The sequence below is a fragment of the Lissotriton vulgaris genome, chromosome 12, assembly GCF_964263255.1.
Source record: "Lissotriton vulgaris chromosome 12, aLisVul1.2, whole genome shotgun sequence".
Lineage (NCBI taxonomy): Eukaryota > Metazoa > Chordata > Amphibia > Caudata > Salamandridae > Lissotriton > Lissotriton vulgaris.
Window position 1 is genome coordinate 533,752,927 of NC_141700.1, and position 144,179 is coordinate 533,897,105.

The 144,179-nt window shown below is 42.2% G+C and overlaps 1 protein-coding gene across 2 annotated transcripts; it reads left to right on the top strand.

Moving 5' to 3' along the window:
• Window positions 1-5,579: 5,579 nt before the first annotated feature.
• On the top strand, window positions 5,580-104,152 carry LOC147677681 (SLAM family member 5-like). 2 transcript variants are annotated; one of them, XM_086946485.1, is made up of 4 exons: window positions 5,580-5,694; window positions 68,033-68,356; window positions 82,478-82,768; window positions 103,258-104,152. In XM_086946485.1, exons 1-4 carry the CDS (start codon window positions 5,580-5,582, stop codon window positions 103,341-103,343), a joined length of 816 nt encoding a protein of 271 aa, XP_086802611.1. In that variant the 3' UTR covers window positions 103,344-104,152. The 2 variants fall into 2 exon arrangements, with proteins under 2 accessions (XP_086802611.1, XP_086802612.1); XM_086946486.1 differs by lacking the exon at window positions 5,580-5,694 and adding an exon at window positions 13,121-13,201.
• Window positions 104,153-144,179: the final 40,027 nt, after the last annotated feature.

Below are 144,179 nucleotides of genomic sequence, written 5' to 3' on the forward strand. Positions count from 1 at the left end.
CATACATATTTCGTAGTATTCACTTCTTTTCTAAAAAAGTTACATTAAGGATTGGGATGTATAAAGGAACCACACAAGCAGGGCCTGACTGGAAACCAAAACCGGCCCTGGCAAAGTGCTCGTCTGGCCCCACCTTGGGGGTGCCGCCGAGCTCTTTGCCGGGGCCGGTTTTCGGCCGATTTTGTTGCAGGGCCGATTTTGCAGCTAAGCTACAAAAACGGCCAGGGCCGGACTGGGAAGCAAAACCGACCCCGGCAAAGTGCCCGGCCGGACCCCCTCCCCACTCAAGGGGAGGGGGGCGGGGGGTGGAGTTGGTCATCGAGCTTTTTGACATGGCCGGTTTTCGGCCGATTTTGTTACATTGCCGATTTTGCAGCGTGGCGCACCGGGGGATTGCCCAGTGCCCGCTATGGCCAGTCCAGCCATGAAAACGGCCCTGGGACAAAAACGCCTCCAGGGGCCCAAAACCGTCCCCCACCTGTGCGGCGCACCGGGGGATTGCCCGGTGCCCGCTACGGCCAGTCTCGCCCTGCAGGCAAGCCATTACACGCTGGCGTTACAACGCAGTCTTGACAATGACAAGTCTTTTTTCAACGCACAACCACTTTTCCTTAGGGGAAAGCACTGGACTTTGGAGAGGTATCAATTTTAATTGTAACTCCAGTCTGCACAATTCTATGGAAAGCGTTGGACTTGGAAGTCCAACGCCGATTCCCCTATGCAAGTAGTTGTAAAGACTTGTATGGTAAAGGAATGTGGTAAAGACAGGTCGTTGTACAGATCATGTTGTTAAGGTAGTGCGTGGTTTAGACTTCATGGTTCATGGTGTTTCCCTAAGGGTTGTAATAAATAGTATAATGTATCTAATGTCAAAAATATAATATTCCTTATCGGGCACCACCTGGAGATGGGGACTGTACAGCAGCCAGACAGCCACCTACTCGCTTCTGACCAAATAACAGCCCCTCTGGCTCTTGTTCTTCTACCTTTGAAGAGATATCAGCTCTTTTCTAAGTGATAAACTGTGAGGAACCTAGCAATCCACTGTTGAAAAGAGGGGGGTGCAGGGTTTAGCATGCTGTTGTGATATTTCTCTATGCAACAATTACAGCTACAAAGATTGGATACACTATAAGTCTATTGTTCGAGCTGTGAGCGTCCACCCCTAGTAAAACCTGCAGAGGCGTGATGCTGACCTGAGTATTTAAAATCCTTTTTTTGAAAATTTGAATATTTGATTCCAGAAGTCGCCTAATTTCACACAGGAAAAAAATGGTGCACAATATCTGCATCTCCATCTCCACGGTGCGGACAGTTGGAGTCCATTTTTTGACTCCAGCTATGCAAACTTTTTTTTTTTGGGGGGGTGGTATAATATAGATTATTTAAAGTCTTATCATACTGGATTTTCAATCTAGCTCTCGACAGCACCTCATTGGTGAAAGCAGACATACATCGGCGCAAGACCAAGTCTGCGGCCACATTTCCCATGTTGGGTAGTCCACATATTCAAATTGGTTACTATTAGCAACTTATATAATGCCCAGATTTAAATTCTGCAGGCAGCGCACAGAGACGCCACGATCGATATTTTAGCCAATGATTTTGATTCCTTATTCAATTTTAGAATGGAATCTCTAATATGTAAATATTTAAAGAAGCTCTGCTGTGCTACTTTTCTAATTACTATTGTAATGTTACTGTAGTAATTAGAAAATTAGTTATGCCTGGCTGGCTGTCACTCTCCGACTTTCATTTAAGTGGAATTCGCCCAGCCTGGTACTTTTCAGCGGAATATGCACTAGTTTGCGTGTTGCAACCTTTGCAGATATGCTGGGCTAAGCCAGGGTTTACCTTCCTCCAGCCCTGCCGATCTTCAGCCCCTCCTGGTCACACCCATTATGAGGCTCTGCAAGTGTCACCTTTTTAAGGTAGCCACAGGCTCGGTCGGTTTCAGCCCTGTAGTGCCAGGAGCTACCTGTCAATGTCTCAGGGCTCAAGCCGAGGGAGGAGAGCAGATCTGGATTTCACCATCTGACCTGGTGTCATCAGAATGAAATGAAATTAAATGAATTCGTACTTGTATAGCGCACTTATACCCTGAGGCGTCTTGGCACTGTATGCATACCGCTGTGGAACTCTTCCTGGCTTTTTCATGTGAAATGCCCACTCCTGGGCACCCCCAAGGTGAAGCCAGGCATCCCAGCACTGTTGGGGCCATTGTGGAGATTAAGCAAGCTATTGCCCAGAGTTGCAGAGTGGGACCCATGATTAGAATAGGCACCGAGGCGAGAATTATCAGGTCAGAGGAATTGAGCCCAACACCCGCCGAGGCGAGAATTGAACCCGCGTCCCGGGCCAGACCTCTGCATCAGGGTCTGCCGCTCTAACCATTGAGCCACACTTCTCCACGATAAGCACTGATGAGTCTTTGATGTCAGCTCACACCCAGTAAACAGATTCCCTGCATATGTGTTACCTGTGCATGCACAGTCTGTCTGTTTACAGGAGAATCTACTTTCACTTTCTCCTATGTCTGGGGAACTGGAGATCCAGAACACAGGCTATGCCTCCTTTCATGGGTAGGTTTGCCCTCCTTACCTGGCAGCCTAACCCCAAGGCTCCAGCTTTTTCCATGTGCTCTGCTGTCTCCTGCACCGGTGTGCCATAGTGGAGTTTGGCGATTCACTGAAACTTTGAGCCAGATCCCTGACTCTGGCTCAGCTCGAAGTCTTCTTGGACCTGATCAAAACAATTGCAGACAACCATGACCACATTGTGCATTTTGTGCACAATGTGAAGCAAAAGCAAACTCAAATTAAGCCGAGCTGCCCAGCTCCCAATGTGTGTGATCTGAGACAAATGTTTTATTTTTCTTTATATTCAAGTATGATAACACCTTCAAATACGTGAGTTCAAGACACGTGCTGTTCAAAACCCTTGTGCTTCCATTAACAGAATTCAATGTCCCTCCATCTATAGTAGGAATCTAGGTCACATTTAGGGTATAAATGACAAATTACATGTTAAATGTCAATGGCGTTACAGAGGGATGGGCGAAATATACCCACGTTAATTTTTAACTCTCACTTTTAATAACTACATTTAATTGTGGCGATAATACACTTTTTTAATTTTTGAAAAGTGAAAAAATACTTTATCATGTTTTTCTTATGATGTTTGTACATAATTCACATGACAAATATTTTCAGTGATGGAATAATGCACAGACTTTTATAGTGTTACAGCTGGATTCTCGTTCAGATTTTTACCTTACCAATCCTCAGAATCCACGGTCGACTAGATCTTTATTGTCTGCTAAGAAGTGTAAAGGGAAGATTTCCAAATACATAACTCAAAACAATTTTGTAAATGACCAAATCAATCCAAACTGTAAATGACCATTGACAACAAAATAAAATTTAGGAGATTTATTACAAAGCCGAAAGTAACTGAATATACAAGCACCTCAGCAAGAGGTTTACAAAATAGACGGGCACTAATACAAACATAATCCTACGCAAGAGCCTCAGACGACTCAAAATAAAGATCAGAGTAAGCTCTAAAAGCATCAGGCAAACTATTACAGTCCCCACTTGAGATCTTGACTGCATTTACACAAAAGGAAAAAAAAAGAAATGGTTAGGCTGTCCCTACTCTAGCTCTAAGGTGTCATCCTTACTTAGCATCCCTCCCAGGCAAGAGAAATGTTTTCAGCAGTGAAGACTTCCTAAGAAGTACACTCACTTTTCATAGGTAAGTAGCCTAAGCTACAGAGCTTGTTCTAAGATGCTCCTTCCTGCTTCCCCTTCCTCGGACCCTGTTATTCTGCTTTCATCTCTGATCTGCCCGCCCCAAGACTGACTTCCACCCTCGGGGTGCTGTCCCTAATACAAAATCCCCAAAACAGTAAATACGCCCAAAACACACCCCTTCAGGTAGGTACAGCCTCTTGGAATTTTCCAGTAAGACTCCATCTTCGTTCAAAAACCGTTGCTGTGTCCTTGGGTCCCAGGCACCTTTCTCCGCCAAATGTAGCATCTCTGCATTCCAGTCTACTCCCTTCGTTCTCACTCCTACCAACCTAACTCCTAAACAATGGATTATTCTACCTAACAAGCTCCATGTCCTTGCACCTGCAACAGAAACGTATGAGAAACAACCTTGCACACTCTCTAAGTTACAATTCAAAATTCGACTGCAAACAGGAGCCTTTCCCTAGGAATAAAATACAATTCAGCCTACAACGTTTAACTAAGCTAAGAAAATACAGTTAGGCCTCTGCTGGCGTTTTCATGTCTCAGGCCTTTGTACAATTTAAACACATTTCTAAAGTACATTATAACGTTAGATTAAAAATCATGTTAATGCATGACATTTCACTCATGAAAGCGAGACTACACATGCAGCTTTTAACATGGTACACGTTTAAACCTAATGCAACATCTTATACATGAAGTATTCATTTCTACATTTACTTAAGGCACTTTTCCCGTGTTAACACTACATTAGTTCCCAAACGACACGAATATTCCTAAACAGGCTAACATAAGTTGATTAATTTCTAAATTCTAATAATCGCACGTTAATACAGTCCTCTAAATATGCTGGCACTGACTATCTGTGGTTATAATGCACCCCTACAAGTTTTCAAAATAACATGGTGCTCTATCAGTCGCCAATCTAGTTTCTTGGTTCTGTGTCTCCTTGTTAATTTGTTGGCTTGTGCACTTTTAAACCTCAGTCCTTTGTGTGCACAGCCCCTGCCATAAGCTCAGCAGGCCTGGTTTTGGTACAGGGAATGGTCTAATGACGCACTTTATTTCTCATGAACCAGGGATACACAAAGCATACTCTAATCCATCACAAGGGCTTAAGTGGTGTTATAAGAACTCTCAGCTGAGCACACAGGGAGATGGTGCTGTACATTCCAAAAGTAAGTTACTTATTTATTTAATTTTCCCTCGTCATCGTCCATCGAAATCACTACACTGTTCTTACCTGCACGGGCTGCGCCTGAGAGTAACTATCATTTTATGTGAAAGTGTAAAGGAGATACACACAAAAGTTAAAATATTGACAACTGAAAAGGAAATGCTGTGTTCACAGGCGAGGAGAGTGGGTGCATATGTGACAGTGAATGTGAGTGAGTTAGGTATGGGGGGTTGAGTGAGAATAACCGTGAATGACTGAGAATGAGTGCGGTAACTTCAGTGGAGTGAGTGTGAATAAGCGTGAGTGAGAGTGAGTGTGTGTGAGGGTGATTTGGGCTAGCTTACTTTGCTTACTGGCTGTCAGTGCATGTATTACACCTCACCATTTTCAAATATCACCAGCTGCCACTGCCCCTGTCTTCCTCAAGAAAAAAAAGTGATACAAAAATAATTCTGACTTTTGAAGTGCTTTTCCTGACAGAGCAGTCGATATGGATAACACTGTGGCATCGAGAAAGAGGTGTGGTCAATGCAGTTATTTATGTTACAGGAAGGAATTGTGTGATTCGCTAATGGAAGAGGAGGTCCAACACACAGAGCTGTTTTTCATAAAGGGCTGATTGTTTATCACATACGTTTCAACTCATGGATTTCACATTGTTTTGGCTGCTTTCCTCTGGGACTCTGCCTCGGAAAGGATGTGATAAGGTGAAGGAAAGGCAGCGGGGACAACTGACAGCATGCAAGCTGGGACAAAACGGTAGGAGGATATTTATACATTCTTATATTTATAAATTTTTAAATAAAGAACATTTTCCGGTGCACTTTAAAATGAAAACGTTATTCTTTGAGGATGTTGGTAACCACAGAAGCTGCTACATTGTTTGAATTTTCATCCTTTAGTTAGTCTTGAATGTAATTCCTGGCGGTTGTTGAAGGAGTTGAACACTTGTAGAAGGAGGGTATTTTTAGCTGTTTTCTGAATGACAATGAGTTGGTTTTGTCTTTCATGAACTGAGAACAGGATTTCCAGCAGTGGGTGGTTGCTAAACCTCTAGTGAGTCTGCTGGAGTGCGTTCATTTTCTTTTTAATGTGAGTGATAAACATTTTTATGTATTTTCCTTTTAAAAGTACTGTTTTTAAGTAGTGCTCATACCACATTGCAGCCTCCTCTAAAATGCTGCAATTGGTAGGGAAGAAGAAAGAGCTAACAAACAGGAAGAAGGTGGGTCAAAATTGCTCTCTGGAGACACTGAAAAAGACTTTCAAGTTGAGATGTGGCTAGTGCTACTAGCTTAGGAGCACGGAGAACCATTTTCGAATTCTAGCCCTGGTTTAACACCCTGTTAATCTGGGCAAATTACTTAATATCTCAGTGCGTAAAAAATGTTACGTCATCTTGTTTTGTTGTAAAACCCTCTAATGCACGTGTGTCAGGCTTGAGCTATTAAAAGAGCTGCAAGCACTGATGGTCTATGGAATTGGTGAGTTTTACAACCTTTTTAAATCCCAGGGGTGCTCCTTCTCAGCATGGGGGTAGAGGAAGTGAGTTTCAAAGCTTGGACCAATGAGTGGGGGTGACCACATTTTGCTGGAAGTTTGGCTAGGGTGCGGTTGAAGAATTACTGCAGGTCCTGGTTGACTAAAAGTGGACTAAAAGTGGAGGAGAACTTTTCTGTGGTAGTCTAGGGCAGTCCTGGCTATGATTTACACACAGTGATGTGGTCAGAGTGTCCCACACCAGAGATCGGGTAGGCTTTGTATCTCCTACAACAACTGAATGGGAACTTCCGCAAAGTGGTATTGCAGTGGTCCAGAATTGAAATTACTATTGTGAAACTCAAGACGATCACATTCTCACTTATAGACCACCCATGCACACCTTGCTCCAATCCACAGAATCCTCTCTCAAACTAATGAAACTGATCAAGTTTGTGAAGTTAGCAAACCAGACCGAATGCCTGATCTGTGGGCAGATTATTCCTCATTGTCTTGCATCAAAGATACTTCATAAATCTTGCTCCAGAGATTGCACATTTTAGGACAGGTTTATCAAGAGTTGATGCTGCCACACTGTCCGGCACAGTGACAGAAAGTGGAACAAAGTATTGAAAGTGTATTTGCTTTCGGGAGAAAACACTTTTGTCCTGGCATCCTGGCAGGATGTACGACGTTACAACGCGTACTTTTACAACCCGTGCCGTTACTACGCAACTTGCGTTGGGGTGTGCTGGATAGTAAATATTTTAATTTACTATTCCAACTCCAGTCCCCGTGGATAGTAGGGAAGAAGTTGGATAGTAAATTAAACTATTTACTATCCTGGAGCGCCCCCCAGCGCAAGTCGTTGTAACGACTTGCGTTGTAAAAGTTGCGTGGTAACAGTACTGCATTGTAAAACCTTCGTTGTAAAGGTTGTTCCCCATCCTGGCACTACACCACTTTGCGTCAAAGGGGCATGAAAGGGCCATTCGAGCGTAAGGAAAGAGCTACGTAATAAAATGTTTGAACTAGGCTTTGCATCAAAAACTGGTCTTGAGGCAGGCCCAGATTATTTTCATTTCTCTAAACATTTCGCTGCACTATACAGCGCATATCCAATGTGTCAAAATCTTACAAAATGTGTCAAAGTACTGCATTGTGCTCTTGAAGGGCATGCTTTTAGCACAAAACGTGTTCAAGAGCATGCACACACCTTTGCACCAAGGTGCAAGGGAAGAAAGCAGGAGAAGAGAGCACCAGCTGGCCATATTTAGTAAATATGGCTCTGCTCTGCTTTCTCTCCCTTGCGCAACACAATGCAGTGTAGCAACTTTTTTTTGTTGCCCTGCATTGTGCTAAAAGTTATTAAATCTGCTCCCTTGTGTACATGAGCCTTCCTTCACGATTAGTATTGCAACATATGAAGCTTACAATTGCCATTCCCAATTTATAGAAACACAGAATAGACCCACTGCGGTACCTGACAACAATGCTTGCTCAAATGTTCCATTTCATAGCAAAATTCTGGAAAGGAACATAGCCAAATAACATCAGGAAAACAGGGAGTGCCAAATTTAACCTTCAGTCATGGAGAATTGTTCTAATATCCTTGAGCGAGACCACATTGCAGCACTATGATTTTCATCTTCTTTGGGGTCTATGGTACATAGGCCAATAAGTACTGCTTGTACGACAGAGAGCAGACCGTCATATCAGACACAACCTAAGATTGGATCCAGTCTTTCCTCCAAGATGTCTTCGATTGGATCACTCCTTTTCTCCAAACTGCCATCAACTGCATCATAACTCATAACTTTCCTCCAAAATGGTAGTCAGAAATTCATAATTGTGTTATAATGAGAAAATGAAGGTTGTATATTGTGTAAAGACACAACACTTTCCACAGCGGATATAGAGCATGTAGCACACGTATAGTAGCATCTTCACCCTTCTTCACTTTGTTTATGTCCTCTTAGTTTGTAACTTCTTTGGCTCTTCTCTTTGTACCAGTTCTGTTGGATCACACTCTGGACCTCTAGTCATGTAAGCAGTGGACATATTTGTATTATTCCTGCATGGTCGCGGGAAGATAGAAATCCTTGCTCTTGATCAATATCAAAATGGTGGACGTTTTCCAACTTCATCTGGTTCATCTGGTTCCAATGCCACCTCTAAAGGATAGTGTCCGGCTTCGGGATATCTCTGAATGGTCCTGTGGCCAACACAGTGCAAGAGCCAAGGATGGGAAGCAATGGCACAATGAGGTGAGAGAGCCTGAAAGGGGTAGGGTGTGACATGCGCGGGAGGGCTGGCGTGTAGCAGAGGGTTGGTCCAGACCAAGAATGACACCTCAAAGCATTAGCAAAGATTTCTGCTGCCGCAAAGGGCCACTGCAAGTGCTGACTATTTTTATTTTAGAGGTTTCCAGGTTTTTCAAATCACAGTTGTTAGATCTGACATCCTTGGTGTAGCATTGCTCCACATGTTTTGCCTTCACTTTCTGATTTATGCTGATATCGTTTTTGTAGGCATCAGGGTTCTGTGCGCTTACCCCTTCCAACCAGTGCTATAGTGCTTTAACTCTCTCCTTAAACATGGAGAAATTAGGCTACACCTAATTGGCATGTTTAATTTACTTGCAAGTCCCTAGTAAATTGTACTACCTGTAGCCAAGACCTCCAATATAAATGCTATTAATGGGCAGCAACACTCTTTGTGGCACCCTGTAAAGGACCACTGTAAAACATGTCTCAGGCCTGCCACTGCAGCCTGTGTGTGCAGGTAATACTTATAAGTCACTATTTAGGTGGGCTCTAAAGACCCATAGGGCAGGGACATTGAGTTTAAAAAGTAGGACATGTGTACTTAAGATCTACATGTCCTGGCAGTGAAAAGTTCCTAAAGTCATTTTTCACTGTTGTAAGGTCCGTCTATCCCATTGACTAATAGTGGGTACCTTATTACATTTAATAAGTGCTAATTACAGATTATGACCAGATAGAGAAGTGCTGTTTACACTCAAACAAATTATAATTTAAAATTCCCTTTAATGATGAAGTTGGATTATAAGTTACATTTCTGAAAATGACACTTTTAGAAAATTATCTTTTCCCAACCAACTGTGCCTTCTCTGCCAGTGTCCTGGGTCACATGCTGCTAATGGCTCTGCTGCTGGAGTTGTGTATTGCTTCCAGTGAGGCAAAGGAGGCTTAGATGTGGACAGAATGGGCAATCCTGACACCATGGCTAGGGAGTGGCAAAATCCAGCCTCACTTACACTTCAATGGACGTTGTCCACAGCACACAAATAGGATTCTGACACCTCGCTTGCCCTGCCTTTTGTCACCGCAGACAGTTTGGCTTCTGGACCAGGAGAAGGGGAAGAACTGACCAGAACCATTTTTGAGGGTAGGACAGGTAATTCCCTCACAATAGCAGGCACATAGCATAAAAAGAGGGGCCACAGAACCACTCCTCAGAACACTCCTATACCTGTGGAAGATTCGGAAGAAGGAATGTCATGCTGCCAGAATGACTGCCCTTCTGCTTGAAGGACTGTTTTTCTCTCTGAAGAAGGAAGTTCAAAACTGTTTGCCTTGATCTAACTCTTCCCAGAGTGACTCCAAAGGTCAGTTGGCTGACCTCTTGTGTGAACTACAGGTACACAACAAGCTTCCAGTGCCCTTCCTGTAACTGCCCAGTGGACCAGCTGCAACTGGACCATTATGGACCGCCTGAGCTCTGCTTCTGGCCTCTGCTTGTGTGAGTATTGATCCCAAAGAGGTGCCCCACAGATCCTGGACCCTTGGCTGACATCAGTGAGAGCTAACTGATGAAAAATATGATAAGAAGGTGCTTGGCAACGAAAAAATAAGAAAACAAAAATGCCATGTTAACTATTCAGCAGGAGCATTATGGGTAATGAGTCTTGAGCAAATGCCCACTATAACCACAGTAGGCGGATCCCACTACACCTTAAAGAATGAACCTCTAAACCCCGACAGGACCCTGTAAAACTGCTGACATCTAAATTCAGTCTACAACAAGACCAGGTGCAGAAAGTACATCACAGAAAGGACATGATCTCATGCTCTGAAGCACCCTTAATATAATATTAAGGGTTCAGCTAAATCACCCTTGCTTTTAAAAAAAGGATCTTGAGTGGGACTTTGATACAGGTTACAGTAACAGAAGGGCAATTAAGAAGAGGGCACAGTCTGTGTCCTGGCCACATTGTACTTGACCGTAACTTACCATATACTGGACCTCATTGAAATTTCGGGATTGCATGGTCTGTAGTAACTCCACAGGCAGATAGTATGTGTTCTGGAGACTCTCTCTGGTAAAGCAGGTGGAGCATCCTGGTGAAATACTGGGGGTGAAATGAGGAATACCCTGGGAATCTGAACGAGAGCCACCCACCGGTTCCTCAAATGTGAGGGTGGCCTCAGGGTCTGACACCTAGTAACTTTGCATTCCTGGAGTTACGAATTCCCCTGGGGAGACTTTATCGGGCATAACTTTGGGGTGTTAAAATAAGGTCCTCACTTTTCATCTCTCCAGAGGATCGAAGACCCGCTTAGCAAGTTGGGGTGGGTCGAATGCTTAATTTCGCCCGTGGAATTGGCTGAATTTTGGTCACTCCACATTACTGTTTAGCATGGACTTCTGGCAAAATTCGCTAAATCACCGCGTGGTGGAAATTTTCCCCCACGAGGCTCCAGAAAATGCGTGCTGGTGAGCACGAGCAAGATTTGGCGTCCCCCGCATGGTTTTCTAACATAGTTGTTAATCGTCACAGGGCTGCTACTCCAGTAGAATTGCTGTTTTTCTATTCAAGCAGCAGCCAAATCAGCTTGAATGGGAGCACATTCTTATACAATGCATTGTGCCGTTTGTGCTGATATTTCAGTGCTGCTCACGCCATTCGCACTAAATTGCTGCCCGAGCTGCATATTTTCCACCCGCTACCGGAACTCCGTGGAATTTCGCGGTGTTTTTATGTAACTCCACGGAATTCCAAGGAGATCTGATCTATGTCTCATGCACTAAGTCTGGCTGTTCTGAGTGACACCGAGGGCTAGATTTTGTAATATTTTGCGCTGGGTTTTTATCACAAAAGTTACACAAATTAGCACAAAATTTACTTTTTGCTATTTGTTTCCAATGCAAAACAAGGGCAGCACGAAGCACTGGTTTGTGTTACTTAGCATCAAGGGGGCATTACATGATTGGCACATAGGTGTTCCCAGGCAACCACCAATGCTTTTTGATACAAAACCGTAACTACTAACAACAGTAGGCATGGTTTTACATTACAAAAATTAGCGTCACTTGAAAGCAGGCGTTAAAGGGGAAACGTTTTAATTTCAACGTTCATTTCCGGCATTGCATGTGTGCTGCAAAGTACAGCACACAAAGTAGGAACGGTTTAAAATTGGTCTAGGCATAGAATGTTGTACTGGAAGGGAACTTTTCCAGTACAAAACTTATGCTAGACTCATGCACACACCCATCCACTATGGTGTAAAGATGTAATTGTGGTGCTCGGCAGCAAAATAATGCGCCAGCGCTAGGGAGAGGGGAGAAAAATGTCATATCTATGTCAATATGGCGCTCTCCTGCTTTCTCCCTGTCATGCAATGCAGCACAGTATTTTTGGCTTCTGCGCAGCATTGCACGGCACTTTTGTAAATCTGTACCTAAGCCTCGCGGTGTGGTGCGAATGTGAGCCAGCTGTGTCTAGCGTAGGATTTAAACTGAAAGTATATATATCCTCCAGTACAAAGTGCAAAGTGTAGACAACACCACCGAGGTCATGGAAGTAAGAAGTGTGCACTTTATGGTAAAGCAATCATTTTACAGGGAGGCAGGAAAGGCAGTATAATGCTCGACTCATTGCTTGTTCCAGTTTGTTTTTTTTTACTTGGCGCTATGCTTATGGCAAAAGCCAGAACACACTAAATGAATAATTCTGACTTTGTGCAAAAACGTAGGTTTTGCTTTAACCACATTGCTGTGGCGGTAATTTTTCCGCTGTGCGGCAATTTACAAAAACCTGCGTTACATGACGAGCTCAGCTCGTCATCAGCACACGACCACCGTGGCTGATGAGGAGCTGAGCTCGTCATCAGCAGCGAAGGGGTTAAAGGCCTTCCCCAGACACGCCCCACTCGCATACGTCAAAATGGGAATGGCGCAGAGGAGTATGGGCACCGCCTGAGGGTCAACTTTCAGTGCAAAATACCTTTCACGCGACATGTGAAAGTTGTCCCATCGCTGCTGTTTGCCACACTTGGCGACACTTTGCAATGCTTTATGTTGCATGAGCTGCTGCTCCAAGCCGTAGTAAGTTTGATCGATAGCCTCCATTGATGGATCCATTATCAGTCATTGTTTAGAGGAAGAGCTGAGCACACATCACTGGGCTGCTCTGCTTGGCTGCGTTGGAGATATACAGCTGGTACACGCTAAGGTCTCCACAGATAAGCTCACCTAAGACAGAGCTAATTATGCTTGCTTGGAGTGCAGCATTTCACCTGATTGAAAACCTCTGCTTTGTGGAATCTTTATATTTAAATGAGCTCACGCGTAATGCTGAGGCAGAGACACTTCCTCAATTTCCTGCGTTTCCTCCTTGAGCTCAGATTTCTAAAAGGCACACAGTTTCCCATCCTCTCCGCTCCTGCTGGTCATCTGAGGATCATGGGGAGAGGTCAGTGCACGCGCTACTCCACTGAGAGAAGCATGCTGTGCTGTTTCATCCATCTCATCACAGTTTGGGGTAAGTGGGTCACCTTTCTGTTGTTTGGGGCATACTCAAAGGTGGAAACTATTTACTGATAGTCCTTGGAGCTCAGCCTCCTGCTGCTTCTTCACCCCAGGAATGGGAAAGCAACTCAAGCAGGGTTCCCTCTCATTTCACCCAAACTCTAATCTTGAAAAAGTCATGTATGGGATATGTGGCCAGTTGTGTTTCTTTTCCAGATTGTATGGTTGTTGGTGATTGTCGGGTTAACTTGCAGTACAGTGACCACCTTCCTCCAGGTCACTGTAGACGTTGTTTACAGTCCTCGAGCTGTGTGTGTTAGCCTAATGCATTCTGGGAGTTGTAGTTTTGTTTTGCTTCCATTGCACTCATTCGACTAACCCTCCAGAAATCAATGACTTGTAGTTGAAAAGTTGAGGAATGGAGACATAGACCATAATGTACTGCAGTGAGGTGGACACCCTAAACCATAATATTAGATGCCTGGGATCAACAATAATCTTAACCATAGCGCTGTAATAGTGGAAAAATTGTCTGCTTGCATTGTTTGCTGGCATTTTGGGCATGCAAGAGTTAGAGTAAAAGACATAAAATGTGTAATTCGAAGAAATTACACCTCACAAACAGTAATCCACTAGTCTACTGTTTCAGCTTGGTTTCATTTGTCACTAGAGTTTCAGGCAAAGATAGGTCTCTCTATCTCAGTAGATTTGTCTTTGCAAGGGTTGCAAGTGGTGCTTTTGATGTTTTCGCCCCATTATACTCCATTGCCATTTATTATCAAGGATTTGCTGCAGCATCATGGAAAACAATTTGTGATTTCATTTTTGGTGCAAATAATATGTTGGTTGCAAAATTCGGCCAGTGCTGCATTTTGTGCCACTTTGCATTCTGTAGCACTGCTTTGCATTGCAAGGGCGCACATGTTAATGCCTGACCAAACGCATAGTTAATCTGAGCCTATATATTCAGAGCTGAGAACCAGCAAATTCACAGGCTTTGTTGACTGCACATAAATTATCTGAGCCATTGTGCCGTACAACCGAATTAAGTGTTCAATGTAAGGGAACCTCGAAAAAAGTGTGAAATATTTGCAAAATATTTGGTTAGGTGCTAAAGTAGTTCCTCCTGGATTTATAAATTAAAAGTCATAACTACACTGTACGTTTTGTGAAAAAGTATAGAATATAATACATGAACCCTACAAAATTGTATAAATTAGTTTCTTTTAATTTTAGTCTGGTCATAATATCAAATCTGACCTCGATTAAGAAAATTAGGTCATTACTCACCTGTAATCAAGTATTACAATTGAATTGTGACAACACAATGTTTACAATTATTTGACAAGGTGTTTTGTTCTCCAAATTAAGCCCTAGGCCTTCAACTCCCTCCGCTATCCCAGGCCAGCACGTCTTGAGGCAGGGCCACATCTGCACATGGTGACTTTTCAGTCCTGAGCTGTGGTACCCCTGTTGTTCTAGTGGAGAGCGACAAACTATCCTCAAATTCTCTTTATTCCTGACCAGCAACATGTGTGCAATTCCAGTACAGAGATTCCCCAACCACCCTGCCAATGTACTTCGTTCGTCACATATAGCCCATTCTAGGACAGAGACCAAGAGCATGCTCTGCCAATGTATCATGTGCCACCGCTGTATCTTCACTTCCACAGCAGAAAGCCACACAAAATTCTACCACTGCTTTTAATTCCTGAGCTTTAACACATCTCTTCGAAGACAGATACCCACAAGCAGCTCCGTAGGAAAAGCTTTTTTGACTTGCCTATATCTTTTTGTGCCGGTTGACGAATCCTCACAAAATGTCCCAAAATTGTGCGCCGGTGATTCTAGTTGTGCATGGAAAGCAATCTATCAAGCGGGGGCCGAGAAAAAAAGGGGGGGTAAAAAAAGTGTGTTCCTCATGATAAGGCATTTTTAGACACAACTACAGTCCGAACTGCTGGACGGAATTACACCAAATTAGGCAGAAAGTTGGCTCTTGGTCCAAAGAGCATTTTTTGTTAATTTGTGTAAATCCATTCATTAGTTTTAGAGATATTTAAAGAAATGCAAATTTGTAGAACCCTACTGATCTTGTGCTGAGATCTGATTGGCAGCCAACATTTCAACCAGGAAGTGTTGGTAGCTTTCTGGGGACTCTGATTCAGCTGAGTCCCTGAAAAATGGTTAAAAAAAAGAAAAAAGGCAGGGTAGTAATACTCTGACCCCTTTCTTTGATGCTTAGGTCCCAGATGGACCCTGCCAGGGCAAAACAAGATTTTGTTTAAATTTGTGCCAAAAATTGTGGTGGATCCACTATTTTGGTGATTTTTTTTTTAAACTAGCATAGTCTTGTGTACTTGTTTTAAAAAAAACTGGGTGGGCCAGGTCCCAGAGGCATTGCTTAAAAAATGAGGGGGGTGCACAGGCTCCCCTTCGGAGGCTCTTGGAGCCCCGAGGGGCCACCACCTCACTGGGGCTTTATTTATAAAAAAGGAGGTGGGTGCACAGGCAGCCCCTCAAGGGCTCTTTTGTGCCTCAGGGACCACCACCTCCCTGGGGCTTTGCCTAAATAAATAGAGAGGGGGCTGAATTGACCCCCAGCACCCTGGGGACCATCACCTCCTGGGGCCAGCTATTATAATGTATGTGGGAGGGGGGCCATAAACGGCTGGGGGACCACCACGTCCCCAGGGCTGGCTTTTGAAAACAGAAGGAGGGGGCTCTGCTGCCTCCCTCATGGAGCCATTAATGGTACTGGGGAATGCCCCAGGGCCAACTCCTGCTATGGATGAGTGAGTGGTTGTTTGAGTACAAGTATGGTTTGTGAGTGGTTGTGTGGGTGTGCAAGTGACTGTATGAGATGTTGTATAGGGGTATGAGTGGTTGAGTGCGTCTGCAGATGATGTCACCAGTGATGTCTCTGACTCCTCTGGCTTGTAAGATGCTTATTTAGATTGTGTTTCTCCTACGCGTTTTGAATTCGAAGTTCCTGATCACGGCAGTGTTTCACATTAGTCCTTTCTCACTTTCCTGTTTATATACATATGCACAATGGTATCTAACTTAGTGCTTTCTGGGTGGGGTAGTTCTTCGTTGATATATTGATTTTTGTTTTCAACAAACTTTATTATTTTCCTGTGGTGTCCATCCCTCCGAGCGTATCGCCGCGTAGGTTACTTTTATTTGCTACATCCGCATTATGCACGTTCTAATTAAGAAGGAGCCCGCATATGTATTAATGCCAAAGCCATGAATTCTTAAGCTGAAGCTATGTTTTAAAGCATTCAGTTTTTGCAAAATTTGAGTAGCAGACTGAGGGCCCGATGTAGGTAAATCTAATTTACCATTCTAAAATACCTAATCATACCGATTCGGTATTTAAGAAGTGGTAAATTAGAGGGGGGGAAATGTAGGTAATTCTGATTCGGTAAATACCGAATCTGTAAGATTCGGTATTTACTGATTCTGTAAATACGGATTCAGTATCCCCATCGATTCCTATGGGCCTTGTAGCCCATAGGAATCAATGTGGAATACCGAATCGGTATTTACCGATTCGGTATTTACCTATTCTTGCAAGGGTGCAGGGGGTGTCACTTTGACACCCTCTAGCAACCCACTTACAGGTTTGTGTGCCATGTGGCACACATACATGCCCATAGGGCATGTCTGTGTGTCACATGGCACAGGTGTGCATGCACAGATGTGCATGCACACCTGAATTTGGTATTTTACCACCCAATTAGATTGGGTGGTAAAATACCGATTCTTAAAGCCCTGTGGCACTCTGACATGTGCCAGTTACATCTGCATTTACAGAATCGGTATTTTACCGAATCTGTATTTACCGATTCGGTAATTTTACAGAATCGGTAAATACAGAATCGGTAAAAAAACGATTCTGTAAATGCATGCCCTACATCTGAAAACCCTAATACCGGTCGGAAACAGCCAAAATCGGCCGTTTCCGACCGGTATTAGGGCTCCTACATCTGGCCCTGAGTGTCTTAAAGTGGGTGGGGCTGAGGGCCCTTAGACCTATGCGGTGGCGCGAACGTTTTCAGGACAGCACTGTCATTTTCATATTAAATTACACTGAACTGTCTGTACACATTAACAACCTTGGGTCATGTAAATTAACAACCTTGGGTCATGTAAACCTTTCCCTTTTGATTTCTCAAAAGTACAGATACAAGGAGATATTTAGTCAGGTGAAAGTTTCGAGGAACTCTGATATATGCATTGGGGGGACCTAGGGACATTGGAAGGATCATGCACATTGAAAACAAAAAGCAATATATCAACGAAGAACTACCCCACCCAGAAAGCACTGTGTTAGATACCATTGTGCATATGTATATAAACAGGAAAGTGAGAAAGGACTAATGTGAAACACTGCCATGATCAGGAACTTCAAGGCCGAAATGCGTAGGAGAAACACGATCTAAATAAACATCTTACAAGCCAGAGGAGTGCTGCGTTATCTATCTTTGTGGTAATAAATATATATTTATGTAACCTACTGACAGTCACCAGTAGGTAGTTATCGTTAGGACTTAGCTTCATTAGATGAAGCGTTTTGTAGTTTGCTAATAACTTTGGCGCAATTTGACGAATCATCACAAAATTTCTCCAAAAAGTGTTCTACTTATTCTAGTTCTGCATGGACAATTTTGAGGTGATCCGTCAAGCGGGTACTGAGAAAAAGGGGAAAGGGGGTTCAAGCAATTGTGCATTTCCCATGCAATTTCCCATAGAGATTTTGGACGCGACTACAGGACTACAGCCCAAACAGCTGAACGGAATTGCACCAAATTTAGCAAAAAGGCAGATATTGGTCCAGAAAGTGATCTTTGTGTAATTTGGTGTAAATCTTTTCAGTAGTTCTGGAGTTATTAAAGGAAAAACATTTATAGATATCTAGGGGCATGAATCCTCCACCGATCAGACAGATCTCATGGTGAGATCTGGTTGGCTGCCAACAATTCAATCAGAAAGACCCAAGAAAAAAAGTGAAAAAGACCATAAGGGGGAAAGGAAGGAATACTCTGACCACCTAGGCTTGGTGGTTCCACAGGAACGCTTCAGGAGGCCCCAAATTTTTTTTCTCGATTTTCCCACAAAATAATGGTGGATTTTCCTGCTCTTGTTTCTATATGCCCCTCGAGTGGACCAGGTCCTGGGGGGTTGATTAATGAGGGGGGCGTGGTCCCTCTCCTGGGCTGTTTATCGCAGCCCAGGGTACCTCACATCTCTGGGGCCTGGGCAACTGCTAAAAGGGGAAGAGGGCTGCACACCTCCCCCCAGGCTGTATTCAGCCCCAGGGACCACTTCCTTTCCATGTCAGGCCTATTTGAGGAATGGGGAGAGGGGATGCGTGGCCCTCGTACCAGGTCATTTTTGGCCTTAGGGCCACAACCTCATTTTCAAGGATGGGAAGGGGCCACATGCCCACCACTGGGCTATTTTCAGCCCAAGGGACCACCACTTGCCCAGGCATGGCTGTGTACTTTAAAAGGAGGGAGGCTGACCAGCCCCTCTCCTGGAGCCGTTAATGGCAGTGGGGACCACCAGATCCCAGGGCTGGTTCCTGCTATGTCCCAAGGTGTTTATTCTCTCTTGGCAGAAGGGGATTTAAAGCTCCCGCCAAGCAAGAGCCAACAGTAAGTCTGCTCCCGCCCACTGGGGGCGCACTTGTCTTCTGTTTCAGGGCAGGGAAACAGGTAAAAGAAATTGCTCCTGCATGCAGTAAGCAGCAGTTTTTGCTTCTCCTTGCATGCAGGAGCAATGCAGGCACCCAATGGGGGTGGAGAGCCGGCAGGGTCTACAGGGACATTGGGGCTCCCCCTGAGACCCCCAAGCAAGAACAAGGACATATGATCCCAACTTCTTGGGCTTGGTGAAGGCAAAGCAAGTTTGTTTTCGTGGAAATTTAACCTTGAAAAACAATCTGAAATCCTCGATAGAGGTGAATGTGTGGGAATGTCTGGTGAGAACAGGCTAATTTTTCACCAGAATATTGGTAGTTCAACACATTATATGTTAAATTTCCCCTCACTACAAATTGCACTCGGTAGTGCAAGTCCAAGGGCATGTGCATGTCTCCTTGCTCCCTAGCTGAACATCTGCAGACTGCTGTAGAAATGGCTCACTTGAGTCTTTTGTTTGGTGTGAGTGTGTGTGCTAACTTCTGGCAGCTGGGTGCACCTCTGGTAGCCCCGCGGTTACTCTCTGGGCCCGGACTTCGGTGGAGGGTTCAGTGGTGGTAAGGGGAGGGGGTACCTCAGCTTGCATTTCCACTTTATCTATCTTGATAGGTTTATGGGCTGTATGGGCATGCAGCATGTAAGGGGAAAGCAAAATGAAATGAGAGCGGGATGCAATCTGCAAGCTCAGGGAAACCTCTGTAACTCACTCACAGGCAGCATAGGAGGCGGGGTGCGTTTGAAGACGAAAGATAAATATATCATGCTTTCAGCATTGAAAATGGTCATTTAATAGTCAGCAATGAAGTTGCATGTTTTTATAAATTGGGTAATTTGGAATAATATACAAATTCATTTTTTTATTGTACAACTCAGACTGAATCTCTTCTGAGTACTTGTACTTTTGTCGGATAATTAGATTGTGGCATGCAGACAAATAAACACAAGATTATGAAGTTCAGTATACAAAGTCTGGGTTTCTGGTTCTGAACTTGGTCTCCAGAGTTGTGCCATGCTGATAGGTGGTGCACTGTGCGTCCAGCAGGGGCACAAACATGCAGTGGGTTCTCCGACTTATAACTTTAATTATTAGAATTGCAGCATTATCTATTTAAACAAGATCTTTTATATAGCTCTGAAAAGTTGCTAAATTCGGTGACATTCTCAAAATGCAACATCTTGTAAGAGTGCATGCCAGGATGTGTGATGCTCCCAAGCTTCTGTCTTTTGCAGTTTACAGTATCTTGTGACCGAGCAGAGGCCATGGATTGGGCATGTTGCAAACACACAAGAATTAGCATGGCATCTCTGTGCTCTTAGACACGTCAACTCAAGATTACAGCACAGATCAGTGGTGTCCCAGAGTAGATGCCAGTTTTTATGACAGCCACAGAAGGTACACTTACACAAAATGATTGTAAATGAACCCATTTACATGGCCAGTGCTGTCTCGAAGGCATGGTTTGGGTCACGCCCTCTTTAAGCTACGGTGACATCACTGACGACATCTCAAATGACATCACCAATGACATCAGTGATGACATGATACAGTGACTGTGAGTTTTTTAGAAAAGGTTCATGAGTGTTAAATATATATACCTAGGTGTATTGGTGAATCAATGGGTGTATGAGTGACTGTTTGGATGACTGAGTGGGTTTGTGACTGACTATATGAGTGAGTGATTAGGTGTCTCAGTGAATGTATGGATGAGTGACTGGTTGTGTGAATGTATCTGTCAGTTGATGTCTAAGTGGGTGTATGATTATGTTAGTGGGTACGTGAATGGATATATATGGGTGATTGATTGGTTGACTATCTCTGTGGTTGTTGGGTGTCTGTGTGGGTGAGGAGGTTAGGAGGTGTGTGACTGCTTGTATGGATGAGTGAGTGGGTGAGTCAGTGCCTGTATGGGGCAGTGAGTCCATGAGTGAGAAGCTGTATGGATGAGTGAGTATCTGTATGGCTGTGTCAGTGACTGAGTGCCTGTGTCATTATGGGTGAGTAACTGGGTATTTGAAAGGCAGTATAATGTGATTGGCTGGGTCTATGAGGGACTGTATGCGTAAGTGAGTAAATGTGAGAGTGGCTATTTGGATGAGTACATGCTTCTGTCAGTGACTGTACAGGTGAATGTGTATGTGTTACTTTTTGTATGAGCAACTAAGTGTATGTGTATGTAACTGTTTGGGGCTAGTACGCACCTGTATGATTGACTATATGGGTGAGTGTGTAGGTGTGTGATTAGTTCTATGGGTGACTCATTCATTGTGTGAGTGCCTATATGAGAATATGAGTGGATATGTCAATGGCTGTATTGGTAACTGAGCAGTGTAGGAGTGGCAGTATGGGCGAGCAAGTGGATGTGTGTGTAGATCTATGAATTAGTGAGTGGCTGTGTAAGTACTGGTATGGCTCTTTCAATGGGTTTGTGAATGGTTGTGTGGGCGTGGCAGTGGCAGTGGGTGTATAAAAGATTCTATAGGGCTGTGAGTGGGTGCGTCAGAGATGATGTGGATGATATCATCAGTGATGTCATTTGAGATGTCATCAGTGATGTCACTGACCATGTCATGAGTGATGTAATATGTAAGGTCATAAGCAGTGCATATAACAGATGAATTTCTCTGGTTTTGTACAAGTGAAATGTCAGCCTAACTATAACGTCCCTGTAACCTTTATTTTTTTGTGTGAATTTCGAAGGTTTTTTTAAAGTCTGTTTGGTAACTATAACGGCCCTGAAACCTTTGTGTTTTTTTGGTGAATTTCTAAGGTTTTTTAAATTCTAATGGCTAACTATAATGTCCTTGTATAATTTATTTTATTTGTGAATGTCTAAAGTTTTTTTAATTCAATTTTCTAACTATAATGTCCCTGTAACCTCTATTTTTTGTGTGAATTTCTAAGGTTTTTTAAATGCTATTTGCTAACTATAACGTCCCTGTAACCTTTGGTTTATTTAGTGAATTTCTACGGTTATTTTAATTATATTTGCTAACTATAATGTCCATGTAACCTTTGGTTGTTTTAGTGAATTTCAAAGGTTTTTTAAATTCTATTTGCAAACTATAATGTCCCTGTAACTTTTCTTTTTTTAGCGAATTTCTAAGTTTTTTTTAACTTGCAGTCATGTGTGTAGAGTGGCGAAGAAAAGGGGCTGGGCCAACAACCAGCTCTCAGGAATTCCACTGTGTAGGATTTACAGTAGGTACCAGGAGGGGTTCTTTGCCCCCAAGGTTCTTCTGGAACAAAAGGGCTTTTATCCCCCAACTAGTAGTGAGCCGGGAGGCACATTTGAAGAGTGGTGGAGAAAGGGGCGTGGCCTCTGACAACCTTCTTAGCAATCCTGTGGTGTGGGACTTACTAGATGTAACAGGAGGGGTAGGTGGCCCCTAAGGATATCCTTTGGGCCAACTATCCCTCCTATTACCTCCAGTAAGTCCCATGCAGCAGGATTACTGAGGTCTGATAGCAGGCCACGCCTCCTTTCTTCACAACTCTGCAAATGCGCATCCTGGCAAGCTCTTGGTTGGTGGAGGAAGTCCCCTTCACTGATAATGGTCCTTAGGGGCCAACTAGCCCACTTGTTACCTCCAGTAAGCCCCACACAGTGGGCTTGCTGAGAGGTGGTCACAGGCCATTCCACTTTCTCCACCACTCTGTAAACACACCTCCTGGTGCACTACTATTTGGGGTATGAAGTCCTCTTGCCTTTTGAGGGTCCTTGGGGGCCAACTAGCCCTCCTGTTACCTCCAGTAAGTCCCTCCCAGCTAGTTTGCTGAGAGGTGGTCAGAGGCCATGCCCCTTTCTCCACCACTCTGCAAATGCGCCTCCTGGTGCACTGCTGCTTGGGGGATGAAGTCCACTTAAGTCCTGGGGTCCTCAGGACGCTAAGGGACCTCATTGCCCCCAAACATTAGAATAAAATATAACCCCGGGGAGGTGGCTGTCCCTGGGTCTGTGGGTAGGCCGTGTTACCTCCAGCACTTCAAACTATTAGCCCTGGGGAGGTGGAAGTCACCAGGGCTAGTTTTATGCAGTCCCCTGCATCTTTATTTGTTATTGCCCCCGGGACCTGGCCTAACCTGGGGCCTAAAGTAAACAAAGTGAGGGAGCCCGCGATTCATTTTTTTAAAAAACAACAAGTTTAAAAAATGCTTTTTTGGGCAGGGACTCCCTGAACAGGCATGTGGGGTCAGGAAGTTTCTACCCTGCCCCCTTATCTTGTTTTTTAATGTTTTTTCTAGTGACTCGACTCAACTGAGTCACAAGATGACTGCCAAAACTTCCTTTCAGCACAGCGCCTGGAGTGGCTATTAGTTTTAAAAATGTTGTCAAGATTTGTCAAACAACGCCAAAGTTATTAACAAATTTAACTAACTATAACTATAACTATAACACCCCTAAAACTTATAGTTTTTGAGTGAATTTGAAAGGTTTTTTAAATGCTAATTCCTAACTATATAAGGCCTGAAACCTATGGTTTTTTCGATGAATTTCAAAAGTTTTTTAAATGCTAATTCCTAACTATATAAAGCCCGAAACCAATGGGTTTTTCAGTGAAAATATATATATTCTTTGGTTTTCTTTCGTCGTCTGGGAAGGAGAAGTGATATATATATATATATATATATATATATATATATATATATATATATATATATATATATATATATATATATATATATATATATATATATATATATGTATATATATATATATATATTCAAAAACTTTCCGGCGACGATTCTCATGCAGCGAGAAAGAACACCAGTGCCCCTGCCCCAATTTTGCTCAAGTGTATTTATTTAGGCAACAAAGGACACCTGATGCGCTTCAGAGTTAAACTCACTCCTTTCTCATACGTTTTATTTAAGATATGTATTATATATAATATATATATTCCCTCCAACTTCAATTCCTGCTTTCTGTACTAGAAGACAGACATATCGTCACAGCTGTGTGTATATATTGCCATGAGCTAGCCCAAACACAGTTGGTGGCACGAGTACCCAGACACAAGAATCCTCTCAGAAATCAAGTCTCTACATCATTATTTAAGTTAATTATTTATTACTTTATCGCAGCATCATAAAGAACTAACTCCAGCTGATGCATTTCACCTAGACGTGTTTAGCTCAACCTCATTCGGACGTACAGAAGTTAAAACTATTAGATAGAAACAGAACGTATTCCTTGCCATTACTGGGATCCACATTATCTACAGCAGCCGTTCTGCAGTATTACAGACAACATGTTTGGATCAAGCAGTCTACATGTGCCAGCTGCACACCTCTGTATAGAAATCAAAACTGGACAATAAACTCATCTACAAGTCATAAAACATTGCACTATCTACAAATAATTATATACACAAGTTATACAATGTATTTTCTTTTTCACAGTGTAAAACAAATTTAAGAAACAGCATCATTAATTCTTGCACCATAATCTTCTACTACGGGCATAGCAAGTATGTCACAGTCTCCTCCATTTTGAATAAAGTAGGAGAACCAAATGTTGCATGGAAGCAGCGGACAAAGTTGTTTGAATCCAATATCATTGCGATTGGTGGCAAAAAATGTGCACCACTTCGTAAGCAATACATCCTACTTCACAATCTGGACGTAGAAGGTCGGACAACATATGAAAATATTTCTGAAACTCTAGAAGATAAAAATAACCTTGATCCTTCTTTGGATGTGCATCAAGTTACTTTTAATGGGCTTGAGAAACACTTTGGAAAGAAAAGAAAATGTTATACTTGAATGTCAAATTCGTTGGAAGAACAAATGAGAAAGTTAACACAAATATTGTTGCACTAAGGGGTGTTTCTAACCCTTCAAATTTGGCCCACTAGCGGATTCTCTTATACAGGACCAATTGGCAAGGTGCGCCAATAATCCTAGTATACAGGAAACATTTGTGACAAATAATGCCCAGCACAGCCCCCATGCCACAAACCACACAAGGGTAGCCATATGGAAGTCCAGAGATTGGGCTGTGGATCGTGAAAGGGAAAAATAAAGGGCCCCCACACAAAGAATAACCATGGAAAGCAAGGAGAAAATCCATAGGGAAACTGCTTCTTGGTACTCGCCTCAGGGGCGGCAGACACCTAACCACACTGCCTGCCACAAAATGCCCTCACCAGCGTGCCCGGCACACACCACCAACCACAGCTCCAGGGCAGCAGGCAAACGACCACACCGGCTTACAGGCACTCCAGGGGCACCACCAACACACCCCCGAGCCACCATCCAGCACGTCTTAAACCCGACCCGGCCATCAGGCAGATGCGCCGCCACAACCCGGAACCGACAGCGAAGGCATGGCACAACAGCCACAAAGGACCATCCAAAAACATCTGTACCTCTCGGCAAGCCCAGCGGGCCAGGAGGCACACCAGCAGGGAAGAAAATCCCAAACCCCTGAAGGTACAGGAGAGGAACAATGCATGTCTCCCTCCAAGCCCTGCACAAAGGGAGACACGACCACCAACAATGACAATACACTTGGCAGCGGAGACACCTTTCCTGCCAGAAACCCCAGCTCCTGACACGTCTCATTCTGTTGGAAGACAGAAATAAGAAAAAGTGTAATTCTTGGTAAGTTATGGTTAAGTAAACCCAGTGGACGGGGGTGGGGTTACTGGTCCCAGCATTCTGTTCTTTTTTTTCTGTTGGAAAGATGGTCATCTTCATTAGTAATGAATGGGACAAGGACCTGGGGTGATGGAAGTCATCCAAGTTAGCCAATCAAAAGGACTGTAAACAACCTATGCTCCAGGGAGGGACAAACACAAGAAGAGGAAGGCAAGCCATCAAAAAAGAAGCAAGCAAATGAGCGTGACAACAAAGTCTACCAATGGTAGGCGATGGAAGAGCTCTGTGCCACTGTATGTTCACAATAGGTCTTTCACAACCAGACAGTTTGCGCTGTCTGATAGTTGAGACCTAAAAATGGCATTTTCTGATTTTAAATGCAGATCTGCCCTCGCAGGCCTCTATCTCTGTATTGCTGGCACTCACGGTAGCATTCTCTAGCAGAATCCTCATCACTAATATTAAGGGCAGGATAAGGCATTTCCTACCAAAAATCCAGTTTGCACTGTGATTGTTTAGTATATTTGTCACAGCCCAAAATAAGCCACAGGACGCCTACACGTCGTTATGCAAATATAATGACGTTCTGTGACCCAGGGCTTTATACACGTGTTCCTGCTTCTTTTATTAAAATCCATACATATTATAAATGCAGAGTTACATTATAAACAATTGCATATGGACAAATATTAATAAAGTTGTTTTTTTCTAGCGAGGTCTTCCAAGGGGCATTTTGGCACCAAGAGCAAATTGCATGACACAGAAGGGCTTTCCTTCACACGAGTATCGCTGTGAAGGTTTAAGGAGTGGCCGATTTAGAATGGGCCAATACGGACCAACCAGTGAGGTTTGGACTGGCCCATTCTACGACTCTGTCATCTCCCCAGTAGGAAGGGCTGCCATAACACAACCGTGCGTGCTCCACGGCGCCATCCATTTTAGTTCTGCATAGTGGGACTGGTTTGAACAGTTTTGTCAGGACTGGTTTTGGTTTCCAGTCCGACCCTAAACATGATACCAAACACAGTAGTTCAGAGCTCTTAGAGCCGGTCCATCCTCCTGGCACACAATTTCGCTGTCATCCACTCTAAGTGACCCCCCCCCCCGCCCCCCCTCCCTCTCGTTCCGATGTGGTAACAGCTTGCTAACAGCTCCGCTGCCTCCTTTTTTGGAAACTGGCCTGAGGACATTGAAGTCACGGCGTAGAACCTAAACTGTACAGAAAACATCAAAGCGCGCCAAACCTTTAATGGAGAAATCCTTTGAAGCTGAGAAGAACAATTTGAGGAAATAATTGAATTGTTCCCAAGACGATAACCCCTTGATGCAGGCACGCTATTTCTTTCAAACCATCGTCCTGAGGATATACTGTACAAGCAGTGACTGCGCGTGGGCGGTAATTCCCAGGCCGCACAGGTAGGAACAGCAGGAGCGGTTCAGTTTCGAATTTACGTTCAGTTGTAACCGGAACTCACTTCTTATATCGAATGTATGCATTTATTAGAGCATTCTAGAAAATAGTCACTGAATCTCCTCTTATGATATTATACTTCTAAGTTAGTAGATCTGTGTAGCACCGCACCTGAACTGTGATCACCTCATGGCGCTTCCTGATTGAGACCACTGAATGAATGTATTCGGCGAGGAAGTGCACAGTAGACAATAAAGGCAGTTTGACCTTGAATGCTTTTGAATGGATCATACTTTCAATAGGTATTTATCATTTTTAGTTATAAATTGAGTTGAGTTTAGCTGTATTCAGTTTATTTCCTCATAAACAAGTAGCAATGTCATTATTTAAAAAATAAAAAAAAGATTCTTGATGTCATTTTGGAAAATATGCTGTATTGTCATTATCTATTTATCCAATTAAATAGGTTGTTTTAACATTAAAAATGCGGTAGGAAGATTTCAAATGTTTTTTTTTTCTTTTTGAAGACCAAGTTATGCGTCTCTTATTCATATTGGTCTTTCTTTTAAATACTGATTTTCACTCCTTGATTAACTTTACTGACAAATTACTTGACAATCTAAGTACTTAGACACATGTATTCTGAGGCAATACTGTTTTCTGTTATCACATTTTCTATCGATTATTTTTTGGGGGAAATTGTGCAGCAATGGCTTCCCTCTATAGAATCACCTATTAACGCCTTAATCGCGGTGCCAATTATGCCGCGGGGGCGTTCCATTAAGTGGGCAGGGCCGCGTCGGCCAACGGATGTGCACAGCACTACGGAGGTAGTGCTTGCGACGGCCGTTGGCCGACGGGCGCAAGGAAGGGTTTAATTACCTAATAGGGCCTCATTACCATGGCGGTCGGACACATCACAGCAAGATTGAGACCACCCAGCAAGTAGTCCGTGGTCCCACTGACATATTTTAATAAGACGGCTGTGTAAGTGTTCGGAAACTGCATTTTTCTACTGCGGCTTGTGCTGCAGCCTCGAAAAGGGTCACAGCATAGGCAGCAGCAGAAAAAGTCATGTTTTCAAACTTTTATGTTCCATGTGCCAGGCACCACACAGTGCATGGATGTTTGAGGTGCACCAGATTTGCCCCCTTGGCCATTTAGCAGTGGCCCACGGAGAACTTGTTTGGGGCCCCCAAAATCCCTTGCCAACAGCCTTTTTAAGGTGGCAGGACCACCATGAAATGGCTGTGGGAAAAGAACATCCAAAACCCAACGGCGGTCCCTGCACAACCACCACCTCCATTATAGGGATTAGTGTCCAACCTCCGCCCTGACTGCCTCCCAGATGGCTGCGGTCCGACTGGCCACATCGTAATGCATTGGTCGGACTAAAGGCCTGGATGTCGCTGAGACCACAACCGACGGCCTGTTGGTGATGCCCATAGCGCCTAATACATCCAGGTTTTTGCTCACATACATTCATCTTAAATATATAAAACAAAATGCCTTTGTAGGTGCAAATAGCTTATACTGAATCCGAGAATCAGTATTGGTAGAATTTTAATTCTCAAATGGGATCTGTGACTATGGATGGGTTTTGTGACTATGGATGGGATTTGTGACTATGGGATATCCATCTGAATGGTGGAATTTCAACAGTCACAAATTAACTCTATATGGCCATTCCGTAGAGGTCTACTACCTGCAAATCAGATGAGCACATACAAACTTGTGGGTTTGTGGGAATTTACATACTCTTTGTAGGGAATGGTGGTAATTGTACTAATATCAAAAGCAGTCGTAAGTGTGTTCCCTCTGAGAATAGAGAGCGAACACTGCCAAAATGAACATTTTTCCTGTGGATTAACAAAGGTTTAATGTGGTAAAGCACATTTGATTCACATTTCTAGATGGAGAATCTTCAATATGATGGAAAGTCTGCAAGAGTAAATGTTATTCATGTGAATTTTGCTACTTTAAGAATTCCACAAAAGTTCAAACTCTGCTTCAACTTTAGTATAGAAGCAAACTTCCCCCTTAGCAGCTTATGAGTATGCTACGGGTCACAGCACTACAGCACGCAAGCCTACCTGCTCGCCGGACCATCCACCAGCCTGCCAGTTAGCGTCCAGGGACCCAGGAGACTCCTCTGCCTCATAGAACGGGGACCCAGTGCCTCCTCCACCGCGCCTGCTGCCTGCTGTCTCCTCCCCCCGCTGCAGCCCTCCACCACCGGGCCTGCAGCCGAGCAGGGGAGGTAGAGACTTCAACTCCCAGCAGCCTCCGCGACACGAGCGGAAGTCGCGTAGAGGCTTGGCGCCCGGAGGCGCTGCTTAAAGGGCCGGCCTTGCTGGGGAGCGGGTGTCGGTCACAGCACTACAGCACGCGAGCCTACCTGCTCGCCGGACCATCCACCAGCCTGCCAGTTAGCGTCCAGGGACCCAGGAGACTCCTCTGCCTCACAGAACGGGGACCCAGTGCCTCCTCCACCGCGCCTGCTGCCTGCTGTCTCCTCCCCCCGCTGCAGCCCTCCACCACCGGGCCTGCAGCCGAGCAGGGGGAGTAGAGACTTCAACTCCCAGCAGCCTCCGCGACACGAGCGGAAGTTGCGTAGAGGCTTGGCACCCGGAGGCGCTGCTTAAAGGGCCGGCCTTGCTGGGGAGCGGGTGTCGGTCACAGCACTACAGCACGCGAGCCTACCTGCTTGCCGGACCATCCACCAGCCTGCCAGTTAGCGTCCAGGGACCCAGGAGACTCCTCTGCCTCACAGAACGGGGACCCAGTGCCTCCTCCACCGCGCCTGCTGCCTGCTGTCTCCTCCCCCCGCTGCAGCCCTCCACCACCGGGCCTGCAGCCGAGCAGGGGGAGTAGAGACTTCAACTCCCAGCAGCCTCCGCGACACGAGCGGAAGTCGCGTAGAGGATTGGCGCCCGGAGGCGCTGCTTAAAGGGCCGGCCTTGCTGGGGAGCGGGTGTCAGTCACAGCACTACAGCACGCGAGCCTACCTGCTCGCCGGACCATCCACCAGCCTGCCAGTTAGCGTCCAGGGACCCAGGAGACTCCTCTGCCTCACAGAACGGGGACCCAGTGCCTCCTCCACCGCGCCTGCTGCCTGCTGTCTCCTCCCCCCGCTGCAGCCCTCCACCACCGGGCCTGCAGCCGAGCAGGGGGAGTAGAGACTTCAACTCCCAGCAGCCTCCGCGACACGAGCGGAAGTTGCGTAGAGGCGTGGCGCCCGGAGGCGCTGCTTAAAGGGCCGGCCTTGCTGGGGAGCGGGTGTCGGTCACAGCACTACAGCACGCAAGCCTACCTGCTCGCCGGACCATCCACCAGCCTGCCAGTTAGCGTCCAGGGACCCAGGAGACTCCTCTGCCTCACAGAACGGGGACCCAGTGCCTCCTCCACCGCGCCTGCTGCCTGCTGTCTCCTCCCCCCGCTGCAGCCCTCCACCACCGGGCCTGCAGCCGAGCAGGGGGAGTAGAGACTTCAACTCCCAGCAGCCTCCGCGACACGAGCGGAAGTTGCGTAGAGGCTTGGCGCCCGGAGGCGCTGCTTAAAGGGCCGGCCTTGCTGGGGAGCGGGTGTCGGTCACAGCACTACAGCACGCGAGCCTACCTGCTCGCCGGACCATCCACCAGCCTGCCAGTTAGCGTCCAGGGACCCAGGAGACTCCTCTGCCTCACAGAACGGGGACCCAGTGCCTCCTCCACCGCGCCTGCTGCCTGCTGTCTCCTCCCCCCGCTGCAGCCCTCCACCACCGGGCCTGCAGCCGAGCAGGGGGAGTAGAGACTTCAACTCCCAGCAGCCTCCGCGACACGAGCGGAAGTCGCGTAGAGGCTTGGCGCCCGGAGGCGCTGCTTAAAGGGCCGGCCTTCCCGCGTCGCGGGACCGCGCGCGGGGCCGTGCCCGGGGCTAAGCCCGGGCAAAGGGCGGGCCCTCTGTGGCCCTCAGAGGCCTGAGGAGACTGGGCTGGGCACTACCCCCTGGCCAATTTCGCAGTGACCACCAAGGTACTACGTTTTGTGATCTAATACATATTGCAAATGGCTCCAACTGTATCCAAACCCACCACTAAGAACATGGTTAAAAAAACGCCTATTAACACACGTTCTGTTGCAAGGACCACCGCCCAAACCAAAACACTGTTACCAACGCTAACTGCTATTGATCGCATGCTTCAACAGACAATCGTAGTGGTAGCAAATGCCATCGAAAACTCTGAGAGACGACTGTCTCTACCACCTAGCGCTTGCTTAATTCACCGCACACCACAACCTGTTGAAAGCACTGTATATAACATTAACATGACAGCATTATCAAATGACTCCATTCTGATGCAATCTTACACAGGCCTTCCTGGAACTGTGCCCCCACCCACAGAAGACCCTCCCACACCCCTCACAATATTCCAAGATAGGGACAGTCGTCTGTCCCTAACCCCTAATCTACAGATCAATGCTACACCACCCGAGGAACTGGGCCCTAGTATTGCGCCTAGCGCATCATTGATTACCTGCGACAACGCAGATACTATGCATACAATAGATCTAGCCAACAATAGCAGCGACAACAGTACAACTAACCAGGGCACTGCCCATCGTAGAACCAGACGCACTCATATTAGGAAACTACAGGCTCCTTTTAGGGGTTGTATGAAACAAAAGGGCAAAAGAAAGAAGATCATTTCACCAACACCCCCCATAGAACAATCTAATGGAAGTGTACAACCAGTGCCAAATACAGGACCTGCAGTTAATATGGAGTCTATACTGGTTCAAATCATGGATGCTATGAAGCTCCTCATTGCTCCCTTAAATGACAAACTTGAGCAAATAGGTAAAAAGGTGGAAAATCTGGAAAAACTGGGCCTAGCCAAATTAGACATCCTTGAACACCTAGGTCCACAAACTACACAAACTACCCAACCCATCCCAAATGTACCGACCGTGAATAAGGCCAATACAACTGTCCATACCGTATCTAAACCACAGGCTCCACCAGTGAGAAATACGAATCCCCCAGCACCTACCGGTAAAACTACAAATTTACAAAGTAGCGTCACCAACGGCCCATCTTCATCCACCTCTCACAGAGTAACTGGGGAGGTGCCCAAGGACTATACCCCAGTAAGCAGGAACCCACCGGCGCGTAGCTACTATAATAATATTATCCCCGCCGTGATCAATCTCCCACCAGAAAGCAGGCCTTTGGTAGCAATCCTTGCCAACGTACCAAAACTCAAACCCTCCCAATTCGAAAACAGCGAAACCCTTAAAAACAAAATTTTACACTGGCTTGTCCATAATTGTGGTTTCCCCTTAAGTGGTGCAGGCCAGATTATTTCAACTCAAAGGGTAGGGTGGGTGGGCCCTAGCAAAAAGGAAATAAACGGGGACTGCGTAATTATAAATTACAAAACCACTGAATGGGCACGAGATTCCATCCTGAACGCGCCCATCCCTTCTGACAATGACTACAACACAACCCTGTTTCCTTTGGATTACTTTTATAGAAATCTGTTGGGGTTTAAGACTCCGGTGCAGAATTTTAAACATCCTAGAGCAACTAATACACCTTACCCACCTGCACAGCAGGCACCTGTACAATTAGCCGGGTATCCTTCGTACCCTTCGACCCCTCATGTCTTTAGCAATCAGCATGTTCCACAACCACCTATGGAATTGTACAGAATGCCTAACCCCAACTACCTCAATTACCACAATACAATTGGGTCTGGAAATAACATCTTTGGTCAATTCGCTGTTCCAACATCAAACAGATTCCAGGTGTTCAACTCCCTTGATGAAAACGACTGACTCCCGGATACACTTGTTGGAGAAAGTGAATCCCATATAGACACTTCTGCTCTAAGCTCAAACAATCTAACTATGACAGTCAACACCACTTGCATTTGCCCGGTTGAAATCCCTCCTGCAAATGAACCTCCCATAGAGAACCCTATAATCAGCCCTAACGACCTGTCTACGATAGTTAACAGCACCTGTACTGTTGTAAACCACCTAGGCGACCAAATACCACTGACAGCCACAACAGAAATTATTCCACCCCATGTATCCAGGGAAAGTTCATTGAGGGTTATCACGTGGAACATAGCGGGCCTAGCTTCCAAGGTAAATACACCTGCATGGGATGACTTTCTTAAACAAGGCTATGACATCATATGCCTACAAGAAACCTGGGACAGAGCTGAAGTATATGTCGAGGGATATACCTCCTTCAACGTGCTGGCTGTGGCTTCGCAGGCTGGCCGAGCCAAGGGGGGGTTAGTGACCCTGCTATCCACAACATTGACCGAGTTCTGGGTCAGTAACCATGCAGTTTTGGGAGATTATGCTTCCGTTTTGCGCGTGGCCCATAATGGACATAAAGACTTAATAATAGTGAACTTCTACAACAACATCGCCGGCCACAGACAGGGGTTGTTCATCTCTGATATCGAGCAGGCCATTGATGCAATGTTATTAAGCTCCTCTAAACCAGCTGTAATCTTGTGGGCCGGAGATTTTAACATCAAAACGTGCACTTATGCACTTAAGGGGGCTTGTGGCCATAGGGAGGAATACTCAGGAAGGGAAACTACATGTGTTTTCAATCATTTTCCGCACAACATCCTAGGCAGTGCCTTGAATAACCTACTGGCCAAATATGATCTGGAACTTCTTGAATGTAATACGAATGCAAACAATGTCAGATGTCCAACATTCCATGGAAGGAATAGCCAATCCTTTATAGACCACATCATCGTATCCAACTCTACAACATATATAAATGTCTGGGTAATTGAACAAACGGTCAATGACCACAACAGTGTATCTGTCGAATTACTGGGCTGGGGGTCAAAAAGGAACTCCTATGGTCAACCTATTCAGAACATCTCCGTAGGAAGGCCAAATGGGATGAGGGTGAAATGGACAAAAGTTGACCCTGCTAAAATTGTCACCAATGTAATTACTAACTGTTAAGGAGAAGTGGAGTACTGTCTATCCCCAACACCATGCCCAGAAACTTTGCTGTCTAAATTTCTAATCATTACACAAACCGTCGAGAAATCACTGACACGCAAATCACGGGAGCCAAGAAAAGTTAAGACAGTGTGGTTTGATGATAATTGTGCCCAGTCACTAAAAAGGCTAAAAAATTCGCTAGATGCCAAACCGAGAGACCCCTGTAAGATAAGGGAAGAGCATTACAATTACAAAATCGCACTAGCCTCTCGGAAGAGAGAACTACAGGACGAGGCATGGGCTAAATTAGATCAGGCTGCGGAAACAAAAGACCATAAACTCTTCTGGGACACTGTAAACAGCCCGTTCTTAAAGAACGACAATATTCCCGAACTTACTTCGCATGTCAGCTGTCAAGACTGGATTATACACTTCACTGGGATTTTTAACTCTGATTGTTCCTTTGATTGTACTTTGGCCCCAGATCCTAATGTTCTAATTGTAATGCCAATCAATTTTAAATGGGAGAAATGATTGTTTTCAGTATCTTTAAATGAGGTGCGGGATGCTATAGAGAAAAGCAAGGGGGGGAAAGCCCCGGGCCCAGATGGGGTCCCTGTGGACTTTTTAAAATCCAAGATTGATTTATGGGCCCCTATTTTAACACGCTATTTCAATGCTGCTATTGAGGACGAGCTACCTACCTCATGGGGTCAATCTATTTTGGTGCCACTTTTCAAAAAAGGTTCAAGGGCTGAAGCACGTAATTATCGCCCAATTTCCCTCTTGGACTCGTCACTAAAAATACTGAGTCGCGTGCTTCTGGGAAGATTAGAGTCCTGGGTCGAGGACAATAATGTCCTGTCACCAATCCAGTACGGGTTCCGTAGGGGCATAGGAACCATGGAGCAGTGTGTGAACCTTGAGCTTATCATCGGCAAGTACACAAAAGCAAAGGAAGGGAATTTGTTCATGTGCTTTGCCGATCTAAGCTCAGCGTTCGATCTAGTGGAACACACACTGCTCTGGCCAACATTACTTGCTATGGGTGCACCCCCCGAAATCATTCATTTGCTGGCCAGAATGTATAGCAGCTTATCAAGTAAAGTTAGATTCGGACCAAACGGAGAATGCACCCCCTTTTTTAAAATAGGCAGAGGGATTAGGCAAGGGTGTGTTCTCGCAACCTTGCTGTTCTCCCTTTTTATAAACCAGGTCGATCAGTTCCTACAAGAGTCTTTTGCTGATGCCCCTATGATAAATGGTAAACAAATACCCGTCCTCCTATACGCGGACGACGCGGTCCTGATTTCCAGGACCGCGAACGGGCTCCAAAAGCTAATCGACAAATTCAATATTTTTATTAAGGGCAGAAAGCTTAAAATTAATAAGGGCAAGACTATGACTATGACCTGTGGGAAGAAACTAAAGAAAAGTAAGTCATTCTTCCTTGATGGGGATAAACTTGAGTCTGTGCAACATTTCTGTTACTTAGGCATTACTTTCTCAGGGGATGGGAGATGGGTAAACGAGCAATCCTGTATAGGCATGAAGATGATTAGAAATACAAACTGTATCTTCAGATTCGCTTCCAAACTAGGGGGGCGTAGAATAAGGGAGATGATTTCTATTTATAATTCCAGGTGCATGTCCTCTGCTCTATACGGAGCAGGGATATGGGGATATAACTCGCAGATCGCCCTCTCCATTCAGCAGGAAGAAAACAAGTACCTTAAACGCTTATTATGTCTTCCTGCTTCAGCCTCCAACTAAATCATTCATAGGGAGCTGGGCATACACCATGCCACAGACTTGATTGCACTACGCCCCCTCTCCCTCTGGCGATCCATTTGGGCTAAAGATGAAACCAAGTTTACCCAGGAAATAATTTTAGACTGCATTAAATTGGACCAGCACTTAAAAATCCCTTGGCTAAAACACATTTTTCACTGGTATAATTCCCTTTTTGGTCAAGATATTTTCAAAGACACCCCAACAGAATTAGTTTTAACGAAGCGTGACCTTAAATCCACCTACATGATTAATGCAAAAGGGATTAGAATGAAGGGGTATGCTACACAAAGTACTTTTAAATTGTACCTGGAATATAATTTAAGCACAGGATTCCCATCATACCTTACATTTGTCAGTATTAACTCCCATCGCTTCGTTCTGGCACACCTGAGGCAGGGTATAGTCCACCATCTGGTGGCCTTCCCTACTGTAAAGAAGCCGGGGTCTTGCCCGTGCCCATGCGATGGGAAATCGAAACAGAGTATCTGCCACTTTTTACTACTTTGTAACTTTTATACTGGTTTTAGAAAGTTTTACCTAAAGCAACTATTTTTAGAATATAGTACGTGTGACATAAGAGCTGCAATGCAACTGTTGTTTGACCTGTCGTCCCCTAACGTGTGTTACCGTGTAGCCACCTATGTTCTTAAATGCATCGGGCACAGGAAATCAATCATTATATGATCTCCGTTGGAAAAGACACCATTGACCAACTGTGAGCTACTGCCAAACCTTTTGCATTTCTTTTATACATGAACTTTGGTTATTATTATGTTTTTAGATCCGGGTATCGATTGTTCCCTTGGTTCTGTACCTCTCTGGACTTATGCTTTTTAAACTTCTTGTACATAATTGCTGCTAAAATACGTAAGAGATTTTATAGACATTGCACTTTAGTTATCCTTGCATATTTTTGCACATACTATTGCACTTTATGCCCAGCTCAGGCCTCTCTTCGACTTGTACTACCTCACTTGGCGTGTTTTGCACTACATTTTAAAATTGCTGCTAAATACAACGTTCAATTTTTGCATATTTTGCACATACTATTGCACTTTATGCCCAGCATAGGCCTCTTGTCTAGTACCATCTTATTTGTATGCTCTGCATCAAACGTTTAAAACGGCTGCTACATATAAGTGACTATTCTACGGTATATAAATGTTATATGCTTTGCACTAATTTGCTAAATTCCTGTTAAATACTATGTCCAATTTTTGCATATTTTGCACATATTACTGCACTTTACGTCCAGCATAGGCCTCCTGTTTAGTACTATCCCACTTGGTATGCCTTGCACCAAACGTTTAAATTGACGCTACATTTAGTGATTATTTTCTATTTTTCAGGTTTTTAACTTGATTGGCTGAATTAATGTAATTGTTTTAGCAAGTTTCATCATTCTTTAATCTTTTATAAAAGTGACTTCAATTGTTTTCATGAATGTTGCTATATGGTTGTACCTGCACAAACCGAATAAAGCATTTTGAAACTGAAACTGAAACTGAGTATGCTATCTTTGTGCAGGAGCATGACATTTTTAAACATTCCTAGGGCATTGGGTGGTCTTATAGCATAGGCAGAGGTGATTCCTGAATTTGACTGTGGGCATGCACCTCTCTGTTTCAAGATGCAAGTGTGGTAGCATAGGTGAACCAACAAAACACAGGTCCCTACAGCTACTATACCTGTAGGAGACCCTCTTTTCTGAAGAGGCAATCAATTGGCCCAAATCTTTCTGTGTTGAACGTAGACAGCCTATGCAAAACTTCAACTCACTCATTTCTGGCGGTGACCCAATCATTGTGTTTTACATTACCAATGAGATTGGGGATGAATAGAGGGTTCAACTTGGATTCTGGGAATACCGCTGATGCTGGCGATTCACATTCCTGCTGGCATTATATAGAGAAAAGGTATTTGTGCTAGTAGTCTCAACACATTCAGGTAGTGAGACATGCATCTGCTTTAATACACTAACTCTGTCTGAGAAATTGAGAAGAGGGCAAGGGGTAGGAAGCGAGAACAGAAGGAAAAATGGACCCCTTATTTCTTTATTATGTAAGCAGGAATGAGTTACTGGTACTTAACTGAGTGCATCAGGGGGAAATCTGCACTTTACTGATTTAGAGGTTAGCAGAGGGTTACTACATCACAGACATAACAGATATCCCATCTGCCTAATTACAAGTGCCATTGGATACGATGCACTTGTAATAAGGGGTATGGGATATGTGTCACATCTGAGATGGAGTAACTCGCCCACCAAACTCTAGATCAGACTCGGAGTTTTGATGTAAGTGACTACTTAAAATTTAACTTTCACACTTTGCCTATATCAGGGTATTCTAGTGCGCTCTTCAAATTTATTTTAAATGTGTTCAACGCCTTAAGTGTGGCTACATTAAACTCCTTTAAAACCAATCCCTTTACATAATCTGGAGGGGATTTCAAACAGCACAATGGTTAAGCACTCCACACAGTGTATATTTAACAATAGCAATGAATACAATGATCCGAAAGGAACACTTCAGTAGGACTCAAAGTTCTTTCCTTGCTTTAATTGACAATCTTCAAACAAAAAAACATAGCCAACGCGTTTCGTCCGTAGGACTTCTTCAGGGCGAAAGGTATTCATACGTTTTTTTCAAAATCTTTCTGACAGAACTTTTCTATATTGTCCGTGGTTATCCGTTCAAAGGTAAGCAGTAAGTGGTATTACCTGCCTTATTATATGTAGCAGTGGTCAAATCCCTTATTTTCCAAATTTTAGTTTTCAAGATATCAGAGGTGTGAGGCATAAGTGGCCTTATTGTGAAGGATAACAATCAAATCCTTCTGTGCATCATGATCAAAGGGTCGCCAAAGGGCGTATTTATTCACTGTCCATGACCCATCAGTTTTCTGTCACGAACTGCGTGTACCGTCTCTCTCAATACCGGTAGCAATTGTATTCATTGCTATTGTTAAATATACACTGTGTGGAGTGCTTAACCATTGTGCTGTTTAAAATTATGTTGGGAGTCTAGGGGTATATGACTCCAGGTTTTTAGCACCCACAATTAATCTACTATACCAGACTAGATTGGATAAAGTGCAGCATTTTGGCCTAATACCCCTGTTCTAGTGTTTTGCAATCTGGAGGGGATGATGTAACTCTGAAATATGTCTTCGGAAATTATTCGTCTGTGACTAGAACAGTGATCGGATGGCAGCACAATTGGGCTAGGTCTGCCAAGTGAGACAATTTGCCTATTACGGCCTCTGCCTCTTAGATCGAAGAGGGCAAAAAGCCAGCCTGGGTGTTAGCAGAAATAGTGGTTGCTGAGAGGGTGGTCCTTTCGGTTAGAGGTGTAGTATAGCATAAATCAAGGTGGCAGATTTCCCTTTCGTTGGTTTTATTATGAGCATCAAGAGCATTTAAAGAATTTTGACAGCTAACAAAGGTTTGTTTCTGGATGAAGAAGACTACATATTATGATACCAGCACATTTCTTAACCCAATTTTGATTAATGGCCTTAGAATACAATTTTGTGTCTGAGTTCTATTGTGAGAGATGCAAAAAGCATCCCTTCATCAGACCTCATTTGGTTACATTTTGCCAGATATTGAAAAATGATTCCACAACTTTATACTAGCCCTGTGTTTGTGTATACACTTTAGTAAAAGTCAACAGTGTTTGTGGTATACCCCGCTATCCTCTACTGCATGCTTTCCACATCAACTCCACCAAATGTCACTGTACACTCTACAAATAGGAAGAAAGGAGGAACTTCTTGACTTGAAGCAGATTAAAAGCTGCAGTAGACTAGGCTATTATATCGTCAAGACTTCTGCACTTTGGTTTAAACCAAGTCTGAGAAACTAGTAACAAGTGAACAATGACTGTCCAGGCCTGAAATTATCAAGCAACACCACAGTGAACTATTTTCCTCAAGGTCAACAGGCCTAAAATAGTTTGGCATGTTCAGATCAACCTTCCTATGAAAGGGCCAAAAATAGAGCTTTGAGGATTCAGGGATTGATTCACTGATTAAACAAGAAAACAAAGTTGTTCAACATTGTGCCCAAAATTTCGGGTCACTATTAAACAAAAATGACTTGATATAACCAGCCTACCACAAGGCAATACCGCCAAGGAATCATCCAATTCTCCTATAAATAAACATTTATGCTTGTGGCCACGATCATGGTATATATTCGGCTACAAAACAAAACGTACAGATATTAAGGACTTAATTATAGCGTGTCAGAGGGGATGCTTCATCACAAATGGGGGAGATGTCTGCCATAGTACAGAGGCATTCTAGCATAGGAAACTTGTAATACTGCAAATTGAATATCGTCATGTTTTGACGGAGTATGCCATTCGCCAATCTCTAATTAAGGCTCTTAGTTTACTCCATCTAAACTCTCCACTAGCATATCCCCACCACTTTGTATAATGTAATTTCCTTAAAGCTTCAACTTGAGGTCATATACATTGATAAATGTCCTCTAGTTCTATCATATTTATCCACTGGTATAACCGAAAGAGAGACAGTATGATATCTACTTAAACCAATTGACTCCTCAGACCAAGTCGCATAAAAGCTGTAAGATCTCAAACTAGGTGAAGTGGGTGCAATCTTCTCTGTTACTCAAAATCATGTGTAGTCTCGCAGTGAGCCAAGATAAAATCTCTTACAGTTTTCCAATCTCTTGAGACACTTGAGAAAGTGCACCAGGTAATCAGCTACCACTTCAGGAATGAGATTTCATTTTAGGTGCTGGAGCAGATTTGAGCCATGACTAATCTTTCAAAGCACTATGCTGCTGTGTACAATTACTAGTGCACTGCATCTATTGTTTGATATATCATAACTATTAAAATCCAGTCATCAATGGACTTTCCAACCCTTGATCAAGAGCATGTTTCAGAACTTATGATTTACCAGTCCAAATTGTGTACATCGATAATAATACCACCAAGCATGGCGTCCTGCTTAAGCAATACCATTTCAGGATAGATCTTTTGGAAAAATGCAATTATGTCAATGACCCACTTTATGAATAAAAATGTCTTTGATTATCTGCAAGGTCCACCATAATTGCAGCCTCAAGTAACAATAGTTGATTCCATAGCCAACCCAATTACCAAACATTTAAATCCCAATTTCTCAAAATATCCTGATTCTAAATGTTTTAATTTGGCATGTGCCAGTAACAGGTTCAAAATGTTACCCAAGTTAAGGACACATATATTGGGTTAAAAACCTAACTGGAAGTGCAGCTAACACCAATAACAGCTCTGGCTACTAGAGGAATATTGACACTAATCTTTTAATCCGCTAATCTAGAGGATGTTACCCATTTAATTTGGACATGGATGGATGAAGTACAGCCATCTACAGTTACATTAAAATACACAAAAGAGGAAGGCTTATCATTATTGTTACCATTGAAAATGGTGCTCCCCTCTGTTGACAAAACACTGAGCGGTAGAATCGTTTGTCTTAAATAGGGGAGAATATGCCCAGTTCTGTCCTAGAGGAGGATTCTGCAAAGACCTCCAGAAAGTAACAGTTTTTACTCTTTTGCTAACTTATTTGAACTATTTGAATTTTAGTGGAACTAGTTAGATGGGGATAGAAGACGCTGGGTCTTGACCCTTATCAGTTACCCTAGAATACAACCTGTCACTAAAAGCAATACGTTTGAGTTCTAAATTGATTGTGTGATTACCTAAAGCTCCAAAGCAATATGAATGCTCACTTCAACACAGCAAAGATGTGTGTTCTTAATAAATTAACTAGATTAGGAGGTGGAACAGAGATGAAATCCTGATCATAAACATAAGATCAAGTATGTTGGCGTAACCCCAACTTGAATTTATCTGAAACAGAATGTAACATTCCAGGAAGGGTACGCAAGTTATCTAACACCAGAGATCTATCACAGTTTTATGTAGCTTAACTAACCACAGGTTTTAAACCTATGTAAATGAGAATACATAAAAAAACATATTAAATAAAAGTTCTCTGCCCAAGATTTACAATATGACCATTCTAAAAGGATAAATATCTGTCAATAGCTTAGATAGATACCTCTCCAGTTTCAAATTAATAAAAGTGTCTGTTCACCTACCTCTCAGGAGTGTAGCTTAATAAGATTGAGGAGGGGTATGAGTCTCAAAATTCCCAGCTAAAAAAGCAGCTGGCTGAAGGGTGAATGGGTGACTTGATCAAGGTTCGGGATGAACTGTTCCCATGAGGAGCACAGTCAGTACTGATTTGCGATAAGTAGGCCTTTGGGCTGAATTATAGCTTGTTCAACAGACACTATTCCAAAAGTGATGGAGTACTTTGCCAGCCAAAACCAAGGTCCTCCTGTTCGCTTTTGAGTTGGGTGGACTGCATGTTTTACACTGATGGAGTAAAATGTTTGGTGTAACCTTCTGTCAGCGGTCTAATGGAGTAAGTGCCATTGAAGTCCGCCCTTTTAGAATGGACTGTCAGATGCCTTTTGTTCCCTGCCCCTTACTGCCAGGAATGTATTGGCAGTGAGGAACAGTAAAAAAAAGCAAAATGACCGTCATACCATGGTAGAAAACTCCAGTTGTGTAGGGATCATTAGTTTGTTTACTTGTCTAAAACAACTCCTGCTTTGGGAGTTTCTTTGTTAAAAATAAAATAACTTTGGAAAAATTATATGGGCAGCCAACATCCTTGAGATATCGGCCCACTAAACGTTTCCTACATTGACAGGAACGCCATCATGGCGGTTCCTGTCAATGTAGGAAAAGTTTAACTGCCAGGTGTAATGTTTGACGGAGCTGTCCATTAAACTTTGCCTACCTTCAGGCTGGCTTAGCCTTCCAAACCAACCACTGCCAATGTTTTAAGTTCTAAAAAGTAGTACATTTGCATCCAATCAAGAAGTACTGCGGTGGTTGCAGATTTCCTGCTTTTTTAGTAAATTGGTGTCGCTATACGTTCCAGAGCCCAAAAAAATTAAAAGTTAAACCCGCTTACTGTAATCAGGATGATCAAAAAAGACACATAGCAGTTCTGACTCAGGTGCCCCAGACCCAACCACCAAGCTAAGAATTAATTTATTTAGGGGTGTCACACTACATACACGCCCTGTGGCTACACCTTTGCCCTCCAGTTCCAAAATAGTGAAATGCTTTATAATCTGCTTTTAGGGTTGCCTCTGTGCTGTTGCTGTCTACTCTCTTGCACTCAAAAAGGTAATGATTTAGATGTCTTAACCTTGTACATTGGCAGAGGTCACTGTACAATCGGATTAAGCACTAACTCTGATGAAGGAAATATTAAGTGGATTTGTTGGTCATTGCCATATTGATATTGTGTCTTTGGTTGATATATAACTTTCATAATAACATTATGTGACTCTAATTGTTTTCATTAAGAACCCCTGTAATTATTGCATTTCCAGTACTGCTTCCAGGTGGTGAATGGGCAGACCCTGTTACATAATCACATCTGGGGGTCATACAGCATCCAATAGTCTTAGGGTATTATTCAACCTGGCATTTTTGGATGGCTTATCCCCAGACTTTTGCACCTCCTGTTTTTGATCCATTTTTCATTGACTTTAGGACTCTGGGCACCTTATCACTGCTAATCATTGCCAAAGTGAATATGCCCTTCCTGTAAATTGTTTTATGATTGGTTTTCCATGGTTGGCATATTTGATTTACAAGTAAGTTCCTAGTATAGTGCACTGTGTGTGCCTAGGGCCTGCAAATGAAATGCTACTAGTGGGCCTGCAACACTGGTCGTGCCACCCACATAAGTGGCCTTTCAAAGGTGTCTCAGACCTGCCACTGCGGTATCAGCGTGTGTTTTATACTGACATGTTGACCTGGCAAGTGCACCCACATGCCAGGCCCTAACCATTCTTTTTCTTACATGTAAGTCACCCTTATGGTAGGCCAAAGGTAGTCCGATGGGCAGGGTGCAGTGTATGTGAAAGGTGGGACATGTCATAATGTGTTTTACATGTCCTGATAGTGAAATACTGTACATTTCGTTTTTCACTACTTAAAGGCTGTCCCATAGGTTAACATGGGAGCTGCCTTGTAACATCTTACAAGTGTAACTTTCCATTGGGACAAGATGGAGAATGGAATTTAGGCTCTCTGAACTCAGAATTTAATAACACATCTTTTCGTGAAGGTGGTTTTTAAATTGTGTGCTTGAAATTTGCACTTTTTGAACAAGTGCATTTTCTTACTTAGGCAGCCTGTCTGCCTTGTTGCATATTCACCATTTGGTTTTGGAGTGATATGAGCTGCGGATGTGCATTCATACTAGACAGTCACAAGGGGAGTTTGAGGTTTGTCCTGCCTTTCCTGTGTGACTCATAGCCAGGCTGACTAGACTTTTCTGCAGTTAGAGTGGTGGGAGGAGTTTTTACTAGCAAATGAATAGGCTGTGTCTGCTCTGCATAATGTTGTCCCATCTCCTATAGTGAAGCTGGACCAGGGAGGACAGCACTGGTTTCTACTGAACTCAAAGACCTTCTGCCTAAAACTTCAAAGGGAAAAGTAGTATGAATATTGGGTCCCTGACCCCAGAATTTTAGAACTCGTTTGGACTAGGGAACCTACCAATAAGAGCTGGAACAGCTGGGAGTTGGAATACTACTTTGCAGTATGGCCTGCAGTGGCTGCTTTGGTCTTGGGCAATGAAAGGACCGGTCTGGACTTTCTGCAACTTATTTTCCTGAGTTTCTCCAAGTGCTTGAGGTAGAGCTTGCCCCCGTGTTCAAGAAGTCTCAGAAACAACAAAGACTTCATGTCCGTCTGCTACCAGCACTGGGAACTTTGTGGTTTGGGCTGTAAGAGAAGAAAAAGCAACCCGTCGCCAACAACAACCTCACTGCCACTCCGTGACCTGTTCGTACCCTAGAGAGCACTGCCTCGGTTTTGCACCGTAACCCTGGTATCAACGCTGCAGCCACCAAGCCGCTGCTTGCACCATGACCTGAGGGCACCGCACTTCGCACCACCTCACTGCACATCGCTGCCCGGGTATCCCCAACAACGAAGCTCCAAACCGATATCGACACCGCTAACTGCACTTTGGTCTGGGGGCACCGCTCGTAGTAACTTGACGCACCGCCCATCCTACACCGCAGCATTGGTCCACCGATGCCAGAGCCATCAATTCCAGATCATCTGCCGGCGACAGTACTTCAGCAACAAGGATGAGGCTGCTTGCAATGTGACCTTCAAGCTCCAGGACGAGCAGCCATGGTCTCACTGACCCCGCTGGACACTGTCACAAAGTCACTGTCTGCACTGTTACCTGGGGCACCACATGCTGCAAAGCTGCACTTCGAACCACAGCCCGATGCCTGCCGTTGCTTCTGACTTCAACCTCATGGAATTTGATCTGCAATGTGTGTGACTTCAAGGGCCTGACGACCCTTGCGCCGACTTCTGGGACTGCTGCCGCCTCTTTGGAGCTCATCACAAGGTCCGTGATGCCCTGCCTTTCCAAGGGACTGTTTGTGGGTCTTCCTGACACCGTATCTATCCCGCGATGCCGTTTAAATTTGTTTGTTCATGATGCCATGATAACCCCAGACGGAAATATCAACTTCCAGGAACTGTACTTTAAGTCTATTTTTGCCACATTTGCATCTTGATTACTGTATATTGGATTTTTATTGTTCTTGTTTTACACAGATAATATTGGCTATTTTTATAAAACTGGAGTGGTATCCTTTTGTAGTGTTTGCATTGTATTGCTGTGAGTTATTTGCAAATGCTTTACGCATTGCCTTTGAGATAACCCTGACTGTTCATGCGGAGCTACCAAGCAGGTGAGCAGGGATGATTTTAAGAGTGTAATCCCCTTACTCCAACTAGAAGGAAGGCTCCCTACTTTGACAAGGCGAATACCTCTGCCAACTACAGACCCCCATTTCTAACAAGTATCCATCTTCAGATGATTGAAACGTGCTGAGACTTGCTGAGGGAATCAGACCACTTTGTGGCTCAGAGAGGAATTCAGTTGTCGAGGGTGGAGGACATTAAGTGATAGACAGCTGAAATTGTAACCCATGCAAGCTATACAGCATCTTAAAGATACCTGGTGTTGCAAGGATCCTGCTCCTGCACAGAACTGTGCACAGAGACCCAGGACATCAATGAAGTGTGGTATACCAGAAACTCACCTCAGTACCTAGAAAACCCCAACCTGCTAGCATCAGTGTCACATTAGCTCTTCATCCTATACCAAAGTAACCAATGATGACAACCTAGAACACGCTCAGGAATGGTGGGAAAGGAGAACACTCTTTCGATATACTCTCATACCAGTCCACAACAGGAGTAAATAAGAGACACAGGTTAGGTTAAAATATTTACGACCGGCTATCAGGTGCAGTATCTTTGCCAACATAAGCAGACGTGAATAGAAATAATATGATCAGCATTGTTACAATTCCATAAAATACAAAGGGAGAAATCATATTACAATGATGGTGAAAACAGGTTTTATAGCGCCTAGTTATAACACCCTCCCTATATAAGAACTATGTTGATGAACTATAGAAGGTCTCTTAGTCTTGTTTGGGGGGCCCCAGTACCTCTCCGCTCAGCAAGAGTAAATCACATCAGGATCCGCAAAAGCTCCCTGCATCCCTGGAAACGGAAAATCTTCCTAGTGTGTGAAATCATGGCAACTGTGCAAGAATAAGGGCGCCAGAATCTCAGTTGGCTCACAGCTGCCAATTGTTGTGTCTAAAAATGTTAGCAGATCATCTTGAACAACAGCTACCATATTAGGATAACCTTGACGGCTACAGCACTCACTGTGCAGACTAGGGGCACGATGTAAGTCTAGAGATGTCAAAAACATACCTTTTCTCATGTGTAGACCTTCTCGAAGCCTAACTTACAAAAACAGCTATTTTTTTATCATCCATGAACATTTCAGCCATCCAATTTAGCAATGGAAATGAACATACATGTTCTTCAATAGTCGGAGCCTCTAGCACCATCAGAGGACAACATGGGCTTTCTTCGAGATAACTGCGTGCCAGAAAGTTATTGGCCGCAGTCCTTACGTTCCAATTGCCCAGGACCCCATGAGCCGCTGTGCAGGCCATAATCCCGAAACCAGAACAATCTATTTCATGAGCAATTAAGGGACTCATTAGTAGATTAAAATGCGGGTCAGGAGACACTGTGTTGCAGAGACACAAATCCAGGGCCCATTCACATCCACAATCCAGGCAATGGAAAAACAGGCTGACACAAGTAAAGTAAGAGAACCGGAAAGATAAACCATATGCCACACTCAGAGTCGCCAGAAGTAGCTATCCATAGTATTATTCAAGCATCCAGTTACGAAGCGGGAGCAGCCGGGGCAGACCATCGTGGGGCACAGAATGTGCATCCATTTTAGAGTAAACAAATCAATAGCAGTACGCCCAGTCCCAAAGCGAGTATTAACTGGAAACTGCCGAAGACACTCAAAAAAATCTAATGAAAAAATGCTGGTATCACACCAAATATAGCTTGGAATGAGGTCACAAGGCCAGAAATTACTACTTTAAAAAAGTGTGCCAGGCCCGTGGTAGACGAGGCATTAAAGATTGTGTGAATCAAAGCACCGAAATGCAGGGGCAGATCTGTATTTAATAAGGCATGTACCTCAGTACGGGTATTTGCAACGTGAAGGACAAATGTTTCACGCGCAGATGTAAGGGCAACTTCCTTGTGGGTCAAAAGAGCTCTTATTCAACTCATCTTGTTGAACTCTGCTTTCAAGGTCGGAATAGAAGGCCAGATGGAAACATCGAGCCTCCCATGTGGAGGAGGAAACAGGACATTTTTAAAGCAAACTACACGTTGGGAAACTGTAACTATATACGGAATACCAACAAGCATACAACAGCAATCTTCATTATTTAATAACAAATAACTACTGTTTGCTAGCAACGTGAAAGTCAGTGTAATAGCCAGGGTGGGGGTGCCTTTCAAAACACACGCAAGATTTGGTGCAATTACATTACAAGAACCGTACAATTGCAGATTTCTACAGACTAATGAGTGATCTGGTGTGGATGTGCAGTCTTCACCTTTTAAATAAACTTCTTTTCCGTCCCTCAAGCAACCATATGTAAACGTGAGATTCCAGACTTCATGAAGATAAGCGCTACCTAAAGGTTCAAATCTACCTGTGGCATAATGTTTCATGCATGACTCAAATTTAAACAGAGGAAAATGTAGTGGTATTAACCCATGGATGAGCCAAACGGCCACTGAAAATGATAACGGCTCCAACATTTTAATATGTAATAGAGAAAATATGGCATCTTTCATTGACATAAATTGTTGTTTATCAGTCAAATTAAAAGGCAAAAACAATGAAGTCGTGTTCGTGTATTCCCAAGGCACCCTCCCAGATTTTAACGTTTGAAGAGTACAAGCAAACTGCATAATAGAACGCAATTGATTTTGTCCATGGTACAGAACTGCAACGTCCTCTTGTACAATATCAACAACAGATGAAACAATATTATCTAACATGTAAATATGGGAAGAAAGGGTGTTAATGCTATTATCTACAATGGCAAGAACTCTTTCTAAATTGGCCTGATCAATAGCTCTGAGCCTAGAAGCAACTTCGATCTGGGACAGTTTCCAAACCTCGTTGTAAGCAGCATATATCCATCTTTTCCATCTGCCTACCGCAGGACCTTTTACAAAATCATTCAAATCAACGGTGTCAGTTAGTTTAGACAAATGCAATTTAACTGACACTAAGGTAGAGTGTTTGAGCCAACTCTGACATAACTTGCTTACAGAATAGGTGGTGACCGAATGTTGACTCTGAAATCGGGGATCTACTCTAACCTCTGTATAGCCAGGGGTCAGACCCAGAAAACGGTGCTGGCAGCAATCTGCACTTTTTTGCCACAGCAACCATCCTTCGGGATTCATGCTGGAAACATTAAAAGAGAAATTTCCTTACAGGGCCTGTAAATCAGTAAGTAAAGTACTGGTGTAATTATTCCAATGGGGATATTAACCCAAATCAGGAAACGATGGAGCATTTAATTTTTTAGAAGTAGACAAGCCAAAGCAGGTGGTTTGTAAAATAGTAGCATTCAGAAACAACATATAGTTCGGGATGAGACATTCACGTTGTAACGCTTCAGTGCCTTGCACTTGCCAACTTTTAGAACCCCAAACAGATTTAAGAACAACAGCATCTTTCCACAGCTCATAGCCCCCTACAGCCAACTGGGCAATAAAGGACTTTGAATACAGTAATTTGTGTGAGTAAGTCTAACCTTGGAAGAGGACTTCTCAGTCATCTTAAAATTAAATGCATCAGGGTTTGATTGATCAAAATCAGTAAATTAAGAAAACTTTTTAAAAAGAGTTTTAGAGCTGCCTTCAACAGAAGCGGGACAATGTTCCCACTCTGTGTAGGTTACCACATTTCTAAAAGTGTTTGCTTTATGCAGAAAGTGACTTCCATAGTGCTGGTAACAGAATAAATCACCATAATTAGCAGAATCTAGATAAAAAACTTCAGCATCAAAGGCGCATTATACTTCAAGTCAGAAAATAGAGCCTCTACGGCCTGTACGTTCCAATCATCAGACAAATATTTTGTTTAACCACATCCCCCATAGAGACATGAAGTACATTAGGGACATTAATACCTCTGTGGGACCATGAATCTGGAATTTTACAGCATCCCATACTATCCCATCTAAAATGCGCCATGCAGTTATGTTCACAAATGTCTGGTTCCTCTTCATGGTGTGTGTCTAATTGTATTTCTTTCTTGAACGCAGTGTCCATTTACAAAATGAAAAAATACACCACAAATCCAATGTAGATGAATAAAAAAAATTGAAAAAAGCACCAGCCAAATGTAAGTCCAAGGGGGAATCAAAAAATGTTTTTTTAAACCAAGTTGCAAAAATCGAAACTTTTGAAGGGGACTTTGATGTGGTAGAGCCAGTGTCAAATGAAAAACTTGATTGATTAGCCACACGGGTCTTCAAATCAGGCATAGACAAGTCAGTGGGGTAAGTATATTCAGTATCATTAAGAGGATCACCAGTAGGTGGATTTATTAAAGGATTCACAACTGTATTCATCTCAATGGCAACATCAGGCCAGATGGCAGGATCCGGGACCAAAACAGAGTTTCGCACCATTGCTGGAAACAAGACCGCAGGTGTCATACTAAGAAGAATCGGCCACCCTGTGTAGTTTGAAATTGTCAATGGAGATGTACCTGTCCCTCTTTCGCCCAGGAAGAGGAGGTAAAATGACTGTTCTTGTACTCTGCACACCGGGCACAGTAACTGGAGCTCGATAGGAGGAGCCAAATTCCTCCTTGTTCTCGATCTTCTCTCGAACCAGTTCTCCAACTCGGGGTAGCCAGCCGACTACTGGAATCTGCAACGCAGCATCTGATGTAGAGGGCAAATGTTCCTTTGCAAGACTGCCTCTTGTCTTTTGAAGGTTCTATAAAACATTAGTATGTTCATCTACGTCAAAGAATGCGGCAGCCGCCGCCATGTCTAGACCCTCAAGGTCCGTAACAAAGATTTTGATGCCAAAAAGCATTTTGTATGGGGTCCACCCACCCAGAGACAATCTAGGGAGATTATTTAGTGCACGCTGTAAGTTATTGAGGTGGGTTAGCCCGTCTCGGCCAGTACCTAATACCTTAGCTGTCAAGGATTGCTTTAAGTCACGGTTCATTCGCTCCACAACACTATTGCCCTCAGGCCGATATGGAGACGAAAATTTGACCTGGACCCGCCAAGGAACTCATGGCATCTTTGTAGAGGCAAAGACTGGACCCTTGTCCAAATGGAAGGTACCACACGCAAAAATTCCCACTAAGACATGCAAATCCCTTACGACAGTTCTGGAATCAGCACTGCATTGTGGCCACAACCACACAAAGCGTGTGCACGAATCAACTGCAACTAAGATGTACTTATTCACAGTATCAGATGAGAAAGGACCTCAGTGATCTAAATAAACACACTAAAGTGGTTTATTGGATATGTACAACTGAGTTTGGGGCGGGCGTGCAGCAGTAGGAGGTTTAATCTACTGACAAATGCCACATTGAAGGACATAATCACGCGTCTGTATGTACAAACCCCGCCACCAATATCGTTGTTGGAGAAGAGATACAGTAACTGACACGCCGGCATGCGATGTGCCATCCCAGCGTGGGCTACTGTTATCAAAGACTGCCTGCGGTCCGTGTTGGGGATTAACCTGTCACCAACGTTGTTAATTCTCACATAAGGAACTTTAACAGGACTTAAATGATAAGAGTATTTTGAAGGGAATCCTCTAGGGTAATTACTTCCCTTCTCTGTTGCGACAATAGCTGCCAAGATGTCATCATCAATCTTACTTGTGGAACGTGTAACTGCTGCTACTGAGTATGTTGCAACTTCTGTCTTAGAGGCTTCATCCGTAAGACAATTGCCAGCAGCATGAACTCCGACACACTGGTGACCCAGAGTATGAATTACAAAGCCGTTCTTTAAGCTCAGCCACTCGAACCCAGATCATTTTATGTTTTATTGTGCGACCTTTGGAGTCACTATAATCATTTTGAGTCCAAAAGGGTAGATTGTCATTGTATGATTGAACACAGTAATATGAGTCACTTACGATAAGAGTAGTCACACTGGGATCTGCGTACTCTAATGCAAGCATCAGAGCACGGAGCTCTGCCAATTGGGTGGTACAGTCCCCTAATGTCTGTGTATGCAAGACATCGGATTGAATTCACTATCCACCATAGTACCAACCACAATCGCGCAGGCCGAAGAATATGCATGCTTTGAAGCCGTAGCTGCTTGTGCGCTTCCGTCAGTGTAAATGATACAACGGAAATCCTCAAGTGGGCGCATTGTCAGAGGAGCAGGATGAACAAATTCATACTGCAAGAACTCCTGAGTCTGCAGAGAGGAATAAAAAATGAACGTGCCATCCAGGAATGACAAGGACGTGGCCCATTGTATCCACCGCAGGTGCAAAGCCTTCGAATTTGGTATACTGGCTTTCGTCACTACCTCCAAGGCAGGATACGGAGTAGCAACTAAAATGCGTTTTCCATGCGACAGTGCACGTTCTTTAAGAATCGCCATTTGCACTGCTGTCAAAACTTTTTCCACAGTGGAAAACCGCAACTCAGCCGAAGTGTACAAGTGGGGCTTGTAAGCGATAGGGACTGTGTCACCCTCATTAAAAGTGAGGCACGTGAAACCCATCACCCGGTACGATTCTACTCACCAGGTTGGCGTGGTTATCATGAGTCAACAAGAATTTAGATTCTAGAAGATCAGCCTGCAAAGATTACAATATGGCTGAATGTTCAGGCAGCCAGCACGATTTGGAGAAAGTAGGTTGTATCAAAGCGTAAAGAGGCTTGATACGCTGGGCATATTCGGGAATGTAGGTACGCCCAAAATTCAGAAAGCCCAGTAAAGATTGTCGTTTTTTCAATGTTGTGAGAGCACGCAAAAGTGTGCATTTCTCCTGGAAGTGAGGAGCCAAACCTCGACCTTCATTGTTGAGCTCGTAGCCCAGGAACAACACTGTGTACTCTGCAATGTGACTTTTTGCAAAGTTTAATTAATAGCCAAAATCCGCAAAATGGTCTACACGGCACATATGTGGCCATAACTCGTCGGCTGTGAGATAGATGTCATCCACATACGAACATGCATCCGCGTTGAGTCTCTCTAAAAGAGAGACTATGTGGGCGGCAAAGATGCCTGGACTGTTCTTATAGCCCATAGCCAAACGGCGAAATTGGCGTTGTTTGCCACCACTGCTAAATGCTGTCCATTGACTACTAAGAGAGGACAGATTGTGTGCAAAAATAAATTGGATATATCAAGTGTGGTTTTGAACTTTTTATGCACAAGACTGTCCACAAGAGCTAAACTGTGAGTATTCTGTACCCCACACGTACGACAATGTGAGTTTAAGTGGCGGTAATCCAGTACCAAACGGTACGAGCCATGGTCACAGTAAAAAGAGGGTTATTCATCGGAGACACACATGTTTCAATTACACCTTGATATTCCAATTGCTCAAGGATTTCCCCTACGGGAGCTTTTGCTTCACGTCGCATGGGGTATTGGGGTTGAGGCTGTGGCATGGACCGTAAGGGAAACCAATGTCTGGGGGAAAACTTGTCCCAACCACAGTGAGTATGGTACAACACCGCCACAAGCTCCTTAGCCCAATCTTCTGCAAAACGCATGGCCTGCTCTTTTGGCACCGTGTGAGCAAAACTAGGGAGGATTACCTCACCCCCTTCCGGAGCCGCCAAAACTAAAGGTGGGGGCCAGTAGACCTCTGCCAACCAAATGTCATAGGTAGTAGTAATATTTTCCCAAAGTACCCCTTTTATTGTACGTTGCATGTCACCTTCAATTAAAAGGTCAATTTCAAAAGGCCTTTCAGGGGGAGCCACTCTAGTGTCAGCTGTCTCGATAGCAACAAAGGTGTCAGTCGCTGTCACCTTCAGTAGTGGACGCAGAGCCTCAAACACTATGGTAATCTCCGCTGCGCTGTCCAACAGCGTCAGTGCCCACGTCAGATTCCGAAGCTGCATTTTCACTATCTGTGGCATATCTCGCTGTTAAAGCTGTAACTTTCTTCTTTTGAAACTGAGGCCTTTGGCACGGTGACTCGTCCTGCTTGCCTTTTCCGTCAGCCTTGCGACGGCTGCTCACGGCTCGGTTGGGCACCTTGTCCTCTGCCGCCGCCTCCTCCACCGGTGGGTGAGACCGATGTTTCCTGCAAGGAGCGAGGAGAACGTTGTTCACGGCCCTGAAATCCATCAGAGACTTAATCGTAGTGCGGTCACGCAGCTCATATGTACGCTCAGTAGAGGCAGGTGTAGGTGAAGCAGGACGGCACCCCTGTTTCTGTTGCTGTTTCCCTTGTTTCTTATTCTTCCTCCAATTTTGTTTCAGAACTTTCTCGCGATCATCTTTATCAGAAGACGCCGACTGAGTTTGCTGCTGTGCTTGTTTTTTAGCAAAAGGCTTAACACCCAAACTATTACGGCCAATGGTCTTATAAACCTCTGTAACAATTTTCGGTAACTGACGGGGTTTCTCGGCTTCGGGAACATCGCGCAAAGCATTAGACACCTGGAAACTTATCGCATCTCCCTTAACATTAGCAAGGACGAGATCGCGAACCATGTCTAAAGCTCCAACAAGTCGCATTGCCAATTCAACAGCCGCCTCCGGTCCGTGTTCATCCTGAACACGTTAATGATGGAGGGTAGGACAGCCATTGACGGGGTGCCGAAGCACCTAGTATAGACTGCCACAAATATTACACCCCATGTGGTACAGTCATTTACGTCTGGCACTAAGTCTTTCTGCAAACTGATTGTAAGGATCCTGTGTTTTTCCTCAGGAGTGGTATTAGGAAATACTGCCTCCAGTTGGTCACATTTCTCGGCAAGCCAAAAAGGCATCTCATCCTTATCCTGGGGACGCTTGCCCATAACCGCCTTAACCATAACGGGACTAAGTTTCAGCCCGTTCTGCCCAACTGGATGCACCGCACCACCCGGGGCCCCACCCGGGAAGTTGCGGGAAATGTAATCAACCCGACCCCTTATCCTCAGAGAAAACAACAACCGGATGGCATTTAGGAGGCTTCTAAAAACTCATTTGTTCAGTAATGCCTGTTATTCATCGTAGTTGGCCGCCTTGGGGAAACAATGGTTACAACGCAACTATTACAATGGACTACATTTACAACGCAACTACTACAACGCAGGATCCTTTACAACGAATGCCTTTACAACGCATGACATTACATAGCAGATGCTATTACAACGCATGCCATTACAACGTAAGTATAGGTAAGTATATCATTTTATTTAAACATTAGTTTAATTAATTAAATTTTAATAATCTAATAAATATAAACAATAAAAATAATTGTTAATTAGAAAAGTACTTTAAATAAATGAATTAAATTAATGTAAGTAATTTTAATATTAATTTAAAAATAGTTCTTAAAATAAAAAAATATAAGTAATTTTTACTCCTACACTATCCAGCACTTACCTACTATTACACCCCCCTGGAGTTAGAATAGTAATTTTTACCCCTACACTATCCAGCACTTACCCTACTATTACACCCCCCTGGAGTTAGAATAGTAATTTTTACCCTACACTATCCAGCACTTACCCTACTATTACACCCCCCTGGAGTTAGAATAGTAATTTTTACCCCTACACTATCCAGCACTTACCCTACTATTACACCCCCCTGGAGTTAGAATAGTAATTTTTACCCCTACACTATCCAGCACTTACCCTACTATTACACCCTCCTGGAGTTAGAATAGTAATTTTTACCCCTACACTATCCAGCACTTACCTTACTATTACACCCCCCTGGGGTTAGAATAGTAATTTTTACCCATACACTATCCAGCACTTACCCTACTATTACACCCCCTGGAGTTAGAATAGTAATTTTTACCCCTACACTATCCAGCACTTACCCTACTATTACACCCTCTTGGAGTTAGAATAGTAATTTTTACCCCTACACTATCCAGCACTTACCTTACTATTACACCCCCCTGGAGTTAGAATAGTAATTTTTACCCCTACACTATCCAGCACTTACCCTACTATTACACCCCCTGGAGTTAGAATAGTAATTTTTACTCCTACACTATCCAGCACTTACCCTACTATTACACCCTCTTGGAGTTAGAATAGTAATTTTACCCCTACACTATCCAGCACTTACCTTACTATTACACCCCCCTGGAGTTAGAATAGTAATTTTTACCCCTACACTATCCAGCACTTACCCTACTATTACACCTCCCTGGAGTTAGAATAGTAATTTGTACCCCTACACTATCCAGCACTTACCCTACTATTACACCCCCCTGGAGTTAGAATAGTAATTTTTACCCCTACACTATCCAGCACTTACCCTACTATTACACCCCCTGGAGTTAGAATAGTAATTTTTACCCCTACACTATCCAGCAAATACCCTACTATTACACCCCCCTGGAGTTAGAATAGTAATTTTTACCCCTACATTATCCAGCACTTACCCTACTATTACTCCCCCCTGGAGTTAGAATAATATTTTAAACACCTACACTATTTAAAATATATATATATATATATATATATATATATATATATATATATATATATATATATATATATATATATTTACAAATACATTGAAAAAAATGTTACTTAAATAAATTACATTAATTCAATATTTATTAATTAAAATGTTTTTAAAAATTATATACTTACCTATACTTACGTTGTAATGGCATGCGTTGTAATAGCATCTGCTATGTAATGTCATGCGTTGTAAAGGCAATCGTTGTAAAGGATCCTGCATTGTAAAAATTGCGTTGTAATGGTATGCGTAGTTAAAGTATGCGTTGTAACGTCATACATCCGCCGCCTTGATTTCAGTTAAAAGCGCTGCTAGGCCTACGGGTAGTCTGTGCGCTTTACAAATTTAATTTTTCATTTCATTTCATTTCATCACTGGCACTGCAGAGGCATAAAGGGGCCTTAATTCAGCAGCTGTGCAACGCCCCGCATTAGGTTGCGGGGTATAACCAGGTAAAACAGGCCAAGAAGTGCTTGCAATTGACAATGGTCCCATTCTGACCGCCGTCAAACTGTGGGGGAGGGCATTATTAAACCAAACGCTGTACTGCCAAGCAGAAATTTGAACTTCCTGTGTCTGATATAGAGCGTATTATACAGGTAGGGCAGACGGTGTGTAAGAATGAAACACCTGAGTACCAGCCTCAACCAAATGAAACGTGACCCAAGTGTAGAACAGCTCAAACGGGTACACCGCGTCAGCAGATACAATAAAAACCACTGCCATGACTTCCAAAGGGACGTTGAAATCCTGCAAATGATTGCGCACAGCCATGTAACTCTGTACTGGGAAATCAACCGCAGCCATATCAACATAGTGTAAGATAAGTACAATGCAATTGAGAAAAGCACAACTGGGTAGTAATTCAATAGAAAACCGTTTTATATTACCAGCTTGAAAAGACCTATGTAAGTATAGGTAGGTTTATCCGTCACCACTGTCAACCGGAAACAATAGTGAGGGGGCTGTGGACTGATATAAGCACTACTCGAGAGTCTCACAATAAGACCACTACATTCGGTGCTTTAATGTAAATAATCTAGGGCTCCTTCATGAAATAATTATCTCAAATTATTAGAAGGTAAAACACAATAGTGACACTAATGATTGAAAAAATACAAAAATAATTTATTGATCATAATTACTTTGATAAATATAAAAAACATACATATAGGAAAAAGGTCCTACAGAGACTAACAATAAAACAACATTCTTACTGCATTCATTCAAAACACAGGCATACTACATTCAGAAGATCATATTGATATATATGATCTTCTTAGCAAAAGACAATTTAATTTGCAATTGATATAGCAAAACAATATATGGCCGGGATGCCTGTCACCCCCTCCCAACACAATCCCCAAAGGATGGGAAGACGGACGCAGTTCTGAACTTTTGGAAGGCGGGAGGGAGTCACCCTCCCGGCCGTATTTATTAAAATATGAAACAAAATTAAAACATTAAAATAAAAGTTTCATATCATGTACAATTTTCATTTATTACATTTTGATGAAGACATGTTCATTGGCTAACCTTAACAAATCTCTAGTACAAAGGTTTTCCTAGCCGAGTCTAACATCCTGCAAATGCATACTTTCTAAATTAAAATTGTACATCCTAGCATTACGGGCCAACGGCAAGGTCGCAACCGGTGTCAGATCCCTACTACCAAAACTCTCGCCCTCACGGTGTGAGTGGCGGCCGCGCAGAGGACTGTACCCTCTGTGCCAACTCCAATTTCCCTTGTCTTGTTGGGGGCCCCCCATTTTAACTCAACGCCATCTTAAAGGTCGTCCGAGGACCCGTGTGAGGTGTCTGTAAAAAGGCAGCGTGGACTCCCCCTCCCACCCCACACTGTCTATCACATCCGCCGTCGCGGATATCCGGGCCCCGGGAAATTCATAGGAGGGGCATATAGCCGCCTCCTCCCCTGGAAGGGGCCTATGGCCGTCTTCCCCTAGGCGACCCATACTTAGTGGGTGCCGCCTCCCCGTGGGAGGGGCCAATGGCCGCCTCCCCCCGGGCGCTCCCATCCATAGTGGGTGGCGCCCCCCTCTAGGGACCTTGAAATTACTGCTCACCGATCATGACCTTACCGCCCGACCAAAAAATAAATACGACATTTGATTACCTACTAAGGGAAAAAATTCATCCTGTTTATTTGCAATATTTGTCTATACTACAAGAAAACGGCACCTTCAGACATTAATCGTATCATTAAATTAGACCGTCAAATACCGCTAAACAAAGGGAAGAAGATGTTATCAGAGAAAATCACATTATTGCAGAACTAACATTGCCATAAGGGGCTGGTGGGTGGGTCAAACTTGCTCCTTGTTCCGTCGAGGGCTCACGTGCAACGAGTGGGTGCAGCTTCCAAGCACAGGAACAAGAGGATGCTTCTTCGGATTCCCGCTCTCTTTATTCCTCTTCGGGAGGGCGTGAACCCTCTGCTGATACGCCTACTGGGCGTGGCCATCGGTGTAGGTGTCTAGGACAACCCCTCTTGGGCGGGAAAAAGGCGCGCCCTGGCTACGCCGCTTCGGGCATACCAGCCGTGACACGCCCCCGCCCAAAATGGTTTCCCGGGAGGATCCTGGCCCCCAACCATACGTTCGGGGGGACCGAGTGGTCGCCCCTTTCCATGATTAACACATGATTCTTTGGGTGGTTTCCAGAATAACTCAAAGCGCACTTCGACAGACAACTGCCTTCATCATGAGTTCCACCACCGAATGTTGTGCTCTGTAAGACAATATATATATATATATATATATATATATAGTACGCATGTAAATATTTACATTAGTGTCACTATATAGTGCATTATGTTCATGATATTAGCCTGGTACTAGTTTGGGGTATAGAGTCACATCCTATAAATCTATCAAAAAAGAGCCTGTAACCAAAGATAAAGGGTACATACATTAACAAAAGAAGCAAAAAAAAGCGTATTTACATATCAAGAGAGACATAGCAATGTGTCTAAAACAGGGAAAATACCATGATCGACAATGCTATGACCTTAAAATGGCTGAAAAACAATAGCCCTGACAAACAAACTTAATCCCAAAGATGGCAGCAATAGGGGGAACATAGCCATATGACAAAATACAGACAGTACTGGATGCCAGGCTATTATTCGACCATGGAATAACTTTATAGACGGTGACCCTTACCAGGCTTTTTAATCAAGGTCCATAAAGAAAGATGTGAAATGAAGCAACTTTTGCAAGAATAACATCGGCTGGAAAAGATGTGAAAAATAAACACAAATTCTAGTCAAAAGAATGACTTTTAAGTTAATAATGGAAGCGAGCAACAGTTATCCTATCTGCCGGTAGTAGGAGTGTAGAGTCTCAAACTGTATCGGACGCTGGGAGAGGTTGGGTCAAACCTTAAACCGTCAGATAAATATAAAAATACATTTTCTGCTTGATGTCTGTGATAATATGTACCAGGCGACAGAAAGTCAGACATACATTATAGTACCTTTATATGTCAGCCTGCATAGGGTAATTGAATTTTGTTCTTGACAGATCCTTACTTGAGAACAAGAGATTCTGATCCCTAAACAAAAAAAACAATAATGAATACGGTATGATTAAGGCAAAGAAGCCCATGGTGGCACAAAGAATATGAACTAACGCTCTTGAAGGACAGCGCTTTACATGTAATAGATGTGTATATATATATATATATACTGTAGAGTTGCAGTCTAGTGTTCACGCTATGTGATGACATAGCGTGAACGCGGCAATATTAGGTGGCGCGCGAAGAGCGCGAAATCGGGTGCCGGAGCTGCATGTAGACAGCAGCAAACTCGGCACTCTCCGTGGAGAGAGATATACATAAATAAATAAATAGCGAGTTCACTAAATACAGCATCCTGTCATCTTTAAGGAGAAATACAACCTCCACATATACCTGTTGCAGGGGTAATTCCTGTGAAACAGATGAGCTGCTAGTCCTTAAAAAACATGCTGATAGGTGCTGAAAAATAAACAGAGCAAGTACTTCTGTAATTGAGGGAATACCTTCATGTGGATAGTGTAAGCAGAGAAACCTATAGTTAAAAAATACACGCATCTAACTGCTAACTAGGCCGTATATTGCCCCTCTAGACTGAAGTGTCTGCCACTGTATTTGGAAACATTGAATCCGCAAAAGGAGCTGAACCGTGTGTCTCTTTTGGCTAAACGGTGAACAATGTATTAGACGGGGATATTCTCTCCAAGGTTAGATGGTAGTGCTGCCGAACTTCTATCTATATAGCACATATGGCAACACTAGCTTTATAGCACGTTTCCATCTTAGCCAGAAAAAGACTGTTGTCTGCATTATCGTTGTATATAATGCCCTAAGTGCGTGTTTCTCGCTCCGCTGTTAATTTGTAAATCGCCTGCCAAAAAGTCTGCAGGAATACACCCTGCGCTTACCGTATTCAGTTGGCGAATACAATGGGCAGCTCTTTCTTCAATGCAGGCTACCGGCGACTCGAGAGGCGGTGAAGAATTACCAATTAAAGAAGGCCCGAAAAAACTGTGTTTTTAAACGCGATTAAAGCGGGGTCATGTGATCTGTATACAACATAGAAAGCGGTGCGCATGTCAGTGAACAAGCGGAGGAAAGAAACAGGGAATTACGGTGGCCATATTTACTTGATAACTTTATCAAGCCTTGCATATACTGTATGACAGATGACATTAAACAGAGATGTTTTTGAATAAGTGCTCTTACTGAGATAACACATAATGTTAAAAAGAGAGCTGCATATAAATAACAGCAAAGATATCTAATTTGTAGCGAAGGCCATTGAAAAAAACGACCAGGGCAGTCTGCATGCAAAATCTACATTGCAATAATTCAAAGGAAATTACTATAAACACACAATTTATAAACAATACCTAAATAATATGGGCCCGATTCACAGAATTAACTTAAGACAAAATCCTAAACTTACTACTTTTGGTATTCACAGAATGCACTTACTACTTTTGGTATTCACAGAATGCACTTACTACTTTTGGTATTCACAGAATGGATTTACGACTACTAACTTTACATCCGCACTCGGGCCGGAGCTTCCGGCGTGAAGGCGGAGCTTCTCGCTTGGAGGCAGAGCTTCTGGCCCAGAGGTTTAGGATTTTGTCTTAAGTTAGTTCTGTGAATCGGGCCCTATGTGTATAGATGGCTTAGTTTCAGTGAACAGTATTTACCTTATCTCTCAGAAACTTAAAGGGGCTACCCCTATGGGGAGACATATAGTCAAACAACTCAGATAGCTAACACTGCTCATTTCCATGCAGAAGGTTGTAAAGGAACTGTATCAATAATTATGATTGACAGATATCTAATCAGAAGACAGGATGTCTAAATGTAAAGAGCTCATTTTAATTATTGTAGTGTATAGCTTGGTCCCATGGAATTTCAGAGTTAAGACCATTAACATGGGTGTTCATGGAAAAAATCCAGAATACCTCTCTGCGTTTTCTGACAGATTCGGCTTCTTGAGCTTTTTTAATTTCAATTTTCTCCAGTATTAGCCATCTTATTTCAGTTTCACGATGGTTCATTTCTTGATAGTGCTTAACTAACGGTGCCAAACATTTGTTTGTCTTGATTGCTGAGTGGTGTTCTGTTAGGCGAAAGGAAAATTGCTGCGAGGTCTCGCCCACATATGCCTTATTTCACGGGCAAAGTAATAAATATATGACATTGTCCGTTCTGCAATTTGTGAAAGATCTAAGTTTTATTTATTTCTGTTCGTAGATGAAATTGTCTGTGACAATGGCACCATCACATGCCTTACAATGGGCACATTTATGGTTGCCTGTAATGGGATGGCTACCACCTATGGTTTTCTGTATGAAGGGTGGTTTAGTATGTAGTCTAGAATGGACCGCAAGATCTTTCAGATTTTTGCTCCGCTTGTGTACATAGGTCGTTGCAGGGCCATTTCTGGTTCTATATTTACATTGAGTATGTGCCATTGGGCATTGATCGTCTGTCGACTTTTCTCACTTTCTCATTTTCTCTTCTTCATCACCTCAAGGTGATGACGAAGGATGTAGCCTTACGGTTAGAGCTGTCGACTTCGAAGCTGGGGAACCGGGTTCCATCGCGGCAACAACGATCAATTTCCTGTGATTCTGGGAAAATCACTTAATCTTCCAGTGCCTAACAAAAAATGTATGTGTCCATCTGTAACAAAACTGGTGCTCATGTAAAGTGCTCTGATACCCGATGTCTCTGGTCTAGTTCGCGCTATATAAAACTCTTGGAAAAAAAAAATGTCTGTTGACATACCAATTTTGGAGGGTCTTTTGTCGGATTAGTTTGCAGCAAGTGGTCGCGATCATAAAATCTGGCCCTTTTATATACTTCTCTTATGAGTCTCCTGGGGTAGCCTCGATTCATAAACTTTTGTTTCATGACTATTGCCCTGAGGTCAAAATCGTGTACACTTGTACAATTACGTCGGAGACGCAAGAATTGTCCCAAAGGGATGCTTTCCCTTTGGCATCTAGGATGGTAACTAGAGAAATGCAATAATGTATTTCTTGCAGTTGGTTTAGTGTAGAGATCTACCTGAAGAATAGAATCTACATCTTTGATTTCAATGTCTAGGAATTCTATTTTTCAATCTCCAATATTTGCTGTAAAACGTAAATTTGTGTCACATAGATTGATCCATTTTAGAAACTCCTTAAGTTTTTCAGTGTTGTCTTTCCAAATGAATAATATGTCATCGATATATTGAGACCATTGATATATTGACTCGAAAAACTGGGGCTACCTCGTTATAGACAAATTGATGCTCAAAAAACTCCATATAAATGTTGGCTATTGTGCGGGCACAAGATGCCCCCATACTGATGCCCTTGATCTGCTTGTAAAGGTCCCCATTAAACTCAAAGGTGTTCTTATCGAGTACAATGGTGAGTAGATTAATAATAAATGGCACATTACAGTCAACTGAAAAGGTTAAAATGAACTATTTGACCACTGTGAGGGATGTTACCATATAAGGACTCAATGTCCAAAGATACCAAAGTATCAGTTTGTCTATTGAATGGTAAACCTTCCATTTTTTTAATCATATCTTTTGTGTCCCTAACATGCGATAAGGTCTTAGAGAGTAACAATCGGTCCATAGGGGCGGGGTTTACTATCTTTATGAATGTTCGGAACCCCATAGACACTGGCCATACAGGCTGCTGAGACATTCATGTAGTCACTTTCCTGTTAGCAAAAGATTCCCTGTTCTACTGCCTCGTTGGTGAGGATGAATATTTTGCGTTGAACTCTAGATGTTGGATCAGAAGAAATTTTATGATAATGTTGGGGGTTGTTTAATAGACCATACATATTAGAAATATATGTGCCAGTGTCTATTATAGCAATTCCCCCACCTTTGCCACAGCTTTTTACTGTGATATTTTTCTGATTTTTCAAGACATTCAAAGCATCTAGTTCTTCTTTGTGTAGGTTAGGGGACATATTTGGTGATGTTTTCAAGTTTGGTTGTTACCACAGATTCAAAAATGGCCACTTCCGGGCTAACTTGGTCCAGAGTCGGGGAGAAAATGGACACTGGTCGAAGGCCCGATTTATTCTCTTCACCAGTAGTGGAACTGGGTCTATTTTCAAAATATTTTTTTAGGCGTGGGTACTCGTATTTGTAATTCGGGTTGAACCTCCACTGATACTACGTTAGGTGTGCCAGGTTGTAAGGATCCTGCTCCGACACAGAACTGTGCACAGAGAGCCAGGACATCAGTGAATTGTGGTGTACCAGAAACTCACCTCAGTACCTAGAAAAAACCAACCAACAAGCATCAGTATCACATTAGCTCTTTGTCCTATAGCAAAGTAACCAATGATTAGACAACCTTAGGAAATGTGGGAAAGGAGAACATTCTTTCGTTATACTCTCATACCAGTCCACAACAGGAGTAAATAAGAGACACGGGTTAGGTTAAAATATTTATTTGAATGATCTGCTCTCAGGTGCAGTATCTTTGCCAACATAAGAAGACATATGATTAGAAATAATATGATCAGCATTGTTACAATTCCATAAAATACAAAGGGAGAAATCATATTACAAGGATGGTGAAAACAGTTTTTATAGCGCCTAGTTATAACACCCTCCCTATATGGGAACTATGTTTATAAACTATAGAATGTCTCTTAGGCTAGTTTGGGGGACCCCATTACCTCTCTGCTCAGCAAGAGTAAATCACATCAGGATCAGAAAAAGCTCTCTGCATCTATGGAAACGGAAAATCTTCCAAGTGTGTGAAATCATTACAACTGTGCAAGAATAAGGGTGCCAGAATCTCAGTTGGCTCACAGCTGCCTATTGTTGTGCCTAAAAACGTTAGCCGATCATGTCGAACAACAGCTACCATGTTAGGATAACCTTGATGGCTACAGCACTCAATGTGCAAACTAGGGGCACGATGTAAGTCTAGAGATGTCGAAAACAAACCTTTTCTCATGTGTAGACCTTCACGAAGCCTAACTTACAAAACAGCTGTATGGAGTGTTGTGTGCAAAAGCGGCAAAAGGTAAAATGGTGTTTAAACTTCTAATAAGCCATGCTAACATAACATGCATGCAAAGCAGGCCTCAGGCCACACTACACTAGCATGTACTGTTATTGGATATCGGAGTTTGCCAGATAAAATGGGTCTCAGATCTATAAATATTTTTTTTTAATTTGGACTTGTATAATAAATTCACTGTGAAAATCAGAAAAAATCTTGAACATCCCAAAACAAAACAACAGGTGAACAAATTGTATTTGAGATTGCAACCAAGGTCGATTCTTGACTTCAAAAAAAAATAGCCATCGGTAGGGTATATGGTTCATAATGTGCATAGGAATTAGCGAGATAAAACAATATGGTAGGGCCTGTTTCCCTAACCACCAAATATTTTACAACAAAGAAGTACCCTAAGGAATCATATCTGCTTTTGGGCCTTCTCAGCCTCTGGAATCCCCAAGGTCTGTAAATGAGAACATCTGGAACTATCCTTGAAGTCCTTACATCTCCTAGACAATGCTGATTTTGGATATGGTCCTCCCAGATTGCAATTTCTCATTTGATATTTAGTTGAGGTACATGTCTCAATAAAGTGAATCCATCAATTGCATCAACTTTGGTTTTGAGGATCTCCATCTTTGGGGTATACTGGGCTTGGAGATTTTTTATCAGCTTTATCTATCTCAAAATGGCTTTTTAAAGATAGCTTTTGTTTGTTTGTTTGTTTGCACTTTAGATGTAGAAGCAAGTACTGCCAGATGCATCTTGTGTGTCTGTATATTCAGTGAGCAAGCCTTTCTCTGAAATAAGGCAAGAGGGTATACTCAACGTAGAATTCTACCAAGTGTCTCCTCTGTCTCACTATGACCTGCCAACCCTTCAAATATCACCAAACTTTGGAATTGATTAGATTGATGGCTGAAAATAATTTCACTTTCTTAGCATGTAAGTCATATATGGAATCTGAGTTGCTGATTTCACCTCCTGGATCTTGCCATAAGTGCCTTTCAAGTAATGAAGCAACTTGCTGCAGTCTATTGGATATAATTGCTTTGATTCATTTCATGCTTGGAAGAGCATCCTCTTGTTGATTGCCCTTTTCCTCAACTTGATCACGTTCACTGAGGGCCTAATATAGGCTGTCTTGTATGAGAGGAAATGCTGGCTTTTGTTATGGCAGTATTGGTGAATGTCATAGATAAGGGAGAGTAAGGGATCCGAGTCCAATTGGGGTGTAGCATGCTGACCCGGCTGACTCTCTTGGGCCAAAGATCCCTTCTAATGGACTGTAGTGGGTTTTTCTCAATTGAATTTAAGGACTTGAAAGAACGGTCAAGATATCCCTATTTTCAGCTTCCTTCCACAAACTTGAGGTGAGAAAGAAAAGCAGGAGAGAATCACACAGGTTTAACACAACAGACCATAAGCGGTAGCACCAGCATAGAGATCCCTATCCGAGAGCACTGGCAATTGAGTTGAGACAGCCCCAACTAGAGAGCCTCACCACCCACCATGAAAGCTAGGGGGCAGGCAGCAAGAAAACAATTCAGATGGAATCCATTCCGGTGGTAAGCAATGAGAAACAGTGGTGCTAAGACAAGAACCAACAGGTATCCAGCCAAGCAAGAAGAAAGACACAGAAGGATAGTGGTGAGATGAAAGACAAAGAACCACCACCAGCCATCAGTGATCACAGGAGAACACAGATGGTGCAGTATATGATAGGTGGAAAACAGGCCCCTCAGCTGCCAGGAAAAGCTTCTGACATCAACAATTAAACCTTCAGGGGCAGGTAAAGTCCAACCATAAAGTGACTGATTGGGTGGTGCACAGGTATTAACAGCAACTGGCCTCAGGAGCTTAGGCCTCTGGACTACATACCTACTCCCAGCCGCCATGTTTCATATTCCCTTATGTGTGGCATTTATGCACTTGAAAATCCATCACATCTCTTATTTTCTTATTCAAGTCAATCTTGCTTACTAGCACATTTGGAGCCTCAGGCATCAGTTAGTGCCTCATATTCCGATATTTATCTGCTTTAAAGAAAACACTATCTGAAGTCTAGGGCTCTCAACTTCTCCAGTTTGGTAACAGTAATTTATGAGATGTAGCATTATGGAAAATGATTCTGCATCTCACCAGCACTAAGTTCATTACACTGGTTGTCAGTTTCAAAATATATCTCCTTTATGCAGTGTGCAGGTGCCTCAGATAACACATGGAACCAGATAAACTTTCCTCAAATAAAAACTTCACATTGATTGTCCAGCGAGACTCCTGTGATCTGGGATTGCTCCTCTTCTGACTGTTATATGTCACAATATAATTGCCAGAAATGTCTGACATAGATATCATGCCCTAAATATATAAAAATATACAAAGGTATTGGCCTCTTGTGTATAAATATTCTATTACCTACAGCAGTTAGGCAATATTTTTTTAATGGTATTTGGGACTCAATATTGATGTCAGATGACATCCTGAAAATGGTATTCTTGTACCACCCACTTTTGAAAGATTGTGATTCTGAAGATTCATTATCCATACATTCAAACACTGGAACTCAATTCTTGCTGGACTAAGACCAATAGACAATCATATGGAGAGAACACTAGAGATGTGTCTTTATTCATCCACGTAATCACATCGGACACAATTTTGTAGGTAAGGTGCTGGGTTTGGTAAGTAAGAAGCTTCCAATGCTCTCACACTGCTCACAAAACATCATGTTTACGCACAGCATCACGCTATCTGCACCATGCTGCAAAACATCTATGAACCTCACAAATCCCACCAGATACTTCCTCGTAAAACACACTACACACCATTCCAACCACACTTTCTGAAAGATCACCGGGATCTCGATTCACATTGGTGTTCTTCGTAGGCTTTCCACATGTTTAAAGTGCTCTATAAATGCTAGCTATGTTAATTGTCTTTGGCTTGTTTACTGGTTAGCAATATGTTAAAAGCATCTTATAAATATTATTAATCATAGTTTGTGAAGATTATCTTTATTGTAATAGATCAAACAAGCAATTTGAATGATAATGAAGAATGAAAAAGTTAGCAAGAACTTGTCAGATAAAGTGTTCACACTATGGTCTTCATTACTACCGGGATTCCAGCATTTGTAGTGGTATCTGCATTCTGCTGCTTTTCCTCACAATTTTGAGAAGGAATTATTTTGGTGAAACATGTGCAGGGCAAACCCCAACTTTCCGAGTTTTTCACCTCAGAGCGGGTGGAAAGCTTGTGGTATTAATGCATTAGATCCCCTTCTGGAGTGCAAAATTCAGAATAATGCAATAATACAGCTCTCTAAATGCCACATCAGGCACAAATTGTATCTGCTAGGTAAAGTATTATTGCATGATAATATTATCCCAGAAGAATGAGACCCTATGGTTGAAAGATATTACTCTATTTAAATCCACCTTTCAGTATTTTCAGATGAGGGGATTTTTATCGATTGGCAGAATAGATACATTTAAAAGGTAACTGATTATATGGTCAAAGAAAAACAGAGAAGAAATTAACCAATAACAATTATTTATGCTTTCCTCAGTTTCTGCTCAAGAAAAGGAATTCCCAATGGAACTTATTAAAGTTGCAGATGAATCGGTGACCTTTCCTATAGAGATTTCCAAAGAAGTTCACATCAACAGTGTCCTATGGAGTGTTGTGCAGTCCAAGACAATCTTAGCTATCCTGAAGCCCGATGAGCCCCCCAAAATGCCAAACAAGCACTACAAAGAGCGACTGAGTGTACCCCCAGGTAGCTACTCATTGCAGATCCATGGTCTTAAGCAGGAAGACTCCGGATCCTACAGCGTTAAGATATACACAGATTCTTCACCAATTCAAAAGGAGTTTCAATTACAAGTTTTCAGTAAGTGCTCTTTGTGTGAACATCGTTTATGATCTCTATGCATTTTGTCAAAATGTAGAACAGTTGTAAATGTAAATATACCATGGACAAAAATGATTGACTTGCAGTCATATCCACAACACTTGTGTGCTTACAGGACATGCTTTTCATTGACAAATTAGAGACAATTCATGTAAGCATTTAAAAGTTTAAGTCATTTGGAGAGACACACATTGGCAGTGATTACCAAGTTTCACTTTGAGTACTTTCCTTGGATCAGATCAGCATCGCAGGGCAGAACTTTCAATTCACCAGCTAGACATGGAGGAGATTTTTTGAAAAGTCGGCAATGCCGCGCAGCTCCCTGCGAGGCTGCACTATTTTCCTTGACAGGGAGGGTGCAGGAGAGCGCCATATTTGTAAAGATATGGCTCTATCCTCCCCTTTCCCTGGCACTGATTTCGGCTACCGTGCGCCATGCACACAACTTAGTACCACAGCACTCGGGTGTGTGCATGAGTGTAGCATAGGTTTTGTACAGGAAGGGTACCCTTCCTATACAAAATACTAGGCTAGGCATGATTTAAAGCTTTTCCCACTTTGCATACGTGCTGCACAGTGCAGCACGCATGGAAAGTCGGAAAAGCATGGAGAAATAGAAGCATTTCTCCTGTTAGCGCCTCCTTTCAAGGGGTGTTAAATGTTGGCCAAAACCATGTTTACAAATATATGTAATATGATTTTGCATCAAAAGGCATGCATGGTTGTATGGGAACGCCCATGTACCATGCACCTTATCTCAGGTCAGTCGGCCTGAACACAGTGCACAATAGCTAATGCTGCTGCAACAGTACATTTAAAACATTATACAGACTTAAAGAAAACTATACATTTCCCACTCTAAACTAAGAAATTAAACCATCAATTTTCTAAATCATGGTTCAAAATCCATTTAATGTTCAAATATTCAAATTTTCATATTGAACAGACAGCATGTACAATATTATTTTATTCAATGTCCATTATTTTCTCATTGTTTGTACAGTGCCCAATGCATTTTGGGCTGTGAGCCCTTCCTCAGGGGATTCAATCTGAAAAATACCAAAACATTGAATGAATACAGTGCAAAACACTTTTTATACAAGGAAGTATAAGGTTTACATGGTTATCAAAAAACAATATACTATGATTATTTACAAAACACATCAAGGGCTTTACTCACTAGATAGGGCTGTTCCATGCTCTGAACATACCATGACTGTAAGTAAGTAAGTACATTTTTTATTGTATATAGTTATTTAAAACCTTTACATTATGGTTACATTAAAACACATTAAAACACCTGTTTTACGAATAAAATATACGACTTTAGAGGATCGTTAAAAAAACACAAAAAGAATAACTTTCTAAAATGTCTATATATTTGGTATATTTATGAGAGGGGATTCAGAGTCTGTTCATAACACTTCAGGCATCCGTGTTCGAGCGTTCAGTAATCTTTTTTCTCAGTCTTCACTACTAGCAGCAATGCCTTTTGACAGAATCTGGCGGCCCTACAAGCTGTCTGTAGATGGTAACTATTCAGTGCTAGCATGACAGCTGGGCGGCATAATCTAATCTGAAAAAGACGGAATACATGCAGTAGATAATAACGTCTCAGAATTTTCAAAGATGGGCAGATGCACAATATGTGCAACATTGATTCTTCCATTTGCCCACATAGTCTGCAGACAGAATTTGCTCAAATCAAAATAAACGAATGAAAAGAAGAAAGATAGAAGAAAAAATGTGCACTAGAAAGAACAATAAATCACCTCCTAAAAACCATTCCTATAAAATGTCTTTCAATGTCCAGTTTGTGAACACCACGTCTAATCCATAGTAAACATAAACACACACTTCAATCTTCAATTCTCTATCCATGCTGTCAAAAGAAATACAAGCATAAAATTAGAAAGTAAACACCAGCGCTGTTCAACTCTGAGTAATGGTCTTCATAGCAAAAACAACTGTAAAAGCGTCAATAATCTGCATAAACTTCAATCTACTCAGCACTCCTTATATCCGGTTATGAACTGTTGAGAAACTAAAACATATCAGCTTGTGATATTCTCTCCCAGCTATCAACGATACGGTAAACCATTCTTAATCAGAAGCGACGCTTACCATTGTCCGACTTTAACACGCTCCGTAATCAAACCGAGTCGATCTATTCAAACAGACGATAAAAGAAAAACCTCCGTACGTTCCTTATATCTACACGCGCTGACTTCATACTTCACGTGAGATCCATAAACAGAGAAAGTGGACTTTGAGCAAATAGTGGAAGTACCACCGACAATGATCATTATCGAGCAGCGTGGTTACTACAACAAGGAATATCGACAACAGACTGAACTAACTCAATAGATTATTCTAATTACTATCAAGATACTAAGGGCCCCATTATGATGTCGGGCGGATTGCCCCCGCCAGGCTGGCGGTGGCTACCGCCAGCCTGGCAGGGGCATTCTGCCCGACATCCACACTCATTTTCCCCCCGCCATATTAGTATGGAGGGGAGGACCTCGGCGAACGGCAAGAGCGTCTGCCGCTTTTACGCCCCGGTCGCCTTGCGGCCGGGGCGGAAAAGGAATAATATGGTGGCGGTGTCTATTAGACACCCCCAGCCATATTACGATGGGCCTGGGCAGGTGCTTTCCGTAGTAGCGATGCCGCCACGGAAAGGCATGCGGTCTTCACTTTGGGGGCCCACAAAGGAGAGGCGGGGGTGCACACGGGGGGTCCCTGTAGTACCCCCTGCATTTGCATATACAATGCGGTAGGCACCGCGCGGTGCCTGCCGCATTGTGTATGCAAATGCATACATGCATTTATGGCATTGTGGCAGCCACAATGTTATAAATGCAGGATGCGGCCGCATCCTAATTCCACCCACGGGACCCCCGCCCTTATGGCAGGCGGTCCCTAGTCCCGATAGGCTGGCGGGTAGACTAAGTCCGCCCGTCATCCTAATGACCCCCTAAGTGTTTAATTCTGCAATGGACGAAAATGAATAATCTGATTATCTTGCCATAATAGATTAAATAACTCTAAACTCTACATTTCATATTAAATAAAATACCAAAGAAAGGTGAAAAAAATTAAACAGTGTGATGAACACATTGAAGAGAAAAAGAAAACAAGTGTTTTATATAATAAAGAATAATTGTGTCTAAAATTTCAGGAGTCATGATGGCATGGTACTTTTTCACAAAAGGCACAACTACCACATGGTAAACATACTGTCATGAAACAGGAACATCCTAAACTGACTATAGAAAACAGCTGTAATCAATGTTTTCATTAATACCCCTGGCTGTCTTGTGTGTGTAGACGCCTAATCCAATATACCTACCTTTGGAGTAAGGATCTTGTGAGATCCTTCCCCAAGTGGGGTTCAATTTTCTCAATGACCTGGAATTTGAATTGGGCTTTATTATGCCTAGCATAAACGCTGGTTGAGCCTCTTGGTCGGCACCTAGAGTTTTTTTCTTCAACCATTTGTACGAAATTGATCAACGTATGTGAAGGACACCAACGATAGAAAATGGATGGTATAATTTCTTAGTTTAGAGTGGTAAATGTATAGTTTTGTTTAAGTCTGTATAATGTTTTAAATGTACGATTGCAGCAGCATTAGCTATTGTGCACAGTGTTCAGGTTGAACTGACCATAGATAAGGAATATAGTTCAGGCGTGATTCGGCAACACGCATATCACTGTAGCACACTTGATTAAAAATGTTATAACAGTTTAGTTTTTCAATAGTAAGGTGATGCTTCACTTACCTAACAGTGTTGAACGCCCATGTACCACCCATGTAATGCCCCCTCGGCGCCAAGTAGTCCTTTGCACAACTTAAAAGAGTGCTTTCCAGCATAAAACAAGTTTTGCACTGAAAAGACGCTAAACCCGTGCAAAAGTTTTGAAAATCCCCCCCATAGTATGTACTGGATACAGTGTCAACCTACATGTTTATTGGCATTGTGCTACAATACAATACAATACAATACAAGCTGAACGCGATAAACACTATTAGACATCAAGTCGACACAATTAATCCTTTTGGGACCTAGTTTCATTCTGCAAATGGAATTTCTTTCATAGCAGTTTCGATGCCAAAAAACATCAAAAACAGCAAGTATTTTTAGTATGTCATGAAATACAACATTTTCCAGGGAGGCTTCCTGCAAGTATTGCCATGACATCGTATGACAAAAATGTTTTCCTTTGTATTCTAACCAATATTTTAATGTGCAGCTGAGCATGAAAATATAGAAGCAGTTTAAGGGTATTTTAATATTATTCAAAAAGTGATGGAATCTGTGCACTTGGTATACTGTGACATCCAAAAGTACTTTCTTTTCAATTTGGGAAGTTTTGTGACGCAATTCTCTTCCACCTCTGGAAGCCATATTGTTTGTGATATATGCCTCAGACAAATATAGCTTAGGTTCAATCATCAGAGTTTTCAGGTGAAAAGTCTCATTCCATAATATATATAATTTATATAATATCAATACTCAAATTTGGACGCTAATGGAGAAAGGAAAGTATCAGAAAGACATGACTATAGGATTCAATGTGAAATTGGGTAAAATTGAACGCCACTCATTCACAATCCACTGTCTTTTGTTCTTTTTTTCATCTGCTGGTTTTTCAATTGAGGATAAGTAAGTGCCAAACAAAATGCATCCAGTTATTATTTTTATACACCTGTATGTAGCACCCTATTTTATTAAACAATGAGGTTTCTACGTTGCATTACATGAATAAAATCTAGAATAGTTTTCTTTCTCCCCTATTTCATCAACTTTATTTTTCTTGACAGTTAGTTACAGAAACATATTCCTTTACTACCATGCATAAGCCAACACATGTTTCATCCCACTGGACTCTTTCAAGGCTTTATAGTACTGTAATGGCATTTGTATTGCAGTTTTTTTGGCAACCTTATACTTAGCTTCTCCAAACAAAAGCTCTACTGGCATGGTAGTCTTGAATAATAGTCAGTGCTCCATATTGTTTTAATGTGCAGTGATGGTTTTGTAAAAATATCTTCAGGTCACATCTCGCATTCCATTAGTAATAGGTCATGGTTTGTTTAAATTTGGTTCATCTTCCAGTACATTTTAAGACTATCATACTCAACTGTACTAAGTCTAAACAGTGTTTCCAAACATACATGTACACTATGAGAAGCCGGCTTACAATGTGGTGCACATTTATGTAAGTTGGTACAAAAATACAAACAACCCTTATGGTGATTTTAGTGGTTTTAGACAACTCCAGAAAGCTCTCCAAGTAGCAGATGTGGAGAGCAGCCTTCAGGCTTAGTACAGAAAAAGTGTAAAGCAGCTTGTTTTACCAGAACATAATCCTATTGGTATAAATTAAGTGAAAAAGAACCACACAGTGTATTTATCAAAATATGTATTTATTATAAGACATTAACACATACAGTTATCTTCTACCCAGAGATATACACAATGCACACAATACTTTGCAATAAAAACATGCAAGTAGCACGGATACACAGTGGTCTCCAGGGGGAGACTAAACCATATACTAAAATAGTGGTATGCGAACAACGACTCAAGTCAAGACTATACCCAGAAGACGTAGAAGTGCCGGGGACACACGGAACCCAACGTAAGTAACCAGGAACCCCACAGAGGCAGTGTACAGAGTGGGAAAACAACTGAGGGCTCAATACAAGTCAATGGGTAGGTCGCGGTTGCAATTTTAAAGAAGAAGGGGGCATATTACCAAGCAATAGCGATAATTATCGCTATTGCTTGGTTAGAGCCAAAAATTTACCGCTGAGCTGCGGCGATTTTTACCGCAAATAAACCTTGGTATTACCAAGGTTTATCGCAAATGCGATAAAAATCGCCGCAATGCATGAATATCGCTGAAAAGTCAGAGATATTCATGCATTACCGAGCTAATGCTCTTAGCCATGTTATCCACCTCCCATTGGATAACATGGCTAAGAACTGCTCAGGGCTTTTGGAGATATTCACGCTTAGCGCAAATATCTCCAAAAGTTGGTAATAGGAGATAGCGATGTTAGCGACTGTTTTCAGTCGCTAACATCTTGGCACGCCCACTTTGCATGTCATTAGTGATAAATATCACTGACATGCAAAGTGGGGGCGAAGATGGTCGCTATCTCCTACTAGCTGTCGCTAACTGGTGTTAGCGACAGCTAGGTAATAGGGAGATAATTTTATCTCCGCTTTCTTGGCTTTTAAAGCCAAAAAAGCGGAGATAAACCCCCTTGATAATATGCCCCCAGGACCCTTCCCAGTGGACCCTAAAGAAACCCCATGGAAGACAGAAGGTTGGAGAGCCACCCCACACTTGGATACCCTAGGAATCAAGATACCTACACCAGGGAAGCCCGGTGCATAGGTGTGAAGTGGCATTGGAAACCACCGTCTAGCTCAGTGGAACACTTCCGGAACATGCCGCTGCTGGAGAAGGCAAAAGTGTCCGGAGGAACCCAAAGGTGGATTCAAGATGAGTAGTATCTGCAAGCAGAGAGGACAGAGTCCATGCCACTCAGTAGTGACCAGGAGGTACGGAAGATGAATGCCCACCCATGTTTGGTGTTGCAGGACAGATAACTATGACCTTGGAGTTGCAGTTGTGAGGACCAGGCAATGCTGTGGAAGACTAGGAGCTGTTCACGAACTACTTCACGTCAGATGTCAAGAGCTGAGGGGTCAGTGTCAATCGGGAGCACCAGCAAGCCTTGGCAACTGCAAACAATGTGTAAAGCAAAGAAGGTGCAGTGTCTGAACCAGCAAGGTCCAGGTGACTCACCACAAGCAGGGGAGCCATAGCAGGCCCAGAGGAATCAGGGGAGCCTGCAGAAATCAAAGAAGAACCTAAAGAGGACCCACAGGCCGGAGGCACTGGAGTCACAAGAGGACCTTGAGCAGCTCACCAAAGATGTAGGCCCACTGTGCAAGTGACCCAGTGATGAAAAAAGATCTATGTCACAGGAGATGCTTGAGGCTGGGGCTACTTGAAACCAGAAGATCTTGGCAGAAGGAAGCCAACAAGCCTGTGCAACGACGAGTCGACACAGTGAAGAGGGGTTCTGTTCCTGCAGCTCTGATGAGGAATACTGGCCTCAAACTTGGTGAGAGGACAGGGCAGCCCTCGAGAGATGTGAAGAACCACCACCTGTGCTGCTGAGCCTTTCATGGTCCATGGGAGTTTACGATGAGCAGACCAGTCCGCTTTGTTGCGGTGCCTGCAGATTCAGGGAATTGACTCCTTCCCTTCAAGGGAGATTCCTTCAGGTGCCTTGGATGTCCACAGGCATTGGAAGGTTCCTGTATGGAGCACCTGCACAGGCATTAAATCAGACTTTCAGTACGATGAAACCAGGAGCAGCAGGCATCTTCCTAGTTGCGGTCTCAGAGCCTAGAGCAAGGTCCATCGAGGTCCAGAGTGCCCAGACAGTCGAAGAAGAAATTAATCTTGTCCCATGACGAATCTAGCGATCCACCTACAGATAAGCCCTTAAGTACCCTAAGGAAAGAGTTGGGATGATTCATGGTTCCCTCCCAGGGAAGGGGTGGACAGTGGGGAGGATATTCCCATGTCCTTTGTCCAGTTTCGGGCCAGAGCGGAAGCCAACGACTCTCTAAGCTGGTTTGTACAGGACTATGCAAGGATGGCACCAAATGTGCCCCACAAGCAGACTAAGTAGCGCTGGAAAGTGCTCCCACCCGACCCCAATACACTAAACCCTGTCTGGGAGGTGGTCACACCTCCCTGTGACAGGATACCTATTGCCTTCTCCTGCTATAGCTTGGCTCAGCAGCAGGAGGGCATGATCGTGTCTCTGATGGGCAGCAGCCATGTAGTGCTGTCCGGGTCTAGAAGACTGGTACCAGTAGACCTCGATGAGGAGCTTTTCAGTGCACGGAATGAAATCTCCCACACCGTTTATGGTATGGGGGTATGATTCCACCATGTTTGATACCAAACATGACAGGGTTCATTTCAGCCACTTTAGAGATGGTCATCGCGTAATGACTCTATGTATCATAATGGCTGATGCATTTACAATCCGGAAGAATGGACTCCGAAGGTTGTAGGGGTGTCCTGCTCATACAGTGGCACTCTCACACTTGGAACCGAGCACCCTGCCTTCAGAATTGAAAGACCTGCTTTAGGGAGGACATAGGTTTTCAGTGCAGTGACCTTAGATATAGGAAACCTATATATGTTGTAAGTGTTGCTAGCACAAGCTTACAGAGGCTGCAATGGCAGGCCTGTAGTTACATTTTGAGTGGTTTCCCAAGCGTGGCGTAATATATGCTTCAGCCCATGAGGGACCCCTGGTGCACCTATGCCCTGGGTACCTCAGTACTATATACTAGGGACTTATAAGGGTACAACAGTATCAAATCTGGCATGTACCAAAGTACTTACCATAACAAATTTAGGTTGATTAGCAGGATGCCAGTCAGACTAGTCAGAAATAGCATAGCACAAGGCGAAAAATGGGGGTATATAGCAACAGAAGAGTACCAGAGGGTCTAAAGAAAAAGTGAGTCAACAGTGTGAGCAACCATTCAACAAAAACCCTATAATCTTTCTAGCTGACCTATAAAAGATGGTAATCAATGACACCCTAATAGATGGTCAAAGATACCCATCAGTCACCACTCGGAACCGCCCTTCATCATTTGGGATTCCTTCAAGACCATTTACTCCGATGTGTTATTCTCAGAAAAAAGGAAACCGAGAAGTTAAAAGGTCCCTTCGACTGAAATAACAAGTAGTATGGTGTACCACTTCTCTGAGCTAGTGAGTGGTAAAGTGTAAGATGACTAGTGGGGTGCAGTGCAGATAACTACGTGAAAAAATAAAAGAAAAGCGTGTATTAAAATTGGATGAGGGAGAACAGTACACTCTAGGGTACGATATTCGTTAATAAAAGGGTCTATTTTTTCACACCTCTTTAGTAGATCAGTCACACATGTGTTCAAACAGTCAACAATGTCTTTGCCGATACCCGCAAGGATTGGCTCTAATCGGGCATTAATCAATTCTTCCATTTTATCCCCCAGAAGTGAACAAATGTCATGAACATGATCCTGATTGAGAGGCACATGATTAACTTTCCCCACACATTTTTTGGTCTTTTGTTTAACCGCAGTTAAGAGTGCATTTGAACTGTGACTCTCTACGAGTTGTGGCGGAGAGTTTTGGAGCGCAGGTTCGTGGCTAGGTAGCGCCTCAGTCAATATGCATTCAGTCATTACCTCTGTAGGTACAGGTAGGTGATCTGGGGTAGATGGTTTGTTAGCCCTTCCCAATTCAAGCTCTTTTTCGGCGTTTGCGATTTTTTGATTATAGCACCAACAGCTGAAGTTAAGTATGAAATTATTGTGTCAGCTTTGCGTGGAACCTTAGCATCTTTGGCCCCTTGCCCCTCATTTCCAATCAATCAATCAATCATAACACTTGTATAGCGCACTACTCACCCGGAAGGGTCTCAAGGCGCTTGGGGGAAGGGGTCCGCTACTGCTCGAACAGCCAGGTCTTGAGTTGTCTCCTGAAGGCGAGGTTGTCCTGGGTCAGCCGAAGGTGGATGGGGAGGGAGTTCCATGTCTTGGCCGCCAGGTAGGAGAAGGATCTGCCTCCGGCGGTGGCTCTTCGGATGCGTGGTACGGCGGCGAGGGCGAGACTAGTAGACCATAGCTGGCGGGTGGGCGTGTAGAAGGTCAGGCGGTCGTTGAGGTACTTGGGGCCCAGGTCATGGAGAGACTTGTGTGCGTGGGTGAGGACCCTGAACGTGATCCTCTTGTTGACGGGGAGCCAGTGCAGGTCCCTCAGGTGGCCGGAGATGTGGCTGCGTCGGGGGATGTCCAGGATGAGTCGGGCGGAGGCGTTCTGGATGCGTTGGAGTCTTTTCTGTAGCTTGGCTGTGGTTCCGGCGTAGAGGGTGTTTCTGTAGTCCAGTCGGCTGGTGACGAGGGCCTGGGTGACCATCTTCCTGGTTTTGGTCAGGATCCATCGGAAGATCTTGCGAAGCATGCGAAGGGTGAGAAAGCATGATGAGGAGACGGCGTTGACTTGTCTGGTCATCGAGAGGGAGGAGTCCAGGATGAAGCCCAGGTTGCGTGCGTGGTCTGTTGGCTTGGGAGCGGTGCCCAGGGCTGGGGGCCACCAGGAGTCGTCCCAGGCGGAGGGCGATGGTCCCAGGATGAGGACTTCCGTCTTGTCTGAGTTCAGCTTCAAGTGGCTGTTCTTCATCCACTCGACGACGTCTTTCATCCCTTCGTGTACGCTGGTTCTGGCGGTGTCGGGGTCTCTGGTGAGGGAGAGGATCAGCTGGGTGTCGTCGGCGTAGGAGATGATGTTGAGGTTGTATTGGCGTGCGATGGCAGCAAGAGGTCTCATGTAGACGTTGAAGAGGGTGGGGCTGAGTGATGATCCTTGCGGGACGCCGCAGATGACTTCGGTGGCCTCGGATCGAAACGGGGTCTCGGATCTCTGTGTTCTTCCAGCGAGGAACGAGATGATCCACTCCAGTGCCTTCTCTTAGATGCCGGTGTTGCTGAGGCATTGGACTAGGGTGCAGTGGCAGACAGTGTCGAACGCTGCAGAGAGGTCTTTGACCATCTATAAGGGTGTTATTGATTACCATCTTTTATAGGTCAGCTAGAAAGATTATAGGTTTTTTGTTGAATGGTTGCTCACACTGTTGACTCACTTTTTCTTTAGACCCTCTGGTACTCTTCTGTTGCTATGTATCTGTTGGGAATGTTCCCAGAGCTTGGTCTTTAAATATTTCCTTGGGTCCCACTTTGATCGTTGTGTTGTTGTTGTTAAAAAATGGGGGTAACCATAAAAGCTGATCGTACTTTCCTACATACACCTAAACTTGAAACTTGCATGGAGAGAAACCCGGTACCAATGGAACTTTTGACATGATTTGAGGCCTCTTCATAGAACCTCCACTGCACAATAAGATAATTTCTCATTATGATTCAAAAATAAATAAGGCGCTCAGAAAAAAAGGGCATCTTTTCTGTGGTAAGCTCTAGATTTGGTGTCCTGCTACTGGCTGGGACAGCAGAGGTGGAGATTCCACTTCCCCAAAGGTCAGCAGCCTTATAAATGAGGGGTTCAGCTTACAGACACGGAGTCAAATTGTTAAATGTACTTGATCTTATAGAAAGGAGTCGGACACCATTCTTATGGTATAATGAGATTGCCAATCATCTGATAAACCTGTTCCATGTAATTTAATAAATGTTCATTAAATGAAGTGAATTTGCCTTTTGTTTCAGGAATCAATGTTCACAAGAGTGAACAACGTTCACCATTCACCACGACCTCTTTATTACAAAATGTAAATTTGCTTATTAAAATCTGCACTGACTAAGACATGATATGCCACATATTTTACTTGATTGCTTATTTGTACGTGATATAAGGAAATTGTTTTTACGTCCGATATTTCTATCACATAAGATAACTTCATGTGCCCAGGCGATATGTTTACTTACCGATATGCCCACGTTAGAAATTGCAATTGGATTGGGTACATTTTTGAAGAGTTTAAAAGAATATAGAAGGGTGATTTCGAAAGAGGGCACTGATTTTAAATTGTTTTAAAGTTTTATAAAATGAAAATTTTCCTCTTATCCTTTTAGTGATTTTGAGATTTCTGTAAAATAGGGCGTATTGTATGTAGTGTTTGTGAGGGCGTCACCCTCTTTTAATTTTCTTTTAACAAGTACTAAATTTTACCTATTTAAGATGTAGTAGAATTTTGTCTGTCTGTACTTTTTGAGCCTAATTGCGTGTGTTCTGTACTGTTTAAAAGACCAAGGTCTAAATAAACAAGTTTCTCTCTCTCTCTCTCAAATTTGCTTATCTTCATTACAATTGTATTTTTAACAAGGTCTCCTAAGCAATCAGAATTGCATATCACTCTGATTTTTATCCCTCGAGGCCCCCTTTTAGAATTTTTAAATGTTGTTCATGTGGTTTATTTCTGGCATAAAAACAATCGGTTTTCTAAATCTCCCATATTCAATAAGAGGAAACCCTCGATTCTTTGGCAATAGTTTGCCTGAACATTGGTTAAAAACAATAGAGTTCCCTTTTTATCCCTTGTTCATCTTTTCTCAAATCTTCTCGTTTCCGAACTTACCTGAGGAAAGGCTTTGTACAGTCGAGCACTTTGCCTATTAACGGTTTAAGTTTTCTGTTTCACCAGAAATAGTAATATTTATTTAATATTTGCATTACGAATTTAAAACCCAGTGAACCAAGCAGCTTAGATGCCAGAAAGAGGTTGTGGTATTGTAGAATAATATTGCCTGTTTTTAATTTTTTTTAACATAACTATATCTGTTGATATCATCCTTGCCAGCCACAGGTCTTACATCTGGCTTCTGACCCAAATTGCATAGCGTACATACAGAGACGTTTTAAGGCATGAGCAAAGTGGGCTCGTGCCTAGGGCCCCAGTTTTCATGGGCCCCTGACCGCCAACTATATTCTGCAGAAAGTCTTACCCTGATGACCTTGAATAATTTTGAAACAGATTGTTGTAAATAGCGGTTTTCTATCATTTATTTTGAATGTGTGAGAGTCTATTATAGACATTTGGAGACAAAATGCGTTAATGTTTAATGCAACATCATATAAAAAGTTTCTTTTAGATCAATACAGGACCTCACATATGAGAAAAGGGAGGGTGTCACATATTATTTGGGGTCATATTAGAGAGCTGCTACTGTGTCACAATACTGAAAATACATCACTATCCCTGAATATCAGATGTACGCACATTTAGAATTTGACCAAACAGGGCATGAAAGTGCCGAAACTAGATTACACAATCAAAGCTCTTCCGAACAGGTGCCCCGAAAATCCTTAAAACGTTGCTGCGTGCAGTTAAAGTAAATAGGAGGATTTCATTCAAATGGCTGTTTTGCTTATTTTTAAAGCAGAGGTCTGTAAATTTGCTCAGAGTGTTTCTCGAGATGTAATGTCTCTTGTGTCTGGCCTCCTATATCCTTTCACGTCTTATGAGATCTTAATTTGTTCTCTAGGCCCGTTTGTGCTGCTGTGATCAACTGAGTGGAATTTATTTTTCCACTTGGAAATTAAGTCTATGGTCATTTTGATGTTTGAAATTTGCCATTCAGCATGTCGATTGCCCTTTCAGATAGGAGGCTATTCTTTAATGGCATACTATTAGCCCTGCCATTTCGGGTTGTACCATGTACTATGTCTTTTTAAGGACCTGGGTTTGGTTACGTATTTTGGCGCTCAAATGTTCAGGATCTGTTGGTGCCAGCGATGTAGGGTTAGTATTGGTGAGCTTCGCCTGTGCTCAGTGGTGAGTCTCTATAATTTGAATTCAGGTGTTTAGGCAATATCTTAATTTCACGTTTCCTAAGTGTGGGTGGTCCAATATGGTGTTGCTGTATATTTTGGGATTGAATACAAGGTCAAGAATGCTATAGATCATTAAAGTTGATATATTAATGGCTTGCAACATGGGATGCCTATTTTTTACAGGGGAGTGCTATATTGATTCTTAATGGTATGTGGGCATATGTTTGTGCTTATAAACCATGAGCCAATGCGTATATGCAACATGTGCTGAATACAGATGTAAATATATATATATATATATATATATATATATATATATATATATATATATATATATATATGAGAGCACAGGATTCCCTCTCTCCAGCTCTGCGTACGCGGTCACAGCCTCCACGCCAACCACAGGAAGGAAAAGACGAACCACCAATCTGGCAGGCAAATAGTGTTTATTTATTGCAGTTCACACAGCCATTTGTCAGCGACGCGTTTCGAGCACGGATGCCCTTGCTCACGCTGCGATGCATATATATATATATATATATTATCATGCGGAGGGTAATTATCTAGATTTCGCTTTATAGAAAGTGGTGAAATCCTGTGTTCATGATGTGCGCCATGGGCATATTAGGAATGTATTTGTCTAGTGAGCAAATATAGAAACATAACTAATGCCATTGTTATCATTGTGTGTTTCCTCTTAAACTCCAGCAAGGCTTCAGGAACCGGATGTTGAAGTTCTCACGAAATTCCCCTCTGTGGTTGGAGCCTGCCATCTCAAACTGAGCTGCATTGCGAAGGATGGGGGAAACCTTGTAATGTACTCCTGGAAAAACTGCGGGGGCCAGAGTCAACCAAACGAGCACCCAGTGTTAGACCTCACCCTCACGGCCAGAGACAATGGGCTGGACTGTACTTGTGAAGTGCGTAACCCTGTCAGCCGCAGCTCCAAAACAGTCACTCCTTGGAACCTGTGTAAATCAACTCCAGCAGCTAATGCAGGTAAATGACGGGCAATGTAGGGCTGCTAGGTAATGCACAAGGTCAATAGAACGGGCAACCAAAATGGGGAAGATGGTTTCTGGTAGGCCCTTGTGCAATTAACTTCCAATGTTTTGATATTGTGTGCAATGTGACGTGAAGGGCATGAGTGTGCCCGGGTGAAAAAATCGTTACACCTGCAAAATACCTCTTAATTTCTAGCAGCTTGCATTATGTTTGTTAGGCAAAATTCCCAAAATGACATCATCATACCAGGTTGGATGATTAGGCTGCCAGTCGAGGAAGCACGCGAACGAGGCTAACAGAAGGAAGGTGTCCCTGATGTTCCTAGCTCCCTCTGAGGTTGTCAGACAGGATTTGTCAGTCTTAATGGGTAACCTCACTACCTGATTCCGCTGAGGTCACCCATTGAGACTGACAAATCCTGTCTCCTCCTGATGTCAGTTACCTTTCCAAGGGTTCTTATTGCAGAATGGTGGTGGTCAAATTTCTACTTTTTTCTAAGCCAGAGTGGCAGCAGTGATGGACTAGTTGATAGTAGCTTGGGTGCAGGAATAGGGATTCACATTGCATGTCTATTCAGGTCTTTCTGAATGGCAAATGCCTTTACTTCCAGGCCACAATAGAAAGAGGCATGCTTTTTTTCTTTAGCTCACTAAGGACAACATGGGTCACTGTAATGCCCCTTTGTTTATAGTATGCACCAGTTCTTTCGTGCATAGTAGTCACGACATGGGAACTTTCAATACTGAAAATGCCACTATATAAAGACAAGACAAGACATTAAGAAATGATGAGAGTAATGAATAAGTTAACAAAGGGGTTAGTGTTAATGTAAGTTATTTGAATTCAAATCAATTAGGACAAGAGTTAGTTTTGACAGTAGACGTAGGTTAAGATTGCCTAACTAATTTCATATAACTTATTATAGGTCGAATTCAATTTGGGGTAGGCTTGAAGTACAGATTAGACAGTGCTTAATTTGAGCCGGTGGTTTCCGGTGCTCAGCACTAGTATTTAACTGTCAATACAGGCACTTAAGATAGTCTGTCACGTGGTGGTGTTTTTGTCTAATGTAAAGATAAGCACAAGGATAGATATTTGTTGATTCAATATACCTTAAAAATGACTAATACCTACCTCTCAAGTCATTGTTAGAGTTTTGGGGTTTAGAATAGTCTGAATTGTCACACTTGGGAGAATGCAATGCTTAGCAGTTGTGCTGATACTGTCATTGGCAATGCTGGCAGGGGCAAGTATTGGTGACAACTGCAGTGGCCTCCTGACAAAGTACCAGCACTTATTTTTTCTCAAAGTAAGGCAAATTAAGCACTGGGATTAGGGCTAGGATACGTTTATATTATAGCCTACTTCACTCCAATAAACAATACTCTATTAAATGAGTTAGATTTAGCAGTGTATTCACATAAGGTTATTTATTGAACTTAATTTAAATGAATTGAATGAAGTTAGTATTGGAATGAAAGTTAGTATTGGGATGAACAGCTGCCCCCCCCTCAGTGCCTTTAGACCCTCACGGGTGAGTAGTGCGCTTATATTTCCCTGATTGATTGATTGATTGATTGATTGATTGAAAGTTTGGTTAAAGGCATTTTAGGTTGACCTTAAATTAATTCAAAGAAAAATATTCACAGGGGGAGTTAGGATTAGTATTATGATTAGATTAATTTAATTTAGGATTGTGTGTACAATTAAGAGTTAGGTTAAGTAAAGTGATTTAAATAATTTTATATAATATATTATTAAGTGATTGGTGTAGGACTGAAATCAAGTACCTGGGCATTAACATTACCAGTGACCCTGAGAGACTATTAGGGCGAATTATAGAGTTGCAATTGAGCAAATTGGCAAATGGGTAGACAGTTGGATTGCGCTCCCACTCTCCCAGGCCGGAAGGGTGGCCCTGATGAAAATGAACATCCTCCCTAAGATCCTCTACCATTTTCTAAATATACTTTACTACCCAGGGCATCATTTTTTTAACACAATTCACTCCTTGCTCATTAAACCAGCCTGGGGCGGACAGCAGCCTCGTATAGTCTGGACACTCATGACCAAGCCATTCTCACGAGGAGGCTTCGAAGCTCCGGATATGGAACTCTATTACCTCAGTGCTCAGGCACATTATGCACTATACTAGCTGTACCCACCATCTTTTATGCCACATTTGGCCGTTGAACAAGGCTACATGACGCCCATGCCTCTGACCCTTTACTAGGGTTGCAAGTCCCAGGCGATAAGGTAACACATCACACAATCTCATACACTAATTTTGCCTGGAAACGCTTAACTGTAATGATTGGTAAGACCTTACTTTACTTTCCCCCTCATGCAGTTTCCACACCTTTAATATGCCCCCGGTTCACAAAAAGCAGTGTGTTGAGATATGGTGCACAGGAGAGGTCTGCATACATGGGGTGATCTATACTGTGGGGGACAATTTAAAGACCAAACGGAAACGCTGACTGGAGAGGATATGACCCCCCCATGGAAACTTTTCTATACATTTGCTTGAAACATGAAATATGAGCTAACACGCCCTGCTTCTCACAAGGACCTACCACGCTAGAGGTCTTACACACCACACTCAAAATATCTGGTCCCTCGCATGCCTTGTCCCGAATATACCGGGCTTCGCTATTGGAGAGGCCACATGACCTGTTGAGCGCCAGAGATGCTTGGGATCGTGACCTAGAGTCCTCTATGAAAGACAAGCAGTGGAAATTTTGCTGTGAGCAAACTGTCACTATAACTGCCAGTAGTAGGCTGCGTATTATTCACGTTAAGTTCCTCCATAAAATATACTACACACCCACACTACTTCATAAATATAAACAGTGGGGGGATTGTTGCTGCGCGCGATGTCACCAGGAAGGGGCTGACTTTCTGCATTTGGCGTGGGCCTGTGCTCAGGTCCAAGACTACTGGGGCAAAGTGCTTGGTGCACTATCCGAGATGATCACAACCCCACTCCCCCAATCTCCCTTGCTCACGCTGTTGGGTTACACAGTGGACATCCCTAAGAAGCATAGAAAGTTCCTTGCCACGGGGCTTCTCCTGGCCAAACGGAGAATAGCATGTAGATGGGACAGAGGGGGGACTCCCAAATTCAAAGACTGGCTACAAGATTGTGTATATGGAAAAGACCAATTAACAACATTTGCAGAATTGCTACCTATTACCTTCCACCCCAGGGATGTCTGGGAGTCGCTAATCACATACCTACAAGAGCATAGCGAGCGTACTGATGACCCCCCACAGTGGCGACTCAGGAGGGGAACTCCGAGGGGTAACACAGCAACTTCCTGAATAGGAATCTTGTCATGTGAACACAATAACTGGTTAGAATGGGCAGGGCACATGAGACAATGGACTTTCAGTTTATCTCATTGAAGCCCCTCGTGGGCCCATGATGGACTATGCACTATGGACATGGTTAAACCAACCTAACAATGTACTTGATTATAGATCATCGTTGACTTCCTATCCTTTGGTTGTTTAGAGTAGCAAAATATTACAAAAGTCTATACAAAAATACCCAGATGACGAGATTCCGCCAATGGGTGGGCTGATGGGTATATTTCTTCTTCTCATATATTTTTCTCTCTTATAACACATTGTTCTTCTTCTCTACACACTACTGATTGAGTGTATAGACATATAGAGTTCTATTTAGACCCTTGGCATCCCTTGTGTGTTTTTACTAGTTAGATTGGGGGATAGGATGCAAGCAGGTCTTTAAAAGGTTCCCCTTAGACCCTTCTCTACGGTTAGTTTTTTTGTGTTTAGAGTAGCCCCAGCGATTCCACAGGCCCCAGGCCTGCTTTCTAATTCTCACGTGATTCTTATACCACTATTTTAGTATATGGTTTGTGAGGCCCCTAGGGCATAACGTATACTGTGCAACTTATCGTATGCTAATTGAGTAACTTGTATTGTACTTTTACCTCTGACCTCGTAAAGAGTGCAGAGGGGTTGTGTTTAGAATAAATACATATATATTTGATATATACCTTGTATGGTGTCCTTTCATTTGGTACTCAAATGATTATAGTTGGTAAAACAACTTGCTTAATGCGCTCTCTGAAGTCTTACCCTGATGACTGCTGGTCCATGCTCCCACCACGATAGCTTTCTATAAGGTTGACTTTACAACCACCATCAATAAGGGTCCATTAGGTGCAAGGTGCCCACTAGAACTAGTGGACATCATATGCCAGGCTACCTTCTCACAGTAAGCAACTGCATGGATTGCTGAATAGCTACATGAGTGTCTATCTAGGTTATTGATTTGTAGTCTGAGTATCTCTATGGGTCCGTGAGTGTCTGTGTGGGTGGGTGTATGGGGGTGTATGAGTCTGTGCATAGATGTCTGAGTGGGTGATTCAGTGGTTGTATGGATTAAAAAGTGCATCTGCAAAGGGCTGTATGGGTGAGTTAGCGTGTTTATGGGTGTGTTAGTGAGTGAATAAATGTCTCAGTGGTATATCTGTGAGTAACTACATATGTTTTAAGGCAGTAGATGCGAGAGCTGGAGTATATTAATGACTATACATGAGAGTAAGTTCTTTTAAGAGGGGGTGTATAAATAAGTGTCTGCTTCTATCAGTGATTGTATAAGACAGTAAATATGTGTTAGCATCTGTATAAATAAGTGATGTGGTATGTCTAAAAATAACGAAGTTGGTGTGTATAACTGTATACATGAGTAAATGGGTATGTGATTGATTCTTTGCATGACTAACTAGGTGTGTGTAACTCTATGGATGAGTGGCGGAGTGTGACTGTTTGTATAGATGTGTGAGTGCATATTATAGTCCTGTATTGATGAGTAACTACAAGTATAAGTGTCTGGATGTGTGTGTAGACCTAGGAAATAGTGAGTGTTATGTAGTACCTGGCATTCTTCTGTGTATGGTTTCAAAAATAGTAGTCAGCATTTTAGAATGGGTGTATCAAAGTTTACATTAGAGCATCCGTATGTGCATCAGATTGTCACATGCATGATGTCATGAGTGATGTCATGAGTGATGTCATCAGTGATGCCACTGACCATGCAACTTGTAAATGTGTTAATTCTTCAATACACCTTGGCATATATATATATAAAACATATTTAACCTTTACAGAAACACACATTCACTGGATGATGTAATGAGTGATGTCATCAGTGATGTAATTTGAGATGCCATGAGTGGTGTCACCGACCATGTCATGAGTGATGTAATATGTGACATCATCAGCAGTGCATTGCGGGTGCGCAAGGTATAGTTAGCTCAACTAACTATAACAGGCGAATTCCTCTGGTTTTATATGAGTCAAATGTTCAACTAACTATAACATCCCTGAAACCTATGTTTTTTTTTGAGAATTTCATTTTTTTTTATATGTTTATTTATTCAACAAGTCAGCGAAAATAATATACACAGTATTCCTAATTTAATACAATATAGCTAAGCCGGGATTTTGGCATTAAACGATAGAGATATTATAAAGAAATAGAAAAAGACATAGAACATAAATTCAAATAGTATAACGATTTAGCTGATACAGAAGACGTCATATATAGCCTGCTCATTCTGGTTCCTTTCAAAAACATTCTGAAATAGGTCCCCAAACAGAATTAAATTTATTCTGGGCCTGTGAGCCCTTAGACATTGCCAGTACTTGTTCTATTGAGTGTGTTTCCTTCAACAGAGCCCACCAATCCCTAAAATTAGGAGGTTGTACATCGATCCAAGCTCTAGCAATAATCAATCTACCCATTACAAACAATATCAATAATAGCCGATTCTGTTGATAACTGTACTTACAAGGTCCCAATATAATATCCCTTGAGTTTATGGAAGAGTCGATCCCTAGTTTCTCAGAACATACTTGAGCAAGCTGTTGCCAAAGTCCTTCAATTTAGGACATTCTAGAAGCATGTGTATCAGACCTGCAGCCGGGAGATCACATTTAGGGCATTTCGTACGTGTGCTAGTTTGATTAGTATGAACCCATTTGGTTATTCCTTCAGGTGTATAATATAAATTACAAATAGTACGAAATTGCTGCATTTGTAGATTAGTAGCATGAACAGACTTCCTCACTGTATGTAGGCTTAGCTCAATATCTTTTTCTGAGATTTCCTCGCCCAGCATCAAGCTCCATTTTTGGGCCAATTCATTGCTGTCCCCTCCTTGATTACTAGTGAGGATTTTGTACATGCCACTGATCTTACTTTTACCACTGCTCTGATATAAGAAGTTCCATAAATCGGACTCCATAATACTAATCAATTTCAGATGCGTCCCGAGGAATCTATTAATTTGTACATATTTAAAGAACATATAATCCGGGAGTTTAAATAGTTTTTGTAGTCTCTTAAATGATGCAAGCCCGACGTGATCATATAGATCGCCTAATGTCTGGATTCCTAGCTCCCCCGATGTCGTAGTATGTGATCGTGAAAAATCTCCGGGAGCATTGGATTGTTCCACAACGGTAGTTTATCATGATAGTAAGATTGGCCACAGCTATTAAAAATATTTCTCCAAATAACGATGGTATCCCTTATCGTCTTAAATTTAACCCGCTTAACATAGTTGGGATCAGTAGTCTTGTAAATATACATATTGCTAATTTCACCTAATAGCAATTGATGAAAAAAAGTTGGACAAGAGGGCACTAATAGGCTCTGGAGAAGTGCTGTAAAGGAAGACCAAAAATACATTTTAAGTCTGGGAATTTTATGCCCCCTTGTTTTTTTTTTGAAAATTTCAAAGGTTTTTTAAATGCTAATTCCGAATTATAACGTGCCTAAAACCTAAGGTTTTTTCATTGAATTTCAAAGGTTTTTTAAATGTTAATTTCATATTTTAATGTTTCTAAAACCTATATGTTTTCAAATATTTTTTTAAAATATTTTCCAACTCTATTGCACTTCTTTATTTTTAACTTTAAAAATGATTTAATGTTTTATATCTTCCCCCAAAAATATGTATGTATTTTTTTTGGGGGAGAAATCTGCACAAACATACCGGTAGCGTACTAAGCTCCATCACCATGCAAATTCTATCTGCCATATTGCTAAACTCGCAAATGATGAGCATTTCGTATCCGATGATTTTGTGGCACTGCATCCCGCGTAACATCAAATACGCATGAAGTCACCACAGCTGCTACTTTGGTATTTCACGGGTACACAGTACCAATCCACTCGTTACTTCATGTATGTATGGGGTCTGGGGGACACATGCTTCATAGGAGATCGACACATCTAACATAATGTTAACAATGCAATGCTTTCATTCGCAGAATTCACTGTAGCCAAAGTGAGTCGGAGGGTGAAAGTCCATGGTTACTACAGGTTGTACCGTATCTAACCAGTTTTTTATCTTTATTTCTTTGGTGATGGTGGTGATTCTTTCATTTCACTACTAGGAGTGCAACTATTATAAGAGCAGAGGCCCTGATGAGTGCCAAGGGATTTACACCCGTCAGGCAGAAACATGTTGGCCCTTCTATAGGCAGATATCTGTTACTGTCCTTTTTGCACTGTTCTGGTTTTTAATTAGGAGGTGTGTCTTGTCCACAGAATAAAGTTGTCAGAAGGAGGGCATTCCATCCTATTTTAATTTCACTATTTGTTCTGTTGCACTTGTTTATTCTACCATCAAAAGATCAGTCATCATGGACGTTTTGTGTATGTTGGTGGACCAAATCCCAAAACAGCTATAAGGTGCGGGTTTTGTCCCTATAATCAAGGGATCAGCCTTTTATGCACAAGGGTTTGGCCAAATGATATGACTGATCATTAAGTCTGTTTGATGGAAACCCTATTTGAATTGTTTTGGACTGGTTAGCCATTTATTAATACCCTATGATGTATCGGTCTCTTCTATGCATGTATAGTTCACCCTTTTTTCCTTCTCTTCTCTCAAAACACACTGTCTTTGTGATATATACACTCTGAGATCTTGTGGACTCGGTTTTGATAGTACAGCTCTAATATTCAGCTGGTAGACCCCCTGTGTTTCTTGTGTTATACACTAAGTAGGAGCTGGGGATATAATCAGGTGTGGGTCTCTAAACTATATATCCCTTGGACCCTTTTTTAAAATTTTTGTGGTTGTTGTCTGTATGGGGTCGCGCCCGCTGCACGTTGCATATGCGACAAGTACACGCTGTCAGGCCCCGTATTACTTCACAGATGTATGGTGTCGCACCAGGTACACCTTTCCCTCTTTTTTTGTCTCAAAAGTATATCTAAATAACTTTAAACAGTATAGGAAAGCAAGCGATAATCTAAACTATTTCAAACATTTATATATTTCTAACTGTAATAAACGTACATTATGATAAATATATTTTGTCAAAATCGCATCGGGTGTGGCCCCCTTGCGGGCTCGGTGCGCGATTGCCATGTGACCTTAAAAAAAAGCATTTGATTGCTTCATAACATTTCCCATTGTAACAGTTGGACGACCCCACCCATTTAACTCATTCTCTCTACAGCGTTTGATGAGAGACACCTCTTCTGCTTAGAGAGCTTTTTTGAAAACTTTTTTTGCTGTGTACACATCTTATACTACACACAACATGCAACGATCATCTTGATCAATATTCATGATCTCTACATTAGCCTTCCACGTGTGATGGCCATGCATCTGAAATGTTACATTAAAAAAAAGTGTGTTACACGATGCCCCTGGTGTGTGTGTGTGTGTGTGCATTATTGTGCTCCCTTTCGGCCTGGGTATTCATGGCTCTAAGAAGTATCAGGAGCCATGGGCAGAATGCACATCCTAGATCACATGTGACAAACAGCAATGTATAGATTTCTTTTGCTGTACGCTCTGTTGTCAGGTTTTACCAATATACTAATGTGTTATATGTGAGACTTTCAGATTCACATTTGACATGTATTCCTTGACTGTGATGAGTGTTATCACTATGAATGACGTAGGCTCACTACTGATTCTCCCTCCATCCAACCACATTCACATGTGTACGCTTCGCGATAGCAACACTTTCAAAAATAACGCACACCATTGACATGCGTGTCTGCGCATATCCACAACCTTGACAACGACATGTAATGTTCACCATTCAATATTTTCAAACACCATCTCATTAACTATAGTCTCCGCCCTCCCATTACATGCTACACTAATCTAAATTGCACACTCTGCGAGGTCAAAACTACAAAAGAAACACACATAAGTACACTTCCTGGCCAGACAGGAACTGAACAAGGCCCAGGTCCCCAGAATAATTATTCACACCCCTACGCTGGCCTGGCGTACGCAAGCCCAGCCCACTTTGCATATGTATAAATAGGATAACCACGACAATGCATGACGCTCTTCTTCCACACTGCCTCAGGTGACATGGCCGCATCCACCTCGCATATCACAATGCGCAACAAAAAAAAGGGATCCATGAGGTGTACACCATCCTGGCAATCAATACAGGCTCTAAGTTGTGAGCCCTACTGCCCGTCGTCTACAAAAGGGATCCATGAGGTGTTCACCATCCTTCAATCATCACTCCTCCTGAATTTTGAGCATTGCTGCCCCTAGTGTTTGCTCACACAGCAATGACAGCAGGTAAGCAGAGCGGCCTGGGTACACAGGGCCTCCAATTGAGCGCAGTGTGGCGGGACGGATGGGGTTCATCACCCTCGCTGCGCAGGTGCAAACAAACGATGTTGCTGTGCGTAATGATGTGATCTCTGACCTGATTCAGTTTCATCTCTTTCTCATTTTAAAGACCTGCTGGACCGTACGGTATGCCTGAGCCAGCGGGAAGTTGCCCTACAGACACCTCTTGAGCGCGGTGCTGCGGGTGGGGTGCATCACCATGAGTGAGCACGTGCAAAAAAGCGATGTTGCCTTGCATAATGATGAGATCTCTGACCTCATTCAGTCACATCTGTCTCATTTTGAGGACCTGCTGTAGCATACTGTAGGCCTGAGCCAGTGTGCAGCGCTGCCCTACAGACACATGGCATTGGCTTTTAGGGCACTATAGTGAGCTCAATACTAAGTGGAAATGCACACAGGCTTCCAGCTACTGCATTACAAGCGCACATTATGCTTCTAGCATGCGCTCTGTTCCTTTCTATATAAACCTTTGTATAACGTATAATTAATTAACCTTGTGAATTCTCGAGCACTTCAACTCCTCTTTGAACCACGATTACCACTAACAGTTGGTAGATCGCACTTCAAAAACGAAGGATGCGCTCAACTCCTGTTTTCTATCAAGCTTGAAATAAACCTTCATTTACCTCCAGACATTTCCACCATTAAATTTTTTCTCCCTTTTCAGACATTCAATTGATTGCCTGAAGAAGGGCCGAGCGGGAGCTGCCCCGCAATGATGCCCTGGACATTCTGGCACCTTCCATCGTGGTATCAAGATAACGTCTCTGACCGGAGACCTGGTCTACAGTACAAACATACCCCGGACTCGAGCTTGCACCAACACGTGGTGGGACACACAGGTGGTGGCAGGTGATCAGTGAAGCCTCGGTGTGCAAGACCTACATTTGAATACAGTGCGGGGGAAGGGGCTGGGGTGCAGTACCCTGGGTGCACAGGTGAAGGCAAGTGATTTTCCCGTAGCTAATAATGTAAAACTATATTATCAAAGAACGGCGATAACAGATTTAGCGGCAGGAAACTGCAGCTAAAGCGGCGATAAAGGGGCTTGATAATATGCCCTTGTGAATTCCCATAGAAGCCCAGGTTCACACCAGAACCTGGGCTTCTATGGGAATTCACCAGGGCATATTATCATCCCCTTATCACCTCTTTAGCAGCAGTTTCCTGCTACTAAAGCGGTGATAATTTTATTGCCGTTCCTTGATAATATGGCCCCTAATCTCTGGCCTCATGTGTTTCATTTAAAGGACTTGCTGAACCACACTCTTTGTCATGGACCCCATTGTCCTAGACAAACGGGTGATGGGAGGGTCAACACTAAGGGCTGGGTGCAGTAGGCTGACGCTCTGTCTCCTCCTCCCTCTCTTCTTTTGACTCTCCCTCCCCTTCTCCCTTCCACACGCTCCCCCTACCCTCCATTCTCACTACCGTCCTTTCATTCGGACTAACTTTCTTTACCTCTTCCACATAACACACATACTTATGTTTAATTTTTGTCTTGCAGGTTTCCTATGCTGCTTCCACTGGAGTCCAACCCATGTTTTTTATATTATAATGTTTGTTCTATTAAACTTACATTTCTATTTATTTATTTTAATAAAGGTTACTTTTGTAACTGAGTGTATAGGTCTTCTTTTTCTGACAACACTTGTCTATTATTTATTGTGAAAATCATCTGTTTATAGGAGATTTTAAGGACAAATTATTTTTAATATTACGGTGCACCTACCAAACATAATCTAACTGAATATTAGACAAATTAAGCCTGGGTAATTCTACAACTGTAGGAGTTCTATGAGTGTATCACTTTATAACACCATAAGTACTGCCCTTGTGATTACCAAACAAATAAGGCACTGCCTAGGACCAACGAGGCTTCAGGGACTGCCGAGGACCACCCTGCATATTTAAATAAAGCCGAGGAGTGTGGCGATCCCCGAACTTCTGTTGGCCTCGAACCTACCAAACAATTAGTAAACAATACCCGGGAAGGTGGCGGTCCCCTAGGCTGCAAAACGTCTCTGTGCCCTTCCAAGCCTAATTTACATGTGACATTAAAATCCCCAGTCCTATAGAGACCCCGCAATATAATAATTGGATTGGCCACAGATCATTACTCACCAGGGGCCTCATTTAAAAAAACGGGTCAGACCCCGCTTTTTTGTTTCTTTTTTTCTCTCCATTTTTACCATCCGCATCCCCTCTAATTAAATCGATACGAGGTTTCCCTCCTCTCGCTACAATTAGTCAAACAAGGATTTGATATTACAGGGTGGAAGCCATGCACCAGCCCTCTAATAGGAAACACAAATGTCCCGCGAATGCACACCCCAGAACATTGTAGGAGCTGCGCCTGACATGTCGCCCTCCCTAGGACCATAATGCATTTGTTAGTATAAACGCATACTAACACTACTTACACACGTTTAGTACAGCGACCAGAATGTAGTGAAGAAGCAGAGGAAGCACAAAATCTAAAAATTTAAATCCTACCAGAAGTCGGATGACATAGTTCAATGAGCTGACGACCCTGGCATGAGTAGAAATAGCGACACGAAGAAAATGGGTCTTCAGCACAACGGAAGCAATTTTGAAATATTGGTGAGTGCTGCTTTCTTTTTACCTTCTCCAACTCGTTGTCAAATTTATGTAGTGAAAAGGCAGACAGCAGTGGATCCAATAAGTAGACTTATTACAGAAAAACAAGACACCTGAAACAACCACCAACAGGAGCAGACAGCAAGGCAACAGTCTTCTCCAGCACTGTATACAAACTCCGCAAGGTTCCCCTCATGACAGTCCTACATTCTAACATTACATACTTAGATTCTAGTAGAATTACATACTAACATTCTACTATGACTTACATTGGAATTCTACACAGCGCACACTACTTTACAGCAATGAGCTCATGGTTTCATTCACGAGTCTTGAGACCGGTATGGGTAAGTATACACTTCCCACTCCCTATATTGTATAAACGCAAACTAACACTACTTCCACAGGTATGCTACAGTGCCAGAGCACATCACTTTACAGCAATGAGCTCACAATTCAAGCTCACGGTTTAATCCTCGAGTCTTCACACCAACAGGGGTGAGTAGTTCGGCTCCCACTCCCTATATACTATAAACGCATACTAACACTACTTACACACTTATACTACAGCGGCTAGTATCCTACAGCACCCAGAGCCCATCACTTTACAGCAATCAGCTCGGTTTGATCCCCGAGTCTTCACACCGGTAGGCGTGAGTACTTTGCTTCCCACTTCCGGTATAGTATAAACGCACGGTACAGGTCAGTTGTTCCCTACCCACTCCCTGTATGGTATAAACGCCTACTAACACTACTTGCACACGTATACTACAGCGCCCAGAGCACATCCTTTTACAGCAATCACCTTGCTTTCATCCCCAAGTCTTCACACCGGTAGGCGTAACTACTTCGCTTCCCGCTTCCGGTATACTATCAACACCCAGTACGGGTCAGTAGTTCACTTCCCACTCCCTGTATGGTATAAACACTTACTAACACTACTTGCACATGTATGCTACAAACACCAGACCACATCACTTTACAGCAATGACCTCATGGTTTAGACTCCCTGTTTCATACCTGAGTGTAGCACCATATCATATCAGCACCATGTCACTCTGAGCAACACCACGCTTTCAGACTGGTAACAGTGACTACTTCGCTTCACACTCCCCCACAAAGCTTGCAGTGCTCTTACCCTCCTTTCCTACTTGTTTTGCCCTTTTTTCCCCTCACTCGCTTCAACGGTATCACAAACTGGCGGCCAACACTTCCTAGTTGTAACACCATCACAGCCAATAAGCAGCAAGCTCCTGCTCGTAACGCCTCAGCCAATCAGGTGGCAGAATTCCCAAATATTGATATCTATAAATTTCGATGCTTCTAAAAAACTACTGAACAGATTTACACCAAATAAACAAAGGTGTTCTTTCTACACCAAGACCATTCTCCCTTCCAAATTTGGGGTAATTCCGTTCACCCGTTCGACCTGTAGCCTTGTCTAAACTTTCCTATGGAAATTAACATATAGAAAACATGTTTTGGGACCCCCTTTTATCTTGCCCCCCCTTGACTAATCACCCCAAACTCTCAACATCGGAGCTGATATGAAGAAAGAATACGTTTTCGAAATTTCCTGAAGATTCATCAAATGTTGCCAAAGTTATAAGCAAAACCAAAAATTTTCTTCCTATGGAAACTCGGTCCTAACTCTATAACTACCTACTGGCGACCACCAGTAGGTAATAAAGAACAAATTAGAATAGTTCCTTGATTCTTTTAGCTTTCAAAAGTTCTCTCTATTACTGTCTTTCTAATTTTCCATATAAACAATTTTATTAATATTCAAGTACACATAGAAGTCAGAAATACAACGTATTCTATCAACACACTTTCTAAAACATTCTACAACACGTGGAGTTTAAAAGTTAATCATTTTTTTTAAACCAGACGATATTTTTTGCAACATTTTCTCAAACATTTAACGGCACGTGCACGATTGTTTGAAGTTCGAACGCTGCATTTCAAATGCAAGTAGAAGGTGTGGTTGAGTTGATCAAATTTTATCCTATAATATGAAACTCCACGTTCAAACTGCATTTTCTTAACCAATAACAAAGATGCTTTTCCACAAATTGAATGTGCACCCTATGTTTAAAAAACAATCCTTTTCATCTCCCAATCAGGTACCATTTTGTATGCGAAAAGAAACTAGTTCCCCATCTTTAAACATATCTCTTATTCTAAGAAGGAACTGCATGAGTGACAGACATCTTTCCATACCTTCCAGCCATACCATATGCAGAACAGAGACGTTTTGACTTAGACCTAGGTTTATAAAATGTGGACATTAAATGGTTTGGGCAGAAAGGATTGAAGTGGCACCAATTGTTGCCTTTGGTTAAAACCTGTTTGCATCTCCAACATCCTGACCTTATGATTGTGCACTGTGGTGGAAACGACCTAGGCACATTGACTGGGGTAGGTTTGGAAATGCTTATCAAGGACACTTTTGGACAATTGATGTTACTTTTGCCTCAAACTGTCTTTGTATATTCCAATATATGTCAAAAACAGAAGCGGAATTGGTCCAAACAATTTTGTCCTCAGATTGAAAAATCTCAGAAGAAAGTCAACAAAGTTGTGTCTGCATACCTCAGAGACCACAAAATGGGCTCCATCTACAACAACATACATTTTGATGTGGTGGATATATACAGAAGTGATGGAGTACACTTCACAGATCAGGGAAACCAAGTTTTCCTGAATAACTTGAAGCTGTGCATCAGCGCTTATATGTAGCTCCAACTAATGAACACAAGGCCTCTTTTTAGAGCCACCCTATAACTTACAACTTAGGCCCGCTATTTTAGGGCCGATTAACGGCAACTCCAGGACCCTTGCCAAAATGTATTCTCCACACAGCTGTGGCGCAGCGGCCAGACCATCTCACTTTACAGCACAGACCTATCGCTTTGATCCCCGGCTCTACTCACCCATAAGGGTGAGTAGTTTGCACTTTACAAATACTGTATTGATTTACCTTTGCACTCCCTATACACCACCTAAACACCATATACAAGTTGAACACGTTTGGCACAGCGCCCAGAGCACATGACTTCACAGCATAGCACACACAGTTTAGGCTCACGGTTCATCCCCGAGTCCAGCAGCAGCTCAATTTAACAACATGACACTCTAGGCAATACCTCACTTAATTTCCATACTCCGCACTTTTAGACCGGTAGGGGTCAGTAGTTCATCGACTTTACCCCGACTCCAGCAGCAGCTCGGCTTACGCCCCCAGCGCCATCAGACCCGTAGGAGTGAGTGTTAGCACTTTACAAATACTGAATTGATTTGATACGTGCAAATTTACCTTCGCACTCCCTCTATATTACCCCCTAAGCACCATACACAAGCCACAATGTTCGAAACAAAGTTCATCCAAGTAGCTATAACTACATGCTGACACTACTTGGACAGATGTGGCACATAGGCCAGAGCACATGACTTCAAAGTATATGAAACACAGTTTGGACTCACGCTTTCATCCCCGTGTCCGGCAGCAGCTCAGCTTAGCAACACGAGACTTTAGACAGTACCTCACACATTTTCCGTAACCCAGGACTTTCAGATCAGTACGGGTCTGTAGCTCATCCTAGTAGTTATGAACACATGCTGACACTACTTCGACAAGTGTAGTGCAGCGGCCACAGCACATGACTTCACAGCATAAGACACACAATTTGGGCTCACGCTTTAATCCCAGAGTCCCACACCAGCTCACCTTAGCAGCATCAGATTCTAGGCAATACCTCTCTTATTTTCCATAGCCCACCACTTTCACACCAGTAGGGGTGAATACTTCACTTTGCACCCCATCTATAGCACACCCTAAACACCCAACAGAGGTTACAGTGCTCCTACCCTTCTCTTTCCCACTTTTCTCACCTTTTTTTCCCCTTACTCGCTTCAACGGAATCACAAAATGGCGGCCAAAACTTCCTAGTTGCAACCGCTCACACCGTTCGCAGCCAATCAGCAGCAAGCTTGTGCTCATAACGCCTCAGCCAATCAGATGGCAGAATTCTCAAATATCGTTATCTGTACATTTTGGTATTTCTCCAAAGCTACTGAACGAATTTACACCAAATAAACAAAAGCGTGCTTTCTAGACCAAGACCCTTCTCCCTGCCAAATTTGGAATAATTTGGTTCACACGTTCGACTTGTAGCCTTGCCCAAAGTTTCCTATGGAAATGAACATGGAGAAAACACGCTTTGGGACCCCCTTTTTTCTCGGCTCTCCCTTGATGAATCACACCCAAACTTGCAACATAGGAGCTGATATCAACAAAGAATTCATTTTGAAAATTTTGCGAAGATTCGTCAATCGGCACCAAAGTTATTGGGAATAGAGTATTGCCATTTTTCTATGGTCTAGGTCCTAACTTTTATTACCTACTGGCTACCACCAGTAGGATATATATATATATATATATATATATATATATATATATATATATATATATATATATATATATATATATATATATATATATATATATATATCACATACCAAAGGTGCTTGCTGTAGAAGACGACAACACCACTGGTAAGTATCAGAGCCAAGTCAGTTTATTCAAAGAAGCAGCAGCGTGACCGTAGAGCAGTCCACTAAACATTAAAGTTCCACCCCAATGCGTTTCATAAATCACTTCATCAGGGGCATTGGGCTAGGAAACAGCAAAGCGATATTTGGCGCCACTTATTAAGTTCCAAAAACTCCGCCTCAGTGGGCGTGGCCCACACCGTGGCCTCTTGGTTCTTGTAGTTACAACCACTGTTCTTAAGTGAGTTGCCTGCTGTTTGAACCAAAATAAAAGTCCATACCATACAAGTGGATCGTGGCACAAGCTGTCTGTGCACTGCCACCGCTTGTGTTGCTTTGAAGAACCGCACCAGCACCATATGCAAATCCGCCGCTTGACGGATTTGCTGGGATACTGGAACAGCATCGGGTTATCTACCGCGGCTCAGGCAAGCCGCTAAAGACCACAGTACAAAGGTGCCTGCTGTAGAAGACGACAACACCACTGGTAAGTATCAGCCAGGTTGGTTTATTCAAAGAAGCTGCTACTTCTTTGAATAAATCGACTTGCCTGATACTTACCAGTGGTGTTGTCGTCTTCCTACAGCAGGCACCTTTGTACTGTGATATATGTATATGTGTAAGCAAGGCGATTTTCTCGCCGAAACGCGTTGGGTGTTTTTTCCTGGCTCACTGTGCTAGAATAATGAAAATCTTTTGGCAACGAATTCGGAGTTGGTGATTTCTCTTGCAGGGAGTGCATCAAGGCATTTTCAAAGCATGGCGAACATGTATATATATATCTATCACAGTACAATATATATGTATTTTATTATTGCAATGCAAAAAAGTTACAGTGTTACTAACTTAATTTAACTTTAAAATAACATTATTTTGAATATATCGTATTAAATGTAAACTATTTTTCTGAAGTGTAAATGAAACTAAAAAAATGCATTTATATTATGAATTCATTTACTATTAATTCCTATGTTTTTATAAGTACCTACCTCTATTTTTTTCCATATTGGGTGTTGCAGCACCACTGGTTGGCCTTGTATGGTACTGAACTCACTCCATCTCTGAGCTGTGTAGTGTCTTGCAAGTTAGCACCGTTGGAATCCTTTTGGCTCCTGATGGACTCTGTAGAGCTGTGATGTAAGTGTTAGAGAGGAATGCAATGAAGGCTGATTTAGAATGTTGAGTTTGCAGTTACACAAAGAAGAATAAAGACGTGTTATACAAAGCTATGTGTGTGGCTTAGTTATTGATGAGTTCCTGGGGTGGGAGGACGCAACCAGCTCAAGTAAATTTTTGACTATTGATCCTTTTTGACTGTACTAACTTAGAAGTGCAGTTTTTGAACATGAATTGGCTTACTATTTTTGGGTGGGTTCATGTCCCACCCTAAACCCCTCCCTAACCCTCCTTTAACTGGTCCTTATTCCACCCTTAACTCTGCACATTTTGTAGTGAGTAAACCCCATTTTCCAGTCACTCACCTCTGTCTGTCCCAAATTACTACTAAACCATATACTCACATGTGTGGATACTCCGCATTGTGAACCGCGATCTCAGCACAGAAAAAGATAGGTGAGGTGGAGGTGGAACCTCACATGTAGGTTTGTGTAAAACAAAACATTCTACAAAATGCAATTTGTGAACAGACTCCAATAGTTGCAAATACCCTTAGAAAACATGAGCCACAGTGAACGAGAAAAAATAACATACGAAACCCATCTTGAGGTTCTCCAACAGATCAATTTTAATACATTTTGTTCCTTTGCCATATGATTATAAATGTTTATGGAAGATCTTGGCATTGGGAATCAAATGGATGCACATTTGTACTCCTTTTGAGAAGACTGGAGACATCTGTCTGCAGGCTACCGGTACCTTGCTATTGCCATTGGTTTTTTCCAATGACAAACACATCAATGTCTGGGCATGGGGTGTAATTACTGTTGGCAATATTTTAATAAATAAAATATGATTATCTACTGCTTCCACCCGATGATTGGGTTATGTTAATGAAGCCAGGTGCTGTCCAGAATGATGGAAAAAGATGGACAATGAATGATTGCAAAAAGTGGCACTGGACCAACCTTCATAGTTTATTCCACTCGTAAAAGGAAGTGTGCTCTACAAAAGTCAGACACAGACCCTTGTTCAGAGCATGACCCTGCTCTACCTTCAAGGAGGAAGTGTTGCTTTCATCTAAATGCGGGTAACTGTGAACATAATGTCATTTTTTTCCATGTTATAAGCACTAACAAATTTCATAGTGATGGCCATTTTCCACAAAGGAAAGTGGATGACTTAGATTTCCTACCTATGGGCCTGATTACGATGGCGGTGGGACCACCACCATCAAGTCGTCGGTGGCAGTCCCACCGCCATCCAGCCCATTGGATCTGATCGCCGCATTAGGATGTAGGTGGTCAGATCTCAGCCGGTGGAGGGAAAGACCACCATCTCCGACAGGATCAAGGATCCCGTCAGTGCGGCGGACGGACTCCTATTCCCTACAAGGGGGCGATGCCTGATCGGGCACCGCCGTAGGGATTAGGATATCCCTTTCCCCCAGCCCTTTATGGTGGGTAACCTTTCATGAAAAGGCAGGTGGACAGTGACTTTGGGGTCTCCTAGCAGGGCTCCCTTGCCCCCTGGTCTTACAGTATAGGCCATTGAGGGCACCTATAATGCCCCCTAAACATGCCTGCACCATGTGGCAGGTACCACATGGTACCTGCCACATGATACAGGGATGTTTCAAATGTGTATATTTTGTACTGCTGCATGTGCTACAGCCTGCAGCAGACTCCACAATGCAAAGTATACACATTGCAAGCGCAGTGAAGGAGGTGGCATCGTAATGCGGTCAGCAGGACAACTGACTTCTAGTCGGGTGGTCATGCTTCCTCCACAGTGCCAGTCAGACGGAACTCCAACTTGCATCGTAATTAGGCCCTATATATGTTTCCCCTCAAGAAACAAGCTGGGATTTCTGAGGGGACAAGTACCAAGAGTCTCCTGGGAGCCTATTGTCTTTTGTGTGATGGTACCATTATAGGGTGTCAATTTACAAATGTAAATCTTTATGGGCTGTGGAAAATATATCTTGAATAACCATCATGGATACAGAATCCCTAAATTCTTCCAATAGTCCCTGATAAAATACAGAGCCAGCAGCTTCTTCCATCTGTGCAGCCTCAGGTTATAGATGTTGAAAGTGATTTATATGTGCAATTGGGTTTTTAATCACTGTTGGAAGGTTGGCAAACATTTGTGTTATACCTTTGTTGTCTGCTGTTTTCCAAAACCAGAAAGGAACTCTAAAATTGCTATGCTGGGATAGTGAAGGGCTGTTATTCAGAATCAAATGAGTCATTCACACGTCAATGTTACTTGTCCAGTGAAACAGAAAAAAAATATTGGGCAACTCACTGAACAGCCTTTAAATTGAAGTTGATATAAAGTGGGCCTATTTTATGCAGAAGTGCCATGAGAAGGGTTGGTGGATAGGCAGGCAATTGGCTACTATGCAGTCCACCTGTAATGTCAAAAACCTTAAAGATGTTGTCATGTTTCCTAATTTGTGGGGTAATTATTTCGTTTTATGAACACTTTATTTAATTCTGTTGACTAATAAATACTTTCTTGCATCTATTTTATTGTTCACAGGAATAAACACCTTTGCCGTATGCCAAGGCATCTTCAGAAGTATCATTTCACTGTTCATAATGTGGTTTCTATTCCTGAATACATAAAATGTACTACCTATTAAGTCACCATGCATGGTGCTTCTAACAGCAAGGCTTAGTAAAAAAATGGATTTCAACAATCATCCGTCCTAGGTGGTTGAAAACACAGAACTAATCTAAGCTGATGTTTGCCATTCACTAATTTATTAGAACGTGTAGACCTGTCAATCACATGTTTCCAAGTAAGTTTCGACAAAAAATATCAAACCTTTATCATGCCAACAATTATTATATCCATTGTAGGGAATACGGCACAAGGCACTGCAGGGGACAGGTGACCAGTTAAATTACCACTTCAAAATAACAAATGGATGCATTTTTTCACCTACTTGCTAACTGATACTTTCGCTCAATGGATATTTCTTTGGCAAATTCTTAGCTGGGTTTGATTATTTTTCCAGTAGAAATTAAAACAACTTGAGATAAAAAAACATAATTACAATAGTATTGTTTTATATGTCTGCTAATGACTAACTTCAAGGAATGAGTTCAGAAACTGGCATTCAGATGTTACCTATGCATCCCTCAACCTTTTATATCTGAAATGTAATTGTAATTAATACAGCAACAATGCACGTGATTGAATACTTCTCAAGTATTTGTTTTTGAAAATAAGTGCAATGTCTCCTGTTTAGAAAATGTTGCCAATTTCTTAAATTCTGCAATTTATTTCATTCAAAAAAGACTTATTTGTATGGAGTATCTACGGAACTTCCAAAATGATTTAGCAGTCTTACTTTCTGATTGGCATGGACTGAATGTATGGATTTTTTCCTAACCTGCAGATCCATATGGACCCAATTTTTAAATAAAATTACTAAATAAAATACATTGAAAGACAAATTAAATGGTTTACATATTTGTGAGTTTATTTTAACATTTGATGTACTATGCAACAATATAATGCTGTGTATCTTGCTTTAACGGGCGCGGAACAATGACTATCATGGGATACAGAAGTTCATACTTAGTTATGAATTATCCAAATACTACTGGAAAGTGTGATATATAAAATGAAAGCTTTGAAGATTGCTTGAAACAATGTACTAAAAACACATGAATATGAAATTAGGTTAGCACTCTATATTTGTATTTTCATAGATATAATTCCCTGAATCTGTTTTATTTTTTTCACCCGGTATTCAAATTGCATATATAGTTTGCATTGCAACTAGTGGTTTTACAGTTTATTGACTACTGCAGTTTCATTGTCTTGATTAACAAATATATCACTTGGTCTTTATTGCTTATGCATTTTTAATGCTAGATTAACAATTCCACACTGTATATTTGAATTTTACTGTTTAGCTGTAGGATTATGGTTCTATACTGAAAATCTACCTTCTCTATGAGAGCCACAAAAATATGACTCCTATGGAGTTCACCAAAGATTCCATGACTCGCTTGTGAATCTGTGACAGTTGTAGATTCCCTGGTTTAGGTCTGGAGTTCTTTGGGAATTTCATCTTCCTTCCAGGTGCAGCCATTTATGATTGTGTACATGCTTAAATATGATACACGAGTTTTCCTTTTTGTTATTCGCAGGGAAAAAAAATTCCAGTGTGTATAATAATTCCTCTATAGCTCCACAATACTGGAGAGGATTTCCTCCACTTACCCCCTTAGATAGGTATTGAGTTTCACCATAAATAGGAGTGAGGGTCTGCTTTAGATTTTGGTGGATGGTAAATCTGTCACAAATGTGAAAGATATCCCACCTAACTTATTATAAATTCATTATATTATATGGCACTTGTAATAAAGTGGACAAGATATTCATTAGGTTTGTGAGGGAATACCCATGTGTGAAACTCTAAATCAGGCTTTACGTTTCTTATCACATCCCTGTAGAAATGGGCCTGTTAAAGATTTGTGAGCATCCACAACTCCACAGGTTTGAATCCATTAACCAGATTACACAGGCATACCCACTTTGTAACACAAACGACCCCCAGCCTATGTTACCAGATGTCCTTCCTATTAAAATTGGATCATACTGCTGTAATATTGCATGAGATAAATTCATTTACAAATGCAAATTTTTAATTGCAAACTATATTTGCACTCTTAACTGAAACTATTTCCACACTAAAAGTAGGTATGCAAATGGCTTTGAGAATAGGGCCTGTAATACCACTTACCGACCTAATTTTTTTATGAGCCTACATAGATAAAAAAATACAACAGTGCTTGAATTATTTCATCTTTCTGATATTTAATCCCAAGAAAGTAAATAATAATGGTGACCTAATATTTCGGGCCAGAATGTTGAAGGTAGTGGTACTTTAAAGTGACTTTTGTGTTCTTTGATACCTTCAGTCTATTTTCATAATTCCCAGAATGTGAATTTGCCATGGTAAATGCACTTCATCATTCTTATATACCAACTAACATGGTGGAGTTTTCAATGTGAGTCAATCTGTTAAAGAGGGTTTTTGATCATGTTCCAGGTTAGGGATACCTTCCAAAGTAGAGGAGTACCCACAAGCTCACTAGTATATGGGTTTTACCACTTTGAAAACAGTCCGACATACATTACTGTGCAAATGTGGAGTAAATCAATATTCATGTTTGGAAAGTAGATGGAACTCACACCAGAATTATTTTGGTGTAGGGGAAGGTGCTTCTCAGTGTAGACAATCAAACAGTTTAAATTCCCAATCCATTCTAGCTTGATATATGTACTTGGTGAATCACGTGTATATTTCCAAACGTGAAAATACTTACACATGTGAACATTGTGGGCAATCAGTGACTGCTGGAAATTGCTTGAAGTAAGAACATTTCCTGAGAATTTTAAAACGTTGATAAACAATCACTTTATTTATGAGTCAATAAACATAAACGAATGCTTATATTTTGGCTACATTTTATAACGTTTTAAAATTCTAAATTCTTGTTCTTGTCCACCTAAATTGTAAACAAATATAGATAATATTGGCTCTAGCTTAAAAATACTTATTTTCAAAGAGCCCCATCTTGTGAATGTATAGGCAAACAGTAACTTCAGAATAATATATCAATAGTTACTTATTTATACTTACTCTAACAATATGTTGACAGTGTATATCTTGCATTTACTACTTTTACAGGTGTATATTTTGACTCTCAAAACTTTGACATACAACCATTTGTCTTATACATAATATATTGACAGTACTACTTAGCACTTACAGGACAGGAGTGTCTATTATCTACACATGTTTTATCATTGATAATATCATGAATCTTTTTTAGAAACTTTACATTTCCATCATTGATGATGCCCAGACATCATAATTAATATAGATCAAATATATAAATTATCCAACCAGTAATTATGGGAATGTACATTAGTAATACACAGGAGTCACTGAATCTTGATAAAAAATCTTGATTTATGTATATTCTTTTTGTATATGTAAACATGAATTTAGCCCAGTTGGGGGAAAGTGCTGATTGACCTCCAGTAGAACCATCATGGGTGGAGCTAGTTGTCAAAGTCAGAGACCTAAACGACAAATGGTCAGCACCTTCCATGCATCAGTAGGTCTGTTGCATGTATGAACAGCTCTCTCAATGCTATCTTCCCTACCTAGGCCCACCATGGGAGCATGGCGGACCTAGGGTAGGAAAATTAACAAGGACCCCAATGTGCTGGGAGAACTCTTGCTACGATGCTAAGCAGGACACATTTACATGGTGACCACTTCAGAATACATCTGTGCTGGAAGGGCACCAGCAATACCAGCAGATGCACTTTCACCTCAGAAATTCCTGCAAAGCAGGCTATGATTTTTAGAATGGATGTCATTGTTATGTGCATAATATATATATATATATATATATATATATATATATATATATGTTTCTTTAAATCAGAAAGTGTTTATTCGACGAGAAATGAGTAAAGAAGTAAATAGTCTATTCCCAAGTATCAGCGTCACTCCAAACACAACTGCCAAACCTCTCCAGTACAAAATTATACCTGCCTGCACCTTAGTTTGGTGTCAAGACCTCGGAAGACCTTGGAAGAGTGCCAGCTTTACTGAAACAATACCAACCCTGCTATGTATTAGTGTGCACTGATTTTCTCACCATGTCAGCCAGGGAAATACTTGGAACTGAAACCGGCCCTGGCAAATAGCTCAGCCGCCCCCCCTGGGAGGTAGGGGGGTGCAGCAGAGCTGTGTGATTTTGTTACAGGAGGCAGATATTACCTCCTGGTAATGACAACGCCTCCCCCACCTTGGTGGCCCACCAGGGAAACGCCCGGTGCCTGCTACGGCCAGTCCGCCCTGACGTCAACCACAGACAACTGTGATAGTCCCACAGGACAAGGTGCTATGAAACCAACACCATTAGTACAAAAGGACCTGATGTGATGCTATGTGCATGGCATCTTTGCATACTAGTATGCACTAGCATACGAATTATATGCTCTCTCGTTTATCTAACGATAACAATTCTAAACAAAAAATTGGGATTATCTGTTTATTAGCTGAATACTGGTAGACATGATAATCTCATTTGACAAAATTGACTATATGTGAGTTTGCATTTTAAATATCATTTAATGCAAACACACCTTAAAGAATACAAGTAAGCTGATAAAGGGGAATGGTTAAATGATGCAATGAGGTGTCTTGAATGGTTTAACAGCAATATTGAAATCATAAATAGAGGGTATGTGTTGCCAGAGGAGCTTTTTCATTTTTAATAAAAATGTCAAAATTGAAACTGTAAATGAATGTAAAATACATTTCCGAAGAACTAATAATGTCTTCCCAAAGGCAAAAATTATGTTTATCGATTTATTTGCTTAATTATTTAGGAATTGATTTATTTATGAGGTTACAGAAGTTTCAGTCATGCATAATTTTTATTTACATACGTTTCGCCAGTTACATTCGAAGAAGGTTCACGATGCATTGAGATTTGGTTTCTTCCAACTCCCTGTCCATGGGTCAGTTACCCAGTCATGATCCACAGGAAGGAGAAAGAAGCACTGGCAAAGCTGTTCAGCCTGGTCTTGGCAAGCTGGTGTGAAGAATATGTTTTTTTTAGTTTTGGCTTTAGGCAAGACCTTTTGATTTTACTATTTTAAATTATATATATTATACGTTCTTATTAGGGCTTTCAGCCAGCCATTCTAATCAACTCTTCTTCAGGCCACTACAGCAGGGGGCAATGGGACGACCCACTTCCACCGTCCCAGCACTGTAAGTGATGTCATTCTGATATGTTTTACAAAGAGCACATCCACTCACACAGTAGTTTCTTTCAGTGAAAAGTACTACTAAAGCTGCGTGTGGTTTTTGAGACTATAATAATATTTTTGGCTTTAGAAAGTGTTTTATTTCTATATTGGCAAGGGCCCAGCAGCTACCTCAACAATAACGTTCTACTAAACAGGTGGTAAAGCAATCGTTAGCAAAGACAAAAGGTTTGTAGCAAACACTGTACTTACAGTTTTACCAATGCTTGATTTTTTTAATTCCAAGCAAGTGTTAACATAATGAAAAGAGAAAAAATGTATAAGCAACCACCTAAACATGGCTGCCAAATACAAGTTAGAATTTAAAAAACATTCCCTGAAATGGCTGTTTTATTAGTGATGATTTGAAAACAACAGCCCTTTGCTTCACCAGCAATTTCTCTGATACAAAGCTTCTTTCTTAGATCTCATGATTCACCTGGAGGAGGGAGGAAAATTGACTATGACCACGTACAAAAAGCCCCCAGACTGCAACAGTCCCCTACTTTATGCCAGTCACGACCCCAAGGAACTACGGGACAACCTTCCCCATGGGCAATTTTTACGGTTGCACTGCAACTGCAGCTCTATACATGACTACAACACACAGGCACAAGAATTATCTTTGAACCTAGTAAAATGAGACTACTCCAAACATTGTCTCAAAATGGCTATGGTAAGTGATGCTTTGAGATAGCCCAATTCTGGCCTTCACGAACTGACTTCTATGGATCTTCATGCAACATAGCCCCCTTCACAAGAGACAGCAGACCATCGGCTTATATGCTTTAACCATGCTGCCACCTCTTTTTGGATCACTGAACTATGGGTCAACTCGTCCATGGCACCCATACACCCCGGATAGCGCTGATCTTTTGGCATACTACTACCACCTATAAACAATTAACAGACCAAACACAGGATAAAAGCCGCTGACGACCCCATTGCCCTCACCACCGAGGGAGGCCCCTGAAACGGAGTAGGTTGTCGGTGTACTGTGATCTGGACCATGTCAGTACGGAACCTATTCTTGTCAGACCTTTCAGACACTAGGGTATTCCCTGGGGCCTTTTTATGGTTTAAATTGTATTTCCATAGCACGCTAAAGTTTATGTGGTCTCAGCGCTTACTCAAGGAGGCAGGTATACTACCCAAAATGGGCAAGTTATCCGTCCTCCATTTTTCACAGTGTATGAAACCGTGCCTCCATGTATAAGATTGTCACCCGCCTGTCGTGTGTTGTTTATGTTGTTTTGATCAACTGTGCAACATGATCACTGTTGGCACCATGCCAATGGTTGCATGGTACATCATTAGTATAAGATGCTTTAACTGATTGATTGATTCAACTTTGTCATCTCCTTGTTTATTTTGATTTCCAGGTCAGCCTTTAGACAACTCTTTTAAGGTACACTGATTTAGGGTACTGAGTATTTGGATTTCCATATATTTCACCGCTGGTTCCAAATGCTGTGTAGATTAGATTCCCTTGGTCTTGATGAATTGCCCCTTTGATCATTTTTGACTGCATGATGGTAAAAAACATGTTGACCTTTTAACACCCTTTTTTGGGCACCAGAGACCATTGCCTCTAATGGCGGCAACCACCTTTTTAACTGGACAAGCACACTCCCTGATTAAAATTATTTTCAGACATTTGCTTAGTCTATTTTAAATCACTCCGTATTATGCACCTACACCTATATTCACCAATCTACATCTTGGGCCCTATACCTTCACTTCACATACATCATTGGAAGAAAAGATCTTTGATAAAGAGCCACCTTGAGGGTGCCCTTCGGGCATTGCAGTGCCAGCCCAACGAGGAGCAAGACATATGATGAAGCATGACACCCTCATGGGTGTGTGAGGGCCCTAGTTCCAAAAGGAACCATTTCCCTACCTTTGGTTCCTACATGTCTGACCTGATACACTCCCTCTGAGGAAATGCATGCCCTTAATTTATTCTATTTACCTTGGAGCACGTATATGCTGGACCTTCATGCGCTCTTGATCTCGTTGAGATTGTTGAAACACCATCAACACTTTCAGCTATTTCAGGTATTTTATTATTTGTGAAGGAGATGTGAATAAATTACCATCTAAAGAAGCACTCAAACTATAGGAAGCTAGAATTTGACAGTATTACACCAACTTTAAACAAGCATTAGCAAGGCCAATAGGTCGCGCCTTTGTCACCTATTTGCTTTCCCAGTGCCTTTTGGAATGCTGGGCAGGATCAGCAAGATGTTGTGAAGCATGTATAAAAGTAAAATAAATGTAAAAAATGGCACAGTGACTTTCCTGTGTCATTTTGTAGGCAAGAAAACTAGCGCAACATTTTGTTACAGTGGAATGGCTAGCAGCAAATTTGTTGCCTTATTCTTGCAACCCCCAGAAAAAGACAGGGGGTGATTGGGGACAATGGAGGAGTGGGCGGGTGACGTAACAGAGTGGGTGGGGGCAGAGATAAGCAGCACTTAAGGAATAGCAACACAAGGTTCTGAGGTGGGGGAGTACAAAAGCGATAAAGTAACACTGAGTACAGTGGAGACACACCAGAGAAAGCTTGCAACGTTAAGAAGACAGCAACACATGGCAGAGGGGGCCAGTATTTGATGGGGAAGCAGCATGTGAGGAAGAGAGTTGGTAAGCAATGAATAATAGAGACACCCAATGGTAATGGGTGCAATGAGTTGGCTGTAAGCCACTGTACGTTCTTAGTAAGCTCACAATATGTCTTTTGTAACCAAACAGCTAGCACTGTCTGCAAGGCTTGACCTAAAAAAAAGCAAAATAATTGATCATCTACCTAGGGTCTTCAACTGCAGCATAACTAGCCGGTATTTAATGGTAACATTAAATTAAATCAAGAAAAATCCCACTTTGAACCAACTTTATCACTGAAAAGTAAGGAAATATTTTAAGGCATTTGTGAACAAAGAGCACAGTTTTCTGTAGTCACTCAAAAGTGAAGGGAGGCAGTGGTTAATGTGGTCTGACCCACTGCACATTCCTTTTAAAAAAATACTTATTTGTTCAAGATTTCCATACCATAATAAAGGAGCAATGTCTCATACCCTGCATATTGAAATTGCTGCAATGAGGATTACCAAAATGAAGATATAGGTAAGTTTGACAAATATGCTATGAATACAGCAATATGAAACAATGAAAACAGACGTTAGCAGTGGGTTTCCCAAAGAACTCTTCCCATAGTCTTATTGATCAAGTGACCCCTTTTGTTATCTCTAATGAAAAGCTTTATGTAAACAAGAGATGCAAACATTTCCTCAAATCCAGGCATCATTAATGCTGTGGAATAAACAAGCAGCATCGCTGACTCCCAATTCTCACCCAAAGAAATGTGCTTACTGCCATGGTTATGGCACCCCATCAGTTTTAACTACCCCATTCCCTATGCGCGTGTTGGCGGAATTGAAATATGAATGACAATTAGAAAGATAAATGGAGTAGAAAAATCCATCAATGTATATATATTATATGACTTAAAAAAATAAAAAAAACAATCATCTGGTGAGACAACTAATGTCTAAAAAATATATATATATATATACCTGTCAAACTCATTCCAACATTTCCAATCCAGCCTTTCCTATGTATTTCCACTAAAGGCTTAGCACCCACTTATGCTAGTTATGCCTTTATAAAAAAAAATCAAAATTAGACTTCAAAACATTGATGGCAACAGTTTTGACTCTGGGGGAGCATATCCCATACCTTATATACTTGCATTGAAACAATACCCTTAACTTCTATTGGTTTAAAAAACAAAAAATACGTTCATTTTGACAACCTGCCTGTCTAAACAAAAGAAGAAGCTAGACATAAGCGATAAAAAGTTATAATTTACATTTCTTTCCATTTTTTGCAAATAATTCTAAAGTAACTGCAGTATCAAGTAAACGCAGTGAGATAATCTCGTGTCAGGCCTGGATGGACGTTAAAGCAGAAGATAGACACTATAGAGTAATGAAATATCGGTGATTTACTGATCACACTACAAATGTCCGTGATCAGTTGATACGCTCAAAGTTTCAGTGAATGCAAATGTGGGGACACAGCTACAGAAAGAAAAGCAACACCGCAAAAAAGCATAAGGAGGTTCACAAACAGCTGCGGTTCACAAAGCCTTAAACTGAGGCTGTAATTAAAAGGGAGAATCCCCATGTTCCCCCTTAAAAGGGTAACTTTGTGTCAGCTCTAATTTGTTATGCATCACAACCTTAACAGTGACCTTATAACTTCACAAACATCTAAAACAACATAAAGCAATCGTTGTGGTATGCTGACTTCAGGAGTGACATAAGTCACACAGGGACAACAACCTGAGAGTATACATGGCTCACAATAGATGTCAATGCTAGCTAGTCAGTCAGGTGCAGAATTGTCACAATCAGCAAGATCAAGGGAACAACAAGGAAACTGATAAACATGAGTTAAGTTGGGAGAGGGGTGTGCTTTCTAGACACATCTCACACACACTTGCCACAATCTATCTCTTGAGCAGCCCGTCTCCTTCGCAGGTGTTGGGTGCAAGTGGCTTAGCGATTGTTCACAAACATCTGGAGTCATTGTGGTTGAATTCTCAACAGTCCACTTTGTCTCCTGGTGAAGAAGCGACTGTGGGTTCCTGCTCTCACCGTGATGCAGCACTCTTTGAGATGGTTAGAGGGCTTCAACATATGGAAAGGTCAACCAGCGTAGCAGGACAGCCATCAAAAGCTTTAGTATAGCCACTGTCGTACTCCTAGCCACAAGGAAGTGGTAAGTTAACTGGCTCTACACTCTGGCATTCAACCTCTGCAAGGTGTTCACACAGGTCCTCAGACCAAGCAATTCAGTTCAGAGAGATGCAGGGCAGATGCAGATTATTTTCCAGAAGATGGAAAGTTGAGCAGATACCTGGTTTGAACCTTGTCCAGTGTTTTCCTTCAGATAGAGGAGTCAGGAATAGCAGGGTACCTCTGCTCATATGCCAGGCTCAGGAAGGAAACCATGTCTAGGAAAGGCAGTTCATGATGTTTACACATATTACATATTTTTTTTAACTTAGGTTATCCTCTTTTGGTCTTAGCCCCTGGACTTCAATATACAGAGAGGCCAGTAGACACATTTACAGGCTGCACCAAGACACTTAAAAAACACAAGAATGTGCCTAGTAGTTATGGCTTACAGTGAAAAATGGAGAGGCCAACAATGCTCTCCTCTCTCAGACCTCATCCAAGGGGTCACTTTGAGGAACTCAGGCATGAGGTTTCTGTAGTTTGCAATCCCTGGAGTTTAGGGACCCCTTAAACTGTTGTTAATAGCAAAAGTCAAAAGTGAAACGTTTGTTGCAATGGAAATAAAAGGGAAAATGGCAGGCACTCCATCTAACAATATTCATTCTTTCACATATAAAATCATTGTGATCAGTGCTGGCAATGTAAAAATCAATTTCAAGATGTCTAACACAGTCTTTCATCTTGTGAGGAGCAAGATTTATTGCTGGAAATCAACAATATTGAATAACTATTTCAGGAAAGGGATGGCATCTTTATGAATGAGTCGCAAAAATACTTTTGAACTTAATTTTTTCACACTCATATGAGCCTGATAAATACGTGTATTAGAAATGGCTGGTGAGGAGCTGAAAAGACTACATATTTATTACATCTGCACACTCTCAGTTTACACTCTCTTTGAGATAAAGAGGCCATCTTGTCTGATAAGTTATCTTAAATAGTAGTTTCAGAAAACTGTTGCTTTAGAAAGACATAAGTAGTTTAGAGATATGATTGAGGTTATGAGTCATATATACATTGTCTATGATAGCACTTTCCAGAGAACAATGTTATCTTCTAAAGATATAACCCTGAACAGAATTTAAGTTTAAGCAAAGCTGAAAAATAAGCTCTACTGAAATGTAAATAAAACCTTTTGAACATGAAAATGATGGTATCTGCTCCGAAGAATGTGAAAAATGATTGTTTAATCAATTGATTGCTGGAGGGTGTACAGTTGTGTTAGAAATTGGGTTCCTAGTTGACTATGGTTTGAGTCCTGATGAAGCAGCAACCACGATCCTGGTCAGATTAAGACAACAGCAAACCCCAAACTATCCTGTGCTCACCCCATGGTAGATTGGCACAGAGCAGTAAGGCTTAACTTGAAGGAAATGTGTAAAGTATGTGCACAACACTTCATACAGTAAAACAGTGAAAACACCATACCAAAAAATTCCATGTCAGATTACAAAAATAGAAATTAATTTGATAAATAAAACAATACCAAAACGACAAAAATGCAATAAATAGAACCTGAAATATTGATTTTTGAAGAATTAAGTAAAAATAGCGCCAGAAAGCACTAAGCAAGAATATCTGTTTTTTTACATTGTTTCAGCATTTTGTCCATCAATTGTTCTTTTTGCATTTGTCGCCCTAAGCGGGAAGGGTATGCCCAGATGCGGGTCCCATGTTCACCATGCCACTGGAGTCAAGCTAGCCTGGCTGATGAGGGGTGACACTGAGAAACTGCTCCCAGGATGCCTGTTTCCTGTCCAGGGAGAACCTGGCCTGGCAGTTCGGGCTGGACTGTCCCCATGGGGGGCAGGGTCAAGACTGATTTGAATATGGCATGGTCTAAACTGGAATGGCATGGTGTGCAACAAAACATTGGATTTTAGCACAGATCTCTGTATTGGGGCTGAATGTTTGACATTGTTTCAGTATTGCGTCCATAAATTGTTCTTTTTACATTTGTCGCCCACTGGTAGCATTTAACTTACAGGCCCTGGGTATATGGTATACCATGTTTAGGGGCGTGAGCACAAGCACTTTAGCAATGGTTAGCAGTGGTAAAGTGCACAGAGTCCTAAAGTCAACAAAAAGGAATTCAGAAAAAAGGGAAAAGGCAGGCAAAAGGTTTGGGGAGGTAAACAACCTTTACAAAGCAACTTTTACCATGCAGTGCCTTTACGACGCAACTTTTACAACGCAAATCATTACAACGCATTGCGCTGGGGCGCTCTAGGATAGGGAATAGGTTTAATGTACTATCCAACACCTTCCCTACTATCCACGGGGACTGGAGTTGGAATAGTAAATTAAACTATTCACTATCCAGCGCCCCAAGCACTATGCGTTGTAAAGACATGCATTGTAAAAACCGCGTTGTAAAGGCATGCGTGGTAAAAGCATGCGTTGTAACGTCATACATCCGTTTGGGGATGACCGTGCAGAAAGGGCCATTTCCAACTGCCCCATGTCAATCTAAATACTAATAAAACAAAAATCAACATTCTGCAAAGAGAGGAATTTAAATGAAATAGTCGTTACACACCGAAAATCTGGAAGTAGAGTCAGACAATCTGTATCTAGGGTTATAAGAACAGTTATCACAATTTGCCAGAAGCTGGACGTATTACATGCAAGTACCTTGGGTACAAATGAATGCTATTGTTTTAGACCGCATGTAATTTATAATTCACAATGGACGACTCATAAAAGACGATTACTAGAAAGTCAAACTCAATGTTACTCATAAGGTTGCAATATAGCTTTTGAGGCCGAGTTCACAAAATACCTGGAAATTCTCTTGCAAAGGACTGCTCCTACAGTTGAAACAGATATGGTTTTGCAAAAATCGTAAGGACAGTGTTTCATAATCTACGCATGTTACAACTTTCCTATTTTATTTCCATACCCCCATGCTTATTGCAGTGTATTGTGCACTAGTGTGACAATTGATCGGACAAAGAATGACAGACTTCCTTTTCTCATGTAACTTTTTTTTTTACATGGACAAATATTTTTCCCACGCTCCTGAAACATAAGGGGGCATTTAGTACCTTGTAACAACCAATTTTAACACATAAACTCTGCATTTCCATCACACAAAGTTAAGTGTGAAAATTGGGTATGAATTCCTATTGAGAATTTTTGCAAATACCCAAAGATTTTAACTATGTGGAACCTAACCACATTTGCCATGGCCATCACCATGCCCCTTGCCTGGGTACACCACTGCTCCTACACCCTACCCCAAACAGGCAAGTGAGGAAAATTCAAAATAGGGTGGATTTTCCACAATACTAGTATGGAAAATGCAATCATAAGAATAAGGGAGAGGACTGGCCTAACAGCTAGGGCAGTCGACCTTGAATCTGGGGAACCGGGTGCGTGTCTCAGCAATGACGCTGAACATTCTGTGATTCTGGGCAAATCACTTAATCTCCCCTTGCCTAACAAAAACGAAAATGTCCTCATGTAACGCAACTGGTGCTATGTAAAGCGCTCTGATATCCGGTACCGGGTCAAGTTTGCGCTAGATAAAACTTTTTAAAAAAAAGTTTCCATAGTTTTCTGGTGCTATGAATCAGGAATTGGACGCTCACAGCAAGCTTAACATTTAGGGTCATGAGTTGTGTTAAGACCACAATTCTTTTTGCGACTAAGGCCATTAAGTAGCAAACATTACCATATTTTGACATAACTATATTTTCCAGCGTAAATTAAATTGAAAACACCCACATTGTGAAGTGCATTATAACTGCAAGTCTCACTGCCTTGATATCAATAGCATACAAAGTCTGCACTACCACATCAACTATTGCTCGAACATTTGAAGAGGGCCACTATTTGCTCTGATAAAATGTATTACATATGATTAGTTTGTTCTTGTGGTTGCAGGTAGTGGGCACTGGCACACATTTTTGGCAACTGGGACTTAATTTTCAACATCCGACTCAGAATAACAAGAGAGAGAGCAACAGAAAGTGGGATAAAGAAGGATAGAGAGAAAGAGAAGAAAACAGCCACAAAGGGAGAAACCATGACTGGTAAAGAACACAAAGGAGTGAGTAAAGTGACAAAATGTGCAGGGTTGTAGGAGAAAGAGGCATGGGGTTGAACCTAAAGTAGACAGCCCTGGTATTTGACAATTATGGTATTTGGCTGTACTGACAATGGGTTCTAAGGAAAAACTTTGACCTCTGAACTGTTTATAAATGACTTAAGCAATGGATTGAAAGATTAAAGGAGCATGGATTGAGGAATCAAGAGATATCTAGAAAAATGTGTGCAAGCTAGCGTGGTTCCTCTAAGCCCGGGTCTTAGTTTTTGCAGAGAAATAAATTCCTTCACTTCACTCTGACAAAAAGAAAACAAAAGGAAAGAATTAGGTTTAATAAAAAGCACTTTCCATCCCCTACCACCATTATCAAAAATTAACCTTTAAAATACTGTTTGGGGAATAATCCAACTTTTTAAGTACTAAGAGAAAAGAAACTGCAGCTGTCGCATTATGTCGGCTGGCACAGCTTTCCTTGCACATTGTGATGTATGTCAGTCTAATGTATGACGTTACTACGCATGCAAATACCACGCGGTAGGTTACAACTCGGTCGTTACAATGACCGCATTGTTAACACGCGTGGCTTTACATCCAAGTCGTTTCTAAGACTTGCGCTAGATGGCGTGCTGGATTTAGGAATAGTATAAATTACTATTCCACTCCAGTTAGCGCAACAGCAGGGAATGTGTTAAACTTAAAATCCAACATATTCCCTGGTGTTGCACGCCACCTAGCGCAAGTCATAGAAAAGACTTGCAATGTAAAGCCACGCGTGGTAACAACGCGGTCGTTGTAACAACCGCGTTGTTACCTACCTGCGTAATAACATCAGCATTGTAAACGTTGTTTCCCATGTCAGTTAATTGTTTCTTAATTGGAATAAAGTAGTTGAAAGCCGATTCATTTGAAATAGAAGGTGTGGAGATTTAGGATGTTAGAGACACATTTGTATTAGGTGACTACAAATGCAGATTAATAACTATGATCTCCCACATCCTTAAAATCCGGAAGATCAGAGAAAGGAAACTTATTTTGGACCTTTTAGTAAATAATATAAATTTATTTAAAAAAGTCTTTATTTGGCAAATATTTTTTAAAGTAGGGTCTGCAGGGAAACCGTGGGAAAGCAGTCTCATCAGCCCACTGGGAAAGCTGCAGCATGGTGTTGGCTGTTCACAAAATTTGGTCCTAGAGAATTTTGATGAGGGCAGGGTGTAGGATTGCGCAAAAGTAGAGACACTGACCCATTGGGCGAGGCTCAAGTCAAGTTCAAGAATATAATTGTGCAAGTATTCATCAGATTGGGGCTGGGTATCGTCTGCCATTTAGTTGCCTTTCCAGAAATGAAAAAACGTCCCCTATCTAAGGCCATTTGCTCTTGAGAGAGTTTCATTGCAAAGTACGCAGCACTTTGTTTTGTTTTGCATATTTTATAAGAGCTTCAGAAAATATTATTTAAAACCCGTCTTCCTCGCACTGAACATCAGGGATTATAAAGTAGCCTAAAGGTACATTTTTGCACTTGATAATCCCTTAGTTTGGTTTAGCACTGCACTTTATATATGGGGCGCTATACATTCTAGAAAAGGTATTGTGTAAATTTGTTTTTTAATAGCTTTGGCATTCTTTTTATGACTTTTAGCATGATTATTTTTAGTAAATTATAATTGTTGATGAAGTGTTTTCATTTTATGTTCTTTTATAACCACTATAAATGTGCCAAATAAAGATCTCCGATGATGATGTAAAGTGTAAGCACTTTTCGGAAAAGTGTAGACAACCTTGTTCGACAACTTTTGAACGCATCAAGAAGTGTTTAAAAAATACCTGTCTTTGGTCATTTGACAGGTCGTAATAAAGTAGCTGATAAAATTTAAAATATACAGATTGTACTCTCAGTGGCTGATAGATTGTTATGGAGATGCCTTGAAGAATGTTTTTGTAAATGGGAAAATGACACATGGATCCGAAAGCTTGTCGCTAAGAGGAGCTATGTCCTGGCAGTCATGTGTTAGAATCTTCAGAATGAAGGCTCAGTCTTCCATTCTTCTGAGGTGGGTACATTGAGTGCCTCAAACAGTGTAACACTCACATCTGCTATTTACAATAGACTAGATTGACATTTGACAAGCAAAATGTGAGTAAAGCTTTGACACTCTGAAAATAAATCTTTCCTTCTATAATTCCTCATTATCCCCCTGCAAACTCAGAATTAGAGATATTTACCACACTCAGCATATATCGCAACACAAGGAAGCAGAATTTAGCAAGCAAATACACACCTGGGTGACCAAATTTGGAGTGTCCTTTTCAGTACTAAAATTTTTATTTATTTATTTATTTATAACGTTTTATATATATGCAATAGAGTACCCCAGCCATATATTTTAAGAATATTGCTAGTTCCTGAGGAATTCCATAACCATATAAAGGATTGAGGCCGAAGGTCGAGCTCTTTTATATGCTTGTGGAACTCAAAGGTGAAGTACAATATCCTTATCATGTACCCCAGGGGGTACTTTATCCAATATAATACATGATCACACCATTACCTTTCCCTATGAATCACTTAAAACCTTGGTGTGTAGAACTTTCATATGAAAGAGCGAGCATGTTTGCAAACATGAGGAATAAAAATAAAATATATAGTGCAAAATTAAACACATCAAAAACCTGCTAGATATTTGTTGCAAGCAGATATGAGAAACAGTTCAATGGGTCAGATTCTCGGAATGTGTAGAAACATGCAGAAAGATTCTAGCTTTTCTCCACGGAGTGCAAAGAATAAATATATTCTCTCTGCTTCTCATTGTAAGCTATTAAAATAATATTAAAATAAAGAAGGAGAAGCAGCATTCAGTTTTTGTTGCTATTAACAGCTTCTTCAAATATGCACCACGACCTGAACTGCCTTTCACCTCAACTGCTGCATTGTGATGTCAGAACTCAACTGTAATAACTTATAGTAGTCGAGTTCTGACATCTTTTCTTTATAATCGCTGACCGAGTGCCTCACAAGTCACTGATTATAAAGACGTTAGAGACTGGAAAATATACAGGGATTACAGAATTCCATGTATTATTTTATGATGAAGAAGTGTTGTAAACAGTGGTGCGTTTTCTTGTGCTTTGCCCAGTTAGTAGCTTACTCAGAAGAGTCAGGTGCCAATCAGTTATTATAGGGAAGAAGTATGAGCTGTAGGAGAAATAATTATGGATTGGTGATTCAGTAAATGCCAGAAAGACTCAGTTTGTTTCTGAACGGGCATGCCAACAAAGGTTCCCAGTTTTGTATTAAAGAGGGGTTTCTAGAATTAGCATTTGAATACCATAGATGATTTACAAATTTACAATCCAATTATCATTCAATACTAGAAATTCAGGGATTGAAGCAAACAGGCAGATTTTTTTGTTACTATTGAAATAAATGAATACCCTAGACTATGAGCACCATCACCACTGCAGTATGGAACCAAAGGTGGAGCCTAAATAATGGCTACACTAATACGATCCAAACTTGACGATGCAAACAGTTGCTACCAAAAGACGAGTGCCCAACTAAAAATATCATACACTCTTTAGCAAGATTATTACATAAAGTATCAGAAATACACACTACTGCCACAATAAAGACCTACCTCAGAAGCACTAGCCATAATGCATGGAGCCTTTCTGAAGCCAACATTGCCCCTCACAAACACACTTCCAATTATTGCTTGTATTCCAGTGCAACCTCTGCTGATTTCTTCCACAGTAAATTATGCAGTCACACTTTCAAGTTGGTTGCAAAAATGTGGAAACCAATTCTCAAATCCCTTATCGGGATCAAAAGTCATTTAACTGTCACCAATTTCATGGTAATCTCCCTTCCTAGTGTGCACCATACACATCAAATAAATAATCAATGAACTTCCCCATGAAGCCTAATATGTATCTAGTTAGTTGAGCTAACTAGCATCCAATTACCCTATGAAGCTAGTTCATTCCGATATCCATTTCTACATTAAAGCAATTCATTCTGCTAACTATCAATCAATTATCCCATGAAGCCAGTGAATGTATCTATAAATGTACAAAGAGGCATCAAGCATATCCAGCAAGGTTCAAACCAATAGTGCATTCTTAAGACCTTACATATTCAGACTAAAGCACCCCGTGCCAACATTCAAGTGTATCCACAACCACTGTAAAATGTTGCTCTAGCATGAAAGCCTATATTGCATGTCCTTAAAAGATGATTTGGTTTCAGTGAAACATGTTTTTCTCTCTTCATGACATGTTCTCTCCTTTTAGTGAAACTAGGTTCAAATTTGGTACAAAATTCAAACACACCAAGAAATAAACACATTCTTCAATATCACATATGTATAAAGGAATCATGAAATGAGGTGATATAGCCAGGTTTGGGTTTTCTGCTGTGAAGGAATGGACCTGGCCCATTATTAGATCTCTATGCAGATAGATAGAATTCATATAGGGGTATTTTCAAAGGACTTGTTTTCTTAGATAATGTTAGCATTATTTAGGATTATGACTTTAAATGCTGACATTTTTGCATCTCCTCTAAACAACTTGTGCATAAGTCAATACAACAGCCCACAAGGGTGGGGGAAACCTGACCTAAAGGTGTCATCAAATATTGGAAGGTATCTATTAAGTGCAACACATCCAGTGTCAAAAAGGGAATCTACACATTATGTATTCTATTACCATGAGGGCATGTGGGCTTGAGAACCCGTGCGGTAAAACACTTTTCCAATGCAGAATGCCAGTTCTTGGATATTAAATAGATAATAGAAGTCAATCCAGATACGGATGGTGAGACTAGACCAGTTGCCCATATTTTGCTTAAAAACAATTATAGGTAAGAAGCTGCAATAATGATTTAAAAGAATCTAAGATGCTATACGTTGCACAACTTTCTAAAATTCTAACGAACCTCCACCATAACATTAATCAGAATGCTTGTGTCCTTGTGCTTTTAATTCACAAAATACTGTTCAATTTAGTTGACACTGAAAAATGTGAACTCTCTCTGTTCTTGCTCCTTCTCCTAACCTACACTTCAAAAATGCTTTGCACGTTATCTGATTCATCAACAATAATCAATTGATGCCCCGTTCCAAATTTAATATCACCTTGGTGTTGTCAACACAAAATATCAACTATACTACTGGAAAGTAGAATTTTCCTACTGTAGTAGAATATTTAAACTGTTAAATGAGTCTCAAGCACAAGTACTCCACGGTATGTGAATGTGAAGCGTAAAGTAATTCCAGTTAGGGCAATTTGGTCTCGTGTACTACCTGATTTCAACACACCCCATAGCAGCAGGGAAGCTACAGAAGAATAAGACACACATTTCCAGTCACTATCATTTTTGATAGATATTTGAACTCTCTATGGATAGTCTTCAATGCAGTTGAGTAGGCTTTGCAAGTTTCATTGAAGACATTGAAGTGGATCTCAAAATCAGTAAATCACCATAATCAATAGAAAATCATTGTTTGTTTCCCTCGTGAAGTGTGCACTGGCCAACATGGAACCTGGAAGCAATGTAAACCAGCTAGAGGATTGAGCATCGAACCAATGAAGGCAGAAGACCTGTGACTGAGTGACCGCATGCTAGGGAGTGTAGAGTGCAATCGAGTAAAAAGAGACAATGCCCACTAAGAGATGAAATACACAACTGATAGAAGCTTTAGTTTTAGACAGATGGAAGACACACTCTGAAAATAAAGTGCAAGCGCACCTTATCCAGCTTCATGTGGATCTGACGGTGACTTATGCAGTTTTTTTCAGGCACACACGCCTAGCAGTCAGTTTCTTCTAACCAGTGAGAGCTTACCTGCTGACACGCTGCACGCCAGCTCCAGCTCCTGGGTGGGGAACGCTGTAAGTCTCGCCGCTGTTGCTACATCCTCGTGGCTGGAGATTACAGCTCCCAGTGAGCCTTGCGGGCACTTCCTGCCTCCCGCACTCTTCGCGCCCGGAGGCGCTACAAAGAACAGACGCTCCCTCGGTGGAGCGGGGGGTCATTCCAGCAGAGAGCTTACCTGCTGACACGCCGCACGCCAGCTCCAGCTCCTGGGTGGGGAACGCTGTAAGTCTCGCCGCTGTTGCTACATCCTCGCGGCTGGAGACTACAGCTCCCAGTGAGCCTTGCGGGCACTTCCTGCCTCCCGCACTCTTTGCGCCCGGAGGCGCTACAAAGAACAGACACTCCCTCCGCGTCGGCGACGCCGGGCGGAGCCTGGGCAGAGGGCGGGCCGTCTAAGGCTGTCCAAGGACGAACAGGGACGGGACGGGCCACATCCCTTTCAACATGGGTAAGCGTAAACTAGTAACATCGGTGGTAGGTGAGGTAAAGGCTAAGGTCCCTAAGTACACCACCAGCATAATCACTTATCTGACGACGAAAGTGGATGAACTCTCTAGCCATATTGCAGAGTCAGAGCGTGAGCTGGGCCTCGAAACTATTCCTGTGGGCGCTGGCACACCGAACACTTCAACCATCAACTGTATTCCATTGGAGCCAAGGGTCATTATTGAGTCTTGCAGATCTATCATGCCCCAGTCCCCTACTGTACTTCCTACCCCGGTATTGCCAGAAACTGTGATACCTTCTACACCTGTGGTCTCTGGTGATAGAGTGAGCACAGCAAGCAGTCAGCCTGGGGATCAACGTGCTATTTACATCACTGAAGAGGGAATCTTGTCTCTTCTAGAAAAACTCTTCTCGGACAGACTTGAATCCGCCCTAATCCAGATTGCCACGGATATAACTGAAACTTTGAAGGATTGTGTTAAGGACCTTTTGGCGAAATGCGACCGCATTAACGATTTCTTAAATAATCAGGCCCTTACTTCATCCACACAAATATCGTCATGTCCTCCAGTTGTTCAGGTTTCTGCACCCAAGGTTGGCGGTCCCCCGACTAAGACGGTCACTAATATGGTCATTGATAACCCTGTGCATAATAAAGGAAAAGTCGATAAGGGTATATCTACGCCTATCTTGGAAGCTGTGCCAAGTTTAACCCCAATAGAAAGGCCTCGAGGTTTACAGGGGGACGGGCGGGAATGGTACCCCCAGTAAATTTACCACCGGATGCAACACCGTTTGTAGCAATATTGGTTAATGTGCCTAAACTTGCTGAAGGGGAGATAGAACACCACGAAACCCTACTTAAGCATATTAAAAAATGGTGCAATGTGAACTGTTCGGGCGAAAGTAACATTGCAGATAATATATTGACAGGAAGAAGGGTTAACTGGGTGGGCAAAACTAAGAAATGTGTAGCAGGGGACTGTGTAATAGTCAACTTTAAATCTCGCAATGTCTCTAGCCGCCTTTTTTGGGATGCTTCCCCCCTGGACCCAGTAGGTAAGGGCGTTCGGGCTATGCCTCCGGGTTTTTTCTATCCCCCAGCACATAGGATAGGTGGCGGTGGAAATACTAGGCCGCAGTATATCAATAATGCATGGGCTGAAGATAGACTAATTTCGCCCTTACCAGTTAATCAATGGGTGACAAAGCAACCCAGGGTTGGTGGTACAGTTAATATTTCAAGGAACACGCCCACTGACGATATAATTCTGTCGAACAGATTTACTGCTCTTGCAAATCAGGTAGATATTGACTGACTAGAGCATGATCAAATAAGCAAGAAAGCCCCCAATCACGATAATACTCTTATTGTTCCATCATGTAATATATCAACCACAGCCGGTGAAGGCCCAATAGTTTTGGGCAGAGGAAATGTCAGGTTACTATCCTGGAACATTGCGGGCTTACGCTCAAAGCAGGAAGACCCGATTTGGCTAAAAAAATTGAAAGATTATGATATAGTGGCCTTACAGGAAACTTGGGCAAGAGAAAATGTTTTTTGGTTGGATGGCTATACATCATTCTTTGTTAAAGCTCAGAGTTCCCCGTCGGGAAGGGACAGAGGGGGCCTGCTGTTTCTAGTGTCAGTTAACATAACAGGCAGTGTTAAGGAAATTCCTAGCTCCTCATATTATTTTCAGTTGTTGGAAATCCATCAAGTAGACAAAAATAAGATAGTTTTAATAAACTGTTACAATTCGTTGCAGGGGGTCCCCCAAATTTTGTTCTAGAAGGCCTATCTTCTTTTTTAAATGATTATATGTCAAAACAAACCACTTTTGTACAACTCATACTAATGGGAGATTTTAATGTTCACTTGTGTGGGCTACATTGCCAGATTGAGGATGATGCTGGTCCTGATCACACGACTTTGCCACATTTTGAGCATAGCCCAAAGGGTTCAAGTATGGAATAACTGTTGTCATCTAATGATTTATATGAACCGGGGTTTTCTGATTTAAATGATCGTGTGGTCACATACAATGCGAGGGGAAGTGAATCGATTATTGATTATATTTTTGTGTCCCCGGGTCTTCTCCGATATGTATTGTTTTGTAACGCCATAGTAAGCGGGTGTGACCATAACCCGGTCTCGTTAGTTATGGACGGCTCTCTTGGTCTATGCAAAAGGGCCTTGTTGCCCACTTCTGTGAAGGATGTAAAGAGTAAAGACCAAGGAAGACGTCTAAAATGGCGTAAAGTATGCCCTGAGGACTTTCTAGGTCTAATTGAACAAGAATTGGCAGTGGAACTCGAGACATGTAGGAATCTAGACATGGGGGGGAAAGAGGTAGTTACCGCCTTTGAGGCTATCTGTGCTAGAGTGGAAGAAGAGCTCACAGTTAACCCAAAGAGAGGTCCTGCCCCAGCTTATGGTTGGTTTGATCATACATGCTCCAAAGCTCACTCTGCACTGCTGAAAGCGCTTAAACATTCCCCCAGAGACAAGTCACAAGTAACACAACTGAGCAAGAAATATGCTGAGGCGGTAAAGACACGAAAAAAAGTTATTAAAGAAGAAGCCTGGAACTCTTTAATGGATTCTACCACCCTCAAACAAAGTTCTAAATTCTGGTCCATAATTAATAATCCTTTATTTGCCCAATCAAGAAATATAGATCTTGAAGTAAATATCCCTGAAGCAGAGTGGCTCAAACATTTGTCTGCAATATATGGGAGCAACGAAGTTTCTGAGATATTTCATATGCCATGCCATTCTATTTCGCTACCCAAACTAAAATTTAGTATAACTGAAGTTGAGGCTGCGATAAAAGGTTCAGCTGAAAACAAAGCCCCCGGTCCAGATGGGGTTCCTTTGGATCTTTATTAATTACACTCAGAGATGTGGGCAATGATACTAGCGAATGTTTTTAATTGTGTTCTTGTAGGGGGTTTTCCTAAAACCTGGTCATGCTCAATCATAGTTCCTATTTTCAAAAAAGGGCAAAGAAGTGACCCCAAATGCTACCGCCCCATATCCTTGTTGGATTCTTCCATGAAGGTCCTGGGTAAAGTATTGCTTGCGAGAATAAATAAGTGGACAGTGGATAATGATATCTTATCGGATGCCCAGTATGGGTTCCGTTCAGGTCGTGGTACAGAGGACCAATGTTTAAATTTACATTTGATAATCTCAAAATACACAACGGCAACAAAGGGGTCAATTTTTGTTGCGTTCATGGACCTGTCCACGGCCTTCGATTTAGTTAACAGAGCTCGGCTGTGGTCCATGCTGTTAAAATTGGGACTTGACCCTCCTCTTGTCCACTTTCTGGCTGAACTTCACAAAGATTTAAAAGCATCTATTAGAATGGATCAAGAAGGACATCGCACAGCTTGGTTTAAATCGAGCAGGGGTGTAAGGCAAGGCTGCATCCTTGCCCCCATGCTGTTCACTTTATATATAAATTCACTGGAGAAAAATCTTTTAACTGCTACTGTGGATACACGCGTGCAGGAGATACTCGTATCCCTGTTCTTCTGTATGTGGATGACGCTGCTTTAATAGCCCGGACACACTTAGGTCTTCAGAGACTATTAAATGCATTCAGTGAATTTATGTCCTCACTTAACCTTGTGGTAAATAATTCTAAATCCCATGTCATGGCATTTGGGGCTGTTAAAAATAACACCAAATCTTTCTATTGTAATGGTGAAGCGATCACTAGTGTCAAAGTTTTTACTTACCTTGGTGTAATTTTTTATACTAAGGGAAGCTGGATCCCACAAATAACAGCCAAAACCAAAGCGGTGAGGAGCTCGGCAAATGCAATTTTAAGCTTCTCAAAGAGACTTGGTGGGAAACCGAGTGGTGCATTATTAAGTTTGTACAGGGCAAAAACTCTGGCAATAGCCAGGTATGGCGCAGGTCTGTGGGGCTATGCCAAAAGTGAAACCATCCAAAGGGAGGAGAATAAGTTCTTTCGATCTATATTAGGGCTCCCCCAGTCGACAGCCACATTCTCAGTTCATCAGGAGCTCGGATCAGGGTACATTACCGATATCCTGGCTATGGCACCTATTCTTTTATGAATTAGGGTTTGGACCAACAACAACTTAGGTTTGAATCATAAAATACTGATGGATTGTTTAAAACTGGACAAATAGAAAGATATTGTTTGGCTGTCATATATATATAAATGTTCATTGGAACTTGGTCGCCCCGAGATATTTTCCTCCCCTCTGGGTTTGAAAAAAGCAGACCTGGATTGGGTCAAGCTCAACTTTTTTAAACTGAAGAGCTTGGAGAGAGAAGAAAATCAACTTACAAAACCCATGGTCAGAGCCCATTTTTTGACGATTACCTGTCTAACTATTCAACCGTACCTTGCCATAGTAAACATCCCTTTTCACAGGTGGCTTCTGGTTAAATTTCGGTTTAACCAGATTTATACGGTTCTTTGTGATGGCCATGGTTGGTACAAGCTTGAGGATGCACCTGTGTGTAACTGTGATAATTTTTCTCTCCAAGATAATATGCATTTAATGCTGTTCTGCCATTTTTACAATATTCCAAGACAGAAGTATTTGGTGCCATTATTGAAGGGCAAAGCTTTTTTACAGGCAAAACCAGCTCTCCTGTATTTACAAATGTTAGATTCACCCTTGGTTATGTTTAGCGTGGCTAATTACCTTGTTGCTGCTGTCAGGATTAGGAGGAGGAGAATACAAATGTAACATAGGGGTCTGTGTTGGAGGATAAAATGTTTCTTTTTTATTTACCCGTAAATTTTATCTAGTAATTATTTTTAGCCGTTTTTAAACTGTGTATATTTATTGCTATTGTTGTATGAAATTTTCTATGAATTTGGATTGCCTTTTTAATTGATTGTAGCATGCTTTTATGATTTTTAACTAAATCGAATAAAGTGGTTTTTGACTTGACTTGACTTGACTTTCCACAAAGAGACTTCTGGTTTTAACAGACATGAAACACACTGAAACACATGATTAGATGCAAGACTTCAAACAAATACAACAACACAAGAGTTTAAGGCTGCTTATGAACATACTCCATGAAATGACAGGTAGCATATGGCCAGAGGTCATAGGCTTCGGACGGCCCATGATCATGGGAAAGGTGGTAAATGGAACCAGTAGAAGAGCAAGGATGTGGAAAACACCACAAGAAATAATGAAGCTGAGAATACGAGTTCCCTGTATGTCAGACATGATAGCAAGAAGATCAAGAGGTGTCAGTAGCATGATTTGTGAGATAGAGATCACAAAAGACATCCAATCTTTATTGCCAGGTGAAGCATTGTTGTAATATAGAAGATACTGAATATACAGGTAGAGAGAATTAAACTGTATATTATATCAAACAGACACATATAGAATAGTCCCACTGTAAAGCAATAATGAAATGTCACACAGTACGCCTGTCTGCAGATTGGGTCCTTCTTTGTAGAATGACAAATAATAAGTTGTTTTATTTGATGTGATTAGGGGTGTAAGAAATTAGGCTATTAGCTAAGAGGGGTAGAAGCCCCACTCAATAATAAGCCCAATCCTTGTTAGGGTGAACCATAAAAAGTCACTACATTAACATATCCTTAACCCTTTAGTAACTAGGCACAAAAAAGCCAGGCTTCACTTAGAGGAAATGTGTAAAATATTTATCCACCACTCAATCAGAAATTAAGTGAAAACAACACTAGAAAAAATCCCAAAACCAATTAAGACAGATTGAGTAATGTTTACTAAATAAATGACAAAAATTTGGTGCGGGTGGTGCACAACGATATATAAACTACTTGACAAATAACTACAACCATTCGTCCAGAAAATGGGATCATTCACAAAAGACACCACTGATTTTCTAATGAAATTGGCTAATTGGAAATGTGAAGAAGGTCAAAGTATACTAATGTGTAGCATTGATGTACAAGCTTTGTACACTTCAATACCACACTCTTTGGGTATTGAAGCGGTAGAAAAAGCGCTGCTTGAAATGGATTCAGTGGTGTCTTTTGTGAATGATCCCATTTTCTGGACGAATGGTTGTAGGTATTTGTCAAGTAGTTTACCTACTGGCTCATGCAGACTTCCACATGTAGATACTATAGGGCGAAAGGGAGGCTTACTGAGGTTCTTATGAATTTTAGGTGTCATATACAAATGCGGACTCTTGACATATTGGGTGGTTAAGAATTTCTTAACTTTGATGTCTATCGTGCCATTTTGTACAGCATTCTCCACTATTTTGAGCAATGTTTGTTGAATCTCCATTGTAGGGTTATATTCTAGCCGCATGTAGATGTTTTCATCCTGGAGGTGTAACAATGTTTGTTCTCTATAGTAAGACCTAATCAAAATTACCAGGGCTCCACCCTTATCGGTTTTTTGGCATACTATCCTCGTGTCGTTGGCTATATTTTGTAAGGCTGCAAATTCTTTGTGTGTTAAATTCCGTTCTTTCTTGAACTTAGAATGATTGATCTTTGATAGGTCTTGTTTGACTAGCTGTTTCAAACAAATCAAGCGTTTTATGGATTGCTGGGGCCATATATGTACTTGTAGTAGGTAATCCTTTCAATGCATCACTTTCATTAATCCTGGGTTCAGTTATTATGTTTTCAAAAATTTTTTTCAATCGCAACTTTCTCATTAGTTTAAAGAAACTGATGTTTAACTCCAAGTTGTTTGTATGTGCAGTGGGGACAAATGATGTTCCTTTCTGTAATGTCTTTAGTTGAATGCAAGTTAAATTAACATCAGAGATGTTGATAACCAAGTTATTTACTGTTGTGTTTGCTTCTTGTCTTTCTTGCCGTAACTTTGCGTGTCTGTGGAGGACCCTTCTCTTTCTCCTTGACAGTGTCTTCTCTTTGATCTCCTGGGTCTTCCCTTTCGTTGGGGCTTACCTCTAAAAAAGGCTGTGATGTTGTGCTTGTACTTGGCTGTTGATCAGCTCTTGATGAGGTTTCAGAAACATCTGTTCCTGGAATACGAACATCAAACACAAAAGATGGTTCAGAAATTCAAGGACAGAGGGTACCGAAGCACCATCATTCAACAAGCCCATAATAGAGTCCAAGAGAAAGACAGAAAACAAATATTACAAGCCACAAGAATAAATAAAGAGTCCAAAATCACATGTGTGAGTAAATATTCAACAGCTTCTAACCAATTCAAAACCATCATTAAAAAACACTGGCCGTTACTACAAGTTGAACCTGATTTCAACAAAACTTTTCAACAAGTTCCCATCTTTGCATTTAACAGAGCAACACATTTAGGTGAAATCATTAAAACTCCTTCCAAGATATCACCAGTTGAGAACTACAAAGGCACCATTCCATGTCGGAATTGTAACAATTGTAACAATATACAACAGGGTAACAGTATTACCCACCCAATGAGAGGTCACTGAATCAAATTAAGAGTGAATGCCACGTGTGATTCTACCAACATAATATATATGATCAAATTTCCCTGTGGTAAACTATATACAGGACAAACAGAGAGGAAATTTAAAACAAGACTTAATGAACACAAGAGTAACATCAGGACAAAAGCTATCAAATCAGTAGTAGCGGCTCATTTCATTGAAGCAAAACATCAAATCAGTCAAATTAAGGAGTGTGTTTTGGGAAAAGTACAAAAAAATGAAGAAAAAGACAATAAGAAACTATTGCTAAAACGTGAAAATCACAGGATTTACTTTTTACAGACACTCAAGCCCCATGGGCTTAATGATCGTACTGAATTTGAATGTTTTATTTAATTCATCAGCTGTATTTTATTTAACCCTGTAGGAACGTTGGATACTGTAAGCGAATAACTAATCGTAGATTTTGTCTGTGGGACATATGGTTTTCGTGATTTACACAACATTGTAAACAACTAGATTTATCGCTATCAGTTAGCCTGTGAGCAAAGTGTGCTATTCATTTTGAATGTAACTTTATTCAATGATCACTTAGTTCATAAATTACAAGCTGTTGCTTTAAGCACTTGTGAACTCAGAAATAACCCCGCCCTATATACATGTGATTATACGCATCACACGCCGCCGACACAAGCAATGGCGGAAAGCCCCAGAATGGTGTACGCGAAATAGTTGAGTCCAGATTAACGGTAAGTGGCATTTGTAAACCTAGTTAGTCGATTTGTGATACCCGTGATTAGGTAAACTTAGCGTGCTAGCTAATGCGAACTCCAATCGCAGAAAACAACCACATAGGTAAAGAAAGACGCTACACAGGGACCCACTTGCCCCTTTATGGCGTTTTTGAAATGTGTTACAGAAAACACGGATCACATTAAGGTGAAGAATTTCTAAAGGATCATCATGGAAGTGTATTAACATAGAACGCGAAATAAAACCTCGTGCGTTAAGTTGTTTAGCATTTAGATGTAATTTGTGTCCATGCCCCGTCGTTTCTGAGAGTTTGAATGCTGTTTTACATAATATAAGCCAGCCGCATTGACATCTACACATGTAATACAGGGCAGTAATCACTTGGTTAAAGGTCACAGTGATGTTACACAAATGAATTTATCATGAATGTCACATTATGCTGCTATACGTTATCATGCATTTCTGAATTAATGTTTCATGTACTAGCGTTTATTAATTCATTTAAGCATTGTCTCTAATGATGAATGGTAGGGAGTGATACGTTTAGTAGTGACATATATTATTTCTTGACAGATTACCCCTGATGAAGGCAAATTGCCGAAATGCATTGGGATTGAGTTAATGGATATACATGAATGAGAACCCAATTTGGATCTTATATTTTGGATGAATAATGAATTGATGATTAAAATCAAAGAATTTCAATAAAAAGCATTATTGAAGAAAATGGATTAAAAACTTTATTTCATAACAAGAATTCTTTTGGCAGTGTGAGAACTGCACATTGAGCCTGTGCCCAGGGGACACCCACACAATCCAGTGTTGGTGCAACTTGCAGTCTACTAAATAAATGACACCATAATGACAACAATCCAATCAGTAGAACCAGAGATCAGAGTTTTTAAAGTTTCAGGAAAAATTTGTGCAAGTGCTACGAAGCACCAACAGCAGGGATCTGGTCACGTTGGATTGGGGAATAAAATCACAAATCAAGCTGGCCACCATGGAGCACATGCCAGGTACAGGACTGAGTTTAGCCCACTAGAAATTTACCTTCAGCCCTTGATGCGAGGTCTGCGTGGCTTCATATTGCTCAGCATTGGATCAGGGGAAGCTCGGTATTGCTCAGCATTGGATCTGCTGAAGCTCTCAGACAGGATCTGTGCGGTGTGACTCTGTAAAGTTTTGCATCGCTTAGCGCTGGTCCCAGTGGAGTCTTCTGTTTAGAGCTGCATGGCTTTATGGGGCCCTTCACTGCATCGCATCGGATCTTATGACCCTTCTGTTACCCAGGGCGGAGGATACTGTGACCACAGCCTAGAAGTCCAGGACCTGGGGTCACCTCTTAGGGATATGGACTCACTCCAGCATAAGCCAGCAGCAGGGCTAAGGCAGGTCAAGGTTTGTACACTAGGTGCTGGTTAGCTGGACAGTTGCAGGACAGGCTTCCTGAAGCTAGTTGTGCCCTTGTTGCTCACACCAGAGGTCAGCCAACTGACCCTTGGAGTCATTCTGGGTAGCCTTGAATCAAGACAAACAGGTCCAGTCTTCCTGCTTCAATCAGCAATTCTTTCTGGCAGCGGGACAGTACTTTTACTGAATCTTCCACAGGTCCAGGGGTATTCTGATGAGAGGTTTTGAAGATCCCATCTTTATATCTGGTGCCAGCCTTTGTGTTGGGGAGCTCCCTGACCTATCCCAAAAACTGGTTCTGGTCAGTTCTTCCCCTTACCAACAATAAAGGCCTGACTCACTGGACAAATACCTTTAATCCTCGGACATGAAGGGGATCCGTATTTTTGCACCCCGTCCCACACAATAATATGGACCACTACTGCTCATTCAAGTGTCCAAATGTCCAATTTATCCCAATATCAATATACTGCAGCATAAAAGTTCCCACCAAAAGATTTACAAGTCGAAAAATGTAAGAGAAATTGTGGGAAAAATGTGAAAATGGAAAGAAAGCACCTCACGGTAGCAACACCGAAGGGGGTCTGGCTAGTTGGTACTCGCTAGCACAGTTCTTCCCCTTCCCTTGGGTTTAGTACCAAACTGTCTAGGGTGACAAAAGGCAAGAGAGGCCTGGGGCCATATTACTGAGTTCCCCGGGTGCACCATGGGCCTTTGTGCCCGCTTTGCACACCCCTAGTGCCGTTTTTATTACAGAAAAGGCCGCAGACCCTTTTTTGTCCCCTTCTGTAATATTGATAGCGATGGCACACATAAAACGCCAGAGTTCTCATCATAGGGCTTTCCCTCGTTTGCAAGGGGGCATGGCCCCATGCAAATGAAGGAATCCCTTTACCTCTGCACCGGCGCCATATTGCAGATGCAGGCGCAGAGGCAAAGAAACTTTCAAAAGGTGCACTAACAGTGCACCCCTGAAAGGTGATGCACTATCAGTGCACTCCCTGACTGCAGCCCTATGGAGGAGGTAAAGGGGGTCTCATGGACCCCCCCAGACATCCACTTGCAGGCCGGTGCAGTCACTCACTGCAGCCGTTTGCAAGAGGATCTCTTATCCCCCTGCAAAGTGCAGTCGGGTTGCTGTCTGAACAGTCAAACACGGAGTGGCTTCAAACCAGCCACTCTGTTTATCACCTGAATGCGCTGCCCCCAGTTCAGCGTGAGTTTGCAGCGCATTCACTATAATGCGTGTATTTTCCAGGTTAGCACTGGAATACCTTTTGAAAGGTGTGCCCAGTGCTAACCAAGCAAACGCACCTCATATGCAATACTGCCCCTGCTGTCAGTTTCCTTTGTGTGTGATGCAGGCACAGTCCTTTGAAGTGTAATGAGGTCTGGGAACAAGTCCTCCCCAGACATCCAGTCAGGAAGGCCCATCCCTCTCACATCTAGGCCTTCTCTGTTCCCATGCCTGAAAGCAATAAACATATCAGCATAACCATTCATAGTAATTGATCTAAGGTGGGCGAAGAATTCCACCCGGGGGGGGGGGCAGAGTTCGCAGAGATTGGAAAGCTCGGCATGGAGCACGGAGTTCTAAAAAACTCTGTGAAGTGACACAGAGTTTTTTCTCTTGAGCGGCTTGCCAACATTAAATTGGCGATTGCTTGTGAGAAAAAATCACTCGGAAGACCTCCTACTGGCGAGATTTCTCAATGTGGGCAGTCACGTCAGATTGCAACTGCTTGCGTTGAGGAAGCTGCTGATCGGGTAGAATGTCTACTTGAGTGGCAGAAAGTAGCTGTGCTCTCTGGAGAGATGAGTAGTGCTGTTTGCACTGATTTCACAGTATGTGAAAAACTCCTGGATTTAAAAATCAGTGTGAGAGGTACGAATTACCAGACACTGCCGCTGGCGGAACTCTGCGGAGCGCCGCATGGTTTTTCCGGCACCTCGCGTAGTTTGCAGATGTAAAACCCAGCAAACTCCGCCCAGGCCTAAATGGGACCCTGGACACTGGCAGAAAGGCAGAGTTGGTTTGAGCAAATGGTTCGTTATTTCTTGCAAGACAATTGTTAGCCGGTCAAACTGTGTGTGAGTGAAATCAATCATAATTTCTGACATTGTAGGATAATAGCAGAAAATATAATTTCTATGTATTCTTACATACAAAACAATATATAAGGGTGTGGCCATCATGTGGAAAACTGATTTTGATATGATCATGAGCAAGGACGTCCTGCTTTTAAATCCCGAGATGCTGCAGATCTGAAATTAGGCTGTAAAAAAGTCATCTCTTCTCTGGGCTTCTGTCCAAATAAGAAAGGGATGCTCAATGTGCTGCTGAAATTTGACTGCTTGGCGTGGCATGGCTACTGACTGGACACAGCCTATCTTTATGTCAAAATATCGTGAACTCAGGCAGCAATTTATCCCTTAGGGTTATGATGCCTTGAAGGTAGTGTGGAGTGCATCCTAATACACCACACATTGCAATGGAATTTTACACATCGCCACAGTGTGCACAACTGTGACTTGCCATGACTCAAAACAAAACATTGCAACACCACTACCTAGAACATAAACCTCACAAGTACACTTTACAAATCTGAGGGATGAACTTTGGAGCGGAGAAAGAATTGCTGTGCCTTCAGATATGGTAACTTTGCTTATTTTATATTCAAAATGCCTCTCAAACAATCACACAATACACAGCCTTCATTGAATTGCCACATAGAAACATCATGCTCGAAATTAGCAAAGTTATACAATGGTCCCCGCAAAGAGAAATAAACAGCGCAGTCATCAGAGGCATCATTACAGTTTGACAGATACCTCAGAAAAGATGGAACAGATTAATTTTCAATATTCAGGCCAACAAGCAGTTTCCTTACAGAGTTGGCTAGTAATTTCCCAACCAACTGACTGTCTTCGTAAATTTTCTGCTGAAAAGTTTTTGAGCTATTTATTTCTTCGAGAATAAAAAAATCCCTTAAGCATGCTTTTGCTTGTTCCAATTGGTTTGGCTGAGACTGAAGCTGTAATAAATACTGCTCCTGTAATTTAGCTATTTTTAGTGTCCTTTCCTTCGCCTGGGCGCTTGTGAAAGCAATTATCTTGCCCCGTGCTGCTGCTTTAAACCCGCCCCAGACTGAGAAGGGTTCAGCTGAATCTTCATTTATTTCAAAATATTCCACAATCCATGATCTAAATCCTGATACCCAGGTTTGGTCTTGAAACAAAGTACGATCCAGCTGCCATCTTGGGGGCTCCCTATCGGCCCCTCCCAAAACAAGATCCAATTCGATTCTGCCATGATCGGAAAAAGGATTGCATCCAATCAGATTATTTGAGATCTGCAGAGAACTTGATATCAAGAAAAAATCTATTCTGGATGCAGTCCGGAAACGATGAGAATAACATGTGAACAGCTCCCTCTCTACATTCCTGGAGCGCCAGGGATCCCGTAGTTGGTATTCACCTACCAATGCTTCGAGAGAGCCTTTAGTTCTGGGCTTCAACTGTTTTTTATTTTTATTTGAAGTGTCCCTTTTCAGATCTTGGATAAAATTAAAATCCCCTCCACAAATAATCTGTCCTGGGACACCTCTTAACGCCTCATAAATTTCTTTCAGAGCAGAAACATCATCAAGAATAGGGCCGTAATAGTTCACAAAATTTAGAGCCTTCCCATGAAGTTTAACTGAAACCCGAAGCCACCTTCCTTTGGAGTCCCTTTTGATCTGGATAAACTCCCAGGGTAGATTCCTAGAGAAATAAATTGCTACCCCTCTCTGGGCAACCCCTGCAGATGAGAAAACACCTTGACTAAAATATCTCGGAATAAATAAATTAGGGTCGTTCGTTTTCAGATGTGTCTCTTGAAAGTAGACTACTTGAGGATTCAGTGAGATTACCCACTTCAAGAGAGCCCCATACTTTTGTTTGTTCAACATACCATTAGCATTAATTGACCGTATCTTACATATATCAAGATTCATCTTGAAAGAAATGTCTTGTCCTTGTTAAGTACCTAATGCTAAGAAAACAACTGTTACATCCATTGCTTATGTTCCTTTTTACTGCATTTCCCTCCCCCTTAGCCCACCCACCCTAGGAATGTGGTAACACCCTGTACTTCCACGCTGACCACATTCCTCCGTCCCTTCCTTCTCAACTGGGTGTCTTCTTCCTACACCCTTAGTGGCCCGTCTGACTGGACCCACCCTGTTTTTCACAATATTTCTTATAGAACGCTAGTTCACATTATGCCTTTGTTCAACTTTTTTTTTCTTTTTCTTTCTCCTCTCCTTTTCTTTTCTTTTTTCCTTTTCCCTTCTTTTTTCCCCCCTTCCCCTCCCTTCCTTCCTTCCTCCTTCCTCTTCTTTCCCCGCAAGATACCCTCAAGATACCAAGAGAAGACATAAAAACATTGCACTGGGAAGGGGAAGGGGAAAAAAAAGGTGAAAACACAAGGAGAAAAGTAAATTCCTTCCCCACCTTTTCACTCCCTACCCCCTGAGATCTCCTTCAAAAGAGACTGCGCCTCATCTAGATCCGAAAATAATAAAAACTTCCCACTGACCAGGACTTTCAGCTTTGATTGCTGAGCAATCGAGGCTTGAGCACCGTTTGCTTTAAATAACTGCAGAAGTTTTACGAATTCTTTCCTTCTTTTTGCTGCTGCCGCTGTCATATCAGAAAAGATCCTACATTTTATAGTTTCAGTCACAGCAAATTGGCGTTGCTGATAGGCCTTTGAAAGAATCCTTTCCTTGATCCTGTAATCTGCAAAGTTCAGTAAAATAGTTCTCAGGAATGTTGAATTTGCGAACCTCTGTGCTGGAACTCGATGGGCCCTAGTTAGAGTCAGGTCTCCTTCAAACTCAGGTAGAACGGCTTTCTGGATGAAGGAATTGACCCACTGGACAGTATCAGAGCCTTCTGTTCCTTCCGGAACCCCCACAATCCTTAAATTCGATCTTCGTGAGTGATTTTCGAGCTCCTCCAGCTTGTTCTCCATAAAGATCCTCTTCTTTGCTGCTTCCTTAGCCTCCCCCGAAGCTAGAATCATACGATCCTCGAGGACGGAGATCCTCCCCTCTGCCTCTTGAATTCTGCTCGGGAGCGCCATGTATAGCTCTTCCAATTTATCCATCCTAGCATGGAGAGCAGCTATCTCGGTTTGCTGGTTGTTCTTTATTTCCCCGATTTCGTCTAGGATCAGGTTTAACATCTCACGAATATCTAGCTGATATCTTGCTTCCGAGCTGGGTAGACTAGAATCTTCTGTCTCTTCTGCTCCTGATACTTCATTCTGTCGAGTCTCCCCTTCGATGGTTGTCTCCTTTGTTGCTATTTGCGGTTCAGATATCAATAAAGCCTCGGATCTTTGATCCTCACCCTCCATTAGAACAGAGTCTCTGAGGTCAACAATGTCAATGGAGACAATAGAAGATTGTGGAGGAGATGGCGGGAGAGATTTCGGGGAGGTTTTTTTTAGCAAATAGAGGGAAGTTCCTCCGTTCCTTTCCTCCATTATCACTCTTCCTTTTTTCCTCTGTTGCCTGAGATGGTGCTAAGACTGAGATGCGGGTAGGGGTAGGAGTGGGGTTCTGCGCTTGAGCCCCTGCCTCGAGTTGATCCAGAGAATCCAAACTTTTACACCCCTCTATGGCTATTTTCCTGTGCCCTTCATCTTGCAGGGAGGGAGAGGGGGGAGAAAGTTCATCCTCCGAGGATGCCGGCGTAGTGTCTTCAGCTGAGTTCTCCTCTTTAATCCTGTCTTTGCTTTTCTCTTCTTTGGCTGCCTTACGTGCAGCTTTTTTGGCTTGAGCAAGTCGAGTCCTTGCCTTTGAACGAGCGGCCATTTCGACTTTACTTAATTTTACTACATCCTCTCCATCCTTCATGGGCTTACCCATTGTGGTCTCTCCTTTTTTTGCTCTTTCACCTTCTTCTCTCCTTCACCCCCGGATTCCAAGGTTATTTCAGCTTTAAATAAATAAAAATTTAAAAAAATCCGCACCGGGTTTTGACAGGATTCGGGTGGTGCACTCTGGTCCTGGTCCAGAGATCTATTGCTCTAACTGGTTCGTTGGGCGACTAATGTCCATAACAATCCACAGTCTGCAGTCTGCAGTCCGCAAGTAGCTACCACCCCAAACAGCTGCTCACCTCAAAGACAGAAGGCAGACAGAAGGCAGAAGGCAGAAAGTAGAATAAATATGCTCGAGTTCCCCAGCAGCGCGCCTGGTAGCTGATAGCTGAAGTTGCGAGGCACCTCCTGTAAAACATACACACCGCTCCACAATCCATCCAGATACACGCGGTGGCAGAAACTGCAGCAGCAGCAACTTTGTCGACGTTTATTTTTAACCTCCGCCCAATATCCAATGCTTTTTGCGAACGATTACTCTGTCTAACCTTCAAGCAGGGAGCTCCGGGTCCAGATACGCGTGGAGTCAGAAACTGCAGCAGCAGCAACTTTCTCTGCGTTTCTCAGTGTTTATTCTTGACCTCCGCCCATTATCTGATGCCTTTTTACGAAGGATTACTCTGCTTAGCTTTCAGGCAGGGAGCTCCGGTCTAGAGCAGCTAGCATCCCGCCATCGCCATTGCGAGGGTGGAGTCCAGGTTCCGGGTCACGGGAGACTACGCAGAGGCGTGGTTCTCTGCAGCCAACTCTGTAAGAAAAAAACAGGAATCTTCTCATATACTGAAAATTCAGGACCCTCTGAGTGGGATCGAAGTGGTAGAAAGTGAGAAGATCTCTGGGATTTTCCTAGACCATTTTAAGAGAATTTATTCCACAAACTACCAGGTAGAGGAAGAAAAGATTCACAAGTATTTCGCGAATATAGAGATTCCTAAAATCTCAGAATTTCGGAAGACTCAAATAGATAGTGAATTAACTGTTCCAGAAATTCATACAAGTGTCAAGGCAACTGCTGGGGCAAAGGCCTGTGGCCAGGATGGGTACCCTATTGAATTTTATAAAGTATTTCTTGCAGAACTAGAACAACCTTTAATAAAATTATTTAACCATATTAAATTAGGGGGCCACGTTCCTGGGGTTTTCAAAGAATCGACAATCATAAGCTTTATAAAAAAAGATTTTAAAAAAGGATGATGTAAATTCATATAGGCCAATCAGCCTTTTGAACTCTGATTATAAAATTTTTATGAAGATATGGGCAGAAAGATTTGTTCTGGCAGCCCAGGAAGTAATCCATTATGATAAGACTGGGTTTATTGCAGGACGTTATATGGCCACAAATACGGAATATCCAATTCAGGCATTGGACTATCTGAATGCCAATTCGGTGCCAGCTTGCATTTTAATGGTCGATGCCGAAAAGGCATTCGACTTGGTGAATTGGGAAGCCCTATTCTATTCTCTCGGCCAATTTGGATTCCCGGCGCAAATAATCAAGATGCTACATAATATATATACTGGAGCTTCTGCTCAGGTAATAATTAATGAGAAACAGGCCGGGAGGATTAATGTAACTAGGGGCACCAGGCAGGGCTGTCCCTTATCTCCCTTGCTTTTTACCTTTTTTATTGAGCCCTTGGTGGCAAGGATTAGGGATAATGCAGCTATCGTGCCCCCCATCATCGGCATGTCTAAACTAAAACTATTTGCCGACGACATTATCCTTTATCTTGCTCCTGAAAAGAAGGTAGTTGAGAACTTACTGAAAGAGTTTAAAGCCTATGAAAAGATCGGGGGATATAAGATAAATGCTAAAAAAAACTGAAGTCCTTGCTTTAAATACAGATATAGGATTTCTCCCTAATTTCTTGCAAGTCCAAGCTGCAAGAAGAGACCCAATAAGATATCTGGGTATTTTTGTAACTGCAGAGTATGATAGGCTTTTTGACCTAAACTACATCAGAATGAAAAATAAAATCAAGCACATGTTAGATAAATGGCTTTTGCTACCATTGTCAGTGATTGGTAGGGTGTCAATGGTTAAAATGTCAGTTCTGCCTTTACTTATATTTTTGTTTACTAATGTACCGATAAAAATGAATCTGTCTTTTTTTAAAGAATTAGAAACAATGTTAAGAGGATTTATCTGGGGCAATAAAACTTCTAGAATTAAGCTCCCGGCGGTACAACTCTCAATAGATCAGGGAGGGTTAGCGTTACCCCACTTAAAGACATATTACGAAGCTGCTTTTTTGATATTGTGGCAGGTCTTTTGAGGGTTTATCAGACAAGAGATAATTTTTTTTGGGAGAAGATGGTTCAAGAAGCAGGTTCCCAAAACCCAATTTTTTTAAAGACCGCAAAGCTTCCTAAAAAATCGAGGTATAAGACGTTGAAAGAATATACAACGCGCTTGTTGCTGCTTTTTAAAAAACATGGTTCTGATGGTTCCCAGTATTTAAGTTTGACCGAATGTAGTAAAATAGGCCTTCCATTAAGTTTGTCTAAGATTAAAAAAATGGGATTTGTGTGGGTTTCAGGAATTGAGAGACTTGCTAGTCCAAAATAGGGTTATTAGTTGGCAAGAGGTGATAACTAGAATGAACATTCTAAGGCGACCGTCCTTTTTTGAATATCTACAGGTTATTTATTTTATTAAAAAGGAGGTAAGTGGTCTGTTGAATGCCCCTAATAACTTACTAAATACCCTTTATGGAAGGAAGAGCAGCGGGATAGGGCAGTGGTATAAATTGCTCCATTGCTCTGGTCAATCCCCACTGATCGATAAACATTTGAATAAAGTAAGTCTCTGGACCCAGTGCTTTTTCTCCTTGAAAGATTGGGAGGCTCTCTGTTTACTGGGAAACAAATCCTTGCGCACTGCCAACTATAAGAGGATGGCCTTCTTGTCTCGTTGGCTAGCTTATTATACGCCTGATGCTATGGAAAGAATGTTTCCTGGAACAGAAAATAAGTGTTTTAGATGCTTAGCACATGGTCAGGGAGGATGGTATCATATCTTTTTTGCCTGCCCGATGGTGGAGTCTTTTTGGAAAGAGATATTTGCGGAAATTGAATTGGCCATTGGAAAATCATTTCCGCCTATGGTAGATGTGGCCTTGTTTGGCATAAGCAAGGATAGGAGCAGGTTCAACAAATCCGAAGAGGTATTTATTTATATATCATGTGCGGTCGCTCGCTCTTTAATACTACAAAATTGGAAATCAAGGGAAATTCCATCACTGATAAAATGGTTCAATAAGATGAGGAGAACCTGTCTCTTTGAAAAAGCATACGCGGGCAGAGTAGGTTCTATTAGGAGGTTTAAAAGGAATTGGAAATATTTTGGGGATTTGGAACAACTAAAGGAGGGATGAGCTGCAAAAGAAGGATGGAGATAAGGAAAGGGTCTATACATTTGACTGCACTAGCACTTTTTTAAATTTCACTTTATTATAGCTTTTTGCACATGCAGTAGCACTTTATTGCAGGTTTTTGCACTTTTTTGCAGTGTCACTTTATAGATTGCGGATTTTGCACAGACCCTTCTTGATAAAATTGTTGTTTGTATTCCCTTTCTGTGCTTGATGAATTTCTTCTCCTTTTCCTAATTTTTGTGTCTCATGTCTGATATATATATATATATATATATATGGAAGAAAGGGTTGCCCCATGGTGGGAATGCACTTACGGGTAGGAATTAATGCCACCGCAAGGGCGCGAGCCGCGAACAAAGTCCTTTTCCTGCCAGGCGCGTTTCGGGCCAACGCCCTCTTCAGTGGCAGACCATGTGACATGACGGCAAGCGGCAAACACCAGTAAATACCCACAGTAATTATACGCAGGTGTAACACCTGAAGCAATGCTTTCTGGGACTGGTAGTGTATAGGTAGAACCCAAGTGGGTCGCCGCCGCCGTTCACATGTAAAAAAGTATTAAAAGGATTGCCAATGTCCCCGCAAGCACCCCGCAAGTAAAAGGCACCTCCCGTACCACAATACGCTGCCCAAATGAGGCAGCTGTGGACCCGCAATTTGTACGCGGTAGTGCAAACCCGCGACCGGGCCGGCCGCTAACAAATGGAAGAAAGGGTTGCCCCATGGTGGGAATGCACTTACGGGTAGGAATTAATGCCACCGCAAGGGCGCGAGCCGCGAACAAAGTCCTTTTCCTGCCAGACGCGTTTCGGGCCAACGCCCTCTTCAGTGGCAGACCATGTGACATGACGGCAAGCGGCAAACACCAGTAAATACCCACAGTAATTATACGCAGGCGTAACACCTGAAGCAATGCTTTCTGGGACTGGTAGTTTATAGGTAGAACCCAAGTGGGTCGCCGCCGCCGTTCACATGTAAAAAAGTATTAAAAGGATTGCCAATGTCCCCGCAAGCACCCCGCAAGTAAAAGGCACCTCCCGTACCACAATACGCTGCCCAAATGAGGCAGCTGTGGACCCGCAATTTGTACGCGGTAGTGCAAACCCGCGACTGGGCCGGCCGCTAACAAATCGAAGAAAGGGTTGCCCCATGGTGGGAATGCACTTACGGGTAGGAATTAATGCCACCGCAAGGGCGCGAGCCGCGAACAAAGTCCTTTTCCTGCCAGACGCGTTTCGGGCCAACGCCCTCTTCAGTGGCAGACCATGTGACATGACGGCAAGCGGCAAACACCAGTAAATACCCACAGTAATTATACGCAGGTGTAACACCTGAAGCAATGCTTTCTGGGACTGGTAGTTTATAGGTAGAACCCAAGTGGGTCGCCGCCGCCGTTCACATGTAAAAAAGTATTAAAAGGATTGCCAATGTCCCCGGAAGCACCCCGCAAGTAAAAGGCACCTCCCGAACCACAATACGCTGCCCAAATGAGGCAGCTGTGGACCCGCAATTTGTACGCGGTAGTGCAAACCCGCGACCGGGCCG

Bases quoted from the DNA above. Each gene is read 5' to 3' on its own strand.
- LOC147677681 (XM_086946485.1), top strand. From the start codon at position 5,580: ATGGATTTCACATTGTTTTGGCTGCTTTCCTCTGGGACTCTGCCTCGG. The intron at 5,695-68,032 runs GTAGGAGGATAT...TGCTTTCCTCAG, and splicing joins ATGCAAGCTGGGACAAAACG to TTTCTGCTCAAGAAAAGGAA. The intron at 82,769-103,257 runs GTAAATGACGGG...TATTGTTCACAG, and splicing joins AACTCCAGCAGCTAATGCAG to GAATAAACACCTTTGCCGTA.